Source organism: Pagrus major, chromosome 4 (genome assembly GCF_040436345.1).
Source record: "Pagrus major chromosome 4, Pma_NU_1.0".
NCBI classification, from domain to species: Eukaryota; Metazoa; Chordata; class Actinopteri; order Spariformes; family Sparidae; genus Pagrus; species Pagrus major.
The window spans coordinates 16,339,882-16,482,157 of NC_133218.1; the positions used below are offsets into that span (position 1 = coordinate 16,339,882).

Here is a 142,276-nt window from a genome sequence, read left to right on the forward strand (position 1 = left end):
ATGCTCCGGTGAAAATTATGACCTTTGTGTTGTTAGGGTCAGTTTCGACCCAGTTATAATATAAGATTATAAAACAATAATAAGTGCCAAAACTGAAATCATAAACAGCCAACAGCCCACAGCCAGCTCTTCCTCCAACCACTTGAGCTTCAGTTAGGGGCTTCTCTCTTTGCCTGTTTGACAAAACAAACAAAGACGGACATATCCAGGCACGTAAGGCCAATTCAGGCCCATTTCCTAACCCTAACCCTAACCCAGGAGATGGCCAATGGTTGTGTTTTACAACATCCTCGAAGTGTCGGCATACAATGCATTTGTGTTGTGGACCCACATTCACCAAGGGTGGAACTCAACCAAAAACAACCAGCAGAGAATGTTTCTTGAGGAGCTAGGAAGTTCCCTTGTCAAGGCGCACATTGAGCAAAGGGAACGGGTGCCCCGAGACCCAGCCGCTGCATCCTTGGTCAGACAGCTGCAGAGCTCACCAAGCACTCCGTCCACACCACCAGCAACACGAAGAGCATCAGCGCCAGCATCCTCATCAGCCAGCCCTGCCTCAACATCAACCACAACAGCCACAGCCACAACCCCAATGAGACCACCTGATTCTAAAAGAAAGAGGTGTCAGGTCTGCCCTAGCAATAAGCACAGAAAGACAAACACACTGTGCTTCACCTGCAAAAAATATCTCTGCAAAGAACACACTAAAAGTGTCATTTTTTGCCACACATGCATCTAGACACACACGCATACACATGCATGTTTTTGCACAGAGAGACTTTTTATGGACCTAGTACAAACATATTGTGCCTCTACTGCAAAAAATAGCTCTGCAAAGAACACACTAGTGTCACTTTTTGCCACACATGCATCTAAAAATACACAAATACACATGCATGTTCTTGCACACAGAGTTTTTATGGAACTAGTACTTGATTTCTGTTGGTTTGATTTACTTGATTGGTTGTTGTTTGTTGTTTGTTTGACCTTGCAAATCTACACTTTATTATTATTTTTTTTATTATTATTTATTACTAGTTCTGTTTTTCATTTTGTATTTTTATTTAAGTTCTATTTTTGAAAAAAAAAAAGACTTGTTTTTTGCCTTTTTCTTGAAGTAAATATATATGGGTCGAAATTGACCCGTGACACCATAGATGTCACTATAGTTAATAATATTAAAATTTAAAAAAATTTTTTTTGGAACATTTAAGAGATTTGTTCTAATACCCCTCAGTAATAGCCAGGTAACATAACAAACTTGTATTTATTTATATTATTCTCTTGAGGTTCATCTGACAATTTTTTTATATTGAAAACGAGGGGTATGCTGTCAAATGAAAGGCCCAGGGGCCACAACAAAAATATTAAAACCAATCTTTTCATGGATAAGGAAGCCTAACAAGGTAACCAAGAGGTAAGAAACAAATTGGATGATAAATAATTGTTTTTAGGGTATCTTATGGCTGATTTAAGACACGGGTCAAAACCGACCCGTTAATATCAGAGATAGTAACAGAAAGCTAACACAAGAGGAAGATTAAAAATATGTCCGATGTCACTCAGATGTTCATCATCTAGTTTCTGCTTCTTTTCAGTTGCTTATCGACCAGACAAATGATAACATGTCAGATTCACAACATAAACATAACATTATTCCTGCATTTGACTTGAGTGTGGTGTCAGAGGAAAATGGCCGCCGTGGGGGAAAAGCAGAGAACCAGTCGCACCCAACACCGTCCTTAAACAGAGAGGGTGGTTACGACCTCGCTCCGCCAAATACAATCACTTGCTATCACAGCACAGTTTGCCCCACTTGCTGATGAACACCGTGCAATGTGGCTGACAGCTCAGAGAAAGCTGAGTTGAGGTTATTTGGGTATTTGCACTACTTAGAGTCTTGTTTTTGAAATCATAAATTGACATGTAAAATAGGTTTTTATTGCTTTTCTCTAAAATATGTAACAATACGTTTTAAAACTCTGTATATTTACATCAAATTATCTTCTCCGGCATTGTCAGTTAACATATTTGTGGTGCCCAGTAGTTTATAATTTGTTGATGTGGAGATTTTTTAGCCTCAGAGAAAATGCTACACTGACATATTTGATTGTCGAGGGTTTTGATTGTCCGTCGAGCATTGTTCCTGATTAGTGAATAATGGAACAATGGCGTCCAATAATTGTAATTACGGTAATTTTCCAAAAATCCACGCAACTAATTAATGAGTCGCTTGCAAATCGGCGGTAAAGAAAAGAGAGAAACAGGAGAGTGAAAATCAGGAAGGTGGTAAATTAAATGCCATCAGACGAATGTAGCTTTTGTCTCGGTGGTGATGTAAGGAAGCCGCAGAGGTACTAATCATCTCCCGTCATTCAGCTGATCCACTTGCGATAATCATGTATTGTTACCCGGGTCAGTGGGTCAATTCTCTATCAGTCCAATCAGCTCTCGGAGATTCCTTTAAAGCTCGGGATGTATGAAGAAGTGACAGCATCAATCCACTCTGCAGGGGATATAATTACTATGAAAAATAATTAGGAAAGCTCCGACATTAGCCAATGAAATTTCAGTTTAATTTAATTAAGTTTTACATTTGGAACTTAATTAAAACTCAACCCTTGCCTGTCTCATTTACATGTGGCTGTATGTTGCATATATTCATATTTCTGTCAGAAAATACTAAAATCCAGTGAGTCCATTTTGATTTTACAAGAAACACCCTTTTTTTTATCTCAATTTCCAAAAATCTTCCTTAAATAAACCCCAGATAATGTAAACTGCAATCATAAAAATGTTTAGTCTAAAAAGATGTTAAGTAAGACCACATGGAGAAGATGAGCGCATGGAAAGCATGAGTCTGCATGAGTCTGACTTAGAGAATTATTTCATAGCGACTCCACTCGTGCCAAATGAGCTCCAGATTACAATAATACCACTGGCGGGCAATTAAGTCCATATAAACACTGCATGCAGAGTGCTGGCACCAGAGTAAGCCACACACACACACACACACACACACACACACACACACACACACACACACTCAGGTCGATACGGTTGCTGAGACTCGGTCAGCCTTCACCGCGTCTTGCCCCGTATCCATCAGCAGCAGACGAAGGCTAACCTGACAAACACCCAATACCACCAGCAGCTGCCTGTGCAAGGATAATTAATACAGCCAGCAATGTGGCAGAGCTATAAACGTCCTGACACCGGGACATGAAAGGGTGACTGATGGAGTAGACTATCACTGGGGCAGGAGAGAGAGAGAGAAGCACTGATAATCCAGAAAACAAAACAGATTTCTGACACATGGGCGCTAATAAATCCAACTTAAGTGTCTGTTGTTATAAAAACAAATCCACTTTTGAGACGCTCATTTTAGGTGAGTGGGGAGGATGTAGAGTGGTGTTGCGATGAAATATCATCGCCCTGGTTCCCTCGACAAAAGAGCTGTACTGTATGAGATTTTTTAATTGGATTTTGGAATATCATCGAACATAAGCTCTGTGGCGAACACAATTTTATGATACATACATGTTTTGTTCAGCAAGATAATCGTCACAGATGAACGCCACTTTTGTGATTTTCGAAGGTAAATTAATATCACTGCAAAGTCAAAAGCTAATGTTAGGCTAAAAACAGACTACACTGCAGTCGCATGACTTTAACGTCACCACCACTTAGCGTCTTACTACACAATTACCATACACGTTTTCAGTAAAAAGATAAATCTACAAGTTGTAAAGTTAGAGTTAGAATAGTTCGTAACTAAAGTCGGCCCGTGAAGACGGACTAGTGAGTAGATGAGTCTCCGTCCTCGGTGTGATGACGTTTAATGTCCGTGACAACTTCTGTATTCCTTAGCCATTTGTTAGCAACGGCCATTTATAAGACACGTAAGCGCTTTATAATTAAATTGTGGGACATTTAATAATGGAATTTATGTCCTAGATCAAAACGTGTAAATATCTTAAGCCTGTGGTGACCACAGACCTTATTTCAGGCATTTAACCGAAAAACAATAAAAAAAACCTCAGACTTTGAGACGAGTGAACACGATGGGCCAACCTAGCATCTAATGTTTGCTTGTTAGCATGTTGTTAGCATGTTAATCTTAAATCTAATCTATAATTAGTATTTTAAATCAAAATGCCTAGCATTTGGATTGTAAAGTTAACATTAACATGAAGTATGTTAACATTTATGCAATGTGTTAATAGTTCCACATTTTATATGTTAGCTTGTGAGTGTAGCATGTTTCATGTTACCATGCAAACATTGACATTTGTAGCATGTTAACATGTGTATCTCACAGTTAGTATGTTGACAGGATGATGATTAGCGTATAACATTTAGCATGTTAGGGCTACATTAAGGCTTATTTAACATACTGAGGACTGCAGAGACACAACATGTGCAGCATAGAAGTGCCGTATGCATTCACACCCACACTAAGAGGTTGAACGAACACAGCAGAGCCAGAGCAGCCGTGTCTCCTCCTGCTCATCTGTGGCCTATGTTAATATGATTAGACTGGATTATGGTAATGTGCAGGGGGATCTGGTGGGTGTGGGGCGATGCTTTGCTGCTCTCGTTTCGGGGAATAGTTAATTGGTTGGGTTGCTTTGATGTTGTGGTGATGAGAGAAGGGGGTTGGTGGGAAAGGCTGGCAAAGGCGCCCTACAACTCAAGCCCATTTTATTTTTGGCCTACGACGGATCTGTGCTGGCGAGTGGTGAAAAGGAATGAAACCTGATGAAACCAATGAGAAACGATGCAGATCTAGAGCAACATTGTGAATATGTAGATGAAAAGTACGGGAGAAACACAAGCCACGTTTTTTTACTCTCTCCTGCTGAGTGAAGCATGTTAAGTCAACTGTTGATCTCAATGAGCTTTGTTTGTGATCAATTCAAGGTTCTTTAAATCTAGTATTGATCGGCACGTTGAAAGTGTCCTTCATCTCTGCTCTTGTCGTGTGGCGTGTGTCCTTGTTGACAATGAAGTGACGAGTTTCAGTTCTGCAGCGGTTCATACAGATAAACAGCAGCCTTCCACAAACTAATTGCCATTTTAGCTGCAGAGGTCATCACTCTGTTTTACATTTCAGCCCTAACAATGTTTATCAACACCAGGGGCGCCCAGACTTTTTCACTTGGATGGCCAAAACTGAATCTTAATGGTGGACCACGAACCAAAAACAAGCACCTATTGTGTTTTGTTGCTGCTCCGAAGGCTTTACATTCATCTGTGGCCCACGACTTCAGACAGGTTGCTCCTCAGGGCCAGCAGGTGTTGTTCCAGAGGAAGAAGCGAAACACCTGCTGAGATACTGGGCCGCACAGATAAGTATACATTTATATACTTTGTAAATAAGAAAACAAATGGATCACATAAGTAGGTCGAGCCTGCTCACAGCTGTGTCCACTGCTTGGCCCAAACCATGAACATCAATATTTACATTACATGCTTCTCCATTTTTATATCTGAATGCCAGCAATGCATGTATGGCTTCCTTTACAGTCCAGTTGTGAATCTGATGACTAAATCATCAGGTGTTTTGTAATTTTTAGTATAAAAGTATTGCTCATCAATTACATTTTTAAAATGTAAATATCACTGCATCAATTGAGTGGCTATATGACAATCAGAACATCTTTATTTTAGCGCCTTGAGGTTTTCATTCGCCATCATTTTAATTTAAGAGGCATTTGGTTTGGTTGTTAGTGTTTATCATGTGCCATGACAACGTGGTATGTAGTTAGTACATGAAACTAAAGACATTTTTTTTTTTACAATATAACAATTTGCACAAGTTATTAATGATATTTACAATGAGAAGGAAATGAAGAAACATGGCAAAGAAATATATTGTAATTAAATGAAATTATGTTATTTTTAAAAAGTAAACATATTAAACTTGTCACCTTTTTATCAGATTCATTTTTATTGTTACCTTTTCATCTTATATTTTCTATCTTATGTTTTTATGTCATATCCTTATATCTTGTGTTAGTTAGTTTAGTTTTTAATTTAAGCACATTGAGTCTACACCCGTCAAATGAAGCTGGCTTTATAAATAAACTTGACTATAAATTTCAAATTACAATTACATTTTTATAACCGCCACCTCCATAAACAGTTTATAGTAGCCCATGAGTGAGAAATATTTCTGAAAACAAATCATTAAAAATCAACAAAACAGCAGTTTCATTCCAGAAAACTCAACTCTTTTTGAAATAAGATGCCCTCAGGGCCACTGTACAGGCAGTACGGCAAGTTTTAAGAACTTGAGATGTTAAAAACATCACACTGCGATTACTCTCACCTGACCTTGGAGAATCAAAGTCAGATTAAAACATTCAAGGGTGAACCTGGACTTAAATTTGAAAGATTAAAAACCAAGACGGAGCTCGATAAGTAAAAATCTTGCAATTTTATTTGCATATAAAGGCAGCTAAATATATCACAATGAACTGAAAGAGAGAACTAACATTTCCATGAAGAGGGATACAATCAGAAAGAGCGAGAGAGGAAGAGAGCACGGAAAGAGCATTTACAGCGGCAAAGTTGAGACAACTATTGGCAACATTTTTTTTTGTGCTAGCAAGATTGCATTTACACACAGTGCAAAATTAGAAAAAAAAAGCAATAAAACACAAATACTATCAGATTTACACTTTAAAGGACAACTTAACCATGTTTAGGCAGGCGTGTTGTTGGGAACAACCAGCACCTGTTGGATTGTGACAAATTTTCCTCTCTCATCCAAAATGAATGTCTACCCTACCGGGAGAGTCGATACAAAAAACATTAAAGAAACCTCTGAAGGGCGTCTGATGGCAGATTTAAAGAAACATATCAATCATACATCAGGTGCGCACAGAAAAAAAATGCACCAAATTTTCTTTTTTTCTTCAAACACAACTTTCAGTACAGATGTTTTACAACATGAATATATAATATATATTTATATATATTTTATACATACACTTTCCAAATTAGATCAGAAATCCATAACGGGATGTTACAAAGTTATTTTTTCAGGTTGTAATTTGATAGCTTTCTGTCCCTGCGTTAGTCAGGTGTTGTTTTGCGGGGATGATGGGTAATAAATAAGGACTCTTCTCTGAGCTCGCAGAGAGTGGGGCTCTAGCTGAGAACATTAAAGCTAGTTTAAGGCAGCGTCCCTGTCAGCCAATAAGAAAAGAGAAACTGACGAGAAAACAGAAAAAAAAAAAAAAAGAGAGACCTAAACACAAAATTTCAGATGATACAACATAAAACAATGGCATCCATTGTCCGGCCAATGCAAACCAAACATAAAGAAATTGTACAAATTCACAAAGCATCATTTATCTTACAGATCTGACCAATATTTATCAAGAGCAAGATTGTTTAACCACAAAATCCCTCTGAAAAAGGAGAATACCGGTGCTGCTCCGCTCATTTTTACATTCCCCCCCAATATTTTGCATTGCATACTGTACGTCTTTGCCCTTTAATAATCATTTTTCGAACTTTCCAAATAAGTGAAGACGCAGATGTGACGGTACTAAAGTAACAGCATAAATACTCCTCATGTTTTGTTTTCCTGTGATCATGAAATGATCAGAAAATGTCACGATGCAGAAAGAAAATGGTCTTAAATGCTCGTGCTCTCTTCTGGTGTTCTGCATGAAGGTGACATATTTTTGAGGAATTATTCAATGTGTGATTCAAACACTGACATGAAAATACTCAACTCTGCATGAGACAAACTTTCTATATGAAGTTTGCAGAAGTTGTTTTTCTGACTGAAGCCCTCATATCTGCAACTACGCTGACAAAATCTGAGAGGGGAACCTGCATCGTTGGCACAAGTAGAAAAAAAAAAATAAAGACACCGGTATTCTCCTTTAACCCTCCCAGACAAACTCCCCACCCCACATCTCCAAAATCTTCTCAATCTCAACAACAGCTTGGAGAAGACCAAAAGTTTGCAAAGAAACACTTAGAACTTTTTTTTTTTAACTTGACATATTTATAGAAAAGTAGTTTATCCTGCCTGTGACCCTCCCCCATCCCCGTCCTCTGGTCTCAGGAGCTGGAGGGGTTGGGCAGGTCGAATACGATGGGGGGGTTGGTGGGCTGGAAGCTGACAGTGCAGGTCGACGCGTTGATGAACGTCGTATAGCCGTCTGTCATGATCCCGTAGCCTGAGGAGTGATACAGGCGTCATTCAATCACCTAACCATCAGATTGTTACCTAAAATCACTGATTTGTGCTTCAATATGCCTATTTTGTTCACTTAGTTTAGCAATTTATACGCTTAATTTTACCGTGAATTTAGTGGTAATTTACTACCTTTTTTCACAGTCTTGGCACTTACTGCTATGAAAAGCTTGAGTTTAATACAGCTTTAGTTTCACTAAGGGGTGAAATATGTGCATATAATTTAGGTTTTGGCTATTAAACACACTATTGAGTCATCCTTGACATCCCCTGACAGTGTTTGATGGAATAAGAGATTGTTTCGATGTGATGACTATAATGATTTAACAGAGTCAAGGTTCTGAAAACAAAGATGGATGTACAAACTTCTCAGTCCCTGGATTTTATTCTCATTACCTTCGTGGATGCCTCCGAAGGCATGAAGTTTGGGCCGCACCCTCTTCTGGACCGTGTTGAGCAGCTCCACACAGCCAACTCGCTGTAGCTCCTTAGGAACCCAGTCTCGGAAACCTACACAAAAACACACATTACATTCTCAGTTCCCCAGACAGCTCTGGTGTTGTTTATCAATGTTATCAACAGCCTCCATTATGCCTGACCAGTCATGAGCGATGGATGTACAGAACTGTACTACATTACCTTGACTACATGAGCTAAGCAGCAGAGAAACCTCACTGAGCACCAATTTATTACGACTTTGGCGAGTGAAGTGTAAAGAAGCTGAACACCTTGTAACGGGTCATGTAGGTGAGCTGAGGTACATTAAGTCTAGTCTGCCAGAAGTTGTTTTCACTAATTTGTTAACTGCTGTTCTTTTTTTAAAGGTTCTGATTACAAATACGCTTACTGAATCTGATTCCTGTCACATGGTTTGAGTAAGAAAACAACCCATTTTTTATTGAAAGTAAAAATAATTTACTGTTCTGTAGTGATGCAGATGTTTGTTTGGTTCAGACCCCAAAAACTGTCATGCCATCACGATTTTAATCGTTTATTTTTCAGTGAAAATGAAAATTGTGATGCAAAAATGTTAATTTCCAGTAATCATGAATCTTACTGCAAGAGTAATATCTGTCTTTTGTTTTCTTTTTTTAATATTATGCAGCTCTACTTTTGTGCAGTCATTTCACTTTGCAGCATCATTACTGACTAATGTGAAGCTAATCTAAACTCTTAAGCTCTTACTGATGTCGCCATATGTAAACACAGACACAGTTTTGGTGCACCACATGGCACTGGTGGTACTGAGAAATTATTTTTGGCATCAAATAATTAAAACAAATTCTAAGTTCTTACATATTTGTAGCTTTTTCTAGTTTCAGTGTAGCTCTTGATACTGAACCCTGAGACTAAATGGAAACCTCAGAAATGTTAATTTACTGCTTTTTCATCAGAGTTTACAGAAATCTAAACACAGTCTGGCAGATGAAACCTATTCTTAATTTTCCTTTCAGTCGTGCAAACCCAGATTTGTTTCTATTTTCTCTCTTCCACGTTTGGAGCGACCCGACATCTTTAACTGCCCCCTACTACTCTGCTCTCCTCTCCCCCAGCTCTGCTCTCCTCTCCCATGGTCTCCCTCCAATCGTTTGCAGCGTCTGTCACACTGGTGCAAAATCGAGTTTCCATGCAATCAAACGGCCACAGCGGCTGCCGCAGCAGCAGCCCTCCGTAGGCGAGAAGGAAGGAAATCACTCAATAAAGCCAGATGGAGAGCGCGAAAGAAAAAAACAAAAAAAACAAGATGGGAATAAACAACTGGGGCCCAAACAACTAGAAGGAAAACTGAATCAGTCTGTAGTGAAAAAAAAGGAAAAGCAAACAGTATGTATTTTCTTTTTCATAAAGTCAAACACAAATATTGAATCACAGAGCGTGTTCGGGGTGTTCGCGCCGGATACTGTTGGATTTAGATAAAAACAGTGTTGACTGTAGGGTACACACACACAGACACACACACACGGCCTGCTGCGACGCCTCCAGTGACTTCATACAGATTTTGAATAATGAGGCACAACCTCATTAGATATGGCGATGAGGGGGCTGTGATTGGTTAATTGGACTCACCGAGCGGAGGTCCGTGGGTCATCAGAATGTCGATGCCTTCTGGGACGAGGTTCCATTTATCCAGCAGAGACTGACCTCGAGGCAGGTTGAACCCCCAGCCGTTAAACCACGGAGTCCTGCAGAGACAGAGGGAGAGATCACATTAACATTACTCAGGAGACTAGCTCCACCATTATTATGGCATAAAGCAAAATTTGCTATCAGGAAGCAGAAAACACTTCTTACTTCAGGCACCTTCAGCATGCCAGAAAGTCTTGTTTTAATGTTTTTGTGTCCTTATATACTAAATTCACTTCATAAATGAGTCGTCAGAAAGTAGGTTCATACAATATTAATGATGCAAACTTAACATCTACTGCTGCTTCACATGGTGCAGCAGTGGTTTAATATGCATTAAAGGCTTCCTGTGGCGTTAAGACCTCGAGTACAGCCATTTTTCTACAAGCGGATCCCTGGATTGTTTATCTAGTGTACGCACACAAGGACCCAACAGCGCTCACAATACAAAACACATTCCTGCCAATGGATTTAACACAATTCAACTAATCTACAGGTGGCTGTAAAACAACAAAATATGGAGCAATGCACCACAAAGACAAGGAAGAAGACTGTAAGCTAGCAAACACGCACACTGAAAAGCGTCCTATGCAATGTTAAAGAAAGTGAGAAAAAACTCCTGGATCTGTCCCTTTATTCAGATCAACACCAAAACTTAATGGGCTCCATTCTGGGCCCATGCTCAATCCAAGTTTCGGGGGAAATCTGTTTGGAAGTTTTTGTGCAATCCCGCTGACAATCCAACCAACAATGCAGATTTTAAATACTTAGAAACTTGTTTAGTTATGAGAAAAACTCCACAAGGCACTTTTAACTGTGTTTTTCTGCAACCAGCAGTCAACTCCAATTTGACATATTGTCACCTTATACCAAAGCTATTATGGCACCTCGTTAGCAATCAGTTGCCTAGTAGCAACTAGCTAGCTCTGCAATTAGCATTTATTTATCTGAGGTTTTCTCGCTTAAAAACACCTCACAGCTGAGAATGAGACTGACGAGAGACTGAACCAAAACAGTAAAGTTGTAACTCAAACATGCTTAAAAGCTACATAAAGCTGAGGGGATTTGCAGCGCTGGGTGATAATTATCTGTGTGTGACCCCTTTCATCTAATATATAGTTATTTTTTTCTATTGCCAAAAAAAAATATTGATTTTAGCCGTTTTAAGGCTGTGAATGATGCACTGGATGTGAAAAACCACCACGATATAATATCCTATTCTAATATCCAAAGTCAACACAATGTTTTGTCTTGTTTGAGCTTATCATACATGAAACCTGAAATAGTGATGATGCCACAACAGGATGCATGAGATGGATAATCACCACATACCTGACACAAACACCTGTGATTGGTCAGACTGTTTACTCGTGATTAGGGAGCTCTTGGTTTGATGCACCAGAGCAGACACTTTAAATTCAAAGAGTCACAATCAAGTTTAATTAATTTTAAAAGCCAAAAACTCTATGGCTGACTGCGCAGGTCTTCTGAAGAAGAAAATAAAGTGAATTTCTAAACAGTAGGGAGCTACATCATATGTCAACCCCCAGTCCCTCTGCTACACCGGCTGCAGATTGATTGACAGCAGCCGGGCCACCTCCGGCAGCATGGATGGGAGTCTGCAGCTCTGGGGTGACAGGCAGAATCTCAGCCTTCCCCAGCAGACACAAAGAAAGACTCGATCTGGTTGAGTGGGAAGGAGGGATGGATAGACGGGTGGATGGATGGATGGATACGGGGGGGTGAAAACAGATGAAGAAATAAAGCAGACCACGCAGAGGTTAGATGTACTAGGAGCGGGGGAGGGGACACCGAGGGGAGAAGAAGAAATCGAGTTGAGGCTGGTTGATAAATTGAGCCTTCATTTATCACAATAGTGGTAATGGCAGAAGAAGGCTGACAACAGAGGAAAGGAAGATAGATTATCACCACGTAATACCTCAGTATATAAGCTGACCTACTGCAACAAGGCCAGAAAAAAAATCTTTTAATTTTAATTTGAGTTTTGCAGCACGGAGCAGCAGAATCAGATGATGAAAAGATGATTTCGGCTCATGGGTTACTTTGGGACAGACCGCTGAGTTTGGAGCAGCTTCCAGTCACTTAGCCTCTGGTATTTGACCGAGGGGAAATCAGGGCTCCACAAACATCAATAGGCTTTGTTACAGTGAGGGATGGATGCTCCAGCACTAATCAATACTTACCGTTCGACAGGAGGGCTGAGTGGGGCTAACCAGAGCCCAAGCAGACTCTAGATGTGTAAAACATGAGATCTCAATCCCTCCTGGATCATTTTACAACACAAGTAAGCTCCTAAAGTATCTCTGCTGGAGATTAAAAAAAAAGATTCCTATTAATTTGGCATGATGAGAGAAAAGAGCATTAAAATGCGATCCAAGCACTGGCTCACACCTTTTGGGTCTGGTGCTTGAACAGTATTGAGTGTTTGTGCGCTCGGACAAAAAGGCGGTGGCGGTGGCAGACCTGCAGTTTGCTCTTTGATTTGCTCGCTCAGTCGTTGCCTCGTTCTCTCGCTCGGTGGAGAGCTGAGAAATGAGGTTAAAAATGAAATGTGAGGAGCGCGCAGGGGAGTGAAGGCCACAGACTGAACTGATTAATTAGAACTAATCACACAAATCGGAGCTAATGGAAGTCTAATGGATTACTGGGAAGACTCGCCACTTCTTGGATGGAAATATCGCTGCTGCTGCTGCTGCTGCTGCTGCTGTGAGGAGAAAACTTCGAAAGCAGTGAATCAGAGAAGAGCTGGCCGGGTTGGCCGGCTGCACACAGAAAGCACTGGCAGGGTATTTGTCTAGCTCTAGTTTTGACTAATAGCGACAAGGCCAAACTTTGAAAAATGGCCGAATGCATTCATTTTCCCCCCATTCAGAAAAATAAATCGTGGTTTCTTGCAGCAGAAATAAATAAACAGCTGGAACGTTGATTCTGCCCCGTGTTTCACATGTTTTCTCCCGCATAAACACATTCATCTGGGAGACAAAACACAACCCCTGACATAAGCCGAGGATCCAGAGCCAACCAAAAGGTCCTGACTGAATGCAGAGCGGGACGCTGTAGCTCGACGCCACAATGGCCCCATTGTCGGCTGTCTGCCTATGAAATATACCTTCCATGAAAGTGCATTTGTTAAACTCCGCCAAGATTAATGACATCCTGGTCACATAAAGGAGAGATTGTTTCCTGTGTGGCTGTGACACAGGTTTTATTATACTGTACTGCTGTGTGTGTGTGTGTGTGTGTGTGTGTGTGTGTGTGTGTGTGTGTGTGTGTGTGTGTGTGTGTGTGTGTGTGTGTGTGCGTGCAGTGGGCAGAGTGCACGTCCACCAGCATCTGAGTAGGATGTGAGTGTTGAACAGAATGTACGCTGCCAGTATCTCAGTCTGTTCTCAGTGAGTATATATGTAGACCAGCATGTGTGTGTGTGTGTGTGAGTGTGTGTATATGTTGTGATAAGACTACATTCGGAGCCCAGTCTCTCCTTGACACTCGCCATCTGGAACGCGTCGCCGTGGCAACAAAGGAGAAGCGTCTGGAGGCAGGCACGGTGGGAAGTAGAACACCATCATCACAGAAATAGATGCAGAAGTAAGAAAAAAGAAAAAAAAAAAGAAGGGGGGAGGTGACGATCAGAGAGAAGAAAGAAAAGATAAAAAGAGGGGGAGGAGGAGTTCGGTGGTAAACAACGATGGGAGACGAGAGGATACGAGACGGAAACTTTACCTGCTAGACGTGATGTGTCTATGCTGCAGAAAACTTAAAATATATTTTTTAACTCAAACATCAGCAGCTCCAAACAACATCAAACAAAACAAAACGAAACGCTGCATCAAAAAGATGAAAAAGCCAGTAACCATGGTAACAGGGACATTTAACGACCCCCCCCCCCCACCTCGGGGAATCAAACTGTGGAAACAGGTTAAAAAATGTGCAGCCCGGGCCGGCGGCGGAGGTGAAGCAGACAGAAGCCATTTAGCCCTCATGTGCAGAACGTCAATATTCAATTAGGCCGGTGGACATCATTAGGACGGCGGCGCAGTGTCTCTATGGGCGTGACACTGCTCTTAACCCCTCTGCTCCCCCGAACCGCTCTCTCTGGGTCCCTAGACAGGCTATGATACCCCCCCCAACACACACACACACACACACACACACACACACACACACACACACACACACACACACACACACACACACACACACACACACACACACACACACACACACAAAAAGCCTCTCATTACCCCTTTTAATCGGACTCCTCCCTCACTTAATGGATCATTTTAACCATTTTCTACACCTCAGTGATTCAGCTGTTGGACGTCTAAAGGTTTCTCTGACGTTTTTGTGCCACCGACCCTGAAATTATTTTGGAGCCTCATCTGGCTGGGCAATAACTCAACATCATTTATTGTAGTGTAATTGTACTAATATGATCACGTTGTGTTATTGTTTTACCAACAATTGTTTTACATTGTTCTGTTGTTTAAATGAGTGTCATCCAAATAAATTGTAATTAAAAATAAGACCGCTGACACATTTAGTCCATTAACAGAAAAATAATGGGCAACTATTCTGACAATTAATTAATCGCTAAAAGTATTTTTTAGAGTAGAAATGACAGTGTCTCTAGTTCCAGCTTCTCCAATGTGAGGATTTGCTTCTTTTCTCAATTTTTCATAATTGTAAATATCTTTGGGTTTTGGACTGTTGGTCCCACAAAACAAGATATAATTTGAAGCCTCTGGAAATTGATAATGTTTCATTTATTTTATAGAACAAGCATGATCAATGAAACCAAAAAAATAACCTGTCGTTTGACAGATAATTAACACAGTTGTAGCCCTACTTTGGAGCTTCAAAGGACTGGCTGATAAGTTGCTGATATCATTTAATAAATGTTGTATGGTCATATCATATCATTTTAGTTTTTTGTAAAATTCTTATGTTTACATAAATTATTCCAAGGAAACTGTAACAAATCAAAATTAGCTCATAATGTTTTTTGTTTTTTTTAACATGTGAAGAGGTTTCTACAGCTGAGCCACTAAAGGTCTTATTTATTCATTTTATTTTTAATGTTGCCAAAGTTTTGTGCCAAAATAGACCATATTTTGATATTTTCATTACGGTGATATTAACTTGAACTGCAAATAATTGTCCAGATTTTGCACCATCTTGAAGCTACACAGTGGCAGATTTGTTTCAACCAAAAACAAAAAATCCAAACAGCATATTGTTTAACTCAGAGTCCTCTTTCATCTTAAACCAGTTACAAAACCCCCATTGGCTAAATCAGTATCTATGTGTTGCTCCTTCGGTATTCATGTAGTTGGACTTTGTTTCATCTACTCTCGACACTTTCTAGTCCAGATATTTTCTGATAAATCAAATAATACAATAATGATCCCAAACCACTGATCCTTTTGCTCGGGACGCTCTGGGTTAAAACTCTCCATTATCCTGTTCCTAAACCACGCGCGCGCGCGCGCGCACACACACACACACACACACACACACACACACACACACACACACACACACACACACACACACACACACACACACACACACACACACACACACACACACACACACACACACACACACACACACACACACACAGCCAGGTGTACCTTCATTTACACTGTGCAGAACAGACTGTTTACCAAACACAGTGCAGACTCTCAACCGCCTCTGGTTGCATCTCATTCAACGGACAACTGGGACACAACAGTACAGACTTCACAAAAAAGGGAGAGATGATACAAATACTGACTGTATACACCTGTAAAGACCTTGACCTCTTCCATTTCTTGACTCTTAATTTTCCAAAATGGATAGCCTGATGAAAGTGTCGGTCAAGTGCACATTTTGACATGCTGAGCGCACTACAGCAAAGGTTAAAGGGTCATAAAATGCATCAGGAAATATCCTCTGGAGACCATGATTATCCTGGCCAAATTCCATGGAAATCTGGGCAGTGGTTGTGAAGATAACCTGCACTACAGTGTTGAATAGATGCATCAATGACTGCCAGCTCAAAATGAAAAACACTAACATTTAAAGTTTTGGTGTCAGTCCCTCGAAAGCAAAGGTTAATTTTGAGCCTTCATTTGAACATTAACAGAATTTAATTTATTCATTTTAGACTGAATTAATTGTTGACGAGGCACAGAGAACACCAGAATTGCAGGAAGTGGACCAGAATGCAATGCAACAATGTTGGTTATAATCCCTTGATGTGTAGTCAGTGTAAACAAATCTCAGTGTAAGCAAACCTGAGACATAAAGGGTGCCAATAAAAAGTTATTACCGATGAGGATGATGGCCACATTTAAAAAAACAATAAAACCCAGTGTTAAATAAGGCAAAAAACACTAAAGCCGGACTAACCATCAGCTAGACCCTAAAAAAAAAGTGATAACTGAAAATAATTCTCATGTTAGCGGAATCCCCTCGTCTCTGTGAGCACATTTGGTCTGCAGAAGAAAAGTACACACACACAGACCCACACACACACACACACAAAGACACACACAGACACACACAGACACACACACACACACACACACAAAGACACACACACACACACACACACACACACACACACACACACACACACACACGTCCCTGCAGGGCGAGACAGAGCACTGTGTACACGAGTGTGTTTTGGTCGTGTTGAGAGCAGAGATAAGATCGAAACATGTCTCAGGTAAAGTATGATCCTCCACCTAAAAGCTGGAGAACAAGTGCATCCTGGGATATCAGCCCGGCGCTGAACACATGGCGGGACGAACAAGCTGCACCGTGACCAGCCCAGAGATAACAGCAGAGAGCGGGAGGGGTGGAGGGAGGGAGGGAGAGTTGAGAGTGTGTGTGCAGGTCCAGCGATCCATCGTGTCTGACCTCTGAGTCAGAGTGGCCTCGGGGTCACTGGGGGGAGGGGTCTAATTGATCAACCTGTCAGAACCAATGAGGAGGGCCATGTTAATGGGACTTTTATAAGCCCCGCGGGACACACCACCTGACACTCAGAGGTGCATGACTATGTGCAAAGCAGAGTGCATAGCCTGTGTGTGTACATGTGTGTGTGTGCGTTTGTGTAATCCCAGAGCCCAGGTAGCCTTATTAAAAGGAGCCAAGTGGAGACTCTGGCTGGGTTTTGACAAATGGCCTCTCAACACCAAGGCCACCTTTGCAAACTTTGGGGACGAGGTAGAAGGCGAAGTCACAAGGGTGAAGAGGCCGTGTGTGTGTTTGTGTGTGTGTGCTCTACTCTGCCCCAGCACTAATAACCTGTGCCTAGTGACTGATGGAGTGTGGAATGGATTAATCTCACTGCAGTCAGGCTGCCAAACGCAGAGGCACTGAGGGTTAGCCACCAGACTTAGCCCGCTTAGGAAAGGCTACAACCATAGGGACGGGTTGGTTCACACACACACAAACACACACTCTCCCCAGGGTTCGTCTCCACGCTGAGATGCAGCCAGCTGCAGTTTGACCTGCAGACCACTAATGTAAAACAACCACTGCATCAGCCAGCAGACACTTCGCAGCAAACACAGCTGCTCTTTATGACCCGGCAGCTTCTTGCAACTCACTACGTTCAGGTCTGAGTGCAAAGAAAGAAAGAAAAGAGAGGAGAAAAGGGTCAGCGCACAACACTGGAGCAGGAAATCAAATGAGAGCAGAGATGTTCAGAATGTATCCCCTGCCATCATTACATCTACAGACTTCCTCCTTAACCCCCCACCCACACTCCCTTCGACACACACACACACACACACACAAACACACAAACACACACACACACACACACACACACACACACACACACACACACACACACACACACACACACACACACACACACACACACACACACGATCTCTGCAGCCGGAGATACACTGGATTAGCACAGACATCAAAGCCATCAAAGACCACAGTAACTGAAACTGCCTGTCTGGAGTGTGACTGTGCATTCATCGTGTGTGTGTGTGTGTGTGTGTGTGTGTGCACGCATGTGTGTGTGGTGGTGGAGGGAACTTAATATTGAAAAAGTGTAAAGATTCAAAACAGAATAAAGTGTCTGTGTGTCTGCAGCTAAGTGAGCAGAGGACTGGTGACATTTTAGGGCAACGAGTGAAGAAAATTGATAGCAGATTGCTTGCAGGGTTTACTGAAAAATATATTTGACCTAAATATTTGCACATGTACCATTTAATACCCACTGTACATGCTACTAGTCTGCCGCCATTTAGTCACAGTTTATGACCAATTATTGTGACAGCGTACACAAATTTTAGCATAAAAATCATCCAAATTATCCAACAATCCTTCTACCTGTAGCACTAGTCATAGCTGTGCTCTGCCAATCTTGACCTGATGACATTTTGGTGAAGTGCCTGAAAGCATCACATAAGCTGCACCAAGTTTCATAAAGTTTGTTCACCATTTTCCACAAAAAAACAACAAAAAACCAAAACAATGTATGCCTTGAGAATACTTTGGAAGTTGCTATAATCTCATAAAACTTTCCACAGAAGCTACAAGGATACAAGATGCCTGAAATTAAGTGTCATGCAAGCCATTCAAATTGAAATCAGTGCCTTTGCTGCAGAACAAGAACTACTTAAAAACAAATAAACCGTTTCCAAATTAGCAGGAACCACAGATGGTGAAAAAGAGCTTGCAATACTCAAAGTTTTTTGCTTTTGTCCTTGTATTTTTACTGCATAGAGAGAAACTGCTTTGAAAGAAAAACTCTACCTTTTACCACGTTGGTTACAGAACTGATGTTTACACCGGACCTCATCAATTCATCCACTGATATTAGCTTATTACAGATGTACCTGTATCAGCAGAAATAAATTACATTACATGAATGTTTAACAGAATGCATTTTACTGTTCTTGCCGAAATGTAAGACTGTAGCTACAACTAAGGAAAACTTTCATTATGCATTTATTTGCCAATTATATTCTTGGTTAATCATGTAGGCAATAAAATGTCAAAAACAAGTGAAAAATGGCATCATATCTTCCCAGAGCCACATACTTTTTGTTCATATTTGTGTTTATGTTGAAAATGTATATAAGCCAATATGTAGTTGGATGTTCTTTTTACTTACAAATAGAAATATTGTTATAAGCCTCAGAAATCTAGTATCAGTCAAGCTTTATGTGTGAGAAGTAGTAAGTAGTACTTGTTGTAGCACTAGTACAGAGCTACAGTACCTGTGGATGTGGCAGGTGGGGTTTGGGAGGAGCAGTGAGGTGTCTACATGTGAACATGGAATCCAAACACTTTGAAATATGGATATGGATTGTCAGGAAGCCGGGCAGGTCTGAAGAAACTGGAGACCAGACTAATAAAAAGAGGGGGAATCAGGGTCCTATTCAGGGAGCCTGTAGGGGGCTGGGGGCAGGGGCCGAGACCCATTCAACCTGCCCTGAGACACAGGGACAAGGGTCCCATTACTCTATCCCAGCCCTGGCCTCCATGAACTTGATCCTGAAGAACAATAAGAGAGTAAGAGAGGGGGAGGGTGGAAGTGGAGAAAGAAGTGAAGGGAGGCAGGGGGGAGGATGATATCTCTGGGAAATACGTGAGCTTTCCTCAGTGACAAGAACTGACAGGCGAGGTTTCATTTCCCAGCTCTGCTCCAAGGACCAAGACTGAAGTCTTTTTTTCAAACAGGACAAGGTGATCAGAAAATCGAAGAATGACTGCACTTCGTTGCACAGGTGTGTCTTTCAGGCTGTTCACCCTCTTACTGCTTTTCTTATTCAGCACAAAGACTACAGCTCCAGGTCTGCAAGTTAATTGAAAAAGAAAAAATTGAAAAAGCTGTTTGAACATCTCAAACTTTCATTTATGACATACAATACTGGGAGCAGAAAAAGGATGAAGGAAATTTATTAAAAAGGACCTTTGTGTGTTTGGGGCAGTGTTCGTCATTGTGCCAATTCAGGTCCAATGCTGAAGGTCTGCTGCTCTTCAGACCAAAACACAATTTTTGCAGAACGATGCTTTGACATAAATTAGCCTGCAGCAATGACATTAAAAAGTTTGGGCATTCAGGCATTCAGGCTTCAAATTGTTGTAACTTCAATAAAAAGCCAGACTGTGTCCAAAATCATTCCTTCTTCAATACATTACTACTATTTCTCTATTTTTCTTTGTCAGCCTTCTTTCCCTGCATTTAAAATAGTTCTCCACATATTTAGTATTTCACTGCTATAACATGATGAAAATGATCAAAATCAATGCAGCAGAACCAGGATTTTTTCTTTTCTATTTAACACATTCTTCTTCCCAAAACCTAGCACTTCTCTTACATATTTCAACTCTACTGATAACAGTCGAAGAGTCGTGTATGTATTGCTAGTAGTGGCTAATGCGAGCTCGGCCCTCCTCACTTCTTTCTAACTCCTCATCCCTAGATTTTTAAACCTGTAGTTTTCAGACCCGACCTGACTTGAGTGACATCACTTGAGTCAGTTTATCAGATTTCGCGCAGCTTTTTCTTGAGACATTAAAGGCTTTATACAACTTTTTGACACAAGTAGTGGTACTCCCAAAGACATATAAACAGACTTTGCGTAAAATATGCAAAGAGCCGTAAGCCCATTCAGACTAGATGCCGAACGATATTCAATCAGCCAATGCCAATACCAACATCCTGCTGAAACAGTTAACATTATTGGGAATCTAATAATTATACATGATCCCCAACACCTTCTTCTGTATTTTTAGTCCATACTGATGATAATAGCCAACAGATATATCGGTCTTTCTCCACTTCACCTATATATTTATACTCCACACCTTTTGGATTACGGCTGGTATTGTTTTTTCCTATTGTTCATGTCAATGACCTTACAGCGTGAACGGATTCAAACTAAAATTTGACATCACTGTGTTTCTCCTGTATGTCGAGTCAAGGGGGTTGAGGACATTAAGCAGAAGGAATTGACACCATATAGTCGACTATTGTAGGCTCGATGTGTCGCACAATGCAACGTCAAAAGTAGTAAACAAATATTGGTTAGTTGTTCAGTGCAACTTATCTTCCATTAATTACTAAAACTTCTTCTAAATGTATTTGCTAACATAATGATGCTTTGGCTTTCCTTGTCACAGTCAGATCAACAGGAAACAAACATCATCAATAAAGCACATTGCAAGATGTTTAATTACATGACTACTTTGATTATATCGATATATGTCTGCTCTGCAGTGTGGAATTACTCTCCTCTCGAGGATTATGAGAAAAGAAAGCAGCAGGTTTTCACAGATTGCTGTCAAAAGGCCGGGAGCACACCCTGCCTTGTCCTGACATGACAGGCCAACCAGTCTTTACTGAAGGGGTCTAAGGTCAAGGGGGGGAGGACGAGGAGGGGGTGTTAAAGGCAACAGGAAGGGCCACAGGGTCAAGCCAGTGCAGATACATGGCACTCTGTTCGTGGTCATTGTCTCGACCTTACAACGCGTGGATGCTAGTGGGGGCACAGAGACGCAGCAGCAACAATAGGCACAGGAAATGCACACAAACTGGCATTGTTAGTTTCATGGGTTTGTATACAAAGAGCCGGAACACAGAAAAACAAAACACACAAGGGCAGCCTGTACAAAGGAGCCCAAGACTTGTACAGACACACCCATAAAATATAAACCAAAGAATACAGAGTTATTTGATGCAATCCATTCGGGGCAGAAAAGATGTTTATGAAGTATCCTGTAGCCCAGTTAACCTTGCAGCTACCTACTGTATTGGTACTGATTATCATGCCAATCAACAAAAAGATGATCAATTTTGATATTTGATTGTTTGTTCATTATCACGCAACGATAATTGACATTTCTTTGGTTCCAGCTTCATAACATGAGGATTTGATGTTTTTCTCTATTGCACATTGAACATTGTTTTTTTTGTTTTTTTAACAAAACAAGCTATTCAAGACATCATTTCCAGATCAATTTCACTATTTTCAGACACAACAAAACAATGAATCTGGAACTGCTTTGACTGATAAATGGATAATGTAAACTTCAGGTTTGTTAGTTGCGGCTCTGCAGCTTTCACACTGGCCACAAGTCATTCCATTCAGCAATCATTTTGGCATATTCCTATATAAACATTTCCTACATATAACCGTCTCTATTGTTGGTTCTTTGCCTGACACTGATCACTGAAAGGAGGTCACAGTTTGCCCACCTTTTTATTTATGACACTACATCCCTGCTGACACCTGGGTGTTCCTACCACCCACATGGGGTGTCTAAATCCAGCAAGTGGAGATAAGCAGAGTCCCGTCCTTGCCACTGAATCTGTGCAGAGGTCAGCAGGAAGGAAGGGAAGTGCTGCTGGACGATGTGAATGCTATCGCCCCTGAGCAGAAACAAGTAGGTAGGCTGCCCTTCTGTTTATGGAGCCGTCGTTACCACTGTGATTGATGGCTCACCACAGACAATCCACATCTCCCTCAAGGGCCAGAGACGAAGTGGGAGAAGAAAAAGTGTGGGAGAGTGTTTGTTTATGGAAAAACCAGCAACTTGAAGAACCAATTCCAGCTGTGGTGAATGTGAAGTCCATTTTTTGGAGAGGTCTGATTTTTCATGACAGATGTGTAATTCAATTAATGTCTTTCATCATTCAGAGTAAATTAATTGAACCAAATTTAGTAGATTATGAGTTCAGTGAATGCAAAATGTTATGGCTGTATGGCAATCTCGACATAAAATGGACAAAGGTATTTGGACACCTGAATGTTACAGCCAGATGTGATTTTGAACATCTCATTTCAAACCATGGGCATTAATCTGTTGCTGTAACAGCCCCAACTCTTCTGGTATTCATTACCATTGGTGAAGTCCAACACTGATGTTTGGCAAGAGAAGTTTTGGCTCTTGCCAGTTCATTCTAAATGTGTAGGATGGGGTGGGGTTGCATTTAGGGATCTGTGCAGTTAAGTTAAGTTCTTCCACACAGAACAACTTCTTTAAGGAGGAGGCTCTGTACACGGGGACATTGTCATGTTGAAAGAATCCAAACTAGAAACTCTGTATTTGGGCACCCTACTATCAGAAAGTGTTCCCTGCAGCTGACAGAAAAGCCATTGCAAGAAGACTGCTAAAACCAGCCATACCTGCAGTTGATGACTGGCATTATTTAAGATATCTTCAAGATGGATACAATTACAAATCTTTACAATATTTGCATTAAAAGCTAAATCTATTACAAATTACTTGATGTGTACATACTTGCTGACTTTCGTAATCCCCATGTATTCTTGTCTTTCATTCTATTTAGTGAAAAATGTAGGTGTTGGCAACACTTCTGATGCCTATTTTATTCTTTGTAACAATTTTATCTTTGGTATCTTCTTCAGCACCGTTTTATTTATTTATTTTCCTATGACTACTTTTATCTTGTATTCTGCACTACACAGCTCAGGGTAATGCGTTGCTGTTTTGCACAATGACAACAAAGTCTTGAACTGAATTTCTTTCGACTGCAACAGGAGTTTTTGAAAAAATCTGAAAGTTGAAATGTGACTGAGCCCCCATCTGTTCCCATTTCACTTATATAACTGTTTTCTTTCTTCTAACCACAAAAAAGTTTTTCTTTTCTCTCCATCACACACCTCACACCTGTACAACTATCACTTGTTTAATTTTAATTTGTGTCTTTTCTTACTAATTTTTTGTAACATGATTTGAGTACTATGGCTCTGATTCTATTCATTAAGTTTGGTATTTTGCGATATATTTTCTACCCGTATTTTTATTTACTGTATTGGTCTATTGGTCCTTCTATCTCTTATCTGTCCTTCTACAGAAGGCTAGACTAGATAAGGCTATTAAGTCCTATGAAAATGAATGTATTGTATGGACATTGATATCACTCAATAACAGAGAATAATAGAAAAAATAAATAAATAAAAAAAAACAGGAAGGAAAACACTACTGTCCTAAATATCATTGTATGCTGTCACTCAATTAACTGGAACCCACCGCCCAAAACCATGAAACACAGTCTCAGACCCAGTCAAAGTACAGTAATGTACTATCTATGGACAGCAGTGTTTACAGTGTTTAATTATGAATTCAGTGAGTGTACAATAGCGTAATCCTCACCCACTGCGACGGTACACAGAGGACCACGCTTGAATTGTGGGCTGCTTTTAGAGGATGCCGACTGCAAAAAATAACACCTTGAACAGTCTGATTGAGCCTTTACCTCATCTGTTCCCATTTCACTCCTTCATCTTAAATCATTAATGTTTTCTCCCTTCTAAAACAAGAAAACTCAGTGAAGCTTGCACCTCTTTTCTCTTTATCAAAAACCTTCCAGCACTTAGCATCTCTACTGTCCTCTGCAGGCTTGTTGTCATTGATGGTATTACTTATTCATATGTGCTTCAGCCGTGCAAGCACTTAGGTTGGTGACCTTTCACACCAAACTGTGCGGAGAATAATGGCCCGGACAGTAAGGTACACTTTGAGTTGAAATCTATGTTTAGGCAGAAAAGAATAAGTCGCTGTCGTAAAAGGTACAGCTAATGCACGGCTGCCACACCTCAGGCCAAAGCAGCTGGGGACACAGGGCTTCCTCTGCTTTTCAAATATTTATCCTCTCATAGCGTGAGACACAGCATGGGATGGAAAACAAGATGGAGTCCTGCTGGGACCTGGATATGCCAGTGTACACACATACACTACAGGACAAACAGAGCAAAGAAAAAACAAACAGATGGGCAGATTCAGATGTCAGGGACATACACGCGCCCCCTTTGTAACCACAACCACCGTGTTGATAATGGTGGAAACCCTCTGCTGCCTGCCTGCTGTAAGAGCAGCCTGGAGTCTTTAGCATCTTCTCTGTTGAATGAGCAGGTAGCCTGAGGTCGGGTTCAGGGGACCGTCTGCTGACAGATCGCCTTTACTCCCTGGCTGGTTGCTGAGCCATCTTGGGCTCCCTTCCAGGGGATTGTGATTGCATTTTATAGCCTCGAGCAGCCTCCTCATGTCATGTATCCCTCCTCATGTCGCAGACATCTGGTTAGCTCTGGGCTCTTCACGTCTCCCCTGTGCTCCCCGCTGTGCTGGATCGTTTGATTAAGCCTGCATCGCTCGTAATCAGACTCAGACTCAGGCTCCTTCCATCCCCCATACCTGCAGATCTGCTTCCTGACTGCCTCAAAGTCGTGTGACGGCTGCAACTGACTCCTCTAATTTGACTAATTTTTATTTGAACGGGAAGTTTGAACAGGACGTAAGGCAACTGAAACAGCCACAAGGAGCAACCATGGTGTGTTGGGAAAAGAAAACAAGGCTTTAAATCTGGGACTTAAATATGTATTTTTATTTAGCAATTAATTAAAATGTATTATGATTATACAGTATTATTTGGAAATGGGTAATGAATCATCCCTTTGAGCTATTCTGCCTCTCTCTGCACCTTATTGTTGCTCATTTTAAGGTCTTTAGTTTTCACCTGTGCATTTTCAGTTTAATTTTAGTTTCTTTTAACACCTCATGCACTAATTGATGACATGACACCAAACAGCGCAGGATGAACTCTGCTATTCATTTGCATTCTCTTACCCGTTAAATTCTGAGCAGCATGGAGCCTATTTATTACCACTTGCTCACCTGCCCCACCACTAAGCTATTCATTATCAAGGTGACTAACCTGCACAGCCATTAGCTGCAATACTATTCATATCCTGTTAGTTAGCGCAGGTATGCTGTTAACGGGCAACGTACCATTAATTCTGCAGGTACAAAGGAAGACGTGACCCCGTTTCAGAGAGCTGCGGTGAGCCTTTGCACCGCCAGCACACAGCCGGCGTGTGTTTAACGGGCCTCATAGGGAAAAGAGACTTACAGTGTGTTTACACAGTGGCATCTCTGAGCTGGTATTAATAATAGAGCCACTTAGCATTCAGAGGCACTGGTCTCAGCCACGCTGTTTGTTTCACAGGTCATTAAATTTATGCCGCAGCCCTAATGTTCATTACAGCAGCAAACTGGCCAGGGGTCTGTAACACTCGCTCACTGTCTTTAATCCCCCGCTGTATTCCTAACACTGGCAGTCTTTTCATCCCTCGCTCATTCTGCCTCTCTCACATCTCAGTCCATTTGCTTGACAACAATCTTTTCCTGGTTTAATTAAAAGGATTGCACCAGTGTTTTCAGGTTTCTTGTCTTTTAATCGTCCGGTCCTGACTATGTTTTTCAATCACCGCACACAGGCAAAAACCAGCATTTCAAACAAATAGCTGGACAAATATTGAATGTGGAAGAAATGTTTGTGTTACACCCTTCAGAGGTGCCGTTCTTAAAACTGTAGCTGCTGCACAAAGCTGTTGCTGTGCGGCCAGTTTGGCCAGTTTCACCTTGGTAGGAGATGCTGGCAAGAGGAAGCTGATCCCTGCTCAGGCTTAACTGCTGGTAATTCCACTTCCACTGTGAAAACACCAAAGTCACCGTGCTGCAAGCTAACAGAGGCTGGAGGTCAAAATGATAGACAAAAGGCACACAGAATGTGAAAACTAATTAAGGGGTTTTACAAGTTTTTTATAGAAATAACGAGACTGGAAAACAGCAGGGATTTATACAAGCTAACAGGGAAACTTGAAGAAATGAGTTTATGATACTTTCAGTTTCCTTTAATTTTTCCTTTTTGGTCATTATTTTCTAAACGATTAACCTTCTCTGTCTTGCACCTCCATACTCTCTACACTCTTCCCTTTAAGCACCCATCTTTTGCCTTTCATCAGGTGCTTAAGCAGAAAAACATCAATCTGAACCACCTCACACATCAAAAACATGAACACTCTGCCTTTGGGCAAAAGCAGCAAAACACAGCAGTCCTGACGGGGGGCAGATTTAATGTGCGAACCAGGCAGGGGGCACGTTTAACATGCACACACCCAGTAAAATCAACACTGTGTGGATTCATGTTGCAGTCACAAACAGCAGCTTGGTCCCACAGGCTCCAACCGCCCACCAATCCCTTCATTATTCCTTAATGCGACTGATTATTCTCTAGAAAAAAGAAAAAAAAGCACTGCCACACAGTCCTGCAGGAGAAAACACAAACACTTTAAGGAGCGAGCAAACACTCCGTTTAATCTAATTAATCCTCTTGGAAATGTAGCGCACTTTGAAGGCCGACTGTACAGCTGCTGGAGGAAACCAACAGCAGTTGGACCACAGAGGAAAACAGAAATGATTCCCCACAGGAAGAAGTTTTGGGATTCAGATACTGACTGTTCATGCAAACAGACTCCTGACCACTTAGAGCCACATGTCCAGACTGCTAAACTTTGTTTCAAGAGTCCAACGATTAAATAGATTTAACATTAAAGTTCAGGCTCAAAACAAAAATATTTCATGTATTCTATTACCTGATGGTGCAAAGCAAGGTACCTTCTATTAATCTAATGTAAAGAAGAAGTAAAGCATCTGCAAATCTGAAGCCAACAGAGGTAATGTTATAGCGCTCTACCCCTTTCAACCAAAGTGCTAGTTCCGGGCTGGTACTATTGCTGGTTGGGAATTAGTTTAACCTGCAAACTTTTTAAGAACTGCTTTGCTTCACATCATTCAGTCACTGTATAGGTCTCCAATTTCCCAGCATTGCTAAGAGCAACTATGGCAGACTACATCGACTCTTAACAAGTGTTGCTCCTGGCTTTGCATGCCTACATTGGCATCAAAACATGACTGGCCCTCGGACCACTGTTTCTTTTTATTTGGCGTAGTGAAAATCTCTTGTTTATTCTCCCGTGGATAAGTCAGAACACACTACACTAGCTCTGGTTTTTAAAAATGGCGTTCAAAAGCAATTATAGTTGGTCCTTGGTCATAATAAACCAGCCTGTTCTTTGTTCTAGACCAGCAAAGTGTTAGTGTCGCTCTGGGAACCAGTTTTCCTGGCTGGTTCTTTGGCTGTCGAAACACAAAGCACCGGCTCCGAATCAGAACCTGACCCCACTTGGTCAAAAAGGGGTAATCGACTGAGCGTTAGCCTCATTAGTTACTTTTAATCAGATGGAAAGAATCTTAACATTATCCACAATGACCAAAAACACCTCAAACAACTCTAATAACAAACCAGCAAGCAACTAATAACATTAAATCCAAATGGACTCAAAACTTAAAAAGGCAGCCCTCAAAAAAATGGTTTGGATTCTGTGTTCCATTTTCTATTTAGCTACTTAGCTAGTTGGCATCTCCTACTAGATGTCATTCATATTTAACAGGTCTTTGTACTATTTTTGAAGGCCCCGGTCATTGTCACAATGCCGCAAAATCAGCTAATGTTTATTATGTTAAAATGTCCTGAGATCGATGTCATCCCTTTTCTCTCAAATGTTCCTGTTGGTCTCTCCTTTTTGCTGTTCAAAGTCTAAAAATGCCAAAAAGTCCATAAGCACATTATTTCATTTTGTCACACGTACCCTAAAGATTATAGAAACAATTATGTTTCTTGTTAAACATCAATCAACTTCAATTTCTTTGACAAGAATGAGGATTCACACCAGAATCGATGAGTAGAATTTCTACCAATATTGATTAAACTGAAATCTGAAATTGTACTCCGTGTGTGTGTGTGTGTGTGTGTGTGTGTCATTACATGCATCTGTCATCCCTTCTGCCTGGTCCAGAGTGTTTGCAGTGGAGGATCAGAGGCTATGCAGAGCGTCCAGTCGTGTGGCTCTCTAATTAAAGCTGACACTGCCACTGAAGCAAGCCAGCTCCTGGGTCAAAGGTCACCTCGCAACCACTGACACAAGCAGGTAACCGGCCACTGTGAAACAGGCTGAAAGACAAGTCGCCACCACCAGCCTCCCTTCCTCCACCTCCTTAACCTGTCCTCCTCCCCCACTCATCCCTGGTTCTCCTTGCCCTCCATCTCATTCACTCCACCTCTCCACTCACAAGTTTCTTCTCAAGGAAAAAAACACCCGCTTCCACAAATTTATCCACTTAATGACATGAGAGAGAAAGAATAGAGACAAAAGAGAAATGGAGGAAGAGGAAGGGCTTTCAAACAGCGGCAGCGGAACATCTATAGGAAACTTGCACTTGAGAGTCTTTTCAGCACGATGAAAGAGCGGCAACGCTGGTGCGAAGGCCATCATCGGAGGGGCCAAACATGTCACTGGAAAAGAAAAATACTGTAGGTGGAAAAGTGAAGTTCCTTGTGTACCTCTAACATGAATGATGCTATCTGTTCACCAACATAAAAGCACGCTTTTGACCTTTGCAAGTCCGTCCATTTACAGCAAAGTGGTCTGGACCTTGGTGTGTTTTCTTGGAGATACAGTGAAGAAAGAAGAAGAAAAAAGGTATTGAAGGATGCTGCTGCTGAGGTAGAAGGCGCAACTGCGCTGAACAAAGCCATTTATCATCCTCACATTGAAAGTAAAAAAAAAAAAAAATCCGAACTACTGAGTAAAAGAGTCCCTTGACAAATTTGGTCAAGTACAAGTGAACCACAGCTTGTAAACAGAAGTCACATGGACTCAGAGGTCTCTTGTTTACAGATCAGAGTTGTAGTAGCACGTCGACCCTGTAGGTCAGACACCGCGGGCTGCAGACGAGGCCAGTCAGCTGAGTAGTCGCTACAATTCCATCTACAGTGTTTTCAGGCTTTATTTTGTGCTGCTCAGCTTTCTGAACACGAGGAACTGCTGCCTGTCAGATGTCAACTTCCACCTCCTCCTCTTTCTGTTCAGAAACCCTCACGCTTGTGGTTTGATTGGGTTTAGATGCTCGTTCCTCTAACAAGCTGTGCTGCTGCTGCTCTTCTTGTGGTTTATTTGATATGGACACACAAATACACACCAACAAACTGAATACACAATTACAATGCATTGTATCGACAAAGTGCTTACTTTATTTGAAACAACATCCCCACTAGAGCTTTTGTATGAGCATAAATACGGAAAACAAATATAAAAATATATAATTATTTTTTGGTGAAAATGATGCTCGCATGTATTGGCAATTAGGGGAGGGTGTCATATGAAAAAATTACTAGTGCAGAGGGTAAAAAATTATGGTCTACTAATCTTCTTTAAAAAATTCTCAAATATGACACTGTGTTAAAAAAGCCCCAGTTAGAAACCAGTATTTGACCAATAAACAAAACAATTGACAAAACTAAAAATGAAATATATTAAACTGTGGTGAGCTTCCGGAAGGTCATGCCATGTAGGAACTCCCTCACAAATACCCAGTGGTGGGAGAAGTACACTGCTCAAAAAAAAATCAAGGGAACACTTAATTGTCACAGTATAACCCCAAGTCAGTTAAACTTCAGGGATATCAATCTGTCCATTTAGGAATCACAAGTGATTGTGAATCAATTTCACCTGCTTTGGTGCAAATGAAAGTGACAACAGGTGCAATAGAGAGGCACAAGCAAGCACTGCCAGAGCTCTACAAAATGACCTCCAGCAAGCTACTGGCGTGCACGCTAAATTGATTTATCAACTTTTCAAATACTTTCAGTTAGTACCAACACAAAGTATGCAGGTGAATACTCAAACATATTTTTCATATCAGTCAGAATTTTGCAGAATGATTAATTTATGTGAAAGATCAGGAAAAAGACAAAAGCTCAATCAAACTCACCTGGGACCTGGAAGACCCAGAAACTGAAAAATGTCTCTGTTTCTTACTGGAACCAAATTTAGCTGAAGCTGAGATACATTTCCTTTCAGCCTGGTATGTGTCTCGCTGCCAGAGATGGATGTGTGTTCTTCACACTTTTGAAGAAAATATAGGGCTTCCAGATAAAAGATGGAAACCAGATTAGGTGATAAGAGCTGACGACTCTTATAGCTGCCAGTTCTGTCACAACACGCAGAGCAGGAAAAATCCTGCTATAAGAGACTATTGTGTTTTATGCAAATTGTATATGCATTAGTTACCCCTAAATTTGGTCGCACAACTAAAACAAAAGAGAGACGGTGTTAAATATATCTGTCTCTATGTCCCATCGAAGAGTTAAAGCCATCGACACATTTCAGAGTCAACAGAGCTCTCACTCACTCTCTTAAAAACACACACAAGCACAGACATGAAAACTGACAGAGACAATTACACCTTCCACCCGGAGGCTCCATGTGTACTGTAACTACAGTCTGTCCACACCGTCGGGGACGAACAGTGATCTGACCTCAGAGCAGGGCTAACAGTCTGCTGCACAACTAGAGCGAAGAAACACACCACCGGCTGAAACACAGCTGTCTCTCTGCATTATCTCACATCATTACTTTTATTCACAGAGCGCTCAATCTTACATCACACTAAAGGTGGGAACCTCACAGGAGATCGTGCTGCAGACATAAACAGATTAAAGACTTAAAATTATTCATTATAATGCTAGGAGATGAGCAGAGCAGGAGGTCAAATTACCCACAAAGGCCTATTAATTTCTTTGAAAAGAAGATGTACTACACCCTTCCAATCCAAAAAAAACAATCAATACCATATAAAATCCTGATGTGTAGAGTTTCCGAATCAATAGCAAACGAAATGACTAATCATTTTTTTATTGGATCCGCCAAAAGTGTCAAGAAAATGTCAACACAATTCTCAAAGTGCTTTGATTTGCAACAGGGGAAAAAAGTGATTGAGGATAAAACTGAACAAAGTAAAAGAAAAAAGGCATGATTTTTCCCTGCTGTAACAACAAATTTTTTTTTTTTTTTTACATAGAAAATACAGTAATTCTCCACATTTCTTTATTTAGACTGCATTCAAAACAAAAATCTTGACAAGTATAAAAAAATACTACCTAAACTGGATCATTTTCCTTTTTTTGTGGTAAATTTGTGGCCTGGATCAAGAGCAGGATTCTGGCTGTGTCAGCCCTTTTCCAGACCCGGGAGTGTTTGATGGAGCTGCTGGGCCGTCGTGTGGCAGACCTCTAGCTGCCCGGCCGGTGACTGATGCACACGAGGCCACGGAGGAGAGCTTTATTAAACGATGGCGAGGACCCATCACTCTCCCTCTGACATATTGGGGGCTCACCTTGGGGTGTGAGCGGTGGGGTGCACCAGGAGGCATCAGCGAGATATGAAACATTTAGTCCGTCTGAGTTAACACACACTAGTGATGACGTATGGTGTGTGTTTGTTGTGTTTGTTGTGTTTGCACGTTGCAGTTTTGAATTTTGACTGCGTTTCATATTTTTCTTGCAAAAGGGCCATTTAAGAAACATGCCTATGTGTGTTTGTGCATATGTGCCTTTGTGTGTGTGTGTGTGTGTGTGTGTGTGTGTGCAGGGTGAGTCATTTAGCAGGGAACGCTGTGAGCCGTCATACTGCAGAAAGCGAGGGCGCAATGACAAATCCATCACTTAACCCTCTCATTCATTCCTCTGACACACACTGGGGAAACTTAAAACACACACACGCACACACTACAGCTGCAGACCTGGAGAGCCTGAAAGGACAAACCGCTGACACCCCTCCTCCTCCTCTCTCTGCAGTCTTCATCACCAGCTGCAGGAGGCTCCACAATGTCTAAACCTCCCCGCATTCGTAACCTGACGACCACCTGCAGCTGCACCAGCACCCATGGGTGCACCAAGACAAGCCAACAACAACAGCAGCAGCCATACACAGACTTTTGCACAAATAGCAGGAGCGTCCACTACAACTGGGCCCTGTTAACAGATGCGATTTCCATTTTACGCTCCATTAAGTAAAGGTGTCACACCAACATCAATAAATCATTATCTCATTAATTCTTCAAGTATTTGTGTAATTAATGTGCTGCACTGCTGTCCACTAAAAACATTTCATTTCAAAAAAGTTGTTCAAGAAAATGGGGGAAAAAAACAAAAAAACATTAAAAAGGTATTTCTTAAGAACAACAGTGGTAAAACTTTCAACATACACTTAGGATAGGACAATAAAAGGTTTTTATCACGGATCAATCAATAAGTTGATCGTGGTGAATTTTCATTATCAAGATAATTGCAAATACTCCCGAACATGAGCGACTTGAAAAAGCTGTCTAGCTTACAGATTTATTTTATTTTGAACAGCCTAAGTCTGTCACTATGGCTAAAGGCTTGGCTTGAACATTGTATCCCCCACAAAAAAAAGTTAAATCAGATGTGTCTAAATACTAGATACCGATGAGGTAACCACTTTATCCTATATTTGTGAAGGGAAACCTTCTGATTTATGCCTACTTATTTAAGATTCTTAGATTGTTTTTCACAAAAAAAAAAAAAAAAAAAGGTGTCCACTCTGTGATGCAATCAAATAATTTGATTCCTCACAAAATGTAAGATTAAAGCGATTCCAGTATGTCAATCTTAGTTTTTCTTTTAAAGTTTCAATATTTTGATGATTATCAGGATATATTATGAAATGCAATTATGTTGGACAAAACTGTGACATGCGATTTTCATATCTTCCCATGCCTACATGTAATTTGAACAATTATGTATTATTCAAGCGACATTTGATTTTGTAACTCAAAAATGTTTTTTTAAGTCAAATGTCAGAAGATAGTGAAAAAGCTCATTATAATTTCCCAGAGCTATAGTTAGTGTTCAAATGACTTGTTTAAATTAACGATTAAAGTAGCTGCAACTACAGCATGTGTGTCATTTTGCTGATGGCAATGAAAAACAATCGGTTACTAAAATAGTTGAAGATGAATTTTCTGTTGTTCTGGCTCACTGAGTAATTGTTTCAATAACATTTGATACGTGATACATTGAGAGAGAATGTAAAAACTTTCTAAAAAGTCACACAAGGCAAATGCTATCCAAGTAATCTATGACTGTCAACATCTTTTTTAAGAATAAAAATAATATCACTGCAGTGTTCAGGAAAACAACAATTTCTCTTAATGCTCTAATTAATTGAAATCACAATTTTCTTGTAAAACTGGGGTGGCGACTGTGTAAATAGAAAGAAACCCGCTTTTTTTAATCACTACGTGCTTTTGACCATCAGAGGATCAGAAAGTTTCCCCAAACTAACTCTGCAGCGTGAAATAAACAAGGCCAGAGCGACCATGAAGCCCTTGACTTCTTGGTGACGGACATTTGTCAGGGCCCATTACCTCATCGGAGGTAACGCTGCCATGTGCTCACACTCTGACAGAGAAAATAGTGTGCGTCTATGTGTGTGTGTCTGTGTGTGTGTGGTGGGCAGACAGCCAACACAAACTGACAGAGGCTGGCGCCAGCAGAGGGGTGACTTAGGGGTGATTAAGCTAAAAGCAGCTGACACAAATGTCAGACCTCAGCGACGCAGACAAATGACAACAACATGAAGTTATAAATGCTTGTATTCATTTTCACTTGTGTTAGAGAGCTGTCCAAAAATATACTAAAGTTATGAAAAGAAGCACAAAATTATTTTTCCATTTCAAATATTTAAATACAGACAATTGGAGACCAATTTTTGGATGCACAATGGAAAAGAAATCAGTTAAAAGGTGGCAGAGGATTATACATTTGTATAAGCATACGCATCAGTTCAAGATCAAGAAGCTTCATAATGTTTTTAATATTCACAAGCATGAGAATTTCAGTAGTGCAGTAAAAATAAACTTCTATAATAGAACTCTAAGTATCACGAGTACAAAATAAATTGGGGTCATGTTCAAGAGAGCTTTTTCTTACAGGTGAGTGAAGCAGGTTAAGTAGAAACATAATCAGACCTATTTTCAGGCTCAGTGTAGAGGTAGTGCTGAGAACTAATTCACCATTAATTTCGATTTATCTGCATTGAGAAATTTCTCACAAAAAAATATCCTGGTTCACAGGTCTCCTGTCTAAATAAGTTATTAAAATATGGTAAATACTATCTGTCAGCGTTCGAGTACATGAAGATGCTGTTTAATTGTGCTCTCGTAAAAAGTGCACATAAAAAGCTTAAATGGATTTAAGCATTTTTTTCCCCACACCAACCTGCAGAGGTAAGATCTTTAACTATATCTAAACATAAAGAAAAAATTAAAAGGGCTTTTAGGACATGCACACGTCCTTAACATTTGAGTACACCAGAAGTCTGCAGAGAAAAGAAGCTGAAGAAGTGAGTTTATCATAAACTTTCCTTTACACTGCTGATCAGACAGGAACTGGTAGATGTGGAACTGTCACGTTAAAAGTCCAAATAAAGTGAATACATTTTAAAAGTCTTTGTTAGTTTCTTTGTGGTCTCTCATTATTTTGTTTCTGTCTAATTAGTTCTGCAGGTTTGTTATGTTGTCTGTAATGAGGACGTGACTTGTTATTGTCAAATGAGCCATCAGAGTTTTTATGCATCTATAGCGAGGGTTAGCAAGATTTTTTTTAAACAGTTAATTGAAAGAATATTGCAACCACTTTCCCTCAGTCAGTGTTTTAAAACTGCATCGTCTCAGAAGGAGAGTTAACCACAGTATGTGTGTGTATGTGTGCTGTTAAGGGTCAGGGGTGGTCCTTATTTTACAGCATCAGGATGTTCGTTCAACAAAAGGCCACCTCCTGAGAGAGAAAGTATGAAAGAGCGAGCAAGCACGTGTGAGAGAGAGAGATGGGGGTAACATGGCCAAATGTATTTGGACAGTCAAACGTTACAGGTACTGTATGTGAACGTCATTCTGAAACCAGCAACGTAAGGGCTGCATACAACTAAAAGGAGACACAAACAGATTTATCAATTATTTTAAATAGTTTGCAACTAATTTAACCCAATAGTTGACAACTATTTGATATACTGCAGCTCTAATAAGCATTAACCAGCTGCTGTAACAGCCTCCAGTCTTCTGGTTTCAAGTTGTCCACCAGATGTTGAACCTGCATCAGCTGATTTGCTCCAAATCAGATACAAAAGGTCCAACACTGATGTTTGGCTGATGAGGTCTAGCTCGTCTCTGTTCATCCCGAAAGTGTTAAACAGGATTTAGGTTAGGCTTCTGGGAAAGCAATTTCTTTATGGACTTTGCTTTGTGCACAGGAGCATTATTATTATGTTGAAACAGGAAAGGATATTTCCCAAAATAAAGCCCATTATTGTCTTCAATATAATGGCACGCTTTAGCGCCAAGATTGTTATTAACTGGAACAAATCTCTGGGCCAAAAGTAGACCTACAGAGGTGAATGAGATAGGGTGTCCTAATACTTTTGGCCTTATAGTGTAGACAGAGAGACAGGTAGATAGAGGGGGAAGAAAAGGAGTTCAGAGGAAAACAAACGTTACTGATCTCTGACATCCTCGTAATGGAAACAACTGAGGCTAAACATGCTGATATACAAACATCACCACTGTGTCCCTCTCTCGCTTCCTCTCCCTCTCTCTCCCCTGCACACACAAACGCACACACAGACACACACAGTTGACCTTTACAGTGAAAAATGAATACATGAATAAAACTAAAATCTGCAAATGACAAATCTGCATTTGGCCCTTCGGGTTTCCCCTGAGGTGCGCTTCTGAGAGTCAAATGAGGGCAGTTGGATTTAATCTGCCGCCTCTGGGAGGCACACACACATGCACACAGTTCTGCAGACTGATTTGCTATCGAATAAACCAACCAAACATTGATTGCCATTTCATTCGTTAACAGGGACCAAACTAAGAACTGTAAGGAAAAGATGAGAGGGAAGAAAATGAGATGGCAGGAGGAGGCTGGGAACAGAATGAGAGAGGGAAATGAGAAGGGAGGAAAGAAAGAGATAGGAGAGAAGTGGAAAGAAGAAATAAGGGGAGGAGGAGGAGGAGAAAAAATGATAAGAGGAGGAGAGGAAGCTAGAGGAAGGGAGGAGAAGGCAGAAACCCCAGTGGACGAGGCAGAGGGGGAGAGAGGAGGGCTGGGCTGGGAGGAGGCAGCAGAGGGAGCAGCAACAGTTTGACCTTCGACCAGGGAGTTAAGTTGTGGTCAAGTCCAGAATCACAAAACGGTTTAATCCCTACAGAGAGAGAGGGAGAGACAGAGAGAGGGACACACACAGACACACAGACACACAGACACACACACACACACACACACACACACACACACACACACACACACACACACACTCTCTCTCTTCTCCCACCTCGTACTTCTCTGGTCTGAATCAGTCAGCAGAGCTTATCAGAGTCCGCAAAACCAGCAGGATTCCTCACATATCTGTGGCCAGCCTGCCGTCACTCCTTTTACATTGATGTCTTTGAATTTATTCATAGTTCAGTCTACAAAACAATGACTACTCCCTATCACGTGTCTTCAGAAATGCTTATTTTGTCTGACCAACAGTCCAGAAAGACTAAGCAATTGCAATTACAGGGAACAAACAAAAGCAGCAAAGAAATAGTCAAATTGGTTAATTCAGTCAATATTTAGATTAGTTTTTTGTTGATCAATTTTATAGGTGAGATTATCTATCATATCAGCACAGATCGTAAGTGTTTTAAGTATTTAACCCAACTCAAAAGCCTTCTGATGGACTGGAGCAACACTCAACTTTTTACCATTTACAAAAGGGCCTAAAACAGAGATTCATATCCTGCATTAAAGAAATAGATTAAAGACAGAAGATCAAAAAAGAAGGTTAATAAACACATGAAATGGGAGTTAGAGTTCAGAGTTTTACTTTGCACAAAATCTTGTTGGCTGGAACAGACAGAGTTAATGATGTGAATAAAATCCAAAACTGTCCAAGAGACCTTCAGCCCCTCTTAAAGAGGTTTGATTGACAAGGTGCAGAAGCCTGCTCATCTTTCCAAAGTGTGTGTGTGTGTGTGTGTGTGTGTGTGTGTGTGTGTGTGTGTGTGTGTAGGAGTGTTCAGGTATTCGGTCTGTTAAGCATCTGTCATTAAACAGTGCGTGTTGTGTGTCTTTCATGGTACGCTGCTTTCACTCCAAGACGGAGTGAACCGAGCCAGTTTTCAGTGAACACACAATCAGGAGCAATGCAAGGTTTAAAAAATGTCTCGTAAAGGATTTGTTCAATGAAGAAGGTAGTTGGTAAAAGGGTTTTAAAACAGGATGAAATGAATGATCTATCAAGAATATTTTGTCCTTTAGTTTATAAAATCGTACAGAAATAAAAAATGAGGAGCCAAAACTATTAGTCGAACCTCAAAATAATAAGACACTATTTCTATACTTCAAATTATTTGCTGGTTTATCTTCTTGAATGCCAGGATGTGCTTCTTCTCTGTATTTTATAAAATTCAATTTCTTTGAGTGAAACAAAACAAGCAAAAACACGTAACCTTGGACTTGGATTTTCTTGGACGTGATTTGAAAGATGATTAACTGAAAAAATAATCAACAGCTTAATTGCTAGTGAAAATAATCTTAAATTGCAGCTCCAGTTCACTCTCTATGCCTAATCATTTATATCACCTATTTATTCTGATAATGAAGACTCAAGGATATTTTCATATGGAAGTAACTCCTTCATTCAAGGCGTTTATGTTCTAGTTTCAGCAGCTGAATTTAGCAGGTTTCTCATTGTCTCCATAAGAACAGACTGATTTTAAAGTGTCCCTGAATGCAATGAAATGACAAAAATGACATTTTCTTTTTGGCTCAACTCACAGCTCAAATAAAAGCAATCTGTGACAAATTAAAACAGGTTTTTTTTTGGAGGAGGAACCAAAAAGAATAACTCTGATTTTTTACTCATGTAGCTTCATGATGGCCATGTAATTTCTTATATTACTGAAATAGTGTCATGAATGTAGGAAAAACTGAAATTCATAGCTCTCTATTGACATAACAGAACAGAAACCATGCAATTTCAGAAATTAAAATTCTTATTACCATCCTTAGGGGGAATATTTGCCAGCTTTTAACCAGTTTTGTATCATTTCAATGTGGGGAATAAATGCAATTAAACAATGTTAAACTAAAAATCTTCATTTTGCCTGCACCAAGAGTCCCCCGCTCATTTGCAGATGATATGTGTTTAGCTGTATAATGAGAACGTTTGTGAACAGGCCGCCATTTTTTTTCCTGCTTGAATCTAGATGAGCCAAAACTAAGCACTGCCTGGCACCCAACTTGCAGTACATGGCCTACCTGTGAGTTTATTAGTCTGGTTAAGCTCACTGCAATCTGGTTATTGTAGGTTTTCAACCCTTAAGAGTAAAAGTGAGTAACAAAGCACCGTTTTCTCTGTTTATGTTGCACCACTTTCAAAAATATTTTCTATTCTTTCTACTGATTAGACAGACTTTCAGCAGTAAAAAAACATTTTAAGTCCTCTGTTTTTAAATAAATCTCATCTCTGAAGACGTTCTTCTCCAGCAATAAACCCACAGCTCAAGGATTGCTCGGATTTCCAACATCTGGGGATATTTTCCCCTCAACACTGAACTCTCTTTTTTAGATAACTAGTTTATCAGATACTCTAGTAAGATTAATTAACTGGGGCAACTTGTTGGCAAAATTTCAACATAGACACATATTTGAGTAACCAAAAAGCTGTGTGTTAGAGAGCTTGGCCTTGTTCAAATCCACCTCAATCCCCGAAGAGTCGAGTTCAGAAAAGGCTTTTCTTCCACAGTTTTTGAAGATATAAAGCTGAAACTATCAGCGTGGGAAAGAGCAGATCTTTACCGATATGATTTGAAAACATTTTTCGTTTGCGTGTGCTCCTTCAGACATGGATGTGTCCAGAATACTTTCAGCATAAACATTTTCTACTGAACAAACTGCTTTTCAGTGGTATATCTAAATCTTTCTGCTGTAAATGGCCACATGCTGAACTGATAACCTGATGCAGATAATTATAAAATGGATTAGGTTTGAAAAGCGCTGCAGCAGAATGTCATTTTCATCCTGAGACCTTTAAAAAACAGACATTTAAATGATGGATTCATGAAAAAAATGAAAGGCAATGGGAAGAAGGGTGTAATGTTTATAATCAGTCAATCAGAGAAGAATGTTTCCTTCCATCCTGTAGAGATGAAAACCTGCAGTGTCATTATGTGTAATTATTGTGTACAAACTGCTGTAACCTGCTGCTTCTCCACGATTTCCTCAAGAAAACTTCAGAGTCCTGTGGTAGAAATCTGACTATTTGATCCCATAGTCCCATAGTATGCTTTTTTGTGTAAAACACAAAAAAATATTCAAGGGAATTTCATAAAACACAACTGAGAAGATGAAGGTGAGTATTAAAACTTTTGACTGTGCTCGTGATAATCTAGTGTAATCTAGATAAAGTAATGTATGTATATAGTAATGTGTTGTGTGCTATAATATCTGTACTGTGGACAGTGAAATGTGTTTTCATTCAAAGAAGGAATGATCTGCTTTTTCCATCTTACATGCAAAGTGGCTGATGGATTAAAAAAACTGAAAATTCTATTCTTTAAGCAAACAGCCTTTCAATGACATTTGGTTTCTGCTGTTGACATTTTTCAATTTGAGCTGGATGGGGGTGGGAAAAGTGAGTTCTGAAATTTTCAAAAAGTTTTAAACTGTGTGGCATTTGGGGTTACAAAAAACAACAACGGACCATTGGCTGGCATTTTCATGCACACGTCATAGCCAAATACCATTGTTTTTTTTTGTAACATCTTAAGGAAACTTGGCATAAAACTGAAATATCCTTGCAAGTATTGCTAAATACACAGCGGTGGAGCGTAACAAAGCATATGAACTTAACTACTATATTATTGTACAATGTTGGGTTACAGGCAGTATATTCCAGTTTGTGAGACTTCATAGGTTCACTATAAATATTATGCTCAACATTTATTTGATTGCTGTTACGCAACACTTAACATGCAAACAGACGATGAGCTTATACAGTTGAAACTACACAAGAGTGTATGGAGTGGTTAGTCCAAACGCTTCAAGGACTTCCTACATTGTCAAAAGACTGTTTTAATGTCTGGCCAGGTGTATCGTTAAGTTTATACTCAGAAAAAGGAAGATAATTAGCATTTACAGTACTGACACATTTGTTTAAGTGGGAATGAGAACTTCTACACTGTTATTACTTATATTCATGTACAGATATGAATAGTTTTGCCACCACTGAAAGCAGATGTGTGAATACTGAACTAGCTGAAAACCTGTGAACATGTTATTTCATCGCGTCTTTAAAGCAGCACAGCAACCCACTGCAGCTACAGCAGCGTTTATCAGGTGGTAGTTACACGCTACATTTCCTGAGTGATGCCGTCGCGTCCTGGCCTGCAGCAGCAAACCGCTGAGGACTCGAAGGAGCTCGGGCCACCCAGGCGGTGAGCTGGTGAGCTGTTGATGAAGTGAGGGGTCACTGCAGGGCTAAGTGAGACCTCACACTGGACAAGCAGGCCAGACCTAGGGCCACGGTGGCATATGGGTGTGAAGGAGGTGAGGAAGCTGAGGAGGGGTGGGGGTGACGGGGCGCCAAGCTGTCCACTCCGCCTCTCACGAGACCCCCAGCTGTCACAACAGACACTTACCAGCCCTCACACTAAACACCCACCAGGGAGAGGGGGGCAGCATCCTTCCTCTTTCAAACAGAAGGATGGAAAAGAGGAAGGATGGAGGGAAAAGCAAGGGTAATCTCTTCTTCCTGCTGCTGTGAAGTCTGAGGAATGCTGGGATCTGCCCCTGCTGCCATCCTACGCCACTTCTGAAGCCAGGCTGCAAACCTGCTAATTATAGCCGCCAAAGGATGAAGGTGTGACCTAAATAGTTATTTTAAGTCTGGAGCAGACCTGTGAGAACCACTGCGCAGAGAGAGCAGAGGCAGTCGCAGCATGGCGGAGGAAGTTCCAGCCTCGACCGTCGCACAACAAAACACAGCTGCGGTGCTGGTGGGCTGAGGTCAGACTGTAAGACTGATCAAATACTGTGAGACGACAACAGCTCAGACTGAACTACAGGGCTTTCTGTCTATCAAATGATCTAGCAACGGTGCCTGGAACCAAGAAAGGGATCACAAGGATACTACTGTATGGGCAAACTACCAGCATCTGTCTAACATTAGTTCTATGAGGATTTTTGTCGAATCAAGCTGAAATTATGAGATCATTGATTTATCATTTTTGGTAATTTATTCAGAGGAAAAATGCCAATTTTGGTAGTTAATTTAATTTCTGTGTTATTCTGTGTGTTCTTATCTTATTTCAATTGAAGATATTTCTTTATGATCTCGAGACAATATTTTTGACATTATTTTAAAACTAAATGATTAACTGAAAAACAAAACTAGCTAAATTGACCTATGGATGTAAGTAAGTTCCAGTCCTATTTACTGTAATACAAATAGCAATGTTGATGATGTTTAACCCTTGACAGGGCAGGATGGGGACGACTCGATGTAGTCCATGATGCTTAATGTAAACTGTACTTTATGTGAGCTTTTGTAGTAGATTTTAACACAAGTTTGACAAATTTATCTTAATAGTTTCATGCTTTTTTATTATGTTTTGTGTATCCTGTGTATCTCTTCAAGTCTCTGTGTGTTTTATGTTTCACCTGCCTGAAGGTGATTATTGTATATAAAACAGGCGGCTGTAAAAGCTTAAAATGGTGTGCAGCTGCCTTTTTTCCAAGGTGCAAAGAAAGTATACCAATTGTGTGTGACATAGTAGGTGTAAAAATCCTGGATAATGGTTTTGCTACAAACAATAACATCCGTGGAAAAAAGTTTTTCGTAGACTACTCTTCTTGCTTCAAGATACAGAACCTACAGTTCAACCCAGGAATCAATTTTGAAAAGACACCAATTCATAAACACGGGTTACCATTTCTAACATCAAGGAGTATGAGATTTTGATGTACGTGTACATCCATGAATGCAGCAGTGGTCTCGGGGAGAGTTTTCTCCCATCAGGCACTTTCTCTACACCAACATTTCTCACTTTAATAACACTCCCACCTGCCTCTGTTTGTTGAATACATGCTGCTTACACCATTCCTGAACCAAACACACCCGCCCACCCTGCTTTCTTTCCACACCTGAGAGCCTATTGACAGAGTGTCCCGGTAACACGCGTATCACTTAACCCTGTGTCAAAACACAGGTGTAACGTAAGCCTGGGGAGCAGGCGAAGGTCCTGAGCTCATAAAGGAATGTGCGAGCTGGGAATAGCACCCTGCATGGAAGAGAGGCCCCTCGCTGAGAGCGTACAGCAGAGTACAGAGTTACTACAGGGAGGAGAGCTGGAAAACAGCCAGACACTGACAGAGGGGGAAGGCACACCTTCACCTCAGGGATCCACAACACAACAAGACAAAATTGTGACTCAGCTATAATGAAAGACAGAAAGTGAGGAGAGTAGTTTTGGATGGCGGATGAAAGAAAGAAAACAGTTGGTGCACTTACCATGGCGCCCCGTATATTCGGAATCCCTTTATGGTGACGTCTGAGTCCTGCAGGTACACACAGTTTGTGAGGAGCGACTGGACGTTGTCAAAGTCCTCTGGTTTGAGTTTGGAGACTGAGGGGAATCGGTAGTAATCCTGCTTGACCAGCTCGGCCATAAAGTCCTTATCGAAGGTCAGCTCGTGGTTCCCAGCGATCACCACCTTGAACTCGTACGGTAGGCCACCTACAAGAGACAAAAGATCAGGGAGAGGGTGGTGAGCTGCAGTCAGATATCCACATATGAAGCTCTAGTCTGTATCTCTTCTGATAGAATTCATACGGATATTGAACTGAGCTGAAGATGTTGCAACTGCATGGTGTTCATCTGGCCTTGCAGGATTTTCGGTATAACAATTTTTTAAGCATGAAATGTAAAGATATTGACAATTTTCAGACCATTTAGACAGCACTAAAACTCTCGAATCAACTTAAAGTTCTTAACTGGAGCTAACTTTATAATCCAGATGACGTACAATATCAAAGTTACATAAATTAACTAATTAAGGCACCAACCAATAAGCTTTGTTTTTCTATAGCTGTGATCTATAAGGTTTCTCACATCAGATGTGGTTTTTAATCCACCCTAACGAATAATTAAAAAATTAAGAGGCCAAAAATCAAGAGATCAGCGTTTGATCCATAAATTATCAAACAGATTTGTTCACCAGTTTTTCACAGATTCTTTCCGAAGGTTTTAATATCCTGTGTCTGCTTAATGTAATGCCCTTTTTAATATTATTGCAATGAGAAATTAATGAAGCCCATTCACACTGAGAAAAGTTTCAATCTGTTAATCAAAAATTTAACAAATAAAGATTTAGACCAACTCTTTACTCCGCAGTGATTCAGCATGCCTGAAAAATACAGGTTGTTGCAGAAACATGACATACACAAAAGTTTGAGGATTAAAAGTTTTGTTAAATCTTTACTTGTACTTCTTTTACTGCATGTTGTCAGCAAATCTTTATAGGATATTATTGAATGTACACTGAAATTTTGACCTCACTGAAAATTATTCTTTACACTTCACAAATTCTTCACCTGCAGCGTATTTTGTCCATCCCGTGCAGCTCTGCTCTCCATCAAAGCAGAACAGTATTTTATAAAATCACAACAGCGTTGTACTTTCTACCCGGTCAGTGTATTTTTACAGAAACAGCAGGCTGTCCTAATATTTTGTACATGAAACATACACTCCCTCAGTAGCTCCCTGTATACCTAACCCTGAGCACAGATCAGGACTGGAAAGAAAACTCAGATAAGTGGAGGGAAAAAATACCCTCAATTCAGACAGTCAGAGAGGTTACAACCATGGCTAACGGCTCTGCTTGACCCCAGCAGACCACCGTCCATCTCTGCAGACACCAGGCAGCTGGGAAAAGCATGAACCTGAACTAAATAGAGGAGAACATCCATTACAATTCTCATCCCCTCATCTTTCAACTTCTGCTGTGCCCTTTTTCGCTCTCCTCTGTCAAGGTGATTTGTCCCGGTTCCCCTCCACCATCAAGAAACTGACTTAATACTTTATTCCAGCCGATTGAGCACTCAACCAAAGGGTCTGGCCTTCATCACCCTTGCTTTCTCTCTCTATATTTCTTTTTTTCCCTGTCCTGGATTCTGTTTTTTAGGCTGCCTGTTGATTTTGTTCAAGTCTTCCTTCCTTCCTGTCTTTTCTAACTTGATCTGTAGGTTGTCTGCAGGGTAATTTATGTGCAGTGTTAGCTGAACCATATAGGGAAGAATGGGTGCTGAAGCTCCCCTGACCGCAAATCACAGCAGCCTGAACTAAGACAATATAATTTATAATAGGCCTGCAACTAATGGTTATTTTTATGATTGATTAAAATGCTGATTCATTTCTCAATCTATTACTTGGTCGATAAAATGCTATAAACAGTGAAAAAAGGTCACAATTTTAGTTTGGTCACTTTCAAATAATACATAAGAAAGGCATTAAATCCTGGTAACTGGACTGAGGAATGTTTTGCGAGAACAATGAATACTAATCAATAATTATTTCAACTCCCAATTTACTATGGTTTGCATAAAAACTGCAGACAGAATACTACAGAAATCGTTTTTTAACCGACAGCAGCACTTTAGAAGCTGGCACTGACACAAGTGATGACTGAATGACTTACTAATGAGTTCATCCTGATTATTAAAGATCATTTCTTAACATACTGTCATATCGTTTGGATACCATGTGGTGCTGTGAGAAATCACCACCTCCAACGGATTAAGGAGACCTTAATCATAAAACAGTCCTCGGGATGAATGTGCAGTGCTGGGTAGCCTGTATTAATTTGGCAGCTCATAATGATAAACTAATAAGCTTGCAATCCATTTTATCTGCATTGTATTCGGATGGAATATATCAATCAATAAACATCGCAATCTTCACAGCCACTGACCTCAAGAAGCAGAGGCTTAGGAATCATGCTCACTTTATTTTTTTGAAGGTTGAGTTTACCGTCCGATCAGTTGATGAGCTGGTTTTGGTGATTTGCAGGTGTAACAACATTCTGACTTAAATGAGCTTAAGTTTGGATGTATAGATTAAACATATCCTTTGCTAAATGTTGAAATATAGCTGCTGAAGTGATTGCCAGAACTGTAAAAAAAACAGAAATCATTTTACATGCATTGCAGGATTACTGCACAGCTCCACAAGCAGGATGCCTACATCCACCTTTTGTTCCTGTGCTCCATACGGCTCTTGGCCAGTAACAGCAGAAGGTTATGATGCAATCCAAGAGGGCAAAATTGAATTAAATGTTGAATAAACAATGCAATAAAACTTATTTGTTGAATGAAAATACTTTTGACTCATAATGGTAAGATAAGATGTGAGCACGATGCTCAATTGTGCTGCGCTGAAGTTCAGAATTGGAAACAAAACTAATAGAAACTGAAAAGAATATAAATTCAGTCAAGATACTTTGGCTTGATGCAGATAAATAAAATTTCCCCCCGCATCAGTCTAAGGTGTGTGTGTGTGTGTGTGTGTGTGTGTGTGTGTGTGCGAGCGAGCAAGAGAGAGTGAGTGTGTGTGTTCTCTAATGCTGAAAATGAAAGAATCATGGTTCCCCCGGTCTATAGGTTTCATTCCTGCTACTCTAAATTAGCTCTTGTCGCGTCTCAGGATCATAAATTCCAGTCTAACCTTATATGAGAATACAGTCTCTCAGTCCCCTAGCACTCTAACTGGATCACACATCCATTTACACACACACACACACACACACACACACACACACACACACACACACACACACACACACACACACACACACACACACACACACACACACACACACACACACACACACACACACACACACACACACACACACACACACACACACACACACACACACACACACAAAAGCGAATCATCCTCTCCGCCACCACCATGCAGGGAAAAGGTGGGGAAAAAACCTAATTACCATCCAACAACTCCATCTCCATTACTCTACTGGGAATTTCGACTGCTTTTTATTGCCACCGTGATACATCTCACAGAGGGTTGGAGGAGTGATACACCTAGATTTATTTTTTATTCTTCGCCCACAAACAGGGGGCATGAAAGACAGAATGAAAATCAAAATGAAATCTCTGTAAGGTACAGGAACAATGTGTGCAGAGAAATGTTTTGTCATTCCTCTCAAGAAGGCAGACTTCAAAGAAGACAAAAACATCTGCACACAGTGATTTTTACAAGACGATAATAAAAATACACTATTTTCAAAATGAGTAAACAAGAGTTTAATGAAAAATCATATTGAACACTGCATCCCCTGAATTAAAGAGGTGAATATCTAAGAAAATTAAATGGTCACCTCCCCCAATTCTCCTCTCTCATCTCCTCAAATTAATCTTTGAGGAAATATGATCCAAGATCTAAATCAACATGTCCAGTTATTGCAGAAGCTGCAAATATGCACTAGTTTTATAAAACAAGCCTTTCAGCTCTGACTGAGGTTGTGTCTTTTAGCTTGTTTTTAACTTTTTATACAGATATTTATTACAGTTGAATGCACTGATGCACACTGGAGCTTGTGCAAACGATTTTGTTCGCATATGCTCTCAAGGAAAAGGCAATAAAGTGAACATGAATCAATGGAGCATTTTAGCATCTTTCAGGTTTCTGTTTTGGTTTAACAAAATGCAACTTTCCTGTTCTGGTTGTTTCAAGCCATTGCGGTCGTTTGTACTTCCAGCAGTAGTTTGAGGATAAAACAACAAAAGCAAAAGGAAAGTGAAAAGTGAACTACCGTTCGCCAGGTGGCCAGAACCATGACTTGCTGTTTAAGTGTTCGTATAAGCTACAACTAACAAATACTATAACTATCAATTAATCTGACATCATTTTCTCAATTATTTAATACATAGTTTTGTCTATAAAATGACAGTAAATAGTACAAAAAATGCCGAAGTTTAGTTTCCATGCCAACTAAACTTGTTTTGTCCAACCAGACATTTTATCATTTATACGAGGGCAACAATAATTTTTTCTTATGAGCAACTAATAGAGTCATCTTTAGCTCTACTGTATTCGGGCTACTGTTTATCTTCACAACTTTATAAAGGTGATGATATGTAAATGTTAAGTTTACAGCTTTCTCCAGTGATGCAGTCATCACAATTAAGGATAATTTTCATGTCAAATTTCGGTGTATAAATCATAAGAAATCATCATGTATCATTTTGGCAGTGTATGTAAGGAGAAGGGGTTGTGTGATTGGATTGTGATACTTGCACAATCTTTATTTTATTTATGTTTAACTCCTCGAATGTTTAATGAAGCATTGAAAATAATGTCTCGAACCATCTCCACTGTTGTTAAACAGGAAGTGAGCAAACCCGTCTACGGTTAGTGCTCATTGTTGAACACATCATCTTCTCCCATCTTTACACATTACACATCTGAGCATAGACACAAACATATATAAGCTACTGAGGCATCTGGGAGCAGCTCAAAGCAGCAGATCAGAGCTGGTGCTCTCCCATCAGACAGGCTGGGTCAGGAAAAGCTCGTTCCTCTGCATTGATCTCCAATGATTTCCCTCTACAGGCCAAACATCAGTCGATGGCCCGAACAAACTGCTGCCTCCTCCAGAGTCTGAGAGGAGCAGACGGAGGAGGCCAAGAGGGAGGAGTAGAGGAGCACAAACACACCGCTCAGTTTACAGATGCTTTAAATCTACAATAACAACCTCATCCAACCCAAGGTTAAAACTCTTTGGATTCTGTTGTCCCTCCAGTGATAATTACAGCTTTGCTTTCAGGAAATGCTAAATGAAGATTATAGTATGTTCCTTAAAAAAAATCCCCAGATTCTTATAATGTGGAAGTGGTTCTTGTAACTTAACCCAACACGAGAGTTTAATATAACTTGCAGTGGAGTTGTAACAAGAGCCACTTCTCCATATACTCATGTAGCAAACATTTAATGCCCAAAACAATGTAAATTTACAGAATACTTCAGTTGGACCAGAGGGCGACCATATAAATGAAAACCCTTTTTGACAGAAAATATGTAGCAACTACAAGCACAGAATCAAAAGAAGACCATGCCAAGTTTTTCAGAACAGTTTTACCTGAAATGCACGTTTAAGTTTTAAGCATGTCTGAGCAGCCACTTCACGCTGTGCAATCCTCCTCTTTCAACTAGAAAAACATTAAATTATTGAACTAATGTGTCTTCAAAATGCCATTTTTCCATGCGACTTGTGTCACGTTGCTGATTCTCACCCTCCTCCATGTCTGACTCACTCTCCCTACCTTCATCAACAGACAAAAAGCGGCCTTGGAGGGAAAATCAAACCTTTCACATTCACTTTATTAGAGCCCATTCAGTATGTAAAGCTCACATCTACACTGTAAAGGCAACATAAATAAGCTACATTTTCTCAGCCTGCAGACTGTTGAGAGCTGTCTGTGCTTCAAACAGCAGACATAAAAGATATAGACTAAAAGGTAATGTTTTCACCGACTTAAAAGCTTCTACACCTCAACATCTGAAATAAGTACTAACTTTTGCAGAAATAACTTTTACAGAAATAACATCTTTAGAAGGATTTAACCTATATGGATATGTGATAAAAGATAGACCAGTTTATCTTTAAAATTGACCAATATCAGTAATAAAATAAGACCATGTAACTTCTACATTCTAACTATTCTTATGATGTTATGACCTTTCTGGTGAAATTACAACTTTAATCTCAATTTTATGACTTTTTTCCTCAACTTAATACATAAAATCTCCTCTCCAACCATTTCCTAAAAGTGGTTTTAATATTTTAGTTTTAATTTTCTACCCTCCCATCACGACAGCTCCACACAGACCTTCAACAGGACATTAACAGGCAGGGAGCTCCCAACTGCACTGAACCATTTTCCACTTTGCTCTGCATCGATTCCCAATAACAGCCGATATTACCATTTTCACTCTGGCTTAACAAAGTAACGACACACACACACACAGATATACACACACTTGACGTAGATGTCAGCGCTGATGGATGGAGGAGTTTGATAGAAAAGCTGAACAATGCGTCCTCCTGGTGGTGCCAGGTGCTCTATCGGCGGTGACGCAGCAGAAAACAGAGCGGGAAAGAAATAGGGCATGCCTGCATGTGTGTGAGAGTGTTCAGCCTGTGTGTTTCTGTTTCAGTAGAATTAGGGCACAGCACCTGGCAGTAGTTTAAAGATTCAGCTTGGCAGAGTGGGTTCACTACTGTGGCTGACCGACAACAAACCACAGCCACAATTCATAAAACTGAAACTTTGAAAGATTTTTAAGGTGCAGAGACAACTGACAACGAAACAACCAAAGAGAACGGTTGAGTATGTTTAATCATTGCAACTGCAAACCTGGAGTTGTGAGTGTTATTGTACCTAACATCCAAACACATTCATACCCATGTTTGTCTTCAATCGTGTCAACGGGCCGGGATCAAGTTTTATAACATGTTTTTCTGTCTTTTTTGGGGGGGTTTTCCATTCACATTAAGCCAGCATTTTGCATAACTGTCTTTTGAAAACTCATTCCAGAGAAGATAAAGGTTGCAGCTAGAGACAACCAATCACATAGGGAGGTAGAGGAGATTCAACGACTTCAACTCTGAAGGGTTGAAACCCTGGCGGTCATATAAATTTTGTTTTCACATTTATATGAAATAAGTGGCAGCAAGTTTCATACAACTGTGCATGAGAACTAAGATGTTTTGTAGCTAAAACAAATGCTTGTTTTTTATTTTACACATAGATTTATATTCATATTTTATTATATTTATTCTATCTGTCCCCTTTTAATCTCACAGTATGGTAGGAGTATGTATGTATATATTGGTAAATATAGGGTTATTTTTACCATTCTTGTGTCCGTTTGTTTTTTTATATCGAGTGTTATTGTGTGTTGTATGATTTTGATGATGAATTGCTACTGCAACCGTAAAATTTCCCGTGTGGATTAATAAAGCTAGCTAGCTTTGTTTTTTTGTGTTGTAAAAACTGGATCACTGCTGGAATCCATAGTAACTGTTTTGTTTTTTTTCGTATTCAGAACATCAAATACATACAAACTAGTTCAAAATTACAGTCACATCAACAAACAAAACAAAACACAGTTTAGATGTATGCTAATTAAAAGGAGTACATTTGAAATATCTAAATTGTCTAATTGTTTTTGCCAATTTCTGTTTTTTAGATTTAAATTTTCAATGGAAGTCAAATATGATATCAAATCTGTAACTTTAAAAGGACGACAGGAGGGCAATCTTTCAAGCCATTTCAGAATCCAGTGCAACTTCTATGAAACCAGACTCACTGCAGCGACTGACATCTTTGGAGAGGCAAAACCTTGACAGCCACCTTTCAGCTCTGCAGGGGCTGAGAGTTTGATACTCAAAACATGGATTTTGAGAGGAGTACCACTTTAGGGGGTTCACACTCTCACAAGCTAAGCTAAAGGTTCCCTCTCTAACAAAGAAAAAAGGTCAGGCTGTTCAAAAAGTCAAGAGTTTTCTTTGAGACTTTTCACCCTGTAATTACTCAGTCTAACAAACTTAGTTTTAAATCATGGTTCAATGAGAAGCATTTTTACTACAAAGCTATACTTCCCTTCCAGTAGAAAAGTACGTCATGTGTCGAGCTGAATCTGGATTTTGAAGGTAAACAATAAACATCACTGCCAATTTCAATCCCTCCATGCTTTTTAACATCAAACCACTTCCTGTTTCTTGTAGTTTCTCCTCCCTCTCATCCTCTTTTTCACATAAAGTGAATTTTTCTTCAGCTGCTGGATTGTTTTATCGCAGTCCATGTTTATTCACCCCAAATAGCCAGGTAATGACATTAGCTAGAACTAGCTAGCATTGTGCATACCAGTTTTGTGTGAGAAGGGTGCCTCTTCGTTTGCATGACAGCTCAGCTTCTGTCTGATTTTAAAACTCACAAGGAACTCCAGTTCTTTTGGTAATTTCCTCAAGCATTTTTTCACTCTTGTCTCTGTATATTCATGAACTGGAGTCATGCGGCTTTGGGATACACACAAATTTTCCCTCCAGTTTTAAACATTTGCAACTTGCGCAGACGTGTCCTCACTTCAATTTATTTATTTATTTATTTATTATCTATATTTATTGAATTTGTTCACATTAAACTTCAGGAGGTAGTTTTGTCTCACCTGTCAAGTGCTGATAAACAGACAAATACAAACGATTGAGACATAGTCAAAGAAGAAGTTGAAAGCCAGTGTGGTGGGTGGCGCTTATTGATTTATGCAATTGCTAGGAGGGAATGTCAGACAATGTGTGTGTGTTTTTTGGTTTATGTGTCTGAGTGTGAAACATGACTACATTAGGGGACAAAAATGCTTCAGAGTCACTTCAGCTCTCGCCTGGAGGGTCTAGAGATGAAACACTGGCTGCTGGGACAGACACCACACATACGCGCACGTACACACAGCCAAGTGCTCCCACCCACAGCATGGGGCCAGAGGGAGAGGTCAAAGGTTAACTGAGCCAGGGTGTTAGGTCAGAAGGGTTAAACTGGACACTTTAGCACAGCAGTTGTGGGGTCTGCAGGGGAGGTGGAGGGGGTTCACTGTGTGGTCCAGTTACTGGTTATGCGTGTGACATGTCTCGTGTCTTTTGCTGCTCACCCTGCTCATGGAAGCTTGTGCATGTCAGTCTTGTGCGAGTGTGAAAACAATGCAATGGTGTGCAGCTGAATGTGTGTTTTAAGCAGCTTTGTACCTAGCCAGTCGTTGAACTTCTTAACCTCAGAGGGCAGGCCCAGCTCGGTGAAGTCACCCATGTGCAGCAGTACGTCGCCATAGGGCATCTGGATGCCGTCTGTACGCGAGTGTGTATCTGAAACACACACAAACCTGGTGTGTCCCGCTGGCTTGGGTGTGTCATAAGGAATGGGGTCCACCCTGAAAAAGACAGAGAGAGAAAGAGGTATTGAGAGTGGGACTGAACAATGAGTACTAACATAAGAAACTATCACATTTATCTCAGGAATGAAACAGTAACAAGTATTTCATGATTCATCGGTGGTGGCTTCTTAATTCAGATATATTTATTTTGATTCATTACAGTCTGACAGGTTAAAGATTTTTCCAGACTGTGGGCTAATTGGTTGACCTTTGAGTTAGAATCAGAATTTTGTGTAGTTTCCCATACAAGGAATTTTCTTTAGTTTATTGCTGCATAAAAATAGTATGATAAAATATAAAGAAAGATAAAAGCAAGAACTATAAGTGTCAAGAGGCAGGAATAGAAAAACAGAAAATTAAAGATGTAGAGTTATGCATGAATGTGAAGAAGTTAATAAGTTTAAATAACTTGAACAGGTACTGATATCTAAACTGTAAACTCTAAATTTTGTTTAATTATACGTGAATTTGACCATTTCTTCATTGAAAACTGTTATATGGGGCATCTTGGGAGCCGTGGGGTTAAGATGTACCCCATACAGTCGCTACATTGCTGGATTAGTGTCCGGATGGGGATGTTGAATCGCACCCCCATCCTCTCTGATTCTGACACTGCCTGTCTGACTCATCTGTCACTTTCAACAAAGTTTGCAAAAATGAACTATTTAAAAAACAAAAAAAACAAAACAAAAAGAAAACCGTTATATCAGTACATCATGCATGGATGGAGATTTATGTCAGTGACTTTGTTTAACTGCTCTGTAGGTAACATTGTGTGTGTTGGTGGTGCAGGTCGTCTCTCTTCTTTCCTTTCCAGGGTTTATTTCTGTCCCTCAAAAGAAGACGTGTGCTGTTGTTAATTCTTTGAATGAATATTAACAACAGCTCCCACATACCAAGATAACCAATGATTTACACCTGTTATATTGTGTTGAATGAACTGTTTTCACATCAGTGCTACATTTTGCTTTGCTCTAATCTGTCAATCACCTGCCCAGCGAGAAGATTATCTGTCTGGAAAGACTTCTCTCACAACATGCTGCTCTAAAAACTGCAGTGACTATCAAGTTATGTTTAAGTAATCTTTGTTTTCATTTAAAATTGCAACCACATACAATATGAATTACTAAATGATACAGTAAAATTGTAAAAGCCTCAAGCCTGATGAATCGTGGCATTGTCGTCTTGGAATATATCCGAGCCATCAGGGAAGAATAAATCCATTGATGGAAAAACCTGGTCATTCAGTATATTCAGGAAGTCAGCTGAACTCATTTTTTGGGCACATAACGTTGCTGAACCCGGACCTGACCAACTGAAGCAACCCCAGATCATAACACTGCCCCCACAGGCTTCTACTGTAGACACTAGGCATGATGGGTGCATCACTTCATCCGCCTCTCTTCTTACCCTGTTTCCCCATCACTCTGGATCAGGGTAAAGCCTTTTTGTCCTGATTATCCTCACTGATAAGTGGTTTCTTAAGGCTACACAGCTGTTTAGTCTCAGTCCCTTGAGTTCTCTTTGCGTTGTGTGTGTGGAAATGCTCTTACGTTCATTATTAAACATGGCTGTGGCTTCTACTGTTGATTTTTTTACGATTTGATTTCACCAAACTTTTAAGTGACCGCCGATCAAGATCAAGATTTTTTTCCGACCACATTTCTTCCTCGAAGATGATGGTTCACCACTATCCTTCCAGGTTTTAATAATGCGTTGAACAGTTCTTAACCAAATTTTAGAAGTTTCAGTAATCTCCTTAATTGTTTTCTTTGCTTGATGCAGGCCAATCATTTGACCCTTCTGAAACAGAGTTAGATCTTTTCCAGACCACAGGATATGTCTTCCGACATGGTTGTTTAAGGAATGAGAAGCTACTCACTGCATCAGTTAAGGTTAAATAACTTGTTGCCGGCTGAAACATTTTAATCACTGCAGTAATTATCCAATGGAAGGATCTTACCTATTTGCTTGGTTAAATCCAGGTGGGGCCTTTTTTTTTTTGGCCAGGCAGTTTATATCTGAGATGCAAGAATTTGAAGTATTCACCCTCAGTTTCTCTTGACACAGTTTGTGAATATTTTCAGCCCTTGAGGTCATTTTCAAACATTTTACTATGTGTAAAGAATGCCTTTAGCGCTTTTGTCATGATCCCTATGAGACAGCTCCAACTGCACAGCTTTACACTGAAACTGATTTCTTACCTGTTCATGACACTGCCATCAGATAAGTATGTTTGATTCAATGTTAACTTATTCATGAGATGCCTGCCCTTAGTTTTATTTAGTCATTTTATAATTTTGAACATTATTCTCTTTAAAAAGAGCTGCAATTCAAAGAACGTGTCCTTTTTCCTCTTTGTGATATTTTAAAAAGGTGCACTCGATCCAGAAGCATATTTTTAGGAAATGTATGCTAATTTCATACCAGATAGCAGAAGGGGCACAGCTGAAGACTGGAACATTAAAAAGATCATTTGTTGTGCAAAATAAATTACATGGTCCACAGAATAATGAATGCAGGAGAGCAAAATGCATCTCAAAGAAAAGAGGAGACATAACAACAGTTCAAAATGTGTAGTTTGGGCTGGAAAACAACTAGCGCTCGGGCTGATTTGTGCACACAAGGAGGGCAATGGCTGTTTTGTGGCATCAGATTGGCTAAAGAGACGGTGAATTAAGGCATGCCATGTCCTTCCTACCCATTATCTAAAGAAAAAACACTTAGACCCAAGTCTGGCAGAAAAAGCCTTTTCTTCAGCCTTTTTGTTCGATGTGATCACGTCTGTTAAAAAGGAAGAAAAACCTGTACTTTTTCTGACTGAAAGGAAAGAGGAAAAAAATCATCTTGTCTGTAATTGAAGTCTACAATGTGCAATCTTCCAGCACTCTGCCACTAGACCATTATTTCATTAGAAGGGATGTCACTCTGTCGACAACATCAGACACATAATCAACGCTGCAATCTCCAACCTGACAAGCACACACACACACACACTCTTACACACACATGCAGAGTCAACTTGCATGTGTGAGCAAACATGGCATAAAAAACAGCCACAGAGGAAGATGGAATCAAAAGCTTTCACACTGGACAAGACGTCATTAATAGAGATGGACAAAATGGGCACCTCGGCACGAAAGAAAAGCTTATTTGAGGACTTCTCATTTGGGAAGCAATTTTCCTGTTTCCCAATTTCTAGGGCATGTTGAGCAGAATATTAGGCTTCACAAACAGCCTGGAATCTGTTGTTGTTCTGTTTTTGAGTTGAACTGTCATCTGCACGGTCTTGTTAGTTGTGGGACAACAGTGGACAAGCTGGTCACCATCTGTAGCGTGTCGTCACTGTATGCAGTCTGTAGTCCAGCCGCCATCTGCAGTCACTGTCTATGGTCAGAAGTATGTAGTCAGGGCGGGCAAATTTGATAAAATCCTCAATCATGATAAACAAATGGGTGACGAAGAAAAGATTAGGTGTTTTAGAGAGGAATTTGTTCACCATGAGCTGCCAGAACAGCTTCAATGCTCCTTGTCAGACATCCATCTCCTCTTTGTACTCCATTTCTGCTCAAGATATTCCCTCATGTGGTGTCAGAATTGTGTTGGAGAGCACCATCTAACACATCACTCCAAAAACTCCCATAGCTGTTCAACTAGGCAGAGATCTGGTGACTGTGGAGACCACAGCAAATGACTCACATAATTTTAATCAAACTATTCAGTGAGCACTTGTGCCTTTTTATGAAAGGCATGTGGATCTGAAATGGTAATTCATTCATCAATTCGAAATTGTTCGTTTTTTTGTCATTCAAATTTTTATTATGATTTATAGTAAAAGTTCTGAAAAATCCATTTAAGTCTGTTTATGGACAAAATAACCAGGTGTGAATGTTTTGGCCTGTCTGATGAGATAAATATCTGAGAAACTGCTAACCTAAGATTATTTTCTTTATCAATGAATCTGCCAAATATTGTGAAGATTAATCGACTGGGCCCTAATCATTTAGTCTATAAAGTGTCAAAAAATTGTGAAAATGCCAGTCACAATTTCCCTGAGCTCAAAGTGATGTCTTCAAATTGTTTCTTTTGTCTAACTAACAGTCCAAAATCCACAGACCTTTCATTTACCATCATAAATGACAAAGAATGACAAAGAAAAAGCAGCAAATCTTTACATTTCTGAAGCTGGAACCAGCAAATGTTTGACATTTTTGCTTGAAAAAATAGTAAAAGGATTGACTGATTATCAAAACTAGTTGGCAATTAATTTTCTTTCAATCTTCTAATTATTACATCTATAGCCACAATCTAGTCACACTCACTAATTTACAACTCTGACCATAAAGACCTGATACAACCCAAGGCATTAAAGGGATAGATACCTCAGTAATAACAGCATGGCTACATCAAATTGACAAACTGTTTCTCCATATCACAGAACATAACTGTGTCTGTTGCCACTATCTCTAGCCTAACCACCATCTGTGATCAGGACTTGTCCACAGCAGCTGCATACTTGCTGCATCCTGACTCCCTCCCCTAAGTGTTGCCTCAGCCTCTGCAAAACTGGAAGAATTGGTTGCTGTGGGGCAAGAAGAGGCTGCTCAAGACCTGATTCTGACATGGTTTCAAACAGCTTTGCCTGAACACACTCATTCATTTGAATTAACCTATTTCAACTCTTGCCATGAGCAATGGGACCTCATACAGCTAGGCACTGCTTTCACTGCCAATCACATACATACAAGCATAAATCTTAGTAAATGACTTAATCTGAACACCATCACTCCAAACTTGCATTCTTATTGTTACTGTGATAACTTTCTAGAGCAATTAAATCCTTCTTCATATTATTAACCCCTGTACAGTGTTTTGGCATCGGATAAGCCTTCAAACTCAGATCGGACTTACTAGATGATATTTCATTGTTTTACCAGTACCTCAAGCAAGTTCTCTATCTGATCGCCTGAGTAAGCAGAAAATTTACAGTGTACACTATGGATGTCAATGATTAATCATTAATTGATTAAACGCCGATAAGAAGTAAACCGATTAAAAATGTATTAACCGACAATCAGAGATGGATACATCAATACATCAAGTATCTTGTTACAAATTGCAGATATTTGATTATTAAATATATTCAAATCAGATTGAAGTCATTATTTGTGTTTTTAGTTTATCATTCAAGTAACTTGGTGTTTACTTCATCTGTGCAAGTTAACGCCTAATGTAGTCCCCTCTGATGCAGCATTGAACATACATCATGTCAAGATGAAAACAGTTTTCTAGTGAAAAAACGTCCAACTTATTACATATATTATTAATGATTAACCGATAGTCTATTGTTAAGGCAGCTGACTATCAATTCAAGACATTGCTTCCATCAATTAATACTTAAAAAGTAGTTTTCATTTAGAAAAGAGCGCTGAAAATTGTCCGTCTGTTTTTGACGTCTATTCATTGGCGGTTTTTAATTTTTGTGATTGGGAGATTTGAAGACCACAGATTCAGTAATTTTAACAAACATGAGTTGGAGCAAGGCTGGTAGAGTGTGTTGCCTTCAGTCTTCTTCTAGAAAACTTTGAATCTGGTCTGTTGCTTATGGCTTGTATTTACTCTTCTGTAGCCTGCAGTCATTCTTTGGTAGTCACTGGTCCAATCCCACCTTTAAAGCTCTTCCACAGCTTCATCTATAAGATCTCAGCTTTGCTCTGAGACACTGGAGCATTGCGAGCAGACTCCATATCAAAACCACTGAACAAAATGAAAAACTAGCTACAGAGATAATGATATTTACTATTGACTGTGTTCTGTAAATAAGTCTCTGTTCCCCTATACATACACAAACAAACAAACATACACACATACAAACACACACACACACACACACACACACATTAACTTAAGCCAGCAGAGCAGCACATACATTACAGTGTAGCTGGTGATTAGATTTGGTGCTCTGTGGTGCCTGGACGTCATGCAGCTTTACACGATTCGACAGTTCTCGTCATGGAGAAAGGACGAACGCAGAACCACATGGGATGACAAAACACCCAGCAAATACACACACACACACACACACACACACACAGTAAATATACAGTATATGCATACACAAAAGCATGCATATTAAAACAAAGCCAGGAGAAAAACAACCTCCATCTCCTCCCTTTTCCTTTGAGATTTAATCCACCCTGAGAATGTAAGTAAATACCAGCAGCCCCTATCAATTAGAGCAGGCCTGGGCCAAGAAACCTTCATGATAGTGCTGCATAGGTACACACACACACACACACACACGAGAAAGAGGGCCTCTGTCTTTCCTGTTAACATATGACTGTATAACAATCCAGAGGTTCATTAGTAATGTATACAGGAGTTCAGGAGTTCAGCCGTGCAGCAGAGAGCCTCTGATCTATTGTAAACGGAGACAGTGAAAATGAAAAAGTCTTCTTGCGCTCTGGCAGCAGGTAAAAGAATAGTCTCCAGTGACGGACTGAGCTGTGTTAGCATGAGGGTTCGTGTTAACATGTCTGAGCTTCGGCGTGACATCAGAGGGAAGACTGTGGAGGGAAAAGAGTGGGGGAGAGGAGAAATGCTAATGCGCTCGAGGAGGGCAGGAGCACATTCTCAAATCCGCCATGACATTGGAGCTGACACAAAACCGAGGTCTGTGGCTGCACAAATATCTGCTGGATGAAGAAACGTCTGTGATCCTTCATAAAAACCTCAGTGCTTTCACTTCTCCTCACCTACGGCTGCAACATCACAGCAAAAAATTAACTTGAAGATATTTGCTCAAAACCATGATTGTTGATCACATTTATCCGTCTCCATTTTAGGATTATAATACTGCAATTCTGCAACTTAACATTCATTTTCACTTTTCATCATGAATTGCAGGTTTTCTTGAGCTAACACCAGCCAGACTCTCCGTTTTAAATCTTGCTGTCATGCTCTGGTTGTGTAGTTAATTACAAAATTCACAGATGACACAAGATGTTCCACATTTGAGAACTAAAACAATTTTCCTCTATGAAAATCGAGCCAGTTTGTTCTTTTTCACTTGCTTGCTCTCAAAAACTGCCAGGTTGCTCTTTGGTTGCTTTCACATCTAAGATTGCCATTTATTCGCATCACACAACGCCTCCGATTCAAAAGTTAATCTGAAAATTCAACAAGGACATTCATGTGAATTGAAGAAACACTTGAATATCATTTTATGGCGTGATTATGAACATAAGAGCCTCCAGTTATATGATAAAAGAAAGCCCTGTGGTCTCCATAAACCACATAAAAAGCACATTTATAATATCAGTGCTAAGAAAAGATTGACAAGCTTGAGGTGATTTGCCTGAAAAATGCTTCTGTGTCAGAAAACTATACAAGTTAAATGTGAAACACAACTAAATCCTGCAAAACTGGATTGAACCCATGGACAGTTATTAGTTATGGTGTCAGCTAGAGGAAAATAACAGTGAGAGAAGTATAAATGAGAGTGGAAGAGACAGAAGTAGGAGGATGAAGGAGTGCTCCCTGATGTCTGGAGGAGGATATTCAATTTGACTGAGCACGCTTGGCTCTGTGGCCTTTCGGAAAAACACAAAAGTAAACGGGGTCAAAGTTCAGCCTGAGCTTGCTTCTTCAAACGTGACACTTCACTCACAGCAGATAAGAAGGTCGCCGCCTGTGTCGCTCTCTGGCTCGTCGAGCTCTTTAAGGAAGCCACATAATCGTTGTGATTGATTACAACACTTCCTAAAGATTTTTCTGAAAACCTCCTGAGTCTTCACGGCGTCCAAAACAGACCGAAGCGGTTTGCTGCACGGCCAAGAAACTGTCTAGCTAAAGAGCTCTTATCATACATAATAGTATTGGTTGCATTTAAACCCCACCATCCATCACTCTAAGAGATAACTTCATGTAAACCGCTAATGTATTAATAAGACCTGAACAAAGGAAAGAAAAATAACCCATGTCTTTCCTCTTTGAGAGTTTAATAGTCCTGTCTCAACTATCTACATAACCTCACTGAGCTCTTATAGTTAAAACTTGTAAAGTTTTAAATAGTGTGTTTGCAGTGTGCTGATGTGAGCCCTTTAACATTTCTTTGTTTAGATTCTTTACAAAGAATGAAGCTTTTAAGTTTTCAGTAAAAAAAATTTAAGAACAATTATGGGGGATTTTGATGACATTAAAACAAATTAAGATGATTTTTCACCAGAGAGAAAGAAAGAAAGGTTTGAATTTAAAACAAACATTAAAAACTTCTCACTTTATTTGTATTGGAGGAGAATCCAGACTCAGTGCAGGCTCACATAGAGCCATTCATATACATATTCTGCAGTTAATTACTTAATATTAGTGCTGTTAATCTGACAGACTATGACAGAGTATGATTGTTGACCACGTTTCTGTTTTAATGCTTGGGAATTACATATTATGACAAAACAGTTTTAATCTATGGAAACTGTGTTACCCACCACTCCATTATACTGTACAAGTGCTATAAATAATATATACAATGTGTATACTTAATATAACAGGTAGCTCAGCAGTATTTTGTATTCACTACACGGTCAAAAGTCTGTGAATAATCGATGAAAGAATCTAAACACATGAACATTACACCCATATGTTATTCTGAGACAACGGGCATTAATATGCAGCTTTGACTATTCTGAGAGATGTTGAACCTGGCTGCAGGGATTTGCTCCCATTTAGCCACAACAGAATTAGTGAGATCAGCCTGGCTGGAGTTCTGTGTTCCAGTTCATCCCGAAGGTTTTGAATGGAGTTGTTGGTCAGAGCTCTGTGCAAACCAGTCAAGTTCATCCACATCAGACTGGAAAACAATTTATTTATTTATTTTTTAATAAAAATAAATGGAGCTGGCTTTGTGCACGGGGGGCATCATCATGTTGAAAGAAGAAAGGACATTTCTGGAAAGTTGGGAGCACATTATTGTCTAAAATATTATATAAATATATAATATATAAATATAATATGCTGTAGAATCAAGAGTCCCCTTAACTGGAACAGAAAGAGTCTTGCTGAAATCATTACAAAACAGTTTGAGACCAATAGTACACAAGTATGTCAACAGGGGGGTCCACGAAGCGTATAACTTAGTATACTGCTACCCAAGTCCCGACAGGGTTAATGAGGTCAACGACCTCTGAGCTACCCACTTGTCTCCGACAGAAACACATGTCAATCACAGTCCTCCATCCATTTTATACCTGCCTCCACCTGCTGCAGAGAGATTAGCCTCCAGCTCCTTTACCCACTCTCCTTCCTGCTCCTCCATTGTTATTAATGGAGTCGTCCTGATAATGATTTCTCATCAATAAGGCCACCAACAGCTACCTAAAACCTCCAGGGTCAAAGAGGAAACGTGGAGTATAATAGACTGCTAATCAACTAAAGCTGCCCTGCCCATACATGACAAACAGGATCAAGACTCAAACATTCATCAGAAACACAACACTCGAATGAAACCGAATCTACAGGCAGAAATCTTTAGTCCGTGTGCAACTACAAAGACAAACAGAATTCAGTCATCATAAGTTGACAAATTCACACAACACATGCAGCAGGTTTAATTATCCTCAAAACTCCATCGTTTATTCCTTCTCATTTAGCAATGAAGCCAGTTTGCTGTTATGATCATTTAATATTTCTTTTCAACTGATCTCAATTAAACTGTACTCTCAAAATGTGCAGGCCAGTCAACTTCTTACCATTAAATTGGATGAGGCAGGTCATAAAAATTAAAATAATTTCTGTGACTTTGACTTCTTGAATTAAGTTTGCTTCTGGTAGCACACTGTTACCACCAAAAATATGTTTTTATGCCAGTAACATCAATTAATCTATTAGTCAATTCACAGAACATTTATCAACAACAATTTTGACAATTGATGAATTGTTGACTTAATTAAAAAAATTGAGAACGCCAAATATTCTCTGGTTCTAGTTCCTCAAATATGAGGACTTGCAGATTTCCTTGTTTTATTATACACATTTGCATCTGTCACAAGATGATAGATGACAAATAAAGTAATTTTCTACTTTTTGACCTGTTTAATAGCCAAATATGATGCAGACAATCACAACTACTTTCTAGACAAAACAAAGCCTTGATGATCAGAAGTTAAATCACAGCAGCTGATTATGGACCCCTGCACTTTACCTCCTCCTTGTTGAAATTCACAATAAAGACTTGTCAGAGAAAATTTGATGTTTGTGTGTCCACTATGCTGAGAGACTAGTGCATTTAAAAGCTAATCACATTTGAGACAAAATAGCTGCCATTTTTCCACTGCCCTCGCACTGTCTTTATTGCTCTTTCAGGAGAAACATCAAAACACAATGCTTCCCATTTCCTCTGTCTATAACCTCTGCATCAGCTCCCCTCCCCCTCCAATACACTCTCTCACACACACAGACACACACACACAAACCCACAGCTCACTCATCCACGGTGCAATACCATTTCTCTGAGAGGAGCAGAGAGAGCGCCTCTCTTATCTTCTGCATTTCAGCTGTCTGCGCTAATTCAATAAACTTCAGAGGAACAAAATGAACACAGGAATAACGGAGAGGAGGGTGGTGGTGGAAGTGGAGGTGGGGGTGCACAAGGGAGCCGAGAAAGAGGCAAAGGTGGGAGACGAGAACAAGCAAACAAGAAAACCCAACAAGAAAACGGGGCAAAAGCACAAACAGAATATCGATACAGAATGACAGAAATTCACAAGAGATAAATAAAAAGAAAGACGAGTACACTGTGAAAAAACATTCAAATGAGAATTGATTTTAAAGAATGCTGAATGATGGCCTCTTGCTTTGACACCAACCCCCCTCCCTCCCCTCTTTACTCCATTTGTTCAGGCAGGGTGCGTCCTCCTCATCCCTCCCATAATGGCAGAGTAAGGCACACAAAGCCTGCGTTGGAATATCAGCACCAGAGGAACCTTCCGGCACTGCGCTGGGAAATAAATTGCTTCTGCTAATGCCCCTTTCATTACGGCACAGCCCTTAATTGTGCTGCTGACAGTCCGCCTGGCTGCAGGGCTGATGGGAGGAACGCCGAGGAGACGGGTACGACGTGGCCCCCGGGGCCAAACACCAGCCAGCAGACTGCTTGGAGAATAAACTAGACGAGTGTTCACCTGGTGAAACAACACCGCTCACAACAGACAGGGTACATGTGACACACGCAAAAAAACATGCTTTATCTTAAGGCACTGCGTCAAGCAAAGGTTATCAGATGTGTCTTCTACAGTGGCATTCTAACGCTTTTATGACATATTTTCTGTATCCAGGTATACCAACTATAGGTTGAGATAGACTGACTGTACAGACGTAAAGCTCACAACAAATGTCTGGTCAGATTCATAATCTAGTTCACATGTTCTTTGAATCAAAACTTTTTAACAATTTGGAACAACAGGAGCTTGTGTGAGAGACATCATTATGGGCTTATTTTGTTACATGAAAGAGTTTGTAGAGAAGCCTATTTATATATCTATATAACTAAGCACTTATTTTTAAACACATGATGTGTAATAACTCAGGATATGTAAATCACCCGTGTGTCAAGTACTAAAATACCTGCATCATATCACTTATGCAGAGCCAAATACTGCTTGTACCCGTCAGAAACCAGTCTCTTAAGGGAAAAAAAAGCGAAAGAAAGAAAAAGCAAATGATTCAATGTGAGTATTACACCTTCAAATTAAAACATAAAAGGTGCTGAAACAGAAACAATAATAGAAGTCAAACAATGAAAACCTACAGAAAATCCTCCCTCATTTTAAGATCAATCAAAGTCCTTAAAGCAGCGTCAGATGGAAAGGTTTGCAGACAATGATCACGTTCAGTTTAAGATGGAATTGATCCAACTGACATTGAGATTGAACACAACTTCAACGCTGCTCTGCCTCTCTAATCACTCACAGGCAGATTAAATGTCTCCATTTCTGAAAGTTGGATGCATTCACCAATTTCTGGACATCTTACAGAAAATAAAAAGTGTGTCTACTCTACAAGCTTCCATGAAATCAAATGACTGTTTCGATGAGTCACGTGTATTATAAACAAAACGCTGATTACTGGTTAAGGCAAACTAAACACTAACTAAACTGCATAAATGGAGGACTTGTCAAGCTGACAAGTTGCAGGCTCGTACAGCTTTACCTCCGTTTCATGTCAAGCGGGAAGTGACATCATCAAGAGATCGTGCCCTGCGATGCCAGGCTCCGGGGCTCAGAGGCCAAAATCTCAAAGACATCAAAAGGGCTTCAATCTCAAAAACAGCAGACCTGTCCAATGTCAACTGTCACTTAACCCCCCACCACCGACAACAACTCCACCACCACCACCGTCCCGCCGGGCTCCAGCAGCAGGTCAGGGGTGGAGAGGGAACTTAATCAAGGGTTCTCCTGTTACAAAAGCCCCTCCACTTCTGCTGGCGAGCAGCGGCAGGCTGACAGAAACAAAAGGCCACGAAATGGGACTGGCTCTTTGTTCTCACGAGAGCTGAAGCCTGACTGCTGCTCCTCCACAAACTGTTTGGGAGGAAAACAGAAAAAGGGATGGCAAGGTGTGAGGTAAACATGAGGCTGCATCAAAAATTGGAAGCATTTTTTTCCTATGTGCGACTGATTAATAATCATAGATTTCAACGGCTACTGAGGTGCTTTCTATTTCGAAAAACTCTTATTGTGGCACATGGATAGGCTGATAATCAGACTGAATTGACATTTCATTTTCAGTTCATTATTCAATCCGACTGTGTGTTCACGTTAGCTGTTTTCTGTTTGGTGAAGGGGGTTATCTTGCTCCGAGTAGGGTCTAATGCATCTGCCTCAGCATCAAGTACGACAGCAGTTGCTGGGCTAACTTAACTTCTGCTATGTTCCACCTAATAATCTGACTAGCACACTGACTTTCCAACAGAGTTGATCTCTTTGAATCAATGAAATAATGAAAGATTTGGGTAGTAGAAATACACTTTATATATCAGGCAGATAAATGACTGGCCAATAAAAAAGAAATTTATATTATAGGCCGTATTATAGGCTTTTACCCGATAAAGTCATTTTAGACAATAAATAAAGCTATAAGTGACCCTTTCTTACCCTCAGACATGAATAAACTACAGGTTATAACATTCTTTTTAATATATATATATATATATATATATATATATATATATATATATATATATATATATATATATATATATATATATATATATATATATATGTATAAAAATGTGAAATTATCAGTGATCTCATTGGTATCTGTCGCAAGAAGCAGGTAATTATCGATTATCATATCAGCTGAAAAAAATAATCCACACAGTGCATCCCTAATGGGTTTGAATCAAGGTCTGGAATCAGGCTGCAGCAGAGAAACCTCACACAAAGTATCTGTGGGAAATAAGAGCAACAAGCAGCACAGAAAAAGAGCCTGATCAAAGAAAGGTTAGAAAACTAAATCCTGAACATGTTTTAGTTCATAAAAGTAGAACATCATCTGGAGAAGCTTTGGTTTTAAACCAGATGACCACAAACAAGAACAAACACGGGATAGAGTTTACCTTCAGGTTGTAGCTGCACCACAAACAAATGAAATATTGTAACAATAACAGTGAAAACCCTTCCACTTTTAGCTGCTGCTCCCTTGGGAAACAATGCATTAAAAGAGTAAAACAAATGTTTGGGCTCAAACATTAAATTCAGTAGTTATATTTCTCAAGACAAATAAGTGTTATTTATGGTTGTGATGACAATATTTAGCAGAATGAGAAAATAAGTGGAAGGAATTGAAAACACAGCAGAGCTTCATCCGTTCCAAAGGACTAGTTCTGCAGCAAAACATGAAGCAAACACTCATCCACTTGAAAAGGAGGAACATTTAGTTTTTCTGTTTGTGTTTCTATCTGAGATCTATTAGCTGCAACGAACGCTGGAGTAGATGAAGGTGAAAAAACATTGTTGACACTTCTGATGTGTAAAACGGTAAATTAGACAACAACAAGCAGTTTTGAAATCTATTCAGTTTGAAAGTCACATTTTCCTCAATTAAATTGCCAATTATCTGAGCATTTTCATGTTCAAAGCAACCCCCGCTGCTGAAGGGTTTGAGTAAACAAGGTTTAACTTGTTTATCCACAACATGCTACAAGAAAAGACACACAGGGTCCTTTCTTGGACAGTCCATTTGGTGTTGAAATTGGAGTCACATGAGCAGTACAGCTACTATTACTAACGCAGAGATGGAAATGTCCTGTTTAATTATCATCTGACCACCTCGACTAGCCTACTGTGTCATGTGACTCAACATGCTGAGCATCCCCTCTTCTCCAAATACACAAACTCATTAAATGGACACTTAAAAAAAAATGTTGATTTTCACTGTGTACATATTAAACAGCACCAGCTGTGAAACTGGGCTGCGTCTCTCACTGTGCACAACCACATCCTATAAAAATCATAATTCCAAACTATTTCCTCGACCACATTTACAGCACTGTTCCACTGTACAAAGAAAAGGAAATCCGGCACATGAAAAATTCTCAAGGAGTTCATTAATAAAAACCAGGACGGCGTTAAAATGAATGTGTGAAGGCCGTGTTCTGTGCCGTTTCCTCACCAGCTCGTGTCAGAATATCCACGTGTATGGATGCAGGCGGCAGCGTCATTAAATGATTCATACTTACGAGCTTCTCAATTATTCAGAGGGCGGGAATAATTAACAAGGCATCTGGAGGAGAAGGAGTTTGCTAAATGTGGAATATTTTTTGGGGCATGCAGGGAGGTTTAAAGAATTTCCATTTCACAGCACTGAAATGAATGTATCGAGCGCAGGTGTCTTGGAGAGAAGACGTTTTATAAAAAGTAAACAACTGCCTAAAAAGGAAAAATGGAGAAGATTATTTTAACACTGAATGTTCTCCAAAAACTCAGCATGTTTTCAGGATCCAGCATCTCCCAGGTGTTTACACAGGATGCTTCTATGTCATGGAAAATGCTCAATTCTGATTGGCCGCCGTGTGTCCACACTGTTTAAGTCAAGAACTTTTACACCGTTTATAATCAGGTAACCACAACAGCAGTACTGCTGCTACTATTTATTTCATTAGATTTAAATCATAATGTTGCTACTTGTATTTTACTTTAGGCAAAGATATTATGCAGTTATTTAAACACGGATGCAGAAATGTGGCTTATTTTGTTTGTTCTGTTGAAAATATTTCTATATTCCTAAAAGTAAGGAGTTCTAACTTACAAGTTATTTCTAATTTTGTCCTGGTATCAGTACCTGATAATGTCACAGCTCTGAATCACAGTCACTTCATTAGCACAGTGTATCTGCAGGTTTCCTAAAGGCAGATGTACTTTGTAACAACACCCTGTGGAAAAAAACCCAGAATTGAACTTTAGACGTTTCAAATTTTAAAAATCTGAAGTACAAAAACAAGGCTGATGGCAGAAGCAGGCAGACTGTGAAACTAAAAAGAGCAGAATGCTGCGACAGCTCTGAACTCAGCAGAGTACCACTTTAGACACTATTTAGAAAAACAACTTGGTGGACTAGATTGTTCTTTCCAGTTTGTCTCCCATCACTGACCGTGGCAGCATTGGGGAAGTCGGCTTTCTCCACCCACTCTGAGCTGTTGGCTTGCATTGTGCACACATCCGGTAGAAATTAAATAAATTAACACTCAAAAGGCGTTAATGGCGTAATGCAGTTAAGTCAGCGAGAGAGAAATGCCAACACATCTGCGATCGAGATCAACCACACACAACATCATCCCCTCACAATCTAATGTGGTGCACTTCATTAACTCCATATACTTAAGGTTTGGATCACTTTTCTCCCTCCACCGCTTCAATAAGCCATTTTCTTCTGTTTCAGAAACAACTGAGGTAAGTACGAAGTGTCCTACACACTTCGAACATTATAATTTTAACCGCTGTCTGAACAGCTAAAATGTTTAGTTAACAATTTTCAAAAGATTTATATTGAAACTGTCAATTAATACATAAGAAATTGTCAACATTTATTACAATTGATTGTTATCTATGAAACAAAAAAGCACCTTTTTGTCTTTCTAGCCTCTCAGTGTCTGGTTTTCTATGTTTTGTATCCTTACAAATGTAATATCCTTCAGGTTTGGACTGTCGGCAGAACAAAAACAACCTGAAGTCGTCACCTCGGGTTATGAGAAATTGTGATTTTCACAATGTCATTACATTTTTAAAGGCTCAATTGGAAAGAAACAAGCGAGAGGGCAACTTAAAAGGAAAATAATTATCGGTTGCAGCCCAAGGATTTAATTCTAAGAAGAAATCAGAAATGATTTTCAGAATCTCTGAGAATACAGCCCCAGGAAATTGAATGCTCAGAGCAATTAAGTTCAACTCTGTATCACAAAATATTGTGGATGATTTACCGCTAAGCTTTTTGAGACCAATCGCAGGATATGAAAAATGTAAGACTTCTTGTGTTGTTAAATTCAAGACATTTTCAGACTATTTAAGGCCTCACAAAAATCGTACACCACCCCCAGCTCTCCAGTCCTTTTAGTTTCAACTCTATGTCAGTTTGTCTTTCTGCATCTGTGAGTCGGGCCTTCCCGCAGTCTGGCCCAGATCCTGCTCAAATTGGATTTGAAGCCATTAGTGTCCCAACTCGAAGCATATGTTCCAAGTTGCTGAGCATTTCATTTCACGAGACGACGATGAGGGGGCTGAGGGAAGAACGAAAAAAAAACAACACGCAGACGGCGCAGAAAAATAAACCAGACACAAACATGGCTGGACTGAGTCTGTCGCTCACTTACAGACAGAGAGAAAGAGACGTCTCATCATGCTCCGAAGAAAGCCCACTTTGACTTCAGGGTCACGTTCCTGAGCATTAGCCTGTAACTGCCTCTGTGTGTGTGTGTGTGTGTGTGTGTGTGTGTGTGTGTGTGTGTGTGTGTGTGTGTGTACATGCTCTACATGCAAGTTTTCATATGTGGTTCAGAGAGCAATACCTTTAACACCACACAAAAGGCGCTGCTGTACTCCATCACAGAAATCTAAATATTCTGTCTAGAGGGGGGAAAAACATTAGGGCAGGGATTGAATTTCAAAAGGCAGGCAACCCTCTCACTTGAGATTTTTTTTCTTCCTCTCTTTGCTCTCAGAGAAGCAACAACTTTATTTATGTCCAAATACTGTGGATGCTGTGAGTGAGAACCCCCAAGCAAGTCGGATCATTATCTCTCAAATCTAAACAAGTCTTTACTTTCCCAGAACAGAGCGCGTATTCTATAAGCACTAAAACATAGCGGGGGGATGGGCTTATAGGAGTGTGTGTGTGTGTGTCTGTGTGTGTGTGTGTGTGAGAGAGAGAGAGGGAGAGAGAGAGAGAGAGATCCCGGGGTTCCTAGTCTGAGTTTAAGAATGGCAGGGTAAAACACTGCAGGCTCTGTGGAAGCCAGGAAACAGCCTAATGTATTTATCCAAACACATATCTACTGAGAGGCCCTGCGGCTTCAACACATCCCCTTCCTACAAGGGCTTCACCTCCAAAAACTACCACAGTGAAAATGGAAAAAGCAGCAGGACTGTACAACATGATCAACATATGATTGTGCTGAGTATTTAGATATACAGTGTGAATATTTGTTACACATTTTGGGAGCATTAATGGCACTTCTGCACCTTAAATGTACTGCCACCGTTTTGTTTTTCATTGCTGTGTTTCTCAGACCAGCAGGAGCTACAACTTGTTTTCACTCCTGCCTTCTGGATCTTAATACATCCTTTTTTTAAATAAATACCCCTAATAAACAGCTAGCTTTTTACGAGGAAAACATTATCAACAATCTGTTCTTGTTTTCTGTTGTCTAAAATAAAACTCAACTGTTTTCAGAATCGGTCCACTTTTACAACTTTCAGGATTTTCCTCTTAAACATTTTCCCCCACTGCTTGTTTCTCCATCTTCCTATAAAGGAGGTTTTATCTTTTTTATCTTTGCTTATGGTCAACTGGTGCAACACTGCAGAATAAAAGGCTGGATGAACCACACCAAGACCTTCCAGATAAATGAAAAGAAAACCTGTCAACTTCATCATAGAAGCAGAAAATAATAAAAAATAAGGAGTGAAATTTCAGCAAAAACTGAACCTTTCAGAGCTCATTCTGTCATACTATAAAGCCTGCAAATATTGTTTGTACCATTTATTATTTGCCTTGCCGAACAGGAAAACTTCAGGAAGCCTCTTCAAACATCAAACTAGAAACCGTTGTGGTGAGTCCTGTGCTGTCTGGCATGTGTTAACCTTGATTCATATTGAAGCGTTTGGCCTGATTTATTGCCGTCTTTGTCAACCATTAAAATGGACTGACGTAACACAAACTGCGAGGTGACCTCGTCTCCTTTTCCACATTCATCGACGCTCGTTGTGCTGGCAGCCCTGCTCTCGGCTGAGGAATCCCAAAACAACACAGTGGCACAATAACGTGAACACTGACAGCACTGGGAGGAAGGTAAGCGTACCACTGAGCCGTTTATACCATTCCATCATTTGAACATCTCCCCGAAAAAATCATGTTTACAAGAACATGATTATTCAGAAAGAATGGTGGGAATTTGGGTTTTTAAGGTAAACAAAATAAAAACAACTCGTTTGCCAGATGTTGTTGCTGTCTGAAGTGAGGGGGTGCGGCTGGTTAACCTTTCAGCTCTTCAGTCTGCAGAGATCTGCTGCACAAATCTTCCTCTAGCTCCAATTAATGTTTGTGTAAAATTTCTCCTTTATGATGTTTATGCATCTGTATGATCTCCATGTCTCATGCAAAATAAACTCATGCTCAACCACGCCGACAAACAATGGCTCGATACGATGCAGACTCCACTTCACCTCCACCTCAACGAAACACGATGATCTGAGCAAATGTGCAACCTGACCGCCACTGTTCAGGACGAAGAACTAAGTGAAAAGGTTGCACAGCGTCTCCTTACTGATGTCCATTAATGCCAATTAAAACAACAGAACTCCTCTCATGACTCTGCTTACTTCAACTTCATTCTTGTCAAACTTTACAGTTAAATCAATTATGCAAGAAGAGATGCAGTAGCTCAACTTATGTTACTCCTTTCAGATAAAAGGATCAAAGGGCAAAAAATGTTTTAAACTGCTGCTGTATTATTGGAAGAGTGTTTCAGGATCTCCAAAGCAACTGATGGAGAGCAGTTTCAATAAAGAATTGGTTTTTTAACAGAGAATTCATTGTCTTTTTTTGCATCCATTTTAACCTGACTTGGGCAATCTGAGGAATTTTCTCTTTCCAACATGGAAAATAAGCTTTGAACTTTGTGTGTCTTTACCCTCAACAACTTAATTATAGGTCAGGTTTTGAGGATTGCAGTGTTGTATTTACATAACTTTCTAATCTGTCTATAACAAAGACTACAATAGCACTCGTGTAGTTAGTGCATGGTGTTTGTAAAGGCTCTTTTTTTCTCACATTAATGCCCTTTCATTGTATTTGCAGTGATTTTCTAAAACTTCTAAAGTCAATGTTGTTTGTTGTTTGAGTAAAATCAACACCGAACTGTTTAATTATAACGGTAAAATATGTAATTTTATTCATATTTGTTGCACCCTTGTGATAGAGAATGTGCCGCAGAAAAATTGAGGAGGCAGTAGGAATGTGTGTCGGCTATGCTAGAAAAAATAACTGTGCATCTAAAAACAACTAATTGAAACCACAATTGCCCACAAAAGTATAAAGTTCAATCAAATAGCAAAATAAAGCTTTAATTACTTTCTGTTCCTGCTGCAGGTTAACTTTTTACACAACTCTCTAAGAAACCACAACCAACTTTCAATCACAAACCTTCTCTAAAAGCTCTAAAGAGCATCCAAACATGCAGCTCTGTGTTAATATCTGTCCACAGATGAAACACACAGTGCTCTGATGAGAGTGTGTGTGGCGAGGGCTGACGGGTCACAGCGCTCTGACCCACTAATGAGAGGCAGAGAGAAACCACATCAGACAAGAGCAATGCTAAGTAACTGGTCCGATAAATAAATAAAGAGAGCACCCTAATGCAGACAAAGTGTTCATGCACCGCAATGACAACATGGCACAAATGATAAGGGTCTCAAAGAGCGACCGCAAGGAACAGCGGCGAGCCATCCGCGATTGCACGACAAGCAGAAAAAACTCCTGAGTCAGAAAAGCTTTAACTCAAAATTGTGTCAGCTAGAGAAACTGAAAAATGCAGTGAAAATGCAGCGTGATTCACCTGCCGCACTCATTGCAAACTTTAAAAGTAATATTTAATTTCCTCAAATGTTACACAGTGCAGTTTTGGACTCTCAAAGTTTGTTCTCACCGGCCACCGTACACTTTGAGTCGAGCCAATTAAATCAAAGTATAAACAAAGACTCTGCATCAAACAGTATCCTGATTATCTTCTTGTTGCATCTAAAAATTTCTTGATATCTGCCTTCTTTTCCGAGTCTGGCTTATTAATTCTTCTGAAATGTTAAAAACTTTACCAAAAAAAAAACAGCCTGAAAACAGCGAAACATAAAATATTAAATAAAATGGTCATAAAATAAATATGTCAAGACAAAAAAGACCTGGATGAGTGCATGTTTAAAAGTTACACATTTGAATGAAAAGTGAATTAATTTTGGCAAGTAAAAAAATATTCTCAATTCTGACTTTAGTTTATTAGCTCATGGCAGGTGATCCACAGTGTGTGTGTGTGTGTGCGCGCGCGCACACTTACATGTGGACATGAGGAGGTTGGAAGCGGCTCTGGTTGATGTTGTAGTGTGTGAAGGCCTGTGTGGGGTTGGAGCTGTACTCGTCCACCGTAATGGTCACTTTGCCATGAGCCATCCTTCCGCCGTTTGGACATGAGACGCCGTTCGTTCACCGGGATTCAGCAGTGAGCCGTGCAGCGGTCATCCTTCAGAGCCGCTCAAGAAGCCTAGGAAGTCCCCCAGCAGCAGCAGCAGCAGGAGCAGCAGGAGCAGCAGCAGCGACCCAGCCGACCAACTCGACCACGACACACTGCAGTCTGCACCGACAGGAGCAAAGAGACACACACACTCACACATCAGCTGCTTTAAACAGGACCACAAGGCATGCAGCAGCTTCTGAATACACTGGCAGAAAGGTTGTTTACATAAGAATAAACTCGGTGAATAAATGCATGAACACTTTTACTGATTAAAAAATAAAATGCCCAACAAAACAGGAGGCTTGAAGAGCTAAAAAAAAACAAACTTCTGGGATGAAGCGGTGGAAAGACACAAACATGAAGTAAGGAGGTGATCTTTTTCAATCCAGTTATAATCACAATGTTACTATAGACTTCTTGTTTAGTCTCACAGAATCAGAATTGCTTTTTGCTGCGTCACAGTTTGATTTTGGAGGAAATACATTTCTGAAACTGCTCATTAAACCACTCTTCATCAAACCCCACTTAGAAAAATGCATTGAGGCAACTTAAACGCAATTAACAGATTTATTCAACCTTTTCAAACAATATGGCATTTCATTAAGAGAATAAAAAATTATTTGAAAGACTAAACACTGGACTGTTAAGGCGACAATTTACAATCTGGACGGCACGTTTTTAATTGCTGTTCTGCTGCTCATCATAACCAAGTTGGTTTTAATGCAAACTAATGTCTTCAAATGTAACAATCACCGCAGGCATGGCCTCTGAGGCATTAGCCTGTTGAAATTAAACCAAGCAAAAAAAACAAAAAAAAAAGCTGCAGGTGGTGATAATTAAATTGTTGCAAAGCTTTGTGTTGCAAGCAATTCTTCACAATGCACGCTCAAAACAGGTCTGACAATAACCCATGAAACACACACAAATAAAGCAAAGTTCTGCTTTTGTTCTTCCAGGAGCAATAAATCAGCCAACTGAACTGCTTTAACATATAAACATAACTGTACAATAAAGACTAATAAGGTTAAAAAAGAAAGAAAAAAAACAACACACACTTTCACATCTTAAATTCTGGAAGAAAAATCAGCTACAACACTGCACAACAAGTGTGGTTTTGCATCTCCAGAGCTCACTCACCGGGCTTCGCTGTGCGTCTCCTTGCACCCTGAGCTTCCCTCCTGTCTGACCTCCCTGACTGATAGTAAAGTGGCCACTGTGGGCTTGACAGGCTTTTTATACCAGACCTCCTGATGCAGCCAGGAGCACAAGAGGAAAGGAGGAGAGGGAGAAAAAAAAATGCCCTCAATTTAACAAGTCTGTCATCTTTTTGGAGGGTAATCAGCAGCTCTGGAGTTCACTTGATGGTTAAATCCTGTGATGCAGTGGTGAGTTTAAAAAAAATATATATATAGGCTGTGACCTCCAGTTGTTGAATCTTAAAGCAAACAACCTCCCAATTGAAAGTAAAAACCTGTCCTATTTCACAAAAGCATTGATCTATGCTTTCTGGGTCAGCTGGATGCTATTTCCTATGATATGTGCTATTAATTCAAGTCAGAAAGATTTATGCCAGTGACTCAATCGCTGCAAATAACACAACTGTCTTTATACTGCAAAGTTAAAATTGCATTACTCCAACTCCAGTGAATCCTTGCTGCTCAGATCTCCATGGGCCTTCAAAAAAAATAAAATAATAATAATTGTACTTGAGTTAAAAGCTGCCCTGTCAGATGCCCTGCACACACTTCACCTCAGCAATCATTTCTCCCAAGAAAAAAAACAAAACAACTAAAAACCTAAAAGTACCACTGCTGCTGCTCCTCGGAAAATGTGCTCTCTATCTTACAAATGTAGGCCGAAAAACTAAGGACGGGATTGTGTGCAGCATGCCTCACGGTCCTCCTCGCAGTGTGCAGCGTGTGTGTGAGTGTGTGTGTGTGTGTGTTACTGTGTGTGTCGGGCTGCTGAAACTCGCCTTGCTCGACTGTCTGTCTCTACCTTGTGGCTACAGTAGCAGCAACTAGCTTAGCCTGCTAAAACCTGCCCTGGCAGTGGATTTTTATTATGCAGGCTGTAGCTTCGCACTGAGCTGCTTCCCTGTAACGGCGGTGCACACACACATTGTCAGTGCGGTCGGTGAATACACACGCTGAGCCCTGATACACACCGTATAGCTAACTTCACGAGTAGAAATCACCCCGGTGAGCAGAGGGGGTAAAGGCGAATAAATTGACCCTTTCTGATACCATGCATATACACGATGTGTGTGCTATGCGCCGCTTGCAGAAATGTACACAAAAAGAAAAGGTCCGTGTGATCCTGAACTCTGCTCCTGGAATAATAAAAAAACACCCAAAGGTGGCCGGTGTCACAGCACCGCCGCGCTAACCTCTTGCTCGTCCTCGTAAATGACAAGCCACCTTTTAACCGACGGCTTTGTGTCAAGAATTTCTTTTTTTCCTCCCCGTCTCCCCTCTCTCCCCCCTCCCTCCCTCTTCGGTTCTCAAAGCAAAGCGGAAATGTTGCTCTACCTTCGTCGTGTGGGGCTTTTTGTGCGTTTTTTATCTGGCCGGAGAAAGAGTGTCGGGTCGGGGTCGCCCTCTACGCGGCGGTGGTGGCGGCGGCGGCAGCGGCGGCGGCAGCAGCAGCAGCGGAGGGACGCGGGTCCATGCGGCAGCAACAGGGGAGCGGGCAGGTTCGTGAGCGGCCGTCCGGGGGTTGCGGCAGTCTGGGCGGTTAGGGCAGAACCTTCGACCCGGCGGGACCTCGGCTGGCTCCTGTGGAAAGAAACCAGACAAGAGAGCGAGGGGGAGAGACCCGAAGAGGAGGGCGAGAGACACTGACAGACAACAGGGAGAGAGAGGGAGAGAGAGAGCGGACTCGGTGTGACGGAGGGGGAGCCGGAGTGCAGTGAGTCGGAGCTGCCACTGGGGTCAGAGAGCAGAGAGAGCAGGAGCGAGCACAACCCCCCGCCACCTCGCGTGCGCGCGCCCTCACCGGCGGGCACACGCGCGGAGCGGCGCGGGAGGGATGGGGGGGAGGGGAGGGGGGAGGAGTCCCGCTCCGCTGAATGCCGTGCTGCATTCACTTGCCATCGGACATGACACAGCTGTGGTCAGATACACTGAGCACACACAGAAGCGACTTGGGCCAAAATGATGCCAGAACTGCTGATTACACGTTTTAATTTTTGATGAAATAAAGGCACCATGATTAAATCAAGGGGGTAAAAAAAAGACCTGGATGAAAAGTTACACATTTAATGAAAAGTGCATTTGAATTAATTTTGGCAGGTAAAAAATATTCTTAATTCTGACTTTAGACTCTAATAGTTTATTAGCTCATGGCAGGTGATCCATTGTGTGTGTGTGTGTGTGTGTGCGCGCGCGCGTGTGCGCGTGCACTGACATGTGGACATGAGGTTGGAAGTGTCTCTGGTTGATGTTGTAGTGTGTGAAGGCTTGTGTGGGGTTGGAGCTCTACTCGTCCAACGTGATGGTCACTTTTCCATGAGCCATCCTTCTGCTGTTTGGACATGATATTCTAATATTACACTTTCATTAAGTATACTATAACTTGTAATATTATGCTTTTGTTGAGGGATTCTAAGCTTACTGCTTTTATAAGGGGTTAATACGTTATAACTAATAACAAAATATTTGTTTTATTTAAAGGTGTAAGTTGTAATATATGGCCTTTTTTAATATTTGTAATATGGCCAAAATTTAAAGGTAGCTCCAAAAACATAACTGGCAGCATGTCTTCAGAGTAACCGACAACTGCTAATCTTTGCTAGCTATCCTTGGTTGTAGAAAGCTGTAAGCTCATCGGCTTATGGCTTCCTTTTTTTATGTTTTAAGCTAAAATTCTCACATATCTCACAAATTGGTCCTTTATGCTGCTGGACTGTGGATTTCTTTGTGAGGGACTCGCAACTTCCAGACAGTCCAAAGGATGCGACTGCGCTCATGTTCTCGAGTGTCTCGTCTCAGTGCCTCTCTCTACTCCAAGAGCAACAGTAGCTAATATTCGTTTAGTAATAATACATGTGTTACACAGAGCCCCTTTAATGGTTAATCAATTTTTGAAAGTTACCCAAAATTACCTGGAATACATGTTAGTCAATTAAGTCAGAATGATAATGTGCAATTCAATTGTCACATATTTTCTAAATATTAGCCTACCAATACTGCAGCCTTCATAAAGAGTTTATAAGTAACCAATACCTAATAACTTATATTGATTTATAAAACCTCAATAAATCAATTTCAGTGATGACCTCCTTGCAAACAAGGGAGCTGTCACATATTTTCATTTTCAGTAAATCAATAGCACTACTTTCTAATATGTTTAATTACTGATAATTTGTGGCAAATGTTTTTTATTGGTAAAAAAATGAATTTTGGTGGTGACCCAGCATTACCTGGGAAAACCCTGTGAATTTATGAAGCCAAACTGAGTTGTCATGTTTTCTTTTTTCATCGTAATGAATGGTTTTATTGTTTAAGAAGTGATTTACTAATGTTTAAAGATTAGTTATAAGCTACTAATATGAATGTGTTAGTTGTCTGGTTGTTAAAAAAAGATGACTTACCACAGATTTTTTAAAAACTAAATCATCCCTTTAGTAGATCAAAACTACTTTCTCAGTGGACTGTTCTTTCTTATTGTTCCTTGTGAATCACATTTACAACTGTAGTCGACAAATTACAGTAAATAGCCTTCATGATTAATAAAGATATATAATTGCAGATGACTTATTAACATTTGCTAGAGGATGATGAACACCAGCCAAGGGGATTTTTCACAAGATGGCAGCCTAAAGGCTCTCTTATTAATGGCTTAATGCTGATCGAAAAGGCATTAGTAAATGTTTAATTAATTAAGCCATTAGTTACAATTTATAAACCCTCCATGAAGAGTGCTTTAACATCTTCAACTCACCTTATTTGAACTTTCTTTTCTTTCAAAAAAAAAGAAAAAGGGAGGGAAGAGTGAGGTTTGAGTTCTTAAATTAGATAACAACCCTCTAGCAAGCCCTTCAGCATCCACCCATTTGATTACTTTTATCATCTTGGAAACACATAGAACAGAAACAGCTCTAAATTGACTGATTTTTTTGTCTTTGTGTGTCCCCTGTTGGCCCTGTAGAAAGCTGTAACTGATTTAGAGGTTTTTTTCAGGCTGTGAGACTTCATGACATAGCATAATAAGAAGGTTATCGATTATATCCCATGAAATATTATGCAGTATTCAATAATTTGGCTGCTGGACCTTGAACTTGAAGCATACACCGCCCAATTTGTAAACCAGCATGAGTGCTAAACTAATCGATTTTCTTGGCCACGATGGAAATAAAATCCTAACACAATAGATGCATTTTTTAAAATGGTCTTATTGAAATATTTGGGGCATCTGAACACCACAGACTGCTCACAGGTTATTTGAGCATCAGCTAACATACAAGTCCCCATACTGACATGCTGTACATTAATTCATTGCAAATGTCGACCTGCAATATTTCTTCATAAGATCACAGATGTGTGGGGAAATGGTGCCAGAGTGTTGAAGGTGTTGTAAAACCTCTGATTAGAAGACAGCATGGCCCCTTTGGGTTCACAAGTAAACAATACTAATGAGTACCTGTGGGAGCCCTTCACACAACCTGAAATGGGGCAGCACAGTTTACAAACTGGGGAAAACCCTGCAACTTGGATGACTGGGTGTAAAAACAGCATCCTGATCATCGGGGTTTAACATGTTGATCATCAATTCACTTAATTATGGATGAAGTCTGGGAAAAGGTTGGTCCTGATTTCAACTCGCAAGTGCTGCGATGTATCATATTTGCTCAAATGAACATACTTACTCAAACCCATCTGCCTTTCTATTTATCAGTTTGAGGTTCATATAAAAATTATGCTCACAACACTGCAGCTAAAAAAGTTTCAAGTCACTCGTGAAATTGTGTCACAAAATATTTTAAGCTCAACAGTTGCTTTACTCGTTTTCAGATCTTTCCTCTGTCTTTAAACCTTTCAACTTCTGATTTGTTGTGGTGGAAAAATTATTGTAATTAGGTTGCGTTTTACAGAGTCAGCTTATTCGTACCTTTGACCAGTCGGTTGGTGGGTCACACTTAAATATCTCAAAAACAACTGGATTGATTGATGTGAAATTTTGTACTGAAGTTCATTGTCCCCAGTTTTACTCTCGCGCATCAAGGAGGTTGACTTTTTTTGGGTTTGATGAAAGTTCTCCACATTTTGCAGATATTCATGGTTACCAGATGATGAATCCTGATGACTTTGTGAATTGCTGACTTTTCATTGAGCATCACAAGCAGGTTAAAGTTTTCACTTAAGTCTCAAAATCTATTAGATGGATTGGTACAAATTTTGGTAGACATTATCACTTAGCATTAGATGAAAGTTAACTCTGTTTATTAGCTTGTACACACAGTGCTGGGTTCTCTTCACTCTGCTGTAATCCTTTAATCCTGTGAAACCTTTTTACTGAATGTTACTAAGTGTGACCTTCACTGATAAAACAATGCAAATTAGTTTGCTCCCAAAATGGCCACAGAACATTTTGGAGTTACACACATTAACTTAAATCAAATAATAGCACTATAAAAGAATATTGGTGTTTTATACATTATACAAACTTACGTATGAGAATTTAGCACATCCATATCCCATCCTCGAGTGTCTACAGAATAAATGTTACTGATAGATTCAACTCAAACAATGTGAACATCAAGTAACAATTGGGACAAATTGTTTTGATGCGATTTGTCTTTAAATATGTACGTTTATGTATAGTAAGTTTATGTTGACACTATTGAACTGGATTGTATAAAATATGATAAAACTGATATATTCAAATAATGTTCTCTATTTCTTCAGATCTTATCGGTATAATATTTGTTCATATCAATGATTTAGAAAACACAATTGTATTACAATAATAATTTCCTTTTTTCTGCAGGATATTTTTCTGCTGAAGGACGATGAATGATAATGTTGAATTGCTGCCCATCACTGACTTCAGCAATGATTCAAATCAGTCAGGGAAAAAAAGGAAGAAAGAATTAATTTGTCAGTGCCAAGGCTATACCTTTTAATACACTGATGGGATTTTTGATGAGAAAAGGCTGCGTGGGACGGTCCATAATGGACTCATCTGAGGGGCTCTGCCACATTTACATGTCTGCCAGTCGAGGCAGAGCTGGCTTTTTCTAATTTTACTGACATGCTTCAATTTCCCGGGCCCATCAGCACGCTCCCCACTGCCACAACAGCCCTGCGAATCATTTCCATTTGACTTTTCTCTTATCTGCGCAAAAGAAGCATTTCCATCTACTAGCCAGCGGGTGTTAATGTGAAAGCGGGGTCTGAATTTTATGTGGCGAGGCCACATTTAAACATTTGACCAGCGTTTGTTCTCCTGGCTGCATATAGAAAACTGATGATAGATAGGGGACCAAATGTCACGGAAGAAATGGCTTTTGCCATGAATGTTTTATTCAGCCCCGTTTCGCCGCGATCACATTTATACAATAGAAAATGTAAATGTTATGCAGAGCGTTTAAAAAAAACACTATATTTTTTATGACCTTCTATAAAAGAGGGTAAAATGACTTTCCATCCAAATAAGGCAGAAATGAAACACATATTTAATGGGAGTGGGAAATAGGAGTGTGAGCTCTTTCAGCAGACAGAGGGTGATATTCACTTAACCTGCTGGCCGAGGCGGTTCAGCGGCTCTAACCTGCACAGATTTATGCCTGTCTGTGGCGATGCCTGTCTTCCCTGCCCGCCATGTGGATAAATAAAATGGAGGCCTGTCTGTCTGAGAGGCCCATCCACAGACAGGCAGGAGTTTTTCAAATGTTAATGTGATTCAGATTTATGGGAGGCAGATAGATGGTTGCTGAGGGTATGGCGGGCTAGATACTGTTTATGTCATTGAAATGCACACAGACAAAAATGTTTGCCCCTGAGCCTCAGCAGCACTCTGAAGACAGAGCTGCCGCCGGCTTCCAGGCGTGTGTATAGAAATGAACAGAAAATTGAACACAATCTCTAGATTCAAGGAGTTCTCTCTCTTTTTCCCCATTTTTTTTTTTTTTTTGCTCAGCTTGGTTGTTATCAGCTTAAAAAAAAAATCAAAGCTTTATACAAGTTAATTTTATTAGCACACAAAGTGCTTTTGTCCAGTGGAGCCTGAAGAGAAAGAGAAAGCAGGAGAGAAGAAAGGCGAGGAGAGAGCACACTGGCATGAAAGCCAAGTGTATTAATTCTCCTCCCATTCTCCTGCTGTGTTGTGATAGACTGAGTAATATGCAGGCTCACTTTCTATGCCAAAGGCTAGATGAAGGCTCACAGAGGACTCTCTGAGTCAGTCTCTCTCTGCCTCGACTCTTTCTTTCCAGCCCTTTAAACTTTAGCGGCGTTAAACTGTAAAAATAAAACAATCCTTTAAATTCCCCCTGAGATCCAGATTTACCCGCAACCATCCAACACAATCTGCCTGCCTCCGCTTCCCCTCTCTCTCTCTCTCTCTCTCTGCATGTGTGTGAGGCGGTCAATACAGTATAAATTAGTAGAACACTGAACCTCGCTGGCCTCCATGTGGAGTGACTGTGTATTAAATCACGTTAATTGATTAGCTGAAGTTCAGAGGAGGACAACACTGGATTGCACTCAGTACTTGGTGGCTCTGCTGAAGTGGCTCCTGCTCGTTTCAGGTGACGACCTGAACACCTACACTCGCAATTAATCCTCTGTCGACTTTTTATCGCTGCGTGTGGCAACTTTCTAATGCTTGTGTTTGCCAAGAACTCCCGTGTGCTCAGAGCCTAATTGTATCCCTACTCCATACTGCAGATTACCTTTAACAAGGTTTTTATGCAGATAAACACACAGAATGTCAGTGGTGCAGACTAAATTTAGTTGTATTTCTTTTTTAACTGTTCTCACTCCGAACGAAATATGGCAGCCTGGTTGGTGGACCTGCACCTCAAAGTTTGAAGCTGTAATTGCCCCTCTAGCGCCATTTCTGAAGGCTCCGCTCTGGTGCAGTAGTATAAAGAGCACTTAAAGTCTGAGTCAGGTGGTGGATGCGGTGTTTGGGCGAGTCATACACAGGACCTTGTGTGACAAAGTGTCAGGGTTTGCTTGTTTTTTGTTATGCAACCTAATTTTTTACGGAATTTATTTTCTGTAAACCTAACTAAGTTGTCCAAAACAGTACAATAGCTAAAATAGTGTTTGTTAGCAAGCTTTATTTTGAAAGTCTAACCAGACCTTGTATATTTATTATTACTAACTGGACCACGGAGCCCTGCATGTGCAAAACTGACCCTAGAGGGATAACAGGTGGGACACATATCCTGCTTGAGCGGAACGCTTGCTATTCATTTCGGCGCCGATGTAAACAGGTTAGAGCAGACACACAGCCAGCGTGAGCAGCGTGCCTCATGCAAGCTGCAGCCACACTCGCCTATTTTTTCCACGACGCACACGCATTTCTCTGCAACAAAACACCTGAAAACTATCTGTGGACAGTCATATCAACACACAACAGGTGAAAGAATATCTCTTTTTTCTCTATCTCCCTCTCTCTTTCTTTCTTTCAACAAAGGTAAGGGAAAATCACATCATCATCTTTATTGATAAGTATCAAGGGCAAACTCCATGTAAAAAGATCCGGCTGACAGTAGCAGCGCTGCAGCAGCAACACAGCCTGTGTGGACAGACGTGTGAGCCGCAGCAGTTCAGCAACGCAGCTGTCATGCACTGCACACACAGGACATGTGTCTCAGCCGTAAGAGGAGTGTCATACTTTGAAGCACAAGGCCACTGACCAAGCTGCCGTATTTGACGAGCTGGAAGTGAGAATGTGATGACTTCTGATGGACACATTCCAAAAGTGCAATGCAAAAAAAACCCTACTACTGTGCAGAAGCGGTAGAGTTTATCCACTTTCTGTTTTAGTTTCACTCACCGACTTCTTTCCTCACTCTCTGACTCTATCCTGGAAGTGACAGGCAACCAAAATGAAATGCACCATTACCTTGAGTACAATTTACGAATTTCTCTGGATCTGAACATTGGAAAGATTTGGGATGATTTAAGTACACAACTCAACAATAAATACAGCAAAATTCTAGTCGTTTTTAGACATGCAGATGTCCAAAGTCTCAGTCTGATTGATGTTTGTTGGCGCACATCTTGATTCATTTTCTTCGATGCAAAATGTTTAAAATGTTATCTCTGCAAAATGATGAAGATTGTTATAAAGCTCGTGCTGTGTTGTATTCATTTGCGCTGCAGCGTGTAGCCGGGATTTGAGACACAGCTATGCACAGTTTAGAGGGACTTGTTAAACTGAAACTATGTACAATAGTGTGCACATCCAACCTGAGTGGGGAGATGATGCAGGACAGATTCAGCAGCTTGTGTGTGAGTGTGTGTGTGTGTGCATGCTTTGTTCACCATTACATGTGTTTCTGGTAGTCAGGCAGGGAGTGAGAGAGAGAAAGAACGAGAGAGAGAGAGAGAGAGAGAGAGAGACGGGAGAATAACGATGGGATGAAAGCATGTCAGCAGGTCAGCTGGTGGAGCAGTGAGGGTTGAACTTCCAAACACTCAGAAAACAGAGCGACAGAAAGAGGGCAGAGACACCGGATACAAGACAATGAACTCAACAAGAGCAGAGAGAAATAGAGAGGAGGAGGAGGAGGAGGAGGAGGAGGAGGCACTCAGTGGAGAAGAGAATAGGCATAAGAATGCGAATAACAGACTGAATAGACAAGATTATTTTATTATTATTTCAACTCACCTTGAAACATTAAATGGGCTTGCACCCTGTTGTTTGTTGTGTTTTTGTTTCTCCTGGTCATGTCATATGATGTCTGCAGCCACTGTGGAGTGAAATCTTCAGTGAAACAACTCATCATTTTTGGTGTCAGTACCGGTAGAGCCAAAGATAGAAGCCTGTATTAAAGAGCCTTGTCGTCTTTTATGGAGCCTCAATAGACCAAAATGTAATGAAGCCTTGAGATCACTAGAGTCGTGTTTTAAGAGTCGTGTTTTAAACATGGATGTATTGTAAGAACTGTACTCTGTCTGAAATAGGTCCGAAGGTTACCTATTCAATGTTCCCTCCACGATAAACACTCAATAGTGTGAATCGTCATCGACAGATGAGGCGTAACATAACTCGCTACCAAAGGCGAAGCATTGCATGATGGAATTTGAGCAAAAAGCAAAGAATATGCTATTGAGAACGCTTTATTTCATTTCACTGTAAAATTTCTTAAGGTCATGTATGATGATACAAAGGAGTGATACTCAAAGAAAATCGAGGAAAGTATATTTAGTGCACTGCTGAAAATACAGAGCAATCGTTAGAATAAAATGTAGGCATTATATGTTTCTGCAAACCACCGATACATTCAGATTTGTACGTTTCATACATGACATTTCACTTTCATATTACATGTATATGAGCTGACTTTCAAATCAAGAGGTGGAGGTGATGGTGGCGGTGGTGGTGTGACAGCAAGGCAAGACGGTTTTCAAGTTAGAGACAACTGTTTAAGATGGTGTCTCAACATTTGTAAGCCTGAAAGACATTTTTAACAAGATGTTGGGACCAGCTGTGTTAGTGGCAACAAATAAAGGTAAGCCAGATCATGATCTTTTACTAACCAAGTGGTTTTTGTGCCTAAATCTAACCATACAAAAGATAAAATTGGGAAAGTTTAGGGAAAGATCATGTGATTATCAAAGTTAATAGAAACTGTGATCTTTTCCGAACCTTAAGTGGAAATTGACTTTGACTTTTCACCCCCCCAGAGTTAATAGAGGTTGTAGGCTGTAGTGAACAGGTGGTGTTTCAATAGTTTTTTAAACATGTAAACATTTAGAGTTTACACAGTTACTCCAGTTGTTCCATCCTTACCTGGGGACCGTGACCATGGAAAATAATGCTTCTTCCTGTTTTGGTTGTACAATGGCAGACGAGCTTCCATGGGCCATAATGCTGCCTTCATTTTTGTTGGAAAAATTGAGCCCGCAGGGTTTATAGGGAACCAATCTACACATTTTCCTGCAGCCATTACACTGTGGAACTGTTGTTTATTCCAGAATTAATGTCCATCGCCAGTTTAACTGATGTGCTTCTTTTGCCCAAAACTAACCACAACTGGCACTCGAGGTCTCTGGAGTCCTACACTTTGTCCAACTGTCATCCATGCCATAGATACATATAGCTCCACATTCAATCAAAAAACGTGCATGTGGACATAATGTTATCAGCACAAAAATTTAGTAATATATACATTTCTAGGAGACAGGGCTGCAACAGCAAAATCGATTTAATAGAAATGTAAAGCCAAAAATATTTTTTAGTTGCAATACCAGGGCTGGCCACTGGGACAAATTGGTAGCAAGACTGATTCATTGTGTGGGATCCAGCTCTCTTATACTTATTTTACAGCACGCTGAAGCCAAGTGTTCGTCCTATATCACAATACTTTTGGGAAAAAAATCAAGAAGAAATATTGCTGACTATTTCTTTTCAATATTATGACTTTATTCTTATATCTCTGATTATTTTTCTTCATTGAGGCTCTAATCTCCTGTCATAACATCCAGTATCTGCTACAAGATGCCGTCTGAAGCCATTCCTTGTTTCAGACCTCAGAAGAGCAGAGTGCTTATCCTCCTGCAGCATGCTACATCCCCGTGTGGCGTGCATGAGCGCGGCTGTCATGTTGGACTCTGATAACCTGCTACCTCTCTGAGTAAATGTATCCGCAGTATGTGTGTGTGTGTGTTTATGTGTGTTTGTGAGTGTGTGTTTGAGCCAGGTACGACAGTCTGGGATGTGTTTCATTGCTCTGTTCCCTGCTGTGAAAGTTGATGGGGTTTCCCACCGAGGACGTGTGAAATGATCCTGGAAAGTGATTTGTGTGTGTGTGTGTGTGTGAGAGAGAGAGAGAGAGAGAGAAGAAGAAGAGAGGCAGACTTTGCTGTGTAAGCAGCCGTTCTGTGTGTGTTGTGCGTGTGTGTGGTACAATTATGCTTGAACAGGTGAGATAGGAAGCGAGTCTGATTGAAAACCCAAGCGATGCAGTCTCACGCTGGGGCTCTCATTTTGGCTCACAACTGCTTCGAAACCCATTTGATTGTTGCTGTGTGACTCATTTCAATGTCTGCCAATCTCCTAAACTCTCCTTCTTCGGTTCAAACATCCCTCATCTTCATGTCGTAAGGTGACTGAGAGACTTCAACACACTACAACTTAAGTAAATGGGGAAAAATACGAGAAAACAAACAAACAAACAAACAAACAAAAGAATCACAATTTTGTGGGGGATTCTAAAAAACAACAAACAGGTACTGATACAGGATTTTTATCATCAATTGCTGATCAGTAATGTTGGAAAATAATAACAGCTTCCCCAGTGACCTCCTTGCAACTCTGCTTAATCTTCCAATGAAGCTATGCTAATGCTGTTATGTCTGTGACTGAAGCTATCTGGAGGGCCAGAGACATCGAAGGTTTGTCAGCAGAGATGAGCTGTCCTGCCGGACACATATGTCAGGAAGAGACAGCAGAATGGTTAACACAACCCATCGCGACACAGTTGGCAAAGGTTGTGTTATGTGTTTAGAAGGCTAGGCTAGGCTCGGGGCTAGGCTAACAGTGCAGCAACAGTAGCTACTCCCTAAAGCTAAGCTCAAGTCGAAAAGGAAATGTAACAGGTGTAGAATGACCTGGAGTAACAAAGTAGACATGTGGAGTGAAGATTAGAAGAGATTAAAACAGAATGAAGGTGGATAAAAAGTGGACAGCAGCTGCCAATTTTGATGGAAATTGCGATGTCGTAAGATATTTCACTATTACATATTTTAACTATTACATATCCCCATCCCCATTAGTATGATGGCCCTGAGGGTCAAAACACAGATGCCAGATCTGAATTGGACCCAAAGACATTCAGATCACTGGCCCAAAACAGACAGACAGTTAATGCAACTAATTGACCTTTTTTCACAGAAGACTGACACAGCAGGAAAAGCACATTTTGTTTGAATACCAATTAGCTGCTTGAGTTCAGGGTCCTGGTATTGTGCATGCTGTCTCACTGTCACACTGTCATGACTTACTGGGACACTTGATTAGAACAGAGTCATTGTTACATCTGCCAAGGAGGTTGAGTTTTCACCCGTGTCCATTTGTTGGTTTGTTTGTTGGTTGGTTGGTTTGTCAACAGGATTGTAAACAAAAAAATATTGAACGATTTCCACGAAAATCTGGCTGGAGGATGGGTGTTGGCCCAGAATAGACCCCATTAACTTTTGGTGCAGATCCGGGAATGTTTCATGAGTTTCTTTAACATTGCTCAATAGGGTGTTTTTCAACATTTTCATGAATTTCTCAAGAAATAATGCGTGGGTCTGTCACAATATCAAAAAAAAGGACCCAAACACAGACACAGACACAGAGGCAGGCAGGTTGAACAACAAAAAGCAACCTTTAATGATGAGCTGTTTTCCAGAGTCTAAAATGCCAAAATGCAAACAACAAAAGGCAGGCAAAGGAAAGTCGGAAGAAGAATACAAAACTCAGGACAAACTGGCAGCCACAGAGAACGAAGCGGGTACACAGAGGGCACATGAGGACCGACGAACAATGGAGACACAGACAAACCAACGAAAACTAAAGGAAAAACACAGACTTAAATACAAGGGCTGGTGAACAAATGAAACAGAGGTGGTGGGAAAACAGACAAAATAGGAAGTGGAAAGTAAAACGTGACGTGAGGATAAACTTTGAACATAAAACAGGATATCAGCTGAACTAAAACCTAGGACCATGACAGTTGATCTAATTGCTATTCAGTAACAAAATCCAGACGGAAACCTGCGACTATCACCAATGTGCAGCTGAGATAATGGGGATTCAGAATTAAAGAAGATTGTTGGGACTTGGCAGAGGTGTGTGCTCCACTAAGTGCCATTCTAATTAATGTCATTAGTACAACCTTTGCTTTTCCGACTATAACAAGTCTATTAATGACACATGTCATTTTTACTGCATTTCAAAGTTCAAGATGTCTGTCTCAAATAAATTAAAGGATTTACACACAGACACGTAACCTGGGACCCAATCCTGACTGAACACGTTTTTTTCCCAGCCTGACTCTGGTCCGGGGTCGGGTCTTAGTTTATAGGATGTGGAGAAGACCTCTTATTTGGATACAGTATGTTTTCTTCCTGTTCATATACTGCACATAAACCTGCATTCTTCTGTCCACATTTTTCTGTTTTAGGATGTTAGTTTGAGATGATTTATGTGTGAATGAAACTGCCCACTGCCTCTGTGTCTCTCGACGGAGTAGACAGTGTTTTCTGGAGGAGAGGGAGAGCCGGAGGAGGCGTGCAGAGCTCGGTGTGGAGAGTCCGCCTGCCGCTGCATGTTTTATCTTCTGTCACTGAGCTTTCAGCACAGTGCTCCGCCTTTCAATGATTTACTGTCTCACAGCAGCCTTGCCACTGCACTGAGGAAGTGTGTGAGTCTGTGTGTGTGTGTGTGTGTGTGTGTGTCACAACAGCAATAGAAACTGACTGTGTGAGAGATATATGAGAATATATGATGTGAAGAATATCTGTTTAGGGACATATAATGTCCCAAAAAGTTAATTGAATCGACATCCGTACAATATTGACTATCTGGACTTGTAAAGTGTCTGTTTCACATGTGAAGTTGACTCCGGATACAGTCCTAGAATTAGATTTGATTTAATGGTATTACAGACAACCAGAAAATTCTCATCTCATTTCTATAATATAGCAAAACTCTGTTATTTTATGATTGATGAATTTGAACTGATCTTTCATTAAGCTGAAGGACAGAGAGACAGACTGCAGCCATGATGTCATCCAGTGACAAAAATCCTGGAGCTCCTCCATGAATGGTGAATAATGGAACAACTACAAGGACACTGTGACAGCAGCCATAGTGGTTTTACTGGGATAAACCCTCCATTCAAATAAAACTCACCAGGATGGAAAAGAGGGGAGACATTTGTGGGCAGGGTTATATCTCGGCCAGCTGATTTTATTTTTTCAAATACTGATTTTTAGTTTTTCAAACAGTTCAACACTCTTAGGTGGGCATGAGTCAGCAGAACATTATAACAATTAGCAGATGCAAAAAAAATCTGGTTCATTAGAAAAACATATCATGGTCCATTGTGTACATAATTGCTCTCTAAGTTAACCAAAGCTGTGTTTCCATCAAAGTATTGTATGTGCATTCTGAAGTATCACATTAGAAAAGGTTGATGAAGATGAAGATGAAGAAGCAGAAGAAAAAGAAGAAGATGATGAAGAAGCAGAAGAAGAAGAAGAAGAAGAAGAAGCTGTATGAAGAGGCTGAAGAACACTCTTGATTTCTCTCTCACAGATGGCCAAGGCAACTGATTTTCTTTCTTCTTTTTCTTCTCTGATGACTATTGGTGGTTGGCAAACAACTTCTGATTCTTCTACTCTGTTTATTACAGCTATGCATAATACCTTCAACATCGCAGGACACTATGGTTTGAGTAGCCGAGTTTATCGACTCCAGAGCAGTTCATGGAAACAGGCCTGATTTGTGAATTCATTTTTCTCTTTTTTGCGACATTTGAAAAGTTTGCTTCAAATTTGTTGACTTGGCTAATGGGTCCATGCAGCAAAGATCCCGCAACTAAGTTTTTGTAAAAACTCTTGGATATGAAACATTAGTAATGCTTTTGTATCTGTTTACTATCTACTGGCCACAAGTGGAGTTTAAATGAATAAAAGTCTTTTCATTAATACTTATCAGGCACTGCTCTGGCACAATTTTGAATAGGGTAAGACTGTCCTCACTTAAGTATCTGCTATGATTGGAGAACATGGAAACAGGCCAAGAAACTCAAGTACTCAGAGAATGAGAAAGGTTGTAAACAAGCCAACATTTTAGACGGATTAATTCAGTGACTATTGCGTGTTTTTTTGTTCCTGTAAACAAATTAAAAAAACAAGTATCTGTACTGTTTTTTGCTGGTAGTTTGTCATTTCTTGGGGCAAAGACTATCCTGACAACATTTAGCACAACCATGTTATTGATTACATGATAAAAACAACTATATCTCTATTTCTAAGGTGGGAATTTTAAGGCAATTGTTATGATGAGGTATATTTCAGTAATATATTTTGGAAGGAAGCATGCCAGACACTGGATTTCCTGGAGTTTCAGCTTCGTATTATAGGAATGGTATGTGAGTGCGTTTCCTCACACATGTTGCGTGTAAAGCATGTGATACTGTAACTAAATGTGTTCAGGTTTCCACACAACATACATGTTCGGCACACACAGCCCACATGAACTCTTCCACCCTGGCTCCCACTGAATCAGATAGGCTGCCCAGCCCCCATGAAGGAGATTACACAAATTTATGCAAAGCCTGTAAATGATTTATACTGCAGAGCACAACAAAGGGCTTTTTTACAACACCGCGGACAAGACGAGGAGAGAGCGAGAGACACTGACACCTGCAGTAATCCCCACATTCAACACCACATACGTCTTACTGTGCCACTGCCAACAGAAGAGGCGCAATAAAACATGATGGAATTTCTGCATTTTTTGTATATCAAAAGTAAGAGGCTGCGTTCACGCCATATTCAGCCATTAGAGTTATAGTGGAGAGGAAAGTGCAAAAACAAACAGAAGAGCCATTGTGGCGGCCATCATGCATGCAGCAGAGAGTGCAGTGATGGTGGAGCTCTATTCAGGACCACAGCACTCACTGTTGGCCTTGGGTCTATGTTTAGACAGACTTTTAAGTACTCTGATGTCTTGTGTGCACTGCAAAAAAAATAAAAAATAAAAAATAAATATATTGTACGTGTGCATTTGTGTGTGTTTGTTGTGTGCATCTGCGTGCCGAACGGTATGTTTGTAGGAGTGGGAGTTCTTTATCATCGAGGATAAAAGGCAGAAATGTGTTTGAGCTCTTCCCATCTCCCACGGCAGTGTCACCCCCCACCCCCCCGACACACACACACCCCACCCCCACCCCCAAGGATCCAACGCGTGGCCGGGTTTATACACTATTCATAAAGACCACTGTGTGGGAGAAAAATGGACCCATTATTTCCAAGCAGTAATGGGATATTTTGTTTTGTGGCCCTGAGTGTAGTGTAGTGGTAGTGAGTTTGTATGTGTGCACGCATGTGTGTGTGTGACAGTCACATTCATGACATATTCGGATGTTTAGACCTTTATAGTGTGTGTCCTACAGTCAATTCAAGGCCTTGTGGAATGAATGTTTGCTCATATAAGCTTTTAATTGTACAGAATAAAGTGTCTGCATGGATTAAAAGAATCGGCATACCAAACCTTATTACATATTGACATGTGAGTGTTGTATGAAGACAGCTTTGAAAAAAATCATACTATCAACCATATTTGAGCATATTTGATGTCTAACACTCATTGAGATCAGCAACAAAAGTGTGATTATTCCAGTATGTAAGATTTTTGTACACATGTTCAATTCACACATACAAAAAAAATAATTAAGAGTGGTTGGAAAGCTCCTTTGACAGACATAAAGTGGCATTTTCCCAGCCCCAATTTGGGACTACAGTATCCAATCTATCTAATTCTTTGTATGGGAGAGACTGGGGTGTCAGATGCATGCCAAAAGTTGGAAGGAGTGACTATCTTATTTCTACTGCTAGGGGTCTCTCAATCAAAACAATGGCAGAAGATGGAGTTTGGTGACATCGTAAAGTAGCATCAGATCATGGGAATCGTTGTCTTCATTGTTAAACAACAAGAGTTGCCAATGAAAATGAATAATAGTGATCTGTCATTGATTGAGCAATACAAGCAATAGTAAAGAATAGAGTGGCTGGCTAGCTAGCTAGTTCACTGATACCTACTTACGGCAACACGACTTGGACAAACCACACACAGACGTGCAGTAAGATTTGTTAAGTTAGTTTATGATAATAATCAACTTGCTAATAATAAATAGTTACGACGGCAGCACGTGGTTACCTGTTGTAGCATATGAACAATTTTCATATTGCATATGTTCTTCTTTTGGACTGTCCAAATATAAGCCTAATGGCTTCTTGACCTCTGACACATCTGTTATTTTCTCTAATCATCTGATTTTATTTTATCGTATGTGTGTGCAAACAAAGTAAGTAAATGAGAAATACATAGGCCATGATATCAAATTTGTTGGAGGGACATTGAAAAATAAAAATATACTAAATACCATAATTATCTTTATTAGACAGAATTTACTCAGGTATTTGAAAAGTCTTCAAATCTTTCTTGTTAGCGAATGTAATCATAATCATAAACGATCTTCACAAATTGACCCCTTTACTGCAGTCCTGTATGTGTTTTGTCCAAATCGTGTTTCTCTACCTAGCTGTCCAAGATGTCAGACATACATGCGAATGCGCCACTTATATTGGGTAGAAACAATGCCGCTGAGTCGCCGCTCAGCCCATAGACTTAACATTTTGATGACGTTACAGATATCTAAATCATTTATCTTGGCTCGATGAAAATTCACAAATATAAAACCAGGGATCAAAAATGTATATCAGATGGAGTTATAATTGCAATGTTGGCATTTCGAGGTGTCAACAGTTTTACAGACGTCTCTTTATAATGGAGCTGTATGGGGAACATGTTTTTTTGGGCTGCGGGCAAAATTGAAGTCTTAGCGGTGTCTTAATAGTAGCTCATGTTCCTCACTGTCTGACATGTTGTTTACCTGTTTCCCCAGAATTGGCCACCAGAGAGGACAAAGTGGCTATGATGCCATTGACAGGCGACCAAATAAAATGCACCGTTACTTTGGATAGATTTGGATTTCTCTGGGTTTGAACACTGTTGGACATTTTGGATAAAGCAAGTACACAACTCAAAGAAATATATATAACTTGCATAAGTCAGGTTTTAGACAATTTAATGTGGAAATGTCACATACTATGCCTTTAATTGTTAGAAGAAGTTTATTTAGCCTTTTTCTCTTGTAAAACCAAACATCTGTTTGACTTCTAATAAGGTATAAATCTTTGTCCAAATAGGTTTTCTGGTGCAGTGTCTTCTTGGCATCATTCTGGCACACTAAACTGTAAAGGGCTCACTGCTGCCCCGTGTGGCTGATGGAGAGAACTATGGTTGGAGTGTTGTTTGCACCCGAAAACATAGCTGGAAAAGCCACAAAGTCTTCAGCACATGCAAACATGCAAAAACATGTGCTAAAAATGCAGGGATCATTGCACCATCCCCCAAACCTTTTATCTCACCTTATTCTTAATTCTGGGATCCTGATTTCCGAACTTATGTCTTACATTGAGGACAGGAGGAACACACAGAGGCTCTGATTTCTTTAAACCTCCCTACTTTGGTTCTAACTACGCCCACTTAAGGACCCCTGCTGGCTCCCGGATAAGAGCTTGGGAAATCCCTCCTCAGGTCAGTGGTCCTGCCCAACATCAGTGCTGCATGTTGGCCTCCACGCTTAAACGCTGCCATAGCTGACCGACAGACTGTGACCACCCCACCCCCCACACTTCCACCTCCCATCCATACACTGTTACCAGGTGCTGAGCCCCCCTCTGCCCCCTCTGCCCTGCCACCCCTCCTCTCCCCTCCGCCCCTTTAACCCTGTCCTTCAGACAGCATTGTCTGGACGAACAATGGAGTCATTGTTACCTCAAGGTGGCGTATTGTGAGGGGTGTTCATGAGGGGCTGCAGAGGTGACCCTGACACTGTAACTCAGCACTCATCTCACCTCCTCACACACACACACACACACACACACACACACACACACACACACACACACACACACACACACACAGTCTATAGTTCCCAAATTTTGCCGCTCTATTAGGGCTTCAGGTCAGAGGGGACATCTCATCTAAGGTGGGGTGGCTTCCCTGTCCTATAGCACAGTGTGTGTGGGCGTGTGTGTTTTCAAACAACAACCCTGCATTCACACTTACAGTAACTTGAATGAGTTATGCAGAAACATTTAAATAAACTTATTTACTGCAAGCTCTTGCATATACTGACATTTCTCACCATCAGATAGTAAGCTTTTTAAAAAATACTCTATGGAGGGAATATAACACACGTGTTGTCAACCAACCTTGTGTCTTCTCCGTCTGTCAAGCGTTCAAACTGAAAGCACAAACTCATTTGAAAAGTGACTTTTGATTTACTCCTGCGCTTCCTCCATTAAATCCATATTGAAAGACCCTGAAAGCCACAGAAACAATCAGAATCTGATAATCCAGTCATAAATAATAGGTTGTTGAACTACTGACCTTATGTGCAGCGTTTATATAGGCAGGTTTTGAACTGAACTGAATCTGACAGCTTGGACACACAAAAGACTGGACGTCTGAATCAGTGCTGCACATCGGGTCATGTCAACAGTAACGTGCTTACTTACTGTTGTGTGTACAGTGCATTTGAACACTGATGTGACTGTTTAGTTTAAGAAAAAAATGGCAAACTCCATCGTCAGTGATCTTTAAACTGAACTAAACAAAGTCATTCAAATCAGCAAAGTGAATTGTGAGTTCAAACTCTACGAAACGTCATAAAATGGAGAGACAAAATGAGCAAAGATGGACAATGGAAATTTAAATTAGAGAGCTTCTTATATCAAAAGCAACCCAATTGCCAGAATTAATGTTGGTAATGTACGTCCCTGCATGCCACAGATATCTTGAAACCTTACATTTCTTAAAGTCGCACCTTTTTCTTGAGGTTCAATTTTCAATTGTATGTGGAGACAAGGCTGTGCTTATGGTCTGGTTAGGTTTAGGCACAAATACCACTGGGAAAGGGGTAGAAAAACATAATTTTTTGCCCGACGATACTTAAGTGTGCCGCCACAAACACCGCAGAAGATGTGATGACTTCCATAACATCAGTTTTCCTCAGGTCTTCTTAAAAATATCCAGTGGTGTGACGCTTACGAATGTTAAAACCTTGAACTGCGCTCACTTGCTTGGCAGCCTTCTCGCCTGCAGCTCCACCACAATCCCCGGCCTCCTGGTATGAAAGTCAGGCCATAAACATGTAATGTCAATGTAATATACACTTTGTGTCTCATTTTAGGGACAGTTCAGACCAAAGTATGGACAGTACAGTTGCAACTCACACACTGTACACAGAAGGTTTTTGTTAACGGGTGCTGCATTGTCAATTGCGTTGATTTGTGATGCCGGTTTCTGGACTCTACAAAAACTGCTGTCTTGCTCTTACAATCCCAGTATTGCTAGTGTCCTTCTCCCCACTAATACCTAAAACCCTCAGCTGAACAAAATCATTATTTCCACTTGACAAAAGACATTCTGGATAGTGTAAGAAATCATGAACCAAAGCAGATGTGGACAAGGACAAGTGGGTTCATTTTGCACAGTTTAGAAAAGCACATTTGATTCCTTCAGTTCTCTTATCTTACACTTTCAGTTTTCAGTTTTAAGTTGTGGGAAGAGCTATCATTGGGAACTACAAAACCATACCAGAGATCAAGGGAAGAGTTTATTTGAAAATATAGATAAAAGCCATTCTTAAAATGAATAAGCCAGCAACAGTCTGCATGATATACCCTGAAATGCATACGCAAAAAAACAGGATTTGAAACTATATCTGGAACCCTTGAAATACCCTTGTTCAATAACTGCCGAGACCTTAGCCTGACATGTTATTTTGAAAAGTAGCTGGGGCATCCTTCTCCTCAGGCACTTCCTCCAGCTTCTCCTTGGGCATCTTCAGGCATCTGTAGGCTAAACCGAATATATAACCACTCACTCCAAGTTGTTGGTTTGCCCATGGGTCTCCTTTCACTTGAACGTGCCCAGAATAACTCCATAAATCCTGTTCTAAAGAACCGAAAACACCCCTAAACCTGCTCTGTTTAAAGACCCATTTCAACCAGTTTGAATGAGTGACCTTATCCAGATTAGAGAGACTGTGGCATCTACATGTGCCAGGTTCAGGAGAGAAGTTTTTAAAACAATTGAACTAGAGCTGTAGCTGGAGACTCCTCAACTGCAGACACAAGACAAGTTCACATAAATCTTTCATGTGAGATAATAAAAACTGTTGTAACTTTGACAGAAACATTTGTGATCGAGTCAAACTCGTAGTAAGAAGCTGACTGAGAAAACAGGTTTCTTTTCCTTTAACATACTCTAATATACTTCAGCTTAGACCATTTTAATACTTCATATGACGTAGAGGTGGTATGAGTTTCATTTTAAATTACTTTATCGACCGTTGGAGGTTGATATTATTACCCTCCACTACATCCCCCGCCTTAAAAACTCTCGACAGCCAGACAGAAGTTCTATTTCATGAAACAGAGTTAGTCACTCTAATCCAACGTTTCCCCTCTGTTGTTATCTCTGTCTGTAATGTCAGGGTGTGGATGGATGACCCATCTGTCCACCTCCTCTAACTGAATACCAGACTATCATCTTACATACACACAGCTCACTGTCAGTCCTTCGCTATCTTTCTGTCTGATGGAGGACGAAGGGGAAACAGACTCGCCTTTGACAAGTTATGTCTCGCTGGATGGTGGAGGGGTAAAACTTACTTCCTGTGTTCAGACTTTGGAAAAACAAATGTTCATAACTCCACAGTGAAAGTGTGCTATGTGCTGGCTTTGATTTGTAAAAAATGTATCAAGCTTATTAAGCAATACGTTTCCATGATTCTTGGAGATAAATTAACCTGAACTGAAGAACCTGATGAGTCAAGGACATGACCAAGTGTTTTCTGACTCTTACAGTGAGTGATTGTTTTTTCAAGAGTCAAAGTGAAAGAAAAAAAAGGCAGTCTGAGATTTACTCACTTGCCTCTCATTCTTCACCTCTGTCATGATGTCTATAGAGCAGGGCTGATGAGAGGGAGATGCAGAACAGGTGTGGACAGCAAGAAAATAGGCGGGAAAATTACCCAATAGGAGAAAATTAAAAGCAACACATGACACATGAAGGCAAAATTACAAAATAAAATAGGAAACCACAAATGCAGAACCAGAAACATGACAAGTTGGTCCATTAAGGGAATGTCGGATCCGAGTTCCAATCTTTGCATCATAACAAAACAATACAACAATTGTTGCTTTCGGCCCGTGGCCCACCATTAAGTTTGAAATTCGACCCTCCAAGGGAAAAAAGTTTGGGCACCCCTGCTATAGAGGCTGCTGAGCCTGTGACAGTGACATCATTCACCCTATTACAAGACACTGTACCATCACAAATAATTTTGAAGCTGTTATTTTAAGGTAAAAAAGTTACATAATGTTGCTTTAAAACCTGTTTCTCTACTTCGTGCTATATATGGGCAACACCGCTGGTTTTGGTTTTTACTCTGATACCATATTACAGGGAGCGTTTTCAAGTACTGATACCGATGTTGATAGTTTTAAAAGTCTGTGTGCACAAAACGAAAAAAAATTTTTTTTTAATCTTTCTTTTAATCTTTTAATCGTTTATTACACAGCAGCAGGGCAGTATTAGGTCACTGCTCATGCAAACGGAACATTTCCTACAGCTGCTTCAGCTGGCAAAACACGGTGGGACCTTTATCTGTTTCACATATTAATATATTATTGATTATATACAGATTTACAGATGTCAGGTTGCAAACCTCTAACTTCTCAGCAGGGTAACCTACGGTACTGTGTCCTAATGTTATGTAGAAAATCTGCTTTCACCAGGCAAAGCATGAAATCAGACACGATGCCTTTAATAATACAATATGAGTTTGTTTAGCTTCACTATAAACAACAGCACCAGTTGCTATTCTGTCAAAGAGTGTTTACTGTTGTATAGTGCTGTTACCATGGTTACCACAGGTATCACTGAATTAACTGAAATCTTCAGGATTAAAAAATGATTTAAAGGCCTTTGATTTTTGAACTATCAGCAATCAGACTTATTTTCTTCGTGTTATCTTTGGAAAAATAACTAAATCAGAACATTTTAAACAAATTAAAAAAGTTAAATGCTGTTGATAAATAAAAGATGAAGGTCTTGTTGTCTTTTTGGATTTACGTTTGTTAGATTCTGATATGATTACAGGACTTTTTGGAAAAAACACAGACGTCGTCTACCAGTCGGAGACATGCAAATAGCGACAGAGAAGAGTGATGATTGCTGATGTCAACAGGCACGTGACCTCGCTGAGGTCCGCAGGGTCATGTTGGGTGTAAGGGTTGACGTGGGAGGAGACGAGGTCAATTGCTAATTAGAGCTCTAAAACACTGGGCAGGTCAGAGGGTCAGATGACATCACCAGGACTATTGAAGTAGGCTGCACTGAAGTCCCTCTGACCTTTGACCTATGACAAAACAGGTGATTAGCTAGTGTAGGTCATAAATGTCTCACTACATAATGGTTTTGATGCAAAACCTGCACTGCTGTGCTGTTTAATGCTGAAAAAAATAAAATAATAATTGTAAAATAATAATATTATAAAATGGAGTAAAAGCTGAACAGTACTGGGGTAAATTCTATATATTTCAGTAGGAATGATTTCTCAGCATTGTTTTGGACTTGGATTGTATTTGTATATTGTTTCAATGTTTATGTATAACATTGAAGTTGTATTTAATTTAACCCTTGTCTAAGAGTGAATATTAGTTCCTTATAGCCATTGTTTCAGGAGGGACAGGTAGAGGTGAAACACAAGAAAATCACTGATTAAAAGAATATTAAAGAAACGTAATCAAATACAAATTGTAGCCCACTTATTGCCCACAGCCCAGAAGCACTACAGACCAAGAAACAGGGTAACACTAAGTTGTTTTCTAGTTCTGAATTATTCATCCTAAATTAAGTGCTATACATGCTTTAGTGTCTCATTCAATTCAGTCATATTGATCTCACTCTGTCTTATCTTTGGCCACGTGGCCCTGTCAGGTCCCACCCACTCACCCTTCCTCTTCCTCTCCGTCTCCAGATGATGACCTCATGGCTGTAAGAGTCACACTATTAAACAGCCTCTCACCTCTTTTACAAGAGCAGACAACCCGCAGCTGGGTTCATATGTTCCCCATCAGACTAAAAATAGCATTACACCCTCCACACCCCCATTAACTCCTCCCTTCTGCATGCTCCAAATATGTTGGAGTTTCTTCTGTCATGTGAGAGGTGAGAAAGATGTGCTGGTTAACATGAAATAATTGCAGATCCATCATTATTTTAGAAACAAAATTAACAAGAAATGAATGCGCTTTTGCATCATTTGGTTTGAATGTATTCTGTATAACAAGAACAAAAAAAGAAAACATGTCCGTCACAAGTTCCAGTGAAGAGAAACAACTTCAGTTTAAAACTGTTTCCATATAAAAGATTCCTTACGGGAAGAAAGTGTCCTTTAAAACTGGATTGCCCGACTCCTTTTGCAGCATTATATATATGAATCTATAGTTTTTAAGTCTGATCCAGAAGTTATTTTACAGTAAAAATGCTGTAATTATTCCACTCACCTTTCCTTCACACTGCCTCATCATTTTCTGCCTCAATAAGAGATTTTCCCTCACTTTTTCGACGGCCATACAAACCCAAAAAGCTTCTAAATTGCAAACAGAGAAAGCTTTTTTCCCCGAGTAAAGAGCAAGTGGCACCAAAACCTCCTTCATTCTCAAATCTGGCAAGTCTCTTTTTCTTTTTTTACCCACGAGACTCATGTTTGGTGCCTTCGCTGGCATCTCTGGGGCTGTGAAGTGAAAATGTCACAAGGCTGTCACACTATCAAAGGGAATAAAAGGTCCACTGTAATCCTAGTTGCGGTGATAAAATGTCAATGTACTGCAGAGCACTGTGCCGGGATGCAGCTGCTGAGCTCCTGACAGCTCTGTCAGCAGAGGTGGAGATCACACTGGCCAGCAGCACAGGAAGCAGTAACACCACCAGTCATTTTCATCATTTCCATCCGCGCTCTGGGATGTGAATAGCTGAACTTGCAAACCATCTGCAGCAGATGAAGACAACAGTCGCTGTTCTTCCTTTTTTATTTTGGTGTTAAGACCGTATTCAGCCCAGTTTTGTTCACTTCAATGTTGTGGTAGACAAAAAATCACAGCTGTAATTTATAATTTTATCAATGGCTCTGTTCTATTCAAGTGTTTCAGTAAGCCTTGTATAATCTTTCACCAAAATTAATGTTTTTAACAGTGTGTCTTTCATGATCCTGTGATGGAAGTAGTGAAGGAGTGAGACATCTCGCTTCTTTCTCATCTCTGTTGTGAGTTGTGACGTTTACTTCCAGAGATGTAGGGCATAGTGGTTGCGTTCAAACTCACGTCTGCCAAGCCAGAGACCACTGTTCGAGACTGTGTTTCAACATTTATAAGCATGAAACCACTGGATATTTTTGGCGAGTTGTCGGGACATTTTCCAGCCCAGTATGTGGTGACAAAACAAGGTATTTTAAGCAAAAACGAGATCTTGTCCTCACCCAAACCAAGTGGTTTTTGTCTTAATCGAACCAGACCATAAGCACAGCGTTGTGACAGCATTCACTCGGGTGATTAGGTTGGGATCACCAGAAGTTGTTTTTTCTTTATCCTTGAGAATTCAGTCCTGTTAAGGGGGACGTCTGGTTTTGCGCAGTACAGGTCCTAAAGTTTTGTTGAAAGGGACACATGACGGCAACTTTTGTCTTCTGCATCATGTCCAGTATACGCCGTTTCCTGTGAATCCCTGTGAAACTACAGCTGTGTCTCTATTGGGGGGCTGCATCCTTCAAAGGAAGACAATGAAGGCTGAACTCAGAGTTGTTAAATGAGCCTGGTCAACGGGAATTCCCTTTATACGTCACCAGCCCAACCTTAATCATCATGAAGCACCTGTTGCCTAGTAAACTTGACAGTACTGGGGTCCCTTGATTTTTCAAATGATTGTATCGTTAGCTATTTGAGTGACTTGAATCCCAATACTTACATTTAACAGTGTATTCAGTTGCTCCTTCGCTCCGTGTGTCCACTGTAGTTGTCTTTTGGGAAAACAAATCCACCCAACATCAGCGCGCATTGAATCTTGGGATACGGTGGGCCACAAAGGAAATGCCCAGGAAGCAAAGGCTGCAATCCTCGTCCACATCTGAAGGAGCCTTCGAAATGGAACGGCCTTGTCGCGCCGCTGTGACGCATTCAGTCTTCAAATGCAGCGGCAACTTTAATTATGATGTTCCAGGAACAACACCAACATGGCGATATTGGATCTATGTACAAATGCACATACACTGAAATGCTTTAAGTTTTTACATGTTTAAAAGTTGGACTATTCCTAAAATCTGCACAGAACACAGCTGAAGTTTACTTACAGTAACTTGACTTTTGTGTACCGCATTCACAAACATGCGCTGATGTCTATAATGATGGTCGAAACCACAGGAATTCTCTGTTAGCAGCAGATTTTTACCTCCAAGGACCAAATATGCATCTCTCTCTCTCTCTCTCTCTCTCTCTCTCTCTCTCTCTCTCTCTCTCTCTCTCACACACACACACACACACACACACACACTACAAAGAGTGCTGCAATGATTGGTATTGCAGCAAATGATATTCGAGCAGCGGGGCTGTTTGACATAGCAGCGATGTGTAGGCTGTGGCCTTCGTACAATAGCCTCACCCCCCTGGGGAATCTGGATCCCATCTTTAGTTTGAAGCTCATTAAGCCGATTATTCCCATAATCTCTCTGATGGCAGGCGGAATAAAGAAACATACACTAATAATTGCCTGCTTACATTTTGGTCTGTTTGGCCCCGTCAACCGCTTAAAAGGGAGACTGAAAGATACACACTGTTTTCTGCTCGGGTATAAGTGTGTGTTGTGTAAGTGCGTGTGTATGAATAACTATTATATGTTCACCGTGAGCGGATATACGAGATGTATGTACGAGCCGATTAAGACGAAAGGCAAATTATTCTGACATTGAAACTAAAGTATGTGGGATCATGTAAATTCAAATGCTGATAAGAGTTGGACACAATGAGGCTTTAAAAAAGTCTTTCTCACAATATTGGTTTGACTTGTATCTCTTTTCTTTATGTCTCACTCTCTTTCTTTCTTTCTTTTTAAAAAACTCAGTCTTTCTCTATCCACTCCGCTCACACACACACGCGCACACACATGCTCCTTTGTCTGTCTCCTGTCAACATGTTCGAGACATGACTGACAGCTCTGACACCACCAATCAGCTGCAGCTCAGCAAGGTCACCCACTGTTGCTCGGTTGGGATTGGCTGCTGTGCTTCTACCTGTCGTCTTTGTCTGCTTTGATCACTGCATGTTAGTGGGCATCTGTGTGTGTGTGTGTGTGTGTGTGTGAGTTTGTGTGTGTGAGTGTGTTTTCAAGTGGGAAATGTAATGGGGTTAAGTTGGGATGGGAAGGTGGGTGGTGTAAATTCAAGCTGAGACAGGTTGTTACCGAAGGTAATTAAATCACAGCAAAGTCAATTAAAACTGTGTGTTTGCATGCGTGTGTGTGTGTGTGTGTGTGTGTGTGTGTGTGTGTGTGTGTGTGTGCGAGAGGCAGAATAGATTTGAGGCTAAGCGGTTGAACAGCCGGTATCACTTGGAATCATTTTTAGCTTTTTACTGTTGACGCTGCCACCGACGGATGCCTCCAAATGAAAATGTCAATTAATATCTCTGCAAATGTAATTACTTATTGCCTTATCAAGCGATGTTGTGCTGTAACTCCGTAGAGACATACAGAAACCAAAACTGGTGAGTTGAGACGTGATGTGCTTTTAAAAAACCCTGTTTTGGGCCACAGTCGCTGCAGTCTGAACATGTAGAGGCTTTTTCAAAGTCTTCTCAAAAGCCTTTTTCACAGCGGACATTTTGACATAGTAGGAAAAGCACAGATATTTCTCATAACATCAACAATGGCACTGTTCTATTCAAGTGTCCCAGTAAGCCATGACAGTGTGACAGTGAGGTAGCATGAACAATACCAGGACCCTGACCTCAAGCAGCTAAATGGAAGTTTTACACAAGCGATTTTCTACTGTGAACTATCAAAATGTCTTGAAAAAGTTGCCTTGGTAAGGTGCATTGTCTCCAGTTAACCTGTTCTCGCTTGTATTACTTAAAAGTTAATATATGGAGCGATTGTGACAGCATGACGGAGCAGTTCAAGGTCTTCAACTTCATTCACAATAAAATCATTTTAAATCAAAACATCTTTAACAACTTTAACGCACTTTAAATTGTAACTAATTGTAATTAATCAAAAACGTTCTCACTCCCAACTCGTCAAATTCGGCAGCTTGGTCAGCGGCCGTAAGCTTCAAACTGTAGCGCTCTACCTAACCCCCTAGCACCAGTTATGAACATGGCTACGCGATCAAGCACTAATACATACCATAGAGCGCAAAAGCCACGCCCCTTCCCGCGAACCTCATGGGACCTTTTGTGTAAGGTAACTTTGTATTGTAGTGGATGGAGAGAGCCAATTTTTGATCCCGCTTAAGTTGTGCCATGAATCACACATATGATGTTTGTCAATTTAAAAGATAGTTTTTCAAGTCAAGAAAGTCACAGACTGTCGTAAAATATCATGTAGTTTTGTGTTAAACCGCTCAGTTAACTACATTGTCTTGCTCCACACGTCACCAACACCAACATGGTGACCGTTGAACGAGACAAGGGAGGAGTCATGCTATGCGGGGTCGAGGTGAAGTCTGAACAAGTGAGTCTTGAGTCTTTAGCGGAAGATGGCGAGCGACTCTGCTGTCCTGACATTGGTCGGGAGTTCGTTCCACCACTGAGGCGCCAGAACAAAGAAGAGTCGTGACTTCGCTGAGCGACCTTTGTTTGCTCTCAGCGATGGCGGTACCAGCCGGCCAGCTGATGTAGTGGAGCGAAGTGCTGGGGCGTGTGGTCTGACCAGTGTTTGGAGGTAGATGGGTGCAGTTCTGTTGACGGCCTTGAAGGCCAGTACCATCGTCTTGAATCGGATGCGGGCTGCAACTCCTCTTGACGCTTAGACTGCACTAGAACAGCACTTTAATAAGTGACGCTAGAAGGGTATCTACGGTGTCAGACTTTGAAGCATAGGCCACTGACCAGGCTGCTGGATTTGATGTGCCTGAACATTATTTAGCACTTTTCAGGTACAGTAGAAGTGGTTATCAGGTTTAGTACACAAGAACTTCATCATGGACCATTTATTAAATAGAATACACCAAAATATGAAGTTTAAAACACAAGTCACAGTAATCATTTCATTACTGCTTATTGCTTTTTCATGATCAATTGCTTGTAAACATACAGTCATGGAAAAAATTATTAGACCACCCTTGTTTTCTTCAATTTCTTGTTCATTTTAATACCTGGTACCACTAAAGGTATAATACAATGAACACGACAAAAAATGCAGCTGATCACATAATACTTTATGTCCTATTTGACATTCTTAATTGTATTCCCAGGGTATATAAGAGGCCATTTCATGTCATAAGCAGCACTGCACATGCAAAGGCTTAGAGTGGTTTCCTGCTTACATTCAAGCCATAGCACAACTCAGAAGTTGTCAGCTCTCACATAATGCCTAAAACAAAAGAATTATGTGAAGCCACAAAGGCAGCCATCTTGGCACTGCTGGAAATTGGCATGAGTGAGAGACAGGTAGCAAAAAAACTAAAGATCTCCAAGACAGCTGTTCATTACAACAAGAAAAAACAAGCCGAACACGGCACTACCAAATTGCTACCTGGCCGCGGCAGGAAACGTCTCTCTACCCCACGAGATGACCGTGCACTCGTCCGTTCCTGTGTCAGGAATCGTCGTCAGACCTCCAGGGACCTTAAAAATGAGTGGGCACTGTCGAGAAATGTGACTTGTTCAGCAAGGACAGTTCGAAACCGACTTGTTGAAGCTGGTCTGAAGTCACACAGAGCACAGAAGAAGCCCTTCATCAACGAAAGGCACAGGAAGGCCCGGTTACTCTTTGCTAGGGATCACAAGGATTGGACTGTTGATGATTGGGCTAAGATTCTCTTCAGTGATGAATCCAGTTTTGAGTTGATGCCCACTCCAGCTAACTTACTGGTTAGGAGGAGGCCTGGAGAAGCCTACAAACCAGACTGTCTTGCCCCTACAGTAAAACATGGGGGTGGATCAGTGATGATCTGGGGTTGTTTCAGTATGAGTGGAACAGGGCAAATGCAATTGTGTGAAGGGCGAATGAACCAGGTCATGTACAGGGCTAATCTTGAAAACAGTCTTCTTCCATCAGCTGGAAAACTCTTTCCTGCCTCGAATGACTGGATTTTCCAACAAGACAATGCCCCTTGCCACACAGCAAGGTCAGTTATGGCCTGGATGGAGAACCACAACATTCGCACCATGCCTTGGCCTGCTCAATCACCAGATCTGAATCCAGTTGAAAACCTATGGAAAATCATCAAACTCAAAATGGAGAACCACAAGCCCAAAAACAAAGCAAATTTGTTTGAATTTGTGCAACAGGAATGGGCTGCTGTGACAGCAGAACAATGTCAGAAGCTGGTGGAGAGCATGCCAAGACGCATGGCTTCAGTCATCAAAAACAATGGTTACGCAATCAAGTACTAACTCCTGTGTGTATCATGTGTTTAAAGCAAACAGAAAAGAAAACATGGAATGCTTAAAAGCAGTGTTTTTGGCAGTACAGTGCCATAACTATTGATGTAAGAACTTAAGTGATTTTGGTTACTATCAAGAAAACCATGGAAAATGGCTAGATATCAGCTCTTAAATTAAACTCTTACGAGCTATTTTTGTTGTTATCATTATATTTGTCCAAACAAATGTACCTTTAGTTGAACCAGGCATTAAAATGAACAAGAAATTGAAGAAAACAAGGGTGGTCTAATAATTTTTTCCATGACTGTAGGATGTGCATCCAGACAGACATACCCTCAGTCACATTGTGTTTGTGTAGTTGACAGTTTTAAGATCACACAAAAAAATCTATTTTCAATTCAGAGTCCTTAGACTTTTTCTGAGGAGCTTTTTTGTCATTAATGTCAACTATATGTACTCATTCCTTTCCTGAATGTAGTAACTGTGTAACAACATGTGATATCATTTAATAATTATATAAATAGATTCTGACTTCATGCTGTCTGCCTTTACACATTGTTGATATTGATTTTTTTCGTTCATACTCTTACATATGACATTATGTCAATGTCATTATTATTAAATCCTTAGTTAACTCACTGCCCAATGTAATTATGTGATTATACATTTAATTATTTATTGTTATGAATTTATTATATTGTATTTTTGAATGAGTTGGACATTATTTGCACAGTGCAGAGATCTGTGTTGTTTAACATCAGAGAAGATAAAAGGACGCCTCTCTTTTCATAGTAATTTCTCTCACCCATCAGTTGTTGGGTGAGAGAGTTTCATTTTCTCAGTAGATGCACCCTCCACCTTGGATTGAATCACCCATCAGGCCTTGCAGGGCTGGTCACAGCCAGTGATCAACTCCCTGATGGCCGACACTAATCACGTCTGGTTAGTAAGCAGCAGGATCTGCTGCCTGAATCTCCCTGTTCCCTGCTACTGCCTTGACCTCTGCGACCCCGCTGGCTGACCTTTGACCCCTCGGCACATGATAAGTGTCTGTGACCTCTGACCTGTTTGGATAATTAAAGAGGCGTGACCTCGAGGAGATTGCATTGGAAATCTGTCGATGATGATTAGTGACTTAGTATGAGGTAAGGGGGTGCGGATGAAGGCATCGCCTATTTTTAGGAATGATGATATGGCACAGAGTGTGTGTGCATGTGTGTGTGTGTTTCATCAGTCAATTACTCACTGTAACGGGATTAACTAACGGTAAAAGATGACCCATGTGAGTCTTTACAGCCTTTTGTTACTTAATTACATTTTTCTTTTAAATTATTGTTTTACTGTACACTGTCTTCTGGTTTTAGTTTATTAATCAAAAATGTTGGCATTTGACTTTTCACTCGTTTTTTAAAAGTAATAGAGGACATTATCATTATGAATTCCACAAAACTGTTTCACAAAAAAATGTTTTTTGGTGTGAAACTAGATCTTGATGTGAATTGTGACGATAGTTAAAGACGGTGCTGGCAATTGTCACATTATTGTGCACATGTGAACCTGACCAATGTAATGTGCACGACTGAACAAAGGAAGCTGCAGCAAACACAGGGGAGACGATCTGAGCAGACGAACAGCAGCGAGTCTCTCTCTCAACACTTCCACACTCCTCTTGGTTACTGTTGCTAAGACTGGAAAACTTTATCCAGCGGCAGAAGGACGCCAGTGTCCATGTGATTCTTCCCTGTCACAGCTCCAGCGGATTTGGAGTGTGAGGCTGTGAAGATGAGAGGGTAAATCTCATAGAGATACAAATGTTTGTTTTTTGTGATCTCTTTATAGCCTCGAACTCTCTTTTGTAAGTTACCTGGTGCTATCTCTCCATGCAGATAGTTTGGGGGTTTAGAGAGAGGTGTCTCTCTCAGAGGTTCCTTCCTACATTTAACTACAATTTAGATGTAGACTGAAAACCAACATCAAGTTATGTTAAAGCTGTAGTTCTGGGCTTTGCTTCTTGAGCAGAGTTTCATGGTAAGATTGATACTCTAATGTGTGCATGCTTTATATCCACTGAGCCAGTAAGCTAAAAACTTAACCTGACTTTCTTACATTTTTATTAGTGCATAAATTAAACAACCCAGACAGACCAACAACAAATTTGTGAGCTTAATGTTCCCATGAAACGGCTAGTAGAGTGCTATTTGCTTGGGTATAATTACATGTTTCCTGTAAGAACAGGCAAATAGAGTATTTGTCACGGATATTGATTGGTGTTACATATCCAATAGCGCTGAATGTGCGTTACGCCCCTATGCCATTGCGCTAGCAGTCCACCGACTCTGCCCCAAGCCCCCAGGAAGAGCGTCAGGCTTTGAAGCCAGTTTTTGTTATGGCCAAATGCACTGCGGCCCAAAAATAATTTTTCATGTAAGCTTACATTGTGAAAGAAGCGTATATAAAACAGTGAATAAATGTTTTTGAGCGTCACAACCCCCGGGAAATTACTCGATTCACTGTCAGATTAAAGCCATGTGGTCCAATTGGAAAGTCTACATGGAAAGTCTAAAAAAGCTGCACGGTTAAATCATTTCATCCCCATTCAAGTTAGCGCTAAACTGGAAGTTAACCGGTTCAGTCGGCAGAAGTCTCTAGTGCTCACGCTATATGGTCCCCAAAACATGGAAGATCCGGGTATTTTCTTACACATGAAGTCGAGCCTGTTTGGGCTCAAAAACTCCACTGAGCAGCCTGCATAGGAATGAATGGGGCTCTGCCTCCAACACTGTGTCCAGATTAAATATAACATCCTTGCTCTGCCAAGATTGGCAGCTCACAGTGAAAACAGTCAGACCTGGAAAGAACAACACAGCACTGAGAGGACGGAGTTTGACGACAGGGAATACCGTACCGAGGTGGCTTTTTGTTGACAAGGGTGAAGTCTTTTTTTCTCTGTAAAATATGATCCAAACCACCCAAACCAGTGAATAAGGTTATAAAAATTTTGTTTCTGTAAACTTTCAGTAAACTGTGAGGCCTGGCCTCCAGAGGCTGGATTTGGCAGGGGGTATATATATATGCTAGCTGTTTCTCTTGCCTTTGGTCTTAATGCTGAGCTAAAAAGCAGCTCCAACTTCATAGCGTTGGTTTAAGCGTTTACTTTTGCACAGCATTAGTCAATTTTCATTTTTTAAAAATATTTTTTCCCAGCTGTTTATCTGCCAGCTCACTGGCTGTCATTCCAGTCCTGTCATTCTCCACCCAACCGGTGGAAACCCTTAGTGTTTTCTACAACTCCCCACACTCACCTGCACACCTGCTTGCATTTCCTCAATCAGTCTCACACACCTGTTCTTTTATACCTACTGCTTACCTATCCTGCTACCATTCAAGCCTTTTTGTCTATTTCCTGCCTGCCCTGTATTTGATACCTGCCTTCTCTTTAGAGCCTTTTAGAGCCTAGCTGCCCCTTTGGGCTTGGATCCTCTTTTGATTGCCTGCCTGTTCCTGACCTCTGTCTGCTTCTTGACCCAGAAACTTTGGTTTTAACCTACCTGCCTTATCCACTTATGAGTTGTGCTCTTGAGTCCAAACCTTAGTACGCTGAGTTGAACTGTTAGCAAGTTACTTATGAGGCATTGGAGACTTTGGAGATTTGGAGCAACAGCAAGTGCTCCCAGCCTGCTTTTTTAAGATTCAATTCACAATGGATGGCTTCCTAATGTTTCTCCAGTGTTTGTGTGACTGATAAAGTTGAGCCATTTGGAGTTGTTTCTCAGAGTCATGAAAAAGGCGCAGTACTTTTCCACCATTGGTCCGAACACAAGCTTACTGTAGTGTTTTTAAATCCAAAAGTTTATTTTTCTTGACTTAAAAACTTCCCTTCATCAGTCAGCTCAAGGCGACAGAGACGAGGCAATGATGTGGTGGGTGATGGTGACCGCGTGTCACCAGGTTCACCTCAGTGAGCTGTAATTCACCTGACATTTTCACATGCGCTTAATTGCCATTCATTCTATAATAGAGCACATTGTGCTCGTAATGGTAGGAAATGTCAAGTCAGCTTTTAAAGGGGAGGATCCCTGCAAATTGCTTTCCTTTTAGATGAAAATATACACCTCCGTCCGCCGACGAGCCTCAGAGCAGTGTGCTGACACTGTTGACACGTATGATTTTCTGCCTGATTCATCAAACCAGAGGTTGTGCTACTGTAGCGTTATTCATGGCATTTAACTTGAACCCCCATCGGCTCAAAACACCTAATTTACCACCCGCTCTTATTTAAAGGTGAGGGCTGCTGACACACCGAGTTAGATCAACTGAATTTTATTATTTTTCATGATGGATTTTCTTGTTATTTTGTGTTTCGTGCCCTTGTTGAGCTTTATGTCACCTTTTAAGCATTTTCCCAAACTTTCTGACACTTTGATTAACATGAGCGATGATGCCGAAGAAGGGAAAGGACAAAGAAATTATGATAATAAACACTTTGGGAACATGAGCTAAAGTATTGTGTAAGATGTAATTAAAGACTGTGTCTTTGTCTCTTGAGTGACATGTCTGTGACAAAGGTCGAAGTGTAATGTGGTTTGTAAAGAACAGCAGGGCATTCAACTTCCACAGCACACAGCCTCAGTGAATTATTGTCTTACATCTTAAGATCCTGCAGCCTTATTCTTTCCCTATTCAATCCATCTTCAGGAGTATGAAGAATACAATATGCCTGTGAGTAGAAAGACCACTTACGGCTGTGGATGCAATCTCTCGTATTTATCAAAATCCTTCACAAACAGCCGGAAAATGTTCAAAGCCATTTTGAGATAACCTTGACAGTTGAGAAGCTGCAGAAAGCGTGAAACACAAAAGGCATCAAGAGAAAGGTGAAGAAGGGGGAGAAGGGGGAGAAGGAGGAGGAGGAGGGAGAATAAATGACATTCGACTCCAAGGTCCACCTTGGCCACCTGATTGTTCCAAAATGAGAGCAATGCCCGACCCAAGAACGAAAAGAAAGAGAGAGAGAAAAATCAATACGGCGCAATTAAACACAAAGCATGGCTCTGTGGAGCTGAGGGGAATTTGTTATTTATTAAATTCACTCCTCCACCTGCTTCACCCCCAAACCCCATAACTCTCCTCAGTCTTTAATGCATGAGCTGCCTCTCTCTCTCTCTCTCCTGTCCTCTCTTCAGGTAATCTGACCTTTGTGGTTCGGACAGGACTGAAACGATTGCGAGAGAAGACCGAGGGAAGTCAGGAGTGTTCTCTCTTATTGATCCAAGCCCCGTCAGCTGTGCAGCGAAAGACATGTTGCTTTGGTTTTGGAGAGGAAGCGAGTCCGTCTGGAATATTATTACACCGCTGTGGTCACACTGCAGGGCACAAAGCGCAATTCTGATTTAGATCTTAGATCAGAGGTGCATTTCAAAACACAAACACGTGGTATTTTATTTTTTTCAGTTCCAAAAAGACCTCCAAATAAAAATGACAAAAAATGTCACTTGTTCATGCTTTCTAGAACGACGTGCTTTTGTTTTCTGATCTGATTGTTTTCCACAACAGTTTCAAACACTGATTCAAAAAGGGTTTAGGCAAAAAAAACAAACAACAACAAAAAAACAACAACTTGGTTAGGGCTATTAAAGGTTGTGATTTTGGTTAAAATAACTAAATCATGTTTGCTAAAATAATTTTGAACACAAAAATGTGTTATTTTCTGGAATAAGACCTAGTTTTCTGGAGAGACTTGTCGGTTCATCCAAAATATACTGAACATTTTCTTACTTAACTCTTAAAGAGAGGAGAAAGAGAGACAGAAGTCTCAGAGACAAATATCAGGGCAATCCATTGTAATTCAGGAGATCATCCCACAGTATAAAGTGGCCTTTCTACTTCATATATCTGGTAAATTTGATGTGATCGTGATATTTCTCATCTTTCAAGTTAACATGAACAGCCTGGAGACGTTGTCCGACTCATAATTTGGCCAAAAGAAAGCTAAGAATGGAGAATGTGGGGGGTTGGGTTCCTCGAAATGTCACTATTTAGCCAAAACTGTCCTGGATAAATTCCATAAATACTAACTCATGTAATGTTCAAATCCACAAAAAAATATTTCAAGTTCTTTCAAAACACCAATGAAAAAATTTGTATAGGATGATCAAACAAACGTGTCTGGTGTTTGAAGAGAAATGTAGGAAACACACATTTACGCACAAAAAACACTTGGTTAAGGAAAACATCATGTTTTCATCTTTTCTGGTTCTGGAACGTCTGGTCAAAAATATCCATGTAACACCATCTTGAACACTTTTCTTTCGGCAGCCTTCTCGCCCAGCTGTCACTCCACCTCACGACATGAAATTCAGCTCATATACTTTTAATCTGAACATGATATGATACATAAATGTTGATATGATACGTATGATATCTACAAATCTGAATGTATGTCCAATATTCACTCTTCTTTAAGCTCTGTTTTTGGTCTCCTGTGCGCTTTAAGCAACCCCCTTTCACATTACACACAGCTGACCCATTGTTACAGTAAATAATAAATAAAAGTATTGATTATTGCCGCTTTAAAGGTACTTAAAGGAAAGTATAAGGGAGAAGGATGTGGTCTAACCTCAACCTCTCTCATTACAAGCTTTCAGAATGTCTTTGAGGACGACTCCAGAGGTGGATCTGGTCTCAAAAGCAGGTTAATCCGACCGGGTAAACTGCTGATTTGCTGCCTGCTGCCACAATGACCGCTCTCTCAGTGATAATCAATGTAGAGTGGACAGCTATTGCAGGAGTATCAAACGGACACTCTGGTTGAGTACGTGTAAACTGACATCTGAGTTCTGCAGAAAACAGCTTTATTTAGGGGACAGAGCTCTGAGGAAGATGCTGGAGACGACTCATCTTCCAGGAGCGAGGAGGAAAAAGTGAAGACTGACGCACGAGCTACATCTGTTAGCTATTTTAGTTTTTTCACAGCATAATATTTGACGTGGAAACTTAACATGAACCTTTTCCAAGCTTTTTCATTTTAATGCGTAATAAAAAAAAAAAAAGTTTTTAAATTCAAGGACAAAAGCATTCTTGAGTGCTTTTCAGTGAGCAAAAGTGTCTTCTTTTCCCTCGTTTTCCTTCTACGATGATTGTGTGTGATTGACGACCTTGTGGGAGCATCTCTATACGTTTACGTACACACACAAACACACACACACACATACATACACCTGACCTCCACCAGCACCATCTCCAGAGCCTGTGCTTCCCTCCCTCCTCCTCCTCCCAAAACCCAGAGGAAATTAGAGGCCTTGTGTCGTTGTTTTCAATGGACCTTGTTTCTTTTCTTTTCTTCTTCCTTCCCTCTTTCTCCTTTTCTCTCTCTCTCTCTCCCTCCGTCCGCCTCTGTTGGTGAATTTGATCCAGGCCCGGGATGGCGAAGCGGGGTGAGTAAATGAAATATTGATCCGCTGCTCCGTGGCCTTGCCTTCACCTTGTCCTGCGTGCTGAGTTACCGACTCTTCCGTTCTGCTTGTAATAGGAATTATTACAGGAGGCCGGGGCGAGTAATTACTTGGCATGGCGGAGAGGGCGCAGAGGAGGGGCTGCTGTATATTTCCTCTAAAGAAGTTATTTACCGCACTTGCTACCTTCAACCCAGCGCTGCCCCCTCTCTCCCCTCTGACCGCCCCTCCTGCCGCAGCCATGTCTTTCTTAACCTTAATTCAATTCTGTTAACCATCATTAATCATACGAGGCGTCAAGGGAAGTTTATCAAATGCTGCCTGAACCGAGAGGCTGCGAGGCTAACTCGGAGAACACAAGGACTGTGATTGCAGAAATGTCAGGGATCCCTGCACTGTTTATGGCTGTGTGTGTGTGTGTGTGTGCACCATATTTGTCTTTATTTCCATAACAGTGGCTTACTACACACATTTGGAGTATCACATAGTAGTAGATGCACGCTGAAAATGGACAAAATGAAGCACACTTAATAATACCGGGATGCTGAAATCTCTCCAGTTTTGAGTGTGGTGTTAGTGGACACTTTCATCCGACACTGAAAATGCAACACAACTGGAGGGGGCACTTACAGATGGAAAGGAAGGGAAGAGAGAAAAAGGTGTGAGCTTAAAAATAAACAAAAAGCTTTATTTTTACTCTCTGTTCTCTCATTTCTACGCCGGGTTTTACATTTCTAAATCCATCAACTAACACAGCTCAGTAAATGTTTGCCACACCTTGTGTAACTTTAATTCTACATCAATTTCTAATTTTATTTTTTTCCGGCAGTTGCCTCATTCTTCATCCGCTGCTATCTCGCTTCAACACAGTCATTATAATCTGACACTTGCATTATCACTCTGCTGCCATCTCAACGTCCTCCATGTGTGCTGAGGCTTTCAGAATGGTTTGTGTGTCTGCATGCCTGTCAACATTAGGTTGTTAAAAAGAGGGAGATTTTCTGGTGTATCGACACCCGCGCCCCCATAAAACCCTACACCACAAAAAGAACAGAATAAATACAAGGATGTGGATGTACAATGACATCAAATTCATAGCTTACAGTAAAACAAATAAAGAGAAAAGTAGTACAAAATGACAATATGTACTCAAAAGTGAAATTTAGAAGCATATTTTTCTTCTTGGGACCTGTTTCAGCCATTTTCAGCAGCAAACTGGAGCACAGTGCCGAGATGCACATCGGGAAGGATCGTTTTTCCACACGCTCACCTCTGCCTCTGGGTTGGATCACCAGGTACCACAACACACATCCCACCAAGAAACTGGAAAAAGTCCATTTGACTTGAATCACTGTGAAATCAGAAGATTAACTGAAGAAATTACAAATCGGGAGCACAGCAGGAGAAAAGGTTGAAAATGGAGAGTTCAGCAAAAAACGGGGCGTGTTAGCAAGTATGTGTTTGTTGAGCCGGGGGGATAATCCTCCTGCTAAGATTTGGCAGCTTCCTGGTCAGAGTTTTTTTTCTGCCAAAATGTAAAAAAACAATTTGCTACAAAGGGCAAATTCTTTTACATAAATATCTGTCTTCGATGAAAAAGCTCCCAAAGTACTACTTGGTGAGCAGCAAATATTTGACAGACGAATTTAGCAACTAGTTAGTGAAAAAAGTGGGACATCTTTCAGGAGATGGTAGAGACCAAACTTGAGCTAATCTGAGTATTACATAGCATTCATAGAATAGATTGCATTGATTGGTAATTAGAAAAAAAATACTTTCGCAAGCTCTGAGGAAAAAGGAAAAGATTTGTTTTCAGTTTCCAGTTTTCTTTGTAACAGTGGTGCCAACAATAACACCACTAGGAAACGATGGGGGGAAGTTGTCTGTTGACACTGTAAGTTAAAATTTTAGGTTTTGGCAAGCCTCGTTTAGGTCTATAAAAGCAACTTGTGTCTTAAGTTGATGACTGAATCTGCTTCCACTGGTTTCACTTTCTTATACTTATTGTTGTATCTCCGCCTAAAACTTTCTGACTAATGAAACACACTTATCTTATGGATAAAGCCTGACATTTCCACAAATTTCACAAAATTTTACATTGCCAAGCTTCCGTTTCTGTGCGAGGAAAGAGCCGGTGGGCAGAACACCTGCAGCAGTGACCTGCTGTTGTGTTGGAGTTTGATGTATTCCTGCGTCGCTCTGCGAGGAAGCGGCCGTTTGTTTGCGTGATAGATCCACAGCGGTTGCGTCCTTGCCTTAGCGGTGGCCCGTCTGGTGCTGCCAAGCAGGGTGATATCCCACTGCATCAGAGTCCTGCTGAAGGTCACCACTGATGGGACAGAGGAACTAGCAGCGATCCATCGTGGGACGAGACAATGGCTTAACAAGGCTACAGGGCTGGGGAGGGGGCGAGGGAGAACAATAAGTAACCCAAAGCTTTCTTCAGTGGAAGAGAGACGGCTGCTGGAAGCTCCCTCGTCTGAACAAGTTTAATCAAAATCAACCTTGATAACTTTTTTCCAACATGTCAGGAAGTCTTCGCACAAGAATTTCTTTTGAAAAAATACATTTTAAAAATAATCATTCTTCGTCCTTTTTATTATTGACTCAATACAAATGGATTTCTGCTTGTTACAGTCAACTTTAATTCGACAGAGGAATGTACTGAAGAAAATATTTATAGACTGTCCTCTAAACTAGCAGCTCTCAAAGCCCTTACAGTGTCCAACTTTCATAGTTTATCTTCCTCACTATTGAATTAACATTCTGTAACATGCTTTGTACATAAATATATTGAGTCTGAAGAGAACTGATACCGTAATCTGTTTCAGTCCGAAAGATTTAACTGTGTAAAGTGTAAATGACTGAATATCAATATGTGAAAAGGTAGGCACATTAAAATGTGAAGTAGCGAGAGTTTAGTCACTTCTTGATCCAAAGGGTCTCATAATTACTTCACCCTTCTCGGTCCCAAGAGGCTGTGGGTCTGGAGACTTTTAACTCTTGACTCTTAACAATATGATGGACAACAAAGAGAGAGGTAAAGAGCAGGTACGGTAAAAAATAGTGTTCATTTAGAAACAAGGGACTGCAAAGCTATGAGGCACTTTAAATGATCCGGCACAAGTGTTAAAGTATAGTTAACGAAGTGGCTGATTAGGGGGAACGAGGGACAGGTGAGCGAGCAGGTACTGATTAGGTGAATGAGAAACGATGGAAAGAGGCCGGGTTAATCGCTCAGCTCAGCAGGATTAGGAACCAAAGGGTCTGTCACGACAACAATTGTTAGAACTGGCACAAATGAGCTGCACTTTACAGTATGCAGTATTCATGTTATAATCCCATGATGTTATGAACACTTTTGAACTATTACGTCCAGCTTACACAGAACGTCTTTATCATTCATTTTGAGTGTTGATGGCAACCTGATAAAACGATCTAATGTTATTATCAATATATTGGCAGGCTGGTACACGTGTTGCTGTTTCTTATAATAATTTTTTATTCATATAAATTGGAGTGAAATTTACTGTTCAAGCCACTTATCTTTGACAAAGGTTAAATGTGCAGTATGTAATTTCTGCCACCAGGGTTCTCTCATTCAAATCAATACAAAAGACGCCCCAGATTCACGGCCGTGATACAGTCGACAGGGCTGATCGCGGCCGTCCTAGACAACGCTCGTGTTTCCGCCACAGGAAGTCTCAGCAGCGTCCCAGAAGCAGCTCGCTGCCCTTCTCCAAGTCAGGCAGCACAACATCATAGTGCATCCGGTCAATTTTCAAAATAAAACTCACTCCGCCGACTCGGGAGCTACAGCACAACAAAGTCGGAAATATTCACAAATTACACTTTAAACAGACAAATAATGACAATAATAACAAACAAATTACAAATAATGACAACGTAGCCTACTCAAGCACAGTAGAAGCCCAAAAATCAAGGAGAAATAATGGAAAAAACATAATCTGCGAAAGTCGACAACAACAAACAGCGGCGCACACGTCAGGTAACAAAGACGAGCCCAGTGGGATCAAGGGGTCATGGGGGTTGTTGTCTTCATTGTTGAACAACCACCTTAGCCGATGAAAAGCTATCTACATGACTCAGGCAGAAATGTTTTATTCAAGTTATGAACTTCCTTCCTCACTCTCTGACTGTCTCTTTTGAGTTATAGCAACAGACGACCAGATAAAACGTTACCTTGGACAAAGTCACAGATTTATCTGGGTTGGAAGATTGTTGGAAACATTTGGGACTATATAAGGACACGACTCATGAAGATATAGAACAATTTGAATGCAGACACCTGGCATGTATCTTAAAATTCAGCTGTAATTTATCCTACCTCAGTGTGTACACTCCTTTATAACCATATTCGAGTAATACTTGGCTAAATCAAAATCTTGTGTGTTATAGTGAATGTCTCTGTAATGTTTCTTTGTAATATTTATGTTTGATTGTAGAATTTGTTCTGTAGGAGAGAACCTGAACCAAACCTGCAGTTTGCACATGAAAATATAACCCAAATGTTCCAATAATCCTGATTTAATCTGACTTTTGTCACCTGAAGCAGCTTAAACGGCTGAAAAACCTCTTGAGTTAATAATGCACCATCTGAATGCCTATCTTTGAATTTAGCTCCTAATACAAAAATCATACGGTAGGAATGTCGTTGTGATCACAAGTGTACAATTTGAGGACATTTTTGATGCGTGTCTCTCTTCATCTTAGTGTGAAAGTCTTGAACAAATACTCCATTCAGGCCGCTGATGCCTCAGGATCCCGATGGAGCCTTTTCCAGGCTGGCCCTCTCTAACAAGATCAGACCCAGCCCTCATAGATTCTATTACCCGACCACTCTATTACATTACATCTCCATTTACGAACCTTAAGCAGCTCCGAGCACGGCTGGGGCTTCGACCTTGTCAAAGAGGAGAAACTCTGACCAGATCGAGTAAGAGAGTAAAGGCGGAATATGAAGAAGAAAAAAAAAAAACCTGAGAGAGACAGGCTGAACTGTTGGAAGTGTGTTTGAGAAGATGGAGAGAGCTGGAGGACGGGGGAGAGGAGGGGGAAAAAAGGGAAAATAGAAAATCGATACGCCGGGGGAGCAGGAGGATGAAGATTGAAGGATGATGTGGATGGGATTTGGGGGCTGAGGTGGAGGTGGCGTTTGAGAGATTGCGGAGTAGCTTAAGGCACTGACGGTGATGGCCATCGCTGAAAACGTATCGATGAAGGCGATGTGAGACGGCGGGACAGGACAGCAGCTCCCAGAGGTGACCAACTCGTCTCCTGAGACATCCAGGGGAGAAACTGTTTCCTCCTCTGTTATTGAGACCTGTCTGTTTTCTCTCTTTTCTGATCTGAAAACATTTCTTAGAAACCAGCAACTGTGACACTCCATCCCCCTCATTCTTCTCGAGAAAAAGGACGACAATCACCTTTTCACTTATTTATTACTTGCGGTGATATTCTTCAACAACAAAAACAAGCTGATCCGTCAGTCCTCGCTCAGAGTCCGGTGTCCTTGGCTATTGTGGTTGCGTCACGTCTTCCCCAGAACAGAATAAAAAGCTATTTGTTCACTGGAGAAAAAGTCATGATTGAGTCATTTTATTTACCTGCTTTTTCCAATTCAGGTTTAGAAGAATGCTGAATAGATCCCATCATGCAAAGGAATGTAGAGGGAGGCAAGAAAACGCTCCCACACACAAACATACGACCATTAGTAAAGTTCGAGCCACCAAAACTAAACTTCTCCAACTGTCACAGCTGCAGCTCAGTGGCAGTTTATGTTTTTTTTGCAGAATGAGTTTGATTTTACAAGAAAAAAGCAGATGGAAGTTCCAGATTTGGGATTTTTTTTGTGTCATGGGTCTGTTGATGACAATGTCGGTCTGCCCACCACTTTGGTCCACACCGAAATATCTCAACTTTGGGATGGATTTACAGTTTGTATAAAATTCTTCAGGTATCTGTACTGTTACTCCCTACATTTTAACACAAACATCTTTACTTTCTACACCTCACATTGTCAAAACAGGCTCGTTACTTTGGTTTCAATGCATTTGAGGGGAATTATCGATTTTTTTATTTCACACACGGCAGACATAGCGAGACAAAACAACGTAAAAAATGTATTGACAGAGAGGGAGACTCGAATGGGGAGATGAGGCGTGTTAGTGTCTGCAGAGACCCTGAGTACTGAGTCCTCATGTAATAATGTAGTAATGACTGCTAAATAATCACCGGTCAGAACGTGAAGGTGTTGACGGATGTCACGACTGGTTTTGATCCCATCACAAGATGGTCTCTAGTCTGATTAATGAACAAATACCTTCTGAACTGATTACATCATTATCAGCTCTTCTTTGTGCTTTATGCCAAATTATTTAACTGACTGAATTCACAGGTGGGTGTAAAACATTTTAAGCACATTAACATGTGTCCAAGGTCAAAGGTGAGGTTACGCTACATGTAAAAGTTTAGGATTTGTTACTTTATTTCATTTCTAAAATGTTTCCATATTCATCAATCTTTCATATTTATCCACAGAAAGCAAAACAAGATAGTTTAGACATTCCTCTCCCTTGCAGCATTTTCCAGCGCCTCCCGAAGGAGCTCGGGGCGTTCCCAAGCAAGTTCTGGGTCTTCCCCTGGGTTTCCTACCTGATGCTCGTAAAACCCCCAAAGGACAGTGCCCAGGAGGCATCCTGATCAGATGTTGAACCACCTCATCTGGCTCCTTTCGATGCGAAGGTGCAGCGGCTCTACTCCAACAGCCCTCCAGATGCCCAGCCATCCTGAGGAGCTTGTATCAGTGATCTCGTTCTTTCAGTCATTATCCAGAACTCATGACAATAGCTGAGGGCTGGAAGTCAGAAAGGCTGGTAAATTGAAAGCTTTGCCTTCTGGCTCTGCTCCCTCTTCAACACAACAGTCCGGTACAACGCCGGCATTACTGCTGACGCCGCACCAATCCGCCTGTCCGTCTCTTGCCCTCACTCATGAACAACACGCCTAGATACTTAAACTCCTTCGCTCGGGGGCAGTAAGTATGTCACATCTTTCAAATTTATACATGTCATTTTTATGATGCTACAAAAGCCATTGATCAGGCTGGTAGCTCATTGCCTTGATGAGCAGTAAAGCACTACAGAGCCCGCGTGTGTTCACTGTGACATGAAGAGTAAACAGAGCATCATCCTCCACACAGGAGGAGCGTTACGACCAGGAATCAAACTGAAACTTTGAGCCAACACCTAAACTTGGGTCATTTTAATGCCAAATGATCCGCTTGCACTACATTTTGAGGCAAAATAAGTCATTGGATAAAGAACAGTGGGGAGACTTATAAATTATTCTCCATTTGTCAGAGTGAGCGATTGTAAATCGGAGTCATCCATCGGTGATGGTGATGCATTTCCCCTCCCTCGGTCCGCACAGTGATTATAACTCTCATTTGGTTCTCATATTACATCACTGGAAAGCCTGCCAGTGCTCAGGGCGTGCATTACTTACAAACTAATGTACCCACCCAGCCCAGATACTCCATGCCCTAATGTTGCGCCTGCTGCTCCATAATATGACCATTATTTGCCAGCACACTGATGTTCTCTCATCATGTTTGGTAACTGAGGAATGTGCAGGCGAATAAACACTCACAAGGAGACACACAAGCTCCATTTCCTCTCTGTCCAACCATCTCTCTCCTCTCCTCAGCCTCTCTATTTACGAGGAAGACCTAATGAATATTTCCCTTTGAGTGCGAGAGTGTAAAACAAACACGAGCCTGGATCTCGTTTCCCTCCGCCTGCTTCCTCGGAGGGGAAACTGTGAGATGCATGAAAAGGCTGTGAGAAGATCACATGCTGTATTTTGGCATCAGCACTGCCCCCTCTCCTCTCACCAGATCCTCTCCTGTCCTCTCATCATCTCCAACAACATGGCAAACTCTGATGGCAGAGAGCGGGGATGAAGCTGAAGTGAGAGAGACGGCGAACCTGTCTGCCACCCAAACTGTGCAGCCGACGACTGCAGAGAACTCGATGGATAAATGCCTGAAAGAAGCAATTTGCTAAGAGCCAGACTTTTCGTTTAAAACATTAAGAAAATGAACAGAATGTAAAGAAACGACAATTTTCAGAATCAGAATCAGAATCAGAATCAGCTTTATTGGCCAAGTATGTGAAACACAAACAAGGAATTTGACTTGGTTTTTCTTCGCACACAATGTACATAGACATAGACATGAACATAAACAAACATAACAACATTCAACTAGAAGGAACAAGAACAACAAAGAACAGTGAGTTAAAAAGTGTTCAGAAGTCCGGACTATTATAAATATATAAATATATATTTAAGTATATTTATATTATATTATTTACAGTGTGGATATGTGTTGTTCAGTTATGTACAGGTAGAAATATATAAATATATATATACATATAAAGTGCAATTTGGTCTGTGAATGTAAAGACTATGAGTGGATGGTTTTTGGAGTCAGGGGGGTTACTGACACTGGGTGACTGATCAAGTGTTCATCAGTGCGACGGCCTGGGGGAAGAAACTGTTCTTATGTCTGGTTGTTTTGGCGAACAGTGTTCTGTAGCGCCTGCCGGAGGGGAGAAGTTCGAACAGATTGTGTCCAGGGTGTGATGGGTCTGCAGAGATGTTTCCTGCCCGTTTCCTGACTCTGGATGAGTACAGGTCCTGGATGGTGGGCAGTTTAGCACCAATGATTTTTTCTGCACGTCAAAGATGTCTATGTAGTGTGTTGCAGATATGTTCACCAAAATTAGCATGCTAACCAGCTAGCCCTGGCCCGTCCTGTCTCGTAGGATGAGTCGATAGTCCGATAGAAAAAGTAAATAAACTCACAAAATGTGAAGAAATGAAATACTCTTACTTCGATTTTCCTTACTACAACCATGCAGCTTCTGAATTCAAGTTTCTGTTTTACCAAACTAAGTCATCATTAAACACACTTCATTCAAACTTGACATAAACGAAATAAAACGCACCAACACAGTCTTGGTTTGTTTGTCCATATTCACCTCTGGTTTGGACAAAACAAATCCATCAAGTAAATCGTAAAAATATCCAGTTGAGCTGGTCCCAATCGCCCATGGTAACTCCCCCTGTGATCCAAGTTCCCGTTCCAGGTAAACTCTAGTCCCACTGGCTCCATGGCTAACTGGGCTGTGAGCTAATTAGCTAACGGTAGCTAGCTACAGCCTAGGAAAGCCAGCAAAGAACAGCAGTTGTCAGTTACTCTGGTGCTATGCTGCCCCTCATGTTTTTGGAGCTACCTTAAATCTGGTCATATTTTCCAAATGACACTTTTAATGTTAGAAAAGTAGAATATAAAGTGCAGTGGAGAGAAAAGAAGTAGAGTTTATCCTGCTGGGCAGAGACATTACCTTCAGCAACCTGAACATTTAGAGACTTAAAGTGAAACTCTAGCCAAAATGCAACCTAGGCTTTTTTTGTGAAGGAACCCGAGTCAAACCTTCGTGTAAAAAGCCACTTTTAAGATTTACCGTATTTTCGTTTTCGGGTCAAAATCATGGTTAATATATGCTAGGGGCAAGGGAAATATACAGTCCTACAGTTGCAGCCTTAAGTGATTTATTTGGTTTTTCCTGTGAGTGCTTGGCCTCAAATTTTAGATAAATTAAAGCACACTGCTTCAAGCATGAATCAAACCACTGAGCTGCTAGTCCAAGTATATATGACTGGGTAATATATCAATATTATTGAGTTATCGAACTTACCAGATTGTTCCACTTGTTCTTACACCTGCCTCTATTAACTAAGTCAATGTATTCAATGTCAATGTTTTGATATTTAGGTATTTGGCCCTATCTTAGTATTGTGAAGTGTTTTTGATGAGATTTGTTATTTGAAGTTCATACAAGTTAATATTGGCCAGCCCTGCTTTCAAACCATCCAAGGGTTATGTTAGAATAAACCCCACGGTGAGTACATTGTTATTTAAAATACTGTGCTATAGTGCTCTACCCCAAGAATGTATGTAAAGATAAAGTCACAGTCTTGTCATTTCAGTCTCATTTCAAGTGTTTTGTGATGTTTTTTTTCTGTTTCCCTCCTCTGCTCTCTCTCTCTCCGCCTACTTTTCCCTCCACCTGCCCTGCATCAGCTTCGTTAGCCCTCCACCTGCACCTCATCCCCTCATTAGTCTACTTTGTATTAAAGTCCAGTCATATAGTTCCTTCTTTGTTGAGTCATCTGTTGTGTTTGCCTTTTCTGCTAACTTCTGCGAACTAAGTTCTGTCACTGATCTGCCTGCCCCGCAGTTTCTTGCATTTGGCTCCACCTCATCCTGACAGATAATCTGCAATGCACAAATAACGCTGCTATAATTGTCTTTCTTCTAAATGGGTCGTTAGCTCACGAAGATGCTGACTTTTTGCTTTATCACATACTGTAGCCAACATGTGTATATTTAAGGGCGCACTCATACTCGGCCCAGTTGCTCCGTACCATGGAGATCAACAAAGAGAACATGACTAACTTTATTGACTGTCTTGTGGCTTATTTTGTGTCATTTTGGTCATAGACGGCGCTCTCACACTTGCATATTGCAAGGCGATGCATGATTATACCTCATGTCCACGTTGCGTACTCGTGCTTGTGCTCGAGCAACTGCACTGTGCCGAAGCACACCTCTTCCAGCTGTGCCAGGGCCAAGAAGTGTACTGTGCTTGAGCATGGTACAGAGCGCTCACACTAGTCAAACAAACTGGACTTTGGGGGTCAAACATGCTTGGGCACGGTACAGATGACTAGTGTGAGTGCGCCCTCTGTCCATTTTACAGTCTCCTCACTCTATAACAAGCTGCTAGAAAGAAAACAAAATCAAACTGAGACTTTACAAGTTTAAAGTAAGTGTTAGCAATAGCTCATGCTAGCTGATGACAGTTGTAATCCATCTGAATGGAGAGTAGCAGGAGCCGTGTGAATTAAAAGCTAATCAACCATCTTCAAGTTCATGATAACTTGTTCTCAGCTGGGAGCACACGTTATGTTAGCAAGCGTCTGCAGGAAAACTAAAGATATTTTAGATTTCAAACTTTTCTTTTGTCAGAATGTGCAGCTTAATTGGTTAAACTTGGTGATCCATGTTTTTATCCTGATCATGAGCTGATAATAATATCTCCATGTAAACTCAGCTGATGTTGCTACCCCTGTCTGTGTGCTGGTCCTCCAGGGTGGCTCCTCACTGTAGCGGGCCTCCCTGTGGCCACGCCGGGTATATAGACTCTGATCAAAGGGGCTCCGGCGGGAAGATTACCCAGAGAGGGAGAGCTCCAGCCTGGGTTTCTGCCGGGCACAGATGGCACACAGTGAGGCTGGAGGCCTGCAGCAGGAGCTGGTGAGGAGAATCACAGAGATGTGGGCACGGTGCTGAGGCCGTCTGGGGAGAAGAGCCCCCTGGCTGCTGACACTCAATCCAAATGGAGGCAATCTTACAGCCCCTCAAGGGAATGGCTTGCAAATGTACCCATTCCCTCCTTCCTACTAGTGTGCCTCCATCTCGTCCATCTGATGTATGAATGAAGCGGAGCAGGAGAGGGAGTGCGATGAGAAAGGGGGGGGGGGGGGGGAGAAAGGATGATGTGGTGGAGGAGAGGCAGGCAATCTCTGTGTGTCCTTTGAAGCTTGTCTTATGGCTTTTCTCTGTCAGGTCTCTCTCCAGGGACTCTCAGGGAATCTGGCTCTGGAAGGCATCCGCACTCTCACAATCCGAGGCTGAGACCAAGCATCCAGCCTGGAAAGTCTCTGCATATCGCAAACAACTCACAACATCACCTGTGACATTCAGACTTGCAGAGGCAGTGACATGTGAACAAGACACAACAACATGGAGATACAAGAGGCAGTGTACGGCTAAAGAAAAAATTGACTTTTTTCTGTTTGAGGACAGTGTGAACCTCCAACCTCAGCTGGGCTCAGGTGCGAGACAAAATATCAGCACGCGAAGGAAATGGAGAGATTGTCCATGCCCAAAACTTTATAGATGCATCATTTCGACCTAAACAGGGCTTCTTCAGGCAGTGCTTTCACCCGCTTTGCTGTGGACATGTTGGAGGCGAAATGAAACACAGCTTTACAGCAACATCAATGAGAGCAGTCATTGCAAGCCTTTCCCCAGCTCTTGTTCAACACATACATACAGTACATCTTCTAAACAAATCCTCCAAATTAAATGACAAAATATATTTTCTGCCTCCCAGACTGACTTAATCATAATTTTTTTTCCACCTCAGTGGAAATTTTCCTTTGACTCGTTCCAAAGTACAACAGAAGTACATGAAGGCACATACACACTGATTTTCTGGTAAAGAAAGGTAAAGACAGGTAAAAAGATACCATTGGTAACTGTCCATAAGAAACAGGAATCAAAGTGTGAAAGTCTGGTTATTGACGTCAAACTATTTCTTCCTTTGCTCCTAATGGAAATTAGTCATAATTACTACGGCTGGTGGGCTTTTTCACTTGAGCGTAAACATGCCTGTGTAATTTCGGGGCACTTGCTGAACCATTTAATGCCGTTGTTTTTCCCCGTGAGGACAGTCTCTTTACCTGATGCTCTTGTGTCTGCGGCTGATCATAAATACAGCAGGTCGGTTAAACCAGGAGCCGATCCACAAAGCATGTGAGGAACGTCGTTACATTTTCAGATTCATCTTTCGATATTTACTTTAGTACTGTGAATTTGGTCATGAGGGCTGCATGTCTGTTATTAATTTCACGATTAATAGTTTAGCCTATGAAATGTAAAAAAAAAAAAAAAATTGTGAAAAAAAAATGCTCATTACAGTTTCCCAGCCCAACGTGATGTCTTAACATGACTTACAGCTATGCCGGTGATTGAATGATAAGATAATCAACAGAACGTAACGGACGATAAGTTGAGGAAGTTAATAGTTTAAGTTATGTATTAAGAAAGAATGTCAAAAAGGTCTCTGGCTTTATCTTTTTAAATAAAGATTTGCTGCTTTTCTCTTTCTGTAAAATTCTCTTTAGGTTTTCACAATTTGAAGCCGCCACTGTTGATTCTGGGAAAAAAAAATCAGTTGATGAAGAAAAAAGATATTATTCGCAGCCATAGTTTGTTTGTAAGCCTAATATGCGGTTAAGAGTTCAAGCATCCAGCCTGGAAAGTATCGCAAACAACCCACAGCATCACCTGTGGCATTCAGACTGTCCGGAGTGCAGAGGCAGTGACATGTGAACAAAGACACAACACAACACAAGACACAAAAAAACTATTGAAACATCATTTGATAAAGAAAAAAGATATTATTTGCAGCCCTCGTTTGTTTGTAAGCTTAATATGCGGCTCAGAAAAGAATCCTAAGAAAGTTCAACGAAAGTTCATGTTGTAGCAAAGAGAAGTCTCCATCTCTGAAATCTTTGTGATGTATCAGCGATGAATCAACAGAACGTCGGTCAAAAACAACATTAAAAAAGAAAGACACAGAGTTTTACAATATGAGTTTTCCCCCTTGAGCGTTCCTGAGCTGCAGTCTTCTCTGCAGAGGTCTCCAGTCAAAAGCCTATCTTTAGCCCGCTGCGTGATTGTGGCAGAGCTCTGTGGGCCTTGTTTAGTCCCCCAGTGCAGAACTAATGTGCTTCAGATCAATAGTAGCTCAGAGGCAGGGCTGAGATAAAGTCTGCACAACAGCAACAGACACATGGCCACTGTGCTCTCACCATGCCATCCCATCTCTCTCTCACCAACAGAGACAAATGCAGGGGGGGTGGTGGGGGCATTGCTTCAGACTTCCCCTGTTTAATCTGAGTTTTAAAAGGTTTTTTTTAAAGATTAAAATAAAAGGGCACTGTTGCTGCAGATAGGGAGAAAAAAAAAACACTCTGGGAATAGGTGCACTTTTTATTTGCTCTGATGGTCTCCAGCGTGACATATTCTCTCTCAAATGTCCACATTGATTGTCTTTTGTTCTTTTTCTTCTTTCAATTTCTGTGAGGCAATTCATGTATGGTATTCTTCAAGCTTGGTCAGGGCTAAATAGCCTTATCTGAGCCCGCCTTGTGTACGTCGTGTCAGAGACGATTGTTTTCGGAGGACATCACAGGCAGATAGACAGATACTGCCGCATGCCGACTCCTTGTCAATTCTCCGAGCGGCAGCATGTGCGTTCACTCTGTGTTATCAGGCGGGAGATTGATTTCTGTGTCCATCTTGTTTGCCCTTCCCTTTGTGTTTCAAAGCTCAATTTAGAGAGGCCTATGATGTATTGACGCGCGCACCGTGAATTACCCTGCTAAAAGATGCAAGCGCACAAAACATCTCGCAGAAACGGATAGGTTCTGTCCTTCCATTTGTGACGGCGGGTTGTTGCCGTTCAGGGCACGTCCTCATTGTGAGGCAGCGTGTGATGTCTTGCAGAGATGAGGCTAATGTTTGGCAGCCCGGCGTCTGACTGCAGCAGCACTAACTAGATCAAGCCGCTCTAAAATAGGATGTCAATGGTGACTAATATGAAGAAACTGTTTGCCTCGTGGCGAAGCTTTTTTTTTTTTCGGCTCTATTCGACTTGCAAACGCATTCATCACTGAGAACACAATAAGCGAACAAACACCATCACTCTCTAGAGCAGAAACCCGCCATCCCCCAACACACACACACACTCACACGCTCTCTCTCTCTCTCTTTATCCGCTCTCCCTCCATAAACCTGGGCCTTTACTTCATTACCTCGACAGGCCGTTTGTAGGCCTGAATGCTGCACATCTAATTAAGAAACTTGCTTAATTAAAAAAGAGGCAATAAGCCTTTAATGGTGACGAAAAATAATGACTATGTCAGTGAGGGACCCCATAATGACCAAATGAAATACTCACTGTATGCTGTTACGTAGTCAGCCTTCCACACATTCGACTGCCGTCCAGCTCGACCGCAGCCGGACACGCACATACCTCAGCCGGCCGCCATTGTTGTTTGGTCAGGAGGACAAATGAGATGGTTAGTGGCTGTAATAGATGTGGCTGTAAAAGCTACCGTGGCCGTATTAGTGCTATTGCTCCCTCACCCATCAAGAGTCGAGCAGAATATCAGCAGCTAAAGGCCTTGAGGAGAGGAGGCACGGCTCCAGCATACAGAGGAGCATCCAGCTAAATGCCAGCGGGCCACAGACATTTATCTCCCCGTAATGTTTCCTGACTGTTATTATGCTCATTCATTCACTGTGATGTACACAGCAGAGAGTTCAGCGGTGTCAGATGGTTGTAATATTGTCAAGTGTTGGGCTTTTGATGCTAATTGTCCAACGTTTGACCCTGTTCCCCCTCAAGCCGGGAACAAACTGGAAGACGTTTGAAATCCTGTGAAAAAGAGTTTTGGAGATTATCGTCCACAGTCGACATGCTGCAAGGTATCATATACTGTCCTGTCCTATTGTGCACAACTAGGGGTGTCGCGATATTGATAATATGCCTGCAGCTCCCCTCCAGTTAGTTAGAACTGAAGAAGCCTCTTGGATGAGAGGTGAAACGTCTTCAAGGGACTGAAACATGTCCAGTTGCCTACGATACAGCACTTAGGATTACCATGACCTGGATGACTGAGAACCTTCATCAACAAGATATTGATCATTTGATATTTAAAAATGAAATATTGATATTGTGTGACAATCCCATGCCTCTTCAATCACTCACTGTGTCGTATTAGGTGGCACCAATGCACCTTAATGAATATGAAGTAACTTGCGAGCCACTACCTCCGTGTGTGGCTGCTATGAACACACAAAATCTTGTCAGGGGAGAAGACAGACAAGAGTGAGTCCATGGTTAAAACATACGTTTATAATAACTCTCAAAGTAACAGTTGACTTGAATTGCAAAACTAACGCGTAATTCGTTATGAGGGAGTAACGTATTATTTTGTGATGTGTTACCCCAAACTAATCATACAAACTAACGCGTTAGAGTACTCAGATTACTTTTTGAAGTAACGACAACCTTAAGCAAACTAAGTAATCCGCTATTTAATTACGTTTTTAAATCAGTAATCCGTTACTGTAAGAATTTCACCCTATTTTCCTGGTCCTTTTGTTGTCACAGAAAACAAAAAAAAAGAAAATCCCTGAGAAAGAATCCCTTTTTTCTAATTCTCTCCTACTTCTTGGGGGCAGTACGCAGCCAACTGCAGATGTTCAAGAGCGGTTGTTTTGTGTCAGGGCGCCGGTCAGCGAGCAACATGGCCAGGGCAGAGAGAGGGCAGCCTTAACGTCTTAGAAATATTCAGGTTATTTTGAATTTGGGGGCGAAAAGGGAGAAGAACCTCACAGTGAACTGCAAAATGTGCCTAGGTGATGAACCACTAAGGCAGCACGGCTACTACCTGTCAGCTACCCTACTTTTCTGTTTACTTTCATGTAGTTTACTTAAAATAATGTACCTTTTCGTTCGCAGTTGAATTGCAACAAAAACTTGCATAAAAATTACATGTTGATTGAACCTGATAGGAGTTAATATGCACTCTACTGTACACTGTGCACTGTACTGATTGATTTAATGTTTTGTAATCAGAAGATTAATAAAGAGCTGCGAAGGGGGTGTTGCGTCTGTCATTCCTGGTTTTTATCAGCCTGAGTTAAAGCTTATGTGTCGTAGAAAATGCTATTCAATGAGGGTACAGTCAATACATTTAACCTGTTAAGACTGGATGAAACGTTTGCATGCTTCTCCATTTGGAGCCTGATGTGACAAGAGCGTGTTTTGGATGATGTGTTCACTTTCAACACTTTCAAGGGCAGTAATTTCCATCTTTCTATCTGCTCCAGAGGCTGGGAAGTAAAAGGTTTTTGTGAACATTGAAAATTCTGTCAAGTTTTTCAGAAAACCCTCACGTTTGAGGAGGTGTTTTCAAACAATGCCTCAGGTTTCACAATAGGTCTGAATGGGTTATGGGAAGACGTGCATCCTCTGAACTTCATATCAAATGTTTGCTTGGTTTGTTAAAGAATAGATGATCTCACCTCTTTGGGCCTCACACAGTTATTTAAATGAAACTGAAAGGTTTGAAGGAAATACTGCTAACAACATGGGACAAGAGGCCCAAACTCCAGTAATGGGATAAAGGGTCTCAGGCCAAAAAGGTTGGAAATCACTGGTTCAATCTAGAACAATAAATTGTGTTTCATAAGCTTATCAAAGTTCATCACCGAGAGCTCATCCTTTTCACTTTGCTGCAGAGTTATTTGATGTCCCTTTGAGGAGAGCCATCATAACTTTTGCTGTGTGCAACGTGCGATATAAATACCAGCAGCGTGGCCTGTGAATGCATGTAAATACCTTCATGAATGTTAATAGCACATTTACAATACAAAGCAGCGCGTTCTCGAAGGTGAAGGAGCTCGAACATCATGCATTTGCTACATAACAGATGGTTACATCAGGCTGTAAATTTGCTCGCACAAGGCCGGCAACTCCGCCATGATGTGACCCAGCCGGCGAGGAGAATGGGGAGAGCGAAGATGGAGGAGGATGAAGTCAAGTGGGCTGCAGTTCAACAGCTTTGTTTGTTGCTGCGGTGAAGCGATAATCAATGGCTGTCTATCAGGAGAAAGTGTTGTAAAGAGCAGCGGTCAGGGCTAGTGTTCAGTGTGAAATGGCAGCAAAGGTCAGGAGCTTTCATGCATGGGAAATTATGCATTTGCTTCCTTTTTTTATGTCAGACCTTGAAGTTGGTGATGAAAGTCTGCACAGTTCCTCGTGTCATGATTACAGACATGAAAAAATATAAACTAAAAGAATTCACCTTGGCATTTGCCGTGAAACGAACACACTCTTCAGTCACACAACGCACTGTTTATTTCATCGAAAGCCACCTCTGCAGCACATCGACTTCACTGGGTTACACTGTTTCCAAGTTGATTCAATGAACTTAAATGAGATGAGACACATTCATTCCCGCAGGACAGGACAAAAGCTCTCCCGAGTAGAATAACTGGACTGGAGCTTAAACAGAAAAAAATCCTTATGCATCAAGGTTGCTTTTCCCTGCTCATGTGAAAAGACTTCATTCATGAAACAGATCAGATTGTTTTTCTACCTGGAGCTCTGGCTGTGTCTATTTATCATTTGATTTCAATACATTTTCAGGCATTAGGGCACCCAAATCACTTTTATCTTCAAGTCTTACCAAAAATGTATTATCTAAGTGTAATTTGCATAAAACTTTCAATACAGCACAAGTCTTGAATTGAACGCTGTCAGATTCACGTAAAAGCTGCAGCAACACAAAGTTAAAAATGATGAGATTAGTCTTTTTCTGCCATCGCATAGACCTTCAATGAAAAAGACTTAAATAAACTGGTTGATGATGTATACAGTAAATATTATACAGTTGGTGAGTAAAGTGTATGATAGTCGTCTGAAGTTAGCGCTATGTTAAGTATCACCGGTTCATGGCGCATAAATCTTTGTCCATAGAGTGGTGTAGCGATGACGTATCTTTGTAGGCTAACACAGAAGTTAGCATCATCCTGGTTCCCTCCACAAAAAGCCTATAGGATTTTTTAATTGAATTTCAAATCACGCCTAAAATAAGCTCTGTGACAAACTCAAGTTTATGATACATGTTTGTTCAGCAAGACAATCTTCACAGATGATCACTTTTGTGATTTTTGAAGCTAGAAGAAAAAAGCTAATGTTAGCCTATAAAAAGGCTACATTGTGGTGGCATTACTTAAACATCACCACCACTAAGCATCTTACTGCACAATTATTATACACGTTTTTTGTCAATTGATAAATCTACAAGTTGTAAAGTCAGAGTTAGAATAAATTCCAACTGAAGTCGGCCTGTAATGGACCAGTGAGTAGATGAGTCTCCATGTTCGGCATGATGAAGTTGAATATCTGTGACAGCTTCTGTAGTCTTATTTAGTCACTCGTTCTTAAAGGACCAATTTGTAAGAAAAGTTGATTTTTGAGTCTCATTCTCAACTCTTGGGTTTCCCAACTCATCAAAAAGTGACCCATTGGGATGGCGGCCGGTCAGACCTACAGTCCCAATGCATTTATGTTGTAGAACAAGATGTGTAAATACTGAACAGACACAGCATGGATTTAGACAGGTATGATTTATTAAAAGCATTTTTCAGAAAAGTTTGACTCCAAACTTACACAGCAACCCAAACACCAGAGCAACTGTTGGTTGTTAACATGTTTTACTCTTGCAGTGCAAAGCTGAAGAGGTAAAAGAGAAAAAACAAGAGTCTACCGCCGTGCTAGTAGGTCGGTGAGGCTTTACTTCAGCAGCAGTGGTTCTTCAGCCAAGCGCTGATCTCAGTGTGCTAACATGCTTGCAGTGAAGAAGTTAACACAGACACATTTAGCAGATTAGCTTGTTGGCATGTAAAGATTTCCCTGAGAATGTCTGTATCTAATTTTATTGAAATCCAGTAAGTAGTTGTCAAGACACTCGTCTCCACAGATGTCAACATCAGTCTGTGGATCACCAAAATCAGGAGGGGGATTCATCCTCTGGGGAACATGAATATCTTTACAAAACTACATTACAGTCCAGTGATTGTCAAGATATTTGAGTCTTGACCAACTCAAAGACACTGCCATTGTAAAAACACTCTGCTAGTGTGGCTGAAAACCCATGCCAGCTGCATAGATTAAATTATTCATATCCAACAAAACACTTTGCACACAGCTTAATGTCTTTTCATTCTAGTCTCGTGCCTTGTCGGACACACGACACATCAATGATGAAATTGAGGAGAAAATGTAACAGGGGAGTCGCTGTGACATCGCTCCCAGATACTGTCCTTGATGTCTTTCCTGTTCAACTCATCGCCATTTTCCAGCACTGACATTACTCTTTCTTGCCTTCCGGTACTAAAATCACTCAAATATTTTGTCTTTCATGTCTGCATATGCCATTGCAGAACATTTATGTAAGGCACACCTACATGTATGTCCATGGATGCGGGAACTAGGGGTGCTGCCCTAAAACGAGGCTGTAACATATGCTGAATTAAGAATTTGTCAGACACAGAGCTTCACAAAGTTTATAAAGTTTCTCCAATCTCGGCAACTCACAAGAATGAGCAATTTTCTAAGGGAGTCTTGGGGATTTCTCTTCCTCTTCACCTCCTTGCTGTTGTTGACCGAAGCTGATGCGGCTGCTTTGACCTATGACATGTTGGTGTTGAGGTTTGCCGTCTGCTGTAGTGCAAAACGTTCTGAAATTGTTGTCAGTGACGATCAGTTACATGTTATCCTAGCAATTCAAACTGATACAAGAAATGTTTGCACCACTTACTGTGGCATTATTATGTAGACTGACCCCTCAGCACCCCCAGCGGTGACTCCCTTCCCGCGTACCTGCCTGTGTCTGAATGACAAAAAGGTTATTAACAGATGAAGCGATGTCACGTGTTGGATGTCTGAAAAGGGTTTCTGCGTGACCTGCCGCCTCTGATGGCAGACCGGCTCTGTCTTCCTTCATGATAAACACAGAGCTTCACACGGTGCCCTCAGTGTTTGAGCGTCTGATGAGCGTACGCACAATGTAGCGTTAATGGGTTTGTGAGTGCTGTTTTAATTTCCCATGTGGAGGCCGGGGGAGCCCGTCCTCCTGACCCTGGCGTGTGTCGGATAGCCCTTCCAGAGCTCAGCGGAGAAAAACGGCCTTATTAGCCCAGTTCATTAAAATCATTAATAGTCATGAAATGAGAGGCACCAGAGTCCAAAAGGCTTAATGCTCCATCCATATTAATTAGGCACCCACAAATCTGAAGTGAGGGAAACCGGGGCTGCTGCAGCTCCCCGCGCAAACACACACACACACACACACAAGTATGCACACACATTTAAACAACCTGCCTACTGTGGCGTAACCTCCTCACAACCCTCACCCACCCCTCCCCCGACTGTCACCGCCGCTACCCTCCTGTTACCGCTCCCGATTAAATTCCGTTTTAATTAAAACTGATCACATTAAGAAACTGATGTGGTTAATTAACTGGACTCTGGTGGAAGTGCCTTCCTCTACATCTGACGGCTGCATTGTAAAACACTTCCCGTCGAGGCGAAGGGCGCTGCATGTAATACCACCACCACCAGCTCCCCCCCGCTGTCTTCCAGCCTCGCTCCCCTCCCCCTCTTCACACTATCCTCATTTCTGTTTAAATTCAGTGCAAAACCCATCTGTCTTAACAAGTCATTGAGACTAATTTTCAGGCTTCAAGGGTCTTTGAAGAAGAAATCTCCCAACCGAGCGAGTCCATGCGCCGTAATTTCTCTTGTTTAAGGAATTTCCAAGAAATGTCAGTGTCTTCACACGTGCAATCAGAAGGATATGGCTCTTTAGTAACATCTACAGGTAGCTGTAGTAACTACAATTGAACTTCCTTCAACAAAACTCTATTTTCACCAAATTCCATATTTGTTCAGCGTTGGTTAGCTAACCTGACCTGTAACTCAAGTGTACGAGCCATTACTGGCTTTAAAATAGGTTGTTTTCCTGCCTATCAAATTCAATCTCAAGTGTGCAACCGTGTTAAAATGTTTGGTAAGGTTTTAGGGAATTTTAAACAAAAAAGTGCAAAACGCACAATTCAGGAAGCCTGGAATGAAGGTGCATTTCCAGCACAGAGACTTTGAGTAATTTACAGGACAATTTTAAATAAAGTAAGACACAGAGCCAGCATGTAGTTTACGATACCCGTTTTCAAATAAATACAGAGAGCCCACGAGTAATTTAAGGGAGCAGTGAAAATGCAAATTTCTCAGTAAATACACTGAGTCTGTGTGTAGTTAATGGGACCAAGAAACGCTGATTTTTCCCAGCAAGCACACAGAGCCTATAAGAAGTTTACGTGAAAATTCACCCAGTTAATACACTGAGCCTGTGTGTAGTCGCAGTGCTGTGTGTCTAGAAAGTTTAGAGATTATACTAAAGTGACTGGAACTGATCGATATTATTTGGTATAAACCTCAGTGGAAAATTGTTTATTAAGTGCAAAGGGACAGAAAATATTGCTGATGGTGCCTTTAAATGAGACAGAACGAGGCTAATCCCTGCACATTATTAAGAAAATGACGGTAGATTACTTATCGGAGTCAGGAACTACCTAAGATGATATGTTTACCTCTCTCCTCCTTTTCTTTCCCGTCCTTTCTTTCTCTCTGCTCTTCTTCCTCACTCGTCACTGCCTCCCTGTCTACCGTGCCGGCCTCTGACCACACGGCGCTCTTGCTTGCAGTTAGAAGTTATGGTTTGTGGCTGGTGAGCTGACAGCGCTACAGCAGAGGGCGAGATAAGGCTGTGACCTCTCTGGCCGGAGAGGATGAGATGAATACATTTACTCCCTGTGTGATGGGAGGCTGAGGGCGAGGAGGAGGGGGAAGCCGGTGTGTGCCGTCCCTGGGCGCCTGGCCCCCCAACTAAATCTGCTGTATCTGTAACAAGGGTTTCAGACAGCAGGGTTGGAGAGAGGGAGGATGGAAGGGGGATGGGAGGGAGAGGAGGATGGAGGAGGAGGAGGAGGAAGGGAGGGACGGGGTGGTTGGGGTGGTGTGAGTGTGTGTGTGTGTATATATATAGTGTGTGTGTGTATCGTCTCTTCTTTTTCCCCAAGGCCTGATATTGGATGATGTCCCAAAATCAAGGCCTCCTGCCACAAGGCCATGATTCATCACCCTGGATAGATGTGTGTGTGTGTGTGTGTGTGTGTGTGTGTAAGAAAGAGAGAGTGAGAGGGAGTCTGTGTGTAGTACAGTACAGTGTACAGTATTTGTATGCATGCTGATGTCTTTTACAGTCCATCTACATCTATTTCTTTATGTTTCATATAGATTCAACCTCCTTTATTTATCAATTTGAATATAACAACTACTGTAAATCAACTCTTGTAATGCTTAAAAAAGACAAAATTATACTCTTATACTCTTGTAAGGTGTCATGTTTTTGAAATTATTTCCCAGAGGAGAAGCAGGTGATTGAAAGGAAGCAGTATAATGTAAAACAACACTGATGACTGTTTTGTTGTTGAAAGTGTTATTTACTACTGAATAAGAATGAAAAACAGCTTATTTCTTCTTCTGAAGAGGGAATATAAGATGAGCTCAAAAGAAATAGTGGTTTTCTCCTTTAAAGGACCGTACTAATAGTTTTGGATTATTTTGTCAATAATTCCAAATTTCTGATCATTTTCAAATATACTGTATATCAGATTTTTTTTTTTTATCCCGTCTCCTTTTTCTTTTTTTTTAAAGCATTAAGTGGTAGATGCCATGCACATGGCAACCTCCCAGGTTTAAAAATTAAGCCAAGTGTAGTTCCTCAAATGGAGCCAAATTGCTTCTGGCTCCAAAAGTGAGTCAATCTCTATAAGACCTCATGTTAAAATGCCCAACTTTACAGCAGATGTAAACATGTTAACAGCCTGGTACAAAAAAAAGGGGTCTCTTTAGCTAATTTCCAACAACAAACTCACAGGAATAACGTGAGGGTGAGATTCGCTAATCTTCCGTGTGAACTCAGCTAGATAGCTTGTTAGCCTTCGCCAGTTTGAGAACTTCAAGCTAGGTGGGCGTGTTTAACTGACTGAGCCTCATCTGGTACCGCCCACTTTGAGCTTCATTTTGGCTCTTCATAAACCTAGGGGTGACGTCACGGTGGCTCTATCCCATATTTTAACAGTCAGTGATGCCAAGCAAAATTTTAACAGCAGCCTGAAAATGTACGATGATAAGCAGCTGGAGTTGAGCAGAGCCAGCACATGTGTATAGAGAGAGGGATACGTTTTCTTGAATAATTAAACCAAGAAAACAAAAGTGGAAAAACAACAGACATTGTGATTAGGATAATGGGAACATGATATAATGTATATAAAGATGGTTAACGTGTCTCCGCTTCATCCTACTGTACAAAAATCAAGCCAAAATATCCAGATGCCAACGATGTCATCGCCGACAATGTTATTTGGAGCCAAATCAGTGATGACTGCCTCCTTTCAAAGTGTTCAATATCGATATAAAACATTTGGGAGAGCCTAAAACCTACAAACCAGCCACTATGTTTCTTTAAGCATTGATATGGTAATTAGAGAGTAAATTACTCATTTTTACGCAATGTTTTGTTGTCCATTTATTTTAACATTTTTTTTTTTAACAAAATAATTTTTAGATGCCTGAAAAGGTCAAAGTATCCCATTTTTCTCAAGAAACATGTTAAGATTAGAGAACTTGTTAATTAAATGAAAATCGATTAATGCTGAAAAACAAAACAGATCCAAATGTGTTAAACGCAGCAGCGTGGTGCGCCAAGTTGACTTAATTTGCAGTAAATGGACTAAAACATCCTAAATCACTGCTACAGGATTGTCTTTTTGTCTTTGTTCCAGGGTGTGTGTCTGGTTTTTGAACGCGCGTGTGTGTGTGTGTGTCCACCAAGGGCATCATTTATCCAGCAGCCCAGAGGCAAAAACAACCTGCTGCCAGTATTGATGGTTCGTCCTGCAGCACCTGTGTGGATTGGGTTCAGAGGTCACCAGTCACAGGCAATCAGGAGTAAATGGAGCCTGTGTAACACCAGACAAACGGCTAAGAGCTTTAGAACAAAGCCAAGGCCGCCGTCCTGTGTGTGTTGCTGTATATATGTGTGCGTGTGTTTGTGTGTGTGACTGCCATGTTCCCTTATTTCACTCAACATTAGCCTCCGTAACAGGATTAATTCTTGTTTATTTCTGAGAGTCTGACCTTCCTGATGATCCCTTTATCCTCACGACTCCAAACCTCACCAAAAAGTCACATCTCTTTTATTTTTAACCAAATAAAATGACTGCTGGGTGAGCTCGCTCAGCAGCCAAAACACATTCCCAATCCTTTTATCCCCTTAGTAAGGTTTAACACTCTCAGCTCCTGCAGTCGGTATCGTCCCCGGTTCATCCGCAGACTAATCCAACACTGTGTCATTGTCTTATTGACTCTCTGAGCCCGAATGCCAAGAATCATAACAGCTTGTGGGAGGCGTCACGAAGGCGAGGTGACGAATTCGGCGTCTCGGAGCGGGACGAGTCGAAGAGGGGCTCGCTCGAGGAGGAAGACACATATCAGAGAGGCATTAAACGCACTGATCCATCGTGCCTTAACTCACTCTTACATCATCATAAAACATCATCCAATTTACCAGCACTGTCAAGAGAGGAACCATAACACATTTGCATAATGCAGCGTCTTCACTATGTTAATTCCCCCTCAACTCAGCCATACACAAGGACTCTTTTTGCGTTTGGACTTATTCTATCTCTTTATTGTGTGTGTATGAGTGCATTACACCGTGGTAGCATGTCGATGACTGTGAAAGATTATGGAGGTAAATGAGGCTCTCCAAACCCTCCAAGCTCTCCATGCAGCGGGGCTGTGATACCGCAGGGCATCGCAGGAAGAGCAATAGAAACACATTACTGCTGAAATCATATTGCTACTGAGGGGTGTAAGTTACCGGGTAAATGGATGGAGCACACGGGGGGGGAGAGGAGGTGGAGGAGGGGGTGAGGTTCAGCCTCTCTACAATTTGCATTGACATATGTGATCTCTTTTTGATTTTCTGGCTGTGTGAAATATGAAAAACGACTTGATTAAATTCTGCCTCGGCCGGATTCTGATGCAAAGCAGCACTCTGCAGCTGTGAAACCACCTCTGGTCCTTCTGTAAGTTCAGGGAGAATTGCTCCCTCACACCCTCTGACACTGTTTCATATCATCAATCTGTGGCTTTCAGTCAAGTGCAGGAGTCATTTTGTAATGACACGCTGTGATTTGTATCCACACTGGTGGCATGGCTCAAGGAATGCCAACGTCTGTCTTTCAGTCGATCCAACACTTTGGTCCACTTTGGTTCAGTCGTAAGTACTGTGATGTGTTCACTGTCATCACGTCGAGCCTGCAGGGGTGTGAGACTGAAGGTTATATAAGCTGCTGATAGACAAGCCCGACGATGATGATGAAATGCATTATCGGTCTTTCTGATTAATGGTATAGATGATTTTTGTGTTAGATTGCAGATGCAATAAACTAATTAAAAAAATTTGCTGCTTTGGCTCTGATGCAGCATCCACTCACACAATGTCTGATTGGTAACACGTAACAATAATTAGCCTAACAACACTGAAAAATCTGAATCTGCAAAGTAACTAGTAACTAAATGTATCAAATACATGTAGTGGAAAGGAAGTATAAAGTAGCAGAAAATGGAAATACTCAATATATTTCTTTATCATGTTATTTCTGGCCTATGTGGTTCAAGTAACGTTTTAATAAAATATATTTTTTACACATTCATAATGAGTTATTTCTGTTTATTAAGGCAGCAGGTGGAAACACTATACCGTCATGTCTGTATTGCAATGAATTGTGGGTAATTAATTCTGTCAAATCTGGTGTAGTCTGCAACTCAAGGGGACTCTCTGGAGAAAGTCCACTTGAGAGCCCTTGTGGACTGGATGAACTATGGGTTTAGACGTGTGTGGTTTCTGAGTTTGTTCACCGAGGGATCAGTTAACTTGTTAAACTTCATCGTCGAGTTTCCACTCTGTCTTTTTAAATACTTTGGTTCAACACTAAAAAACCTGCAAGATTAACAACATTTCCATCAACCTCAGCTGTACTGTGTGTTTAATGCTGACGAGGAAATGTCAGCATGCTAACGTGCTAAACAATGATTATGAGCACGGTATGCTCATCCATCATCACTCAGGATCATATTACATCACATCGGACTATCCCTGAGAATAACGTTCATTTTTGAACAATTCTGCATGTTGCGATTTACGTCCAGTGACAGTACAGGAGTTAGTGAGGTGGAAACTAAAGGTGTGGAGGTTCGGGGAATGAATGTACCAGCAGTTTTCAAACTTTTTACACAACGCAGGGCAAACCAACATCTCAAGACACAGCTGTATTCATATCTATGTTAAATAGCCTCTATAATGTGTTATGTCATCACTCTATACACATTTATTTTTGGTTCCCTGGAAGGTTTTTAAAAGATTTTTTTAGGGCACAGTATTTCCCTCTGTATTAGGAAATAAATGTGTATAAAGGACAGATATAGTAAACTGAAAACTCATTCAAATTCATTACTTGTATGGTTGTATATTGCAACAATCATTTATGGTTGGAAATCCCACAGCAAACCATTTGGGAACCATAGACAATCTGTGATGGGAGAGGTGTCACACAAGGTGACGAACCAAAACCAAGAGAGAATTACCAGATTCTCACAGTTTTATGGAGAGTTTTAATGCCTTTCAGACGATTACATTGGTTTTGTGAACAAAACTGTTTTGTTTTTCAGCGACAAGGCTTTGATAAACCCCACTGTCTGCCAAACAGCAGACAAAATGAGCAACTAGCTGATGACCATAGTGGGACATTTTGCAGATAAAGATCTAGATATTTCCAGATGAATACCAATGTTGCTCTGTGTCTGCTGGATGTATAAATAAGCAACTGCTTGCTAACACTATCAACTCAACAATTGTTGCACTGCTTTCAAATGGCAAGGAAACAAATATATAACAAATAACATAGTTAATTATATTCCATATATTTACAGCTCCAGCGTTGCTTTAAATAGAAATATTGTAGGTGTACTATGCATCACTTTATCAGTTTTTGTAAGTCTGGTGCTTATTGAAATATTTGCAAACAACAGTTCTGTATGTTGGAACAAGGTTTGTCTGCACCACGTGTTTGCACTGACCCCTAGTGGCTGCATAGGTCAACCATAACTGGGTCCATGAGTTACAGCAACAGTGAACTGGTCTGATCTCAGTATCAGTCCGTCTTTATCACTCCAGTTTTTATCTGATCGTCTCTGAACTAAATTCTTCTTCTGATGCTTGTCTTGTGTAGTGGAAGGAAACATAACAGTGCACT

General features: G+C 40.8%; 1 protein-coding gene across 2 annotated transcripts; it reads right to left on the minus strand.

Annotated features, from left to right (window-relative positions):
* Window positions 1–6,419: 6,419 nt before the first annotated feature.
* On the minus strand, window positions 6,420–77,065 carry mpped2a (metallophosphoesterase domain containing 2a). 2 transcript variants are annotated; one of them, XM_073465153.1, is made up of 7 exons: window positions 76,697–77,065; window positions 73,989–74,282; window positions 52,989–53,170; window positions 43,678–43,903; window positions 10,289–10,404; window positions 8,618–8,731; window positions 6,420–8,204 (listed from the first exon to the last, which is right to left on the minus strand). In XM_073465153.1, exons 2-7 carry the CDS (start codon window positions 74,099–74,101, stop codon window positions 8,086–8,088), a joined length of 870 nt encoding a protein of 289 aa, XP_073321254.1. In that variant the 5' UTR covers window positions 74,102–74,282; window positions 76,697–77,065; the 3' UTR covers window positions 6,420–8,085. The 2 variants fall into 2 exon arrangements, with proteins under 2 accessions (XP_073321254.1, XP_073321255.1); XM_073465154.1 differs by lacking the exon at window positions 76,697–77,065 and adding an exon at window positions 75,303–76,545.
* Window positions 77,066–142,276: the final 65,211 nt, after the last annotated feature.

Coding starts and splice junctions, on each gene's coding strand:
- mpped2a (XM_073465153.1), bottom strand. CDS start 74,101: ATGGCTCATGGCAAAGTGACCATTACGGTGGACGAGTACAGCTCCAAC. Junction 53,171..73,988: donor CAACCTCCTCATGTCCACAT/GTAAGTGTGCGC, acceptor TGTCTTTTTCAG/GGTGGACCCCATTCCTTATG. Junction 8,205..8,617: donor CTTCGGAGGCATCCACGAAG/GTAATGAGAATA, acceptor ATCACTCCTCAG/GCTACGGGATCATGACAGAC.